This window comes from Heteronotia binoei, chromosome 3, assembly GCF_032191835.1.
Source record: "Heteronotia binoei isolate CCM8104 ecotype False Entrance Well chromosome 3, APGP_CSIRO_Hbin_v1, whole genome shotgun sequence".
NCBI lineage: Eukaryota > Metazoa > Chordata > Lepidosauria > Squamata > Gekkonidae > Heteronotia > Heteronotia binoei.
In genome coordinates, this window is record NC_083225.1 from 50,780,918 (window position 1) to 50,925,096 (window position 144,179).

The 144,179-nt window shown below is 41.5% G+C and overlaps 2 protein-coding genes across 3 annotated transcripts; one reads left to right on the forward strand and one right to left on the reverse strand.

Annotated features, from left to right (window-relative positions):
• Positions 1 to 15,493: 15,493 nt before the first annotated feature.
• Positions 15,494 to 84,668, forward strand: ST6GAL2 (ST6 beta-galactoside alpha-2,6-sialyltransferase 2). 2 transcript variants are annotated; one of them, XM_060233777.1, is made up of 7 exons: positions 15,494 to 15,816; positions 49,692 to 49,844; positions 54,836 to 55,838; positions 63,941 to 64,038; positions 68,310 to 68,411; positions 70,549 to 70,723; positions 84,003 to 84,668. In XM_060233777.1, exons 3-7 carry the CDS (start codon positions 54,893 to 54,895, stop codon positions 84,269 to 84,271), a joined length of 1,590 nt encoding a protein of 529 aa, XP_060089760.1. In that variant the 5' UTR covers positions 15,494 to 15,816; positions 49,692 to 49,844; positions 54,836 to 54,892; the 3' UTR covers positions 84,272 to 84,668. The 2 variants fall into 2 exon arrangements, with proteins under 2 accessions (XP_060089760.1, XP_060089758.1); XM_060233775.1 differs by lacking the exon at positions 49,692 to 49,844 and having other exon boundaries at positions 15,506 to 15,816.
• LOC132568198 (pinopsin-like) lies at positions 81,718 to 114,712 on the reverse strand. Its single transcript, XM_060233778.1, has 4 exons — positions 114,016 to 114,712; positions 107,110 to 107,435; positions 97,988 to 98,221; positions 81,718 to 82,303 (listed from the first exon to the last, which is right to left on the reverse strand). The coding sequence occupies exons 1-4, from the start codon at positions 114,338 to 114,340 to the stop codon at positions 82,061 to 82,063; spliced, it is 1,128 nt and encodes a 375-aa protein (XP_060089761.1). The 5' UTR covers positions 114,341 to 114,712; the 3' UTR covers positions 81,718 to 82,060.
• Positions 114,713 to 144,179: the final 29,467 nt, after the last annotated feature.

Genomic DNA, 144,179 nt, shown 5'->3' on the forward strand with positions numbered 1-144,179 from the left:
CAATTCCAGGAGATCTCAGCCACCACTTGAAGGATGACAACCCTAGCCATTCCTAGCATCCATATGCCTTTGATCTTTTTATGGTAAAGATTTTTATATTTTACATAGCATGCTAAAGTGTTGGTTTTCTTGTCTTTGGTCACTTCCTTTGATATTTCAATAACTATAGTGATGTTATTAGGGAACCCCATGGTGCAAAGTGGTAAGCTGCAATACTACAGCCCAAGCTCTGCTCATGACCTGAGTTCAATCCTGGGTTCAGGTAGTCGGCTCAAAGTTGACTCAGCCTTCCATCCTTTCAAGGCTGGTAAAAGTACCCAGGTTGCTGGAGGTAAAGTGTAGATGACTGGGGAAGGCAATGGCAAACCACCCCGTAAAAAGTCTGCCAAGAAAATGTTGTGATGTGACATCACCCTATGGGTCGGTAACGACTCAGTGCTTGCACAAGGAACTACCTTTACCTTTTTAGTGATGTTATTGATGTGATTATTTCCTATAAATTGCATTTTCTTGATGTGATTATTTCCTATAAATTGCATTTTCTTGCAAACAGCCTTAAGGACTTTTGCAGGGAGAAGTGTAAAACTACATTAAATAATAAATAAATATGATCTTGTAACACAAGTGTTTTTTTCCCTGGTCAGTCTTTCTTTCCAGAGTGTTTCTTTCTACCAATCACTGCTGTTTTGGGGAAAGCTTTGAAATATATATATATTCCATATAAACAGCATTTCTGCAGCCAGCATCTAATTCTGTTCTCATAGAAACCGTACATTTACAGGCCTTTCTGGTGTGCTGCAAATTGCATAGCTACTGTGTGACTGACCTGTGATTGATCTGCTATTAACTAGCATATAGGGGGAGGTGTTATATATTTTTTTTTTCTATTACCTTCCCCTCTAGAGTTAGTTCTGTGTAAAGCTGAAGAAAATTCACAACGTTCTGAACTGAAGTACTACCTAACTCATCACCAGATAATATAGTGGATGATCTTTGTTTCTGATATTGCCTAGTGAATAGTTGAAGTGATATGGAAAATAAGTAATGAAGATGACCTAAGAGTACTAGATTGTGAATTTAGAGTTCTGCATGCAAAATCTGTGGATCTGATTGCTTTGAAGATGCAAGGTCCTTTTTATGTTGTATTGGCATCTTAAATAAAACCAGCTTCCATACTACCATGAGAAAAACAGAGAACAAGTATCAGACTCTACAGGCAAGCTTTAATCTCTCCGTCAGTTTCATAGTATTGGAAATTTTGCAGAGGAATACTGCCCATTTTGTGCCTGTGGCTAAAGAGGGTGTAAATGTCTGTATCCTATGAAACAAGACATACTCATCTTTGGCTTTACCCTTTAACAGTAAATTTTAAGGCTATTGTGGGTAGATATTATCTTGATGAGATCTCACATGTCTCCTTTTGGGACTCATTCTGGACAATAAGAAAAATTTTGCGTATGGAAGCAATTAAATTAGTGGAACAGCAAATCAATATAGAAAACAGTGTTTCTGTATATGGTTTTGCTTGGTTGTGTTCCATTGCTTTGCCAGCTAAGACTCACAGTACAATCCTACGAGTTATACCTTTTTAAGTCCACTGATCGCATCTGCCCATCTCTTGGAGGCTAACTAATGGTTAATGAAAATGAACCCTCCATGCCCTTACTAAAGCTAAAAGACTTATATTTCAACAATGGAAAGACAAAAGCCCACCTCTGATAAATCAATACATTGAAGATCTAAGAATATCAATATCTGAATGCATGGCATATAGATGACAATTGCATATGAACTTATTTTTAGATATTTGTAAATCTTTTAAACAGCTCCTTTCTGCACATCCCTCTTTTCTGCGCATTTAATGACCAGGGTATTACATAACAGGAAAACGGGGATTCACAGTGTATTGGCCATTCTTTATTGGCAGATATGGTTCGTCTCTCTGACATGGTTAGTGAAAAACAGCTTTTGACATTTCCTGGTTGTTTAGGATTGAATAAGAATCATCATCTGTTATACTGTTAAGTTTGATTGTTTCATCTGACTGCATTGATTATTATGTCAGACTAGGGAGATTTTCAAAAATGGTATATAATTCTATATTGCAAATTATGACACTTTTCATACAAATCACACTGTCATAAGTAGAAATTATTTAAGTGGTAAACAATGATAAAGGGGACTGATCCTGTGTCATGCCTTTTTAAAATTTATTCTTTTAAAAAAGTTCCTGGTAACCTGTGACTTTTCTAAATATCTTTGTCATTAGTGCATATTTGTGTTTATTAATCTTGTTCAAAATAACTTCATCAGGTTTATAAAATATGCATTCTTCAGTCAGAGCCAGTACTTCACTGAAGTTGCTATTTCTTTTGCTCTTTTTTAACTGCAAAAAACCCTGTGTTTAGTTGCTATTATGTCTGTACCCAGGGCTTTTTTTGTAGAAAAAGCCCAGCAGGAACTTATTAGTATGCAAAGCCACACCTCTGACATCAACATCATTTGCATACTAAGACACACCTCTGCAAACACCATCATTTTTATACTAGGCCATACCTCTGACATCACCAAAAGTGCTAGAATATCTTTTTTGAGGTAAGAAAAAGAAAGAAAGAAAGAAAGAAAGAAAGAAAGAAAGAAAGAAAGAAAGAAAGAAAGAAAGAAAGAAAGAAAGAAAGAAAGAAAGAAAGAGAGAAAGAGAGAGAGAGAGAGAGAGAGAGAGAGAAAGAGAGAGAGAGAGAGAGAGAAAGGGGGAGAGAGAGAATGGAGATGGGAGAAACTAACCTGTAAAACTGCTGACTCTCAGAAAGCCCGTGGAGTCCTGCCGGCATGCGCAATGTTGGGAGGCCCCCGCTAAGGTGCGGCTGGGCCTCTGGAGTCCCACTGGTGTGCTCGACATCAGGAGGCCCCTGCGCAGGCACGGCTGGGTCCCCAGAACCTTGCTAGCATGCACGACGTCAGAAAGCCCCCGCAAAGGCACAGCTGGGCCTCCAGAGTCCCGCTGGCGCCCGCAAAGTTGGAAGACCCCCGCAAAGGTGCAGTTGGACCTCTGGAGTCCCACCAGTGCATGTAATGTCAGGAGGCCCCCACTAAGGCGCGTCTGGGCCTCTGGAACTCCACCTGAGCACGTGACATCGGGAGGCCCCTAGAGTCCTGCAGGCACACACTACATCAGGACGCTGCCCAACAAGTGCTGGTCAGCCCCCTGAGCCCCGCCAGCCATCTGGGAAGTGAGCTGGAACGTTGGGCTAGGCAGCTGGAACGCTACCCAGATCAGCCGGAATGCCATTCCGGTGCGTTCTGGTACAAAAAAAAGCCCTGTCTGCCTGCTCAGCCAATCTGCTAGTCCATTGTCCTTGCCTGCTACATGGACTGCCTTGATGGATTTCAAATGTCTCTGCCCAGTCCATCAGCAGGAGTGCTTCCTTGCATAGGGACTTCATTCTGGTGCTCCCCTGCCGATTCACATAGGATTTTGCTGTTACATTGTCCGTTTTGACAAGCACATGCAATCCCTTGAGCGCAGCTTTGAAGTGTGTCAAAGCCAACCGGATCGCCTGAAGCTCTAAAAAGTTGATGCTTTGCTTGGCCTCCTCTGGAGGGGAGCTCCACCTGCGACCTCGGTCCTTTGCCTTTGTTGGGAACGTTCCCAACGCCAGTGGCAGCTTTTTCTTTGGCTCCTTCAGCTGCTTGAATGCGGCCCGACTACCCAGGGAGCTTCTGGTGGATCTTTTGCTCTTCGCAGCTGAAGAATACATTCTACTTCAGCAATAGGGCCGGTAAGACTGGGGATGTTCCAGAGGATAGGCCACTCCCCCCCCCGGTGGATCAATTGAAGAACCAACCCTATGCCAGAGGAGGAGCCTAATCCCTTCAGTGAAGGACCCTCCCATTCAGTGAAGGACCCTCATCATTGGCTATCTATGCAGTCAAACAAGTTCTCCATCTTCCTCTGTGGTGGAACCTTCAGAGCAGTTCAATAAAGCCTTGAGATGTAGGAATGATCCTCCCTCTTTTCAGCATAGGCAGGCAGGTAAATGGAGATGGCCTTAAATTCATGGGAAAGCTGTTTTCACAAATGCTAAATAATGCAGTTTTTCAATCCACTTCAGTGACTGTTTGCAAGTGGATTTTGCCGTTTCACACAGTAAAATCCAGTTGCAAAGTGCACTGAAAGTGAAAGTGAATTATTTAGTGTGTGTGCAGGCCTGACCACATGCAGTTCCTAACATGCACAGTCCACTCTATGAACATTACGGCAGCCTTATGTCACTCTGAGCCAAAGTGCTTCATCTTTAAAAGGCCAGTTTTCCTTTGCATATTTCTTGACTGCAGCATTTGTAAAGTATTTTGATGGAAGTATATCAAGGCAAGACTCTTTTAATGTGTGCCAAACACAACTATGAGATGATGCTTAAAATTTGGAACTCATGTAACATAAAACTTGAAATCCTTCTTCACATAAATATAATTGCACAGCTCTTTTTCCAGGACAAGGTAGTGCCGTGCAATGTGGAATTTTTTTTATAATAATCTCACTTATCTGTGGCACTCTTCTGAATTCCTGAGAACCAGTGCAATTTAGTGGTTAAATATCAGACTAAGACCTAGAAGACCACCTATGAATATCCACTTTGCAATGGAAGCTTGGTGGGTACCCTTGGCACCAGTCACTCTCCTGCAGCTTCATCTACCTCAAATGGTTGTTGAGAGGATAAAATGGAGGATGGGAGAAGGCACAGACTCTAATCTGGGAGAATTGGGTTTGATTCTGCACTCCTTCACGTGCAGCTGCTGGGTGACCTTGGGTCAGCCACAGTTATCTCAGAGCTCTTCTCTCAAGAGCAGCTCTCTCACTCAGCCCCACCTTCTGCACAGGGTGTCAGCTGTGAGGAGAGGAAGGGAAGGGGATTGTAAACTGCACTGAGAGTCCGAGTGAAGGACAGACTCTAATCTAATCTCCTCCTTCTCTTCCTCCTCCTCTTTCTTAAAATAAGGAAATATATAACTTAGCCCCTCTCTCGGCTTGGCTTCGCGAATGAAGATTTAAGAAGGGTGCAATAGTCCACGTCTGCTGCAGGCTCGCTGGTGGCTGACAAGACCAATGTGGGACAGGCAGGTCCGGCCACAGTGGCTGCAGGGAAAAGTCTGATTTAGGGTTGGTGCTGTAGCAGTGCGATTCTTCCTCAATCTCCTTTTGTCCTCAAGACCAGCTATGCGTGCGTTCTCAAAGGAAGAGACAGCCTGGTGGATGGTGTGCCTCCATGCTTTGCGATCTGAGGCTAGGTCAGACCACTGGTGATGGTTGATGCGACAGGTGCCAAGGGATTTCTTCAAGGAGTCCTTGTACCTCTTCTTTGGTGCCCCTCTATTTCGATGGCCGGTGGAGAGTTCGCCATACAGGGCAATCTTGGGAAGGCGGTGGTTTTCCATCCTAGAAATATGCCCTGCCCAGCGCAGCTGTGTCTTCAGCAGCAGTGCCTCGATGCTGGTAACCTCCGCCCGCTTGAGGACTTCAGTGTTGGTCACAAAGTCACTTCAGTGGATGTTGAGGATGGTGCGAAGGCAGCGCTGATGAAAGCGCTCGAGGAGTCGCAGGTGATGACGGTATAAAACCCATGATTCGGAGCCGTAGATGAGGGTTGTCATCACAACCGCTTTGTAAACATTGATCTTTGTGCCTTTTTTCAGATGCTTGTTGCTCCACACTCTTTTGTGCAGTCGGCCAAATGCACGGTTTGCCTTTGCCAGCCTGTTGTCAATCTCCTTGTCGATCTTGGCATCTGAGGAGATGATGCACCCCAGGTAGCTGAACTGCTGGACTGTCTTCAGAACTGATTCACTCACAGTGATGCAGGGAGGGTGATAATCTTCCTGGGGTGCAGGCTGGTGGAGAACTTCTGTCTTCTTCAGACTAACTTCTAGGCCGAATAGCTTGGCAGCCTCTGCAAAGCAGGACGTCATATGCTGCAGAGCTGATACCGAGTGGGAGACGAGTGCAGCATCATCAGCAAACAGTAGCTCTCGGATGAGTTTTTCCATTGTCTTGGAGTGGGCCTTTAGTCGCCTCAGGTTGAACAGCCTGCCATCGGTGCGATAGCGGATGTAGACACCATCGTCATCATCTAGATCTACTGCGGCTCTTTGAAGCATCATGCTAAAGAAGATCGTAAAGAGAGTTGGCGCGAGAACACAGCCTTGCTTTACACCTGTGCCTATTGGGAAGGGCTCCGAGAAGTCGTTGCAGTGTCTGACTTGGCCTCGCTGGTCTTCGTGTAGCTGGATGATCATGCTGAGGAACCTTGGGGGACATCCTAAACATTCCAAGATTTGCCACAGGCCTTTCCTGCTAACGGTATCGAAAGCTTTGGTAAGGTCGACAAAAGTCACATACAGAGCCTTGTTCTGTTCCCTGCATTTCTCTTGGAGCTGCCTGAGAACAAATACCATGTCAGTGGTGCTCCTGTTAGCTCTGAAGCCGCACTGGCTCTCTGGGAGGAGTTCTTCTGCAATGGTGGGCACCAGTCTGTTCAGGAGTATTCTGGCAAGGATTTTGCCTGCGATGGAGAGCAGGGTTATCCCCTGGTAGTTGGAGCAGTCTGACTTTTCCCCTTTGTTCTTGTATAGGGTGATGATGATTGCATCGCGAATGTCCTGTGGTAATTTGCCTTGTTCCCAGCAGGTGACAAGTACTTTGTGAAGTGAACTATGTAGTACTGTGCCCCCATGCTTCCAGATCTCTGGTGGAATTCCATCAACTCCTGCTGCCTTGCCACTTTTCAGTTGCTTGATTGCTTTAACAGTCTCTTCTAGGGTGGGGATCTCATCCAACTCTGTTTTCACTGGTTGAAGTGGGGTGAGGTGGATTGCTGAATCTTGAACTACGCGGTTGGCACTGAAAAGAACCTGAAAATACTCCGACCACCGGTTCAGTATGGATGCCTTATCTGTGAGGAGCACATGGCTGTCTGCACTACGCAAGGGACTTTGAGCCTGATATGATGGACCATATACTGCCTTCAGGGCTTCGTAGAACCCTCTTAAATCACCAGTGTCTGCACACAGCTGGGTTCTCTCTGCAAGCTGGACTAAACTGCAACTTAGCCAGTGTGCATGGAAAAGCAGTGGTGGTGGTGGAAAGTGCTGTCAAGTTGCACCTAATTTATGGCGACCATGATACGCAGGGTTGGCACGGGGTAGTACAGCGATGGGAGGCTACCAAAGAAGTCCAGGGTCATGGCACAGAGGCAAAAAATTGCAAACTACCCCTGAATGACTCTTGTTTTGAAAATCATAGAGGGTCGCCATAAGTTAGATGCATTGTTCTTGTATTGTGAGAAAGGAAGAAAAGTACTTCTTTCTCTACTTTCTCCATCCCATGCATTATCTTGTAAACCTCTATCATGTCACCCCGCAGTCGACATTTCTCCAAGCTAAAGAGCCCCAAGCGTTTTAACCTTTCTTCATAGGGAAAGTGTTCCAACCCTTTAATCATTCTAGTTGCCCTTTTCGGGACTTTTTCCAATGCTATAATATCTTTTTTGAGGTGCAGAATTGCATACAGTATTCCAAATGAGACCGCACCATCGATTTATACAGGGGCATTATGATACTGGCTGATTTGTTTTCAATTCCCTTCTAATAATTCCCAGCATGGTGTTGGCCTTTTTTATTGCAATTGCACACTGTCTTGACATTTTCAATGAGTTATCTACCACGACCCCAAGATCTCTCTCTTGGTCAGTCTCTGCCAGTTCATGCCCCATCAACTTGTATTTGTAGCTGGGATTCTTGGCCCCAATGTGCATTACTTTGCACTTGGCCACATTGAACCTCATCTGCCACGTTGATGCCCACTCACCCAGCCTCAACAGATCCCTTTGGAGTTCCTCACAATCCTCTCTGGTTCTCACCACCCTGAACAATTTAGTGTCATCTGCAGACTTGGCCACTTCACTGCTCAGTCCCAACTCCAAATCATTTATGAACAAGTTAAAGCGCATGGGACCCAGTACTGAGCCCTGCGGCACCCTACTGCTTACCATCCTCCACTGAGAAAACTGCCCATTTATACTCACTCTCTGCTTCCTATTAATTAGCCAGTTTTTGATCCACAAGAGGACCTGTCCTTTTACTCCATGACTCTCGAGTTTTCTAAGGAGCCTTTGATGAGGAACTTTATCAAAAGCTTTCTGGAAGTCAAGGTAAACAACATCTATTGGGTCTCCTTTGTCCACATGTTTGTTTACCCCCTCAAAGAAATGCAACAGGTTAGTGAGGCAAGATCTTCCCTTACAGAACCCATGCTGAGTCTTCCTCGATAGCCCGTGTTCATCAGTGTGCCTACTCATTCTGTCCTTGATAATGGTTTCCACCAACTTTCCCGGTATTGAAGCCAGACTGACTGGCCTGTAATTTCCCGGATCTCCTCTGGAACCCTTTTTAAAGATGGGGGTGACATTTGCTACCTTCCAGTCCTCAGGAACAGAGGCAGATTTCAATGAATCTTCTGAGATCTGATGAGATCAGGCTAGCTTTGGCCATTCAGGTCGGGGAATGGGAAAGGTACCAACAGAAAACAGAGAGACAAGAATGTAACAAATTGTTTGGGGATAATTTTTCACCTGAAAGGGACCTGGAAGTGCATTTCCTCCAGAAACAGCATTTGGAAATATCACTGCTTTCCTTGTCATAGGAACTTCAGAGCCATTAGGCTACTCTCCATTTTCCTCTCAGCGCTATTTCAGTGCATAACAACCTACACATCTCATTACATGGAGTAAAAGGAAGAAAAGCTGCTGTGTTTTAACAGGACCTGCATTAGCTGAAGAACCATTTCTCTTCACATAAGCCCATTCATGAACTGGAATGAAGTGCATGTACTCGAGCAGCAATACATTCTCACAACCAAGGGACAAGGAAGTACAGGAAGAAGAAAAAACCCTTTTCAGCAGCTGTGACTCTGTGAAGCAATTACTAACTTTTACAAAAAACTATTCCATACATATTCAGTCAGCAAGGATTTGCAAAAAGGGTGCAAATGTAATTGCAGAAAATGGCAAGAGCCTCAAGGAAAAGATGGAGGTACTAAATCTAGGGGGAAAGTGGAAAAGCCAACTAGGAAAGATGGCAGTTTTTCAGCCCTTCAGCTACATTTCATATTTATGGAATGGGTGTATTTTTTTTTCATAATTTGTGTTTAGATTTCAACAGGCCATGGAAATACAACAGAGAATGGTTCTGGAATGACCACATTTTATTTGTTTTAATTATTTAATTTGGCTAAACTCGACTCATATATATTTTACTTATTTTATGTATATTAGCTCCCTATGTATATAATCTAGGATTTTATATTATTTATATTGCAATTTTACTGCTAAATCTGTTTTATGCCAATAAAGGCTTGCTGTCTGTCTGCCATAATTTGTGGGCTTTTCATTAATTTTATTTCAATTTTTGGTTACAAACGGTTTTCTGAAAGTTCTTGGAAAGCAGTAATAATCTTGCAGCCCAATGTAAAAATAATTATTTTGCCAGAATGCAACTTTAGTTCTTGTAGTCATTGCACAAGTTGCTGTTAAATCAGATATGGAAGTGTAAGGGTTTAGAATCAGAGTATGAGCTTACTTCCTGTTTCAGGGTGCTTTTACACTGACAGTTTGTGACTTTCTATCACCGCATTGGAAATTCACCTTTTACATTACCCAACGTTCTCACAACTGTTTTGCATCATTGCTGCCCGAAGGATCTACATTTGTTTCGCTGAATGAGCTTCAGAGCTGCTGCTGCAACATTTTTCTCCACACTAGTTTTGATCTGGTCTTTTCTCTACAAGCATTTCAAACTTGTATCGTAGAAGTTTTCATGCATTTTAAAAGACTCCTCCAAAAGCCACCACAAGGTGCAGTAATTTACATGAGAACTGACAGCACTTGAAATTTTTGTATATAATTGCTTGCCTCATCTAGTAATTTAAATTTGTATTGTTTTTGCATGTTCACATGATTTCCAAGCAATCGTATACATTTAACTAAGCACTGGCATTCCAGCTGCCCTCTGATCAGAGACCGCCCCTCCCCCGCAAAAAAATCAAAACACTTAAATGTAAAAGGAAAATAATTAAAGTGGAACAGTGGCAGGCAATTTGAAGACTCTAAAACTCTGGATCAAACTGAATGCAAAAACACCCTCAGTCTCCTATATCCTGACTGTGGTTCAGAAAGGCATTACGAAATACAAGGACAATGAAAACATCGTTCCAAATCAAACTTACTTTGTAGTGTGAAGAAAAGCATTTGTGAACACATATTTTGAAGCTAGATACAGGGCTCCCGTGCCATATTCTCATGGAGCTTCTGCTGCCACCCCGTCTGGCTGTGTTCTGGTGTAATATGGGAAGTTACAAGGCAACTTGTGGATTCTGAAAACAATATTGAAAATGAATTTTCTGTTCAGAATTTTAACAGAGGCTAGCATTTACAAGATTATGTATAGGATAGAGACAGTAGAGAAAGAAGTACTTTTCTCCCTTTCTCACAATACAGGAATTCATGGACACTCAATGACATTGTGGAGCAGTCAGGTTAGAACAGATAAAAGTACTTCTTCACCCTAAGAGTGATTAGCACGTGAAATTCACTGCCACAGAAGGTGGTGGCAGTGGCAGCTACAAGCATAGACAGCTTCAAGAGGGGATTGGATAAATATATGGAGCAGAGGTCCATCAGTGGCTATTAGCCACAGTGTATAGATGGCACTCTCTTTCTGGGGCAGTGATGCTCTGTATTCTTGGTGCTTGGAGGGGGCAACAGTGGGAGGGCTTCTAGTGTCCTGGCCCCACTACTGGACCTCCTCATGGTACCTGGGTTTTTTTGCTACTGTGTGACAGTGTTGGATTGGATGGGCCATTGGCCTGGTCCAATATGCTTCTTGTATGTTCTTATGTTCATAAGAAATAAGATGAACATGCCTTCCCTGTGAGTATGCCAATGTATTGTGTGTGTGCCATCAAGTTGCAGCCAACTTACTGTGACCCTGTAGAGTTGTCAAGACAAAAGACAAACAGAGCTGGTTTGCCATTGCTTTCCTCTGCACAGAAACCCTGGGATTCCTTGGTGGTCTCCCATCCAAACACTAAAAAGGTACAACCTTGCTTTCCTTCTGAGATCTTCCAAGATCAGGCTAGCCTGGGCCCTCCAGGTCGGGGCACTTTGACTCTGGCCAATGGGTAGTTCTTGTTTGGCTTGCTTAAATTTGTACATGACTAGCATAGACAGTGCGGAGACTATTACAATTATACGTCTGGGAAAACCTACTAAATATAGACTGTGCATCATGATAAATTAGAGTGGGGTAAACAAAGGGTAGTTTTCTTGACCTGTTGCAGGTATATGAAGGTCACAGGACAATTTGCTCTGCTTTGTACATATGCTGATTCAGTGATCATAACTACTGGTGATTCTACAGCACAGTCGACAAAAAGCCGTACTCCACATTGCATTCTTAACACTGGGAACTTGGGGATTAAATGCATCTGTAGCTTAGCTTATTTCCCTATCCACACTGCCAGTACTCTATTAGATTTAGCATATATTCACAGAATGCGAATGAAGATACATTATATTGTTGGGGTTTTATTAGGACATAGTTTTACAGCTATTTCTTCCTGATAATCTTCTCATTTATTGATGTAGCAAAAAGTAATCATCCCAACAAAAGCAGCTTGCTCTGAATCAGTCTCCTTTCTAATTGACTGGCTCACTGTGCACTTCTTTTCTTTGGTACGTCTTCTGAGATGCATTACTCCTGAGAGTCTCAAGGTGAAAGATCTGTCTATGCAATAAAGGCACAAAAGAAGAGTTGAAGACAGAAGGGAGTAAAAATTTGTTTGAAAGGAGCATAAGACGACTGCAGAATCCATCAGGCAACTCATATGTATATATAAATATATAAACAGAGAAATATATAGAAACTAAATCTTTATAATTGTACAATATTTTGAAACAATAATAATAATAATAATAATTTTTAATTTATATCCCGCCCTCCCCGCCAAAGCAGGTTTAGTATTATTAGATTATCAAAGATGCACCCAGATATTCCAGAGGCTGTTATGCAAACATATGTGTTCCAATATCAAGATGAGTCTTTTTTCAAATAAACACTGGGCCTTTTGCACGTGGACGTTCCTTGTCCATTGCAATGGAAAGAGATAATCCATATTCACAAAGCAATATGAGACCCATATAATATACCAAATACCTCTGAAGATCATGCATGTGGGTATGCATGATCTCAACCATGGATGTTTGGTGTAGTGCTCAAGAGAGGTAGTTTGGTGTAGAGGTTAAGAGCAGCGGGCTCTAATCTGGGGAACCAGTTTCATTTGCCACTCCTCCACATGCAGCCAGTTCGGTGACCTTGGGTTAGTCACAGTTCTTTCAGGGCTCTCTCAATCCCACCTATCTCACAAGAAAGAAAGAAAGAAAGAAAGAAAGAAAGAAAGAAAGAAAGAAAGAAAGAAAGAAAGAAAGAAAGAAAGAAAGAAAGAAAGAAAGAAAGAAAGAAAGAAAGAAAGAAAGAAAGAAAGAGTCTCTTGTGGGGAGAGGAAGGGAAGGACAATGTAAGCTGCTCTGAGAGTGAGGAGTGGGGTATAAATCCAACACTTCTCCTCCTCCTCCTGGTGGTGTACAGTGCAGTCCTATACAGAATTGCACTTGCAGGCTCTTGCCAATGAGTGTACATTGATCAGTTAAGTGTAACTGGCTTTCACACATGAGAGTAGACACCATAGTACATGTTTTCCACATTTATCAGCATATATCTAGCAATGTATATGCATGAAGTTCCTATTATTTTTACCCATCTTAAAAAGAAAAACTTGACTTATATACAGGCATATAGTGACACTGCAGCACAATGCAATCTGAATGAACAGCTCATGATTCTTCAATGCCTAAAGCAGAGGACTTTTTCTGCTCTTGAGATCTTTCTAACTGCAGATAAGGACTGAAGTTTAGGTTTCTCCATGCAAATCTTGGGAGTCCATACAGGCATGGAAGCATCACATCTAATCCCAGATGCAGAGGGGCATGACTAATAAGTGGTTAGGGGGAAAGCACTCTGCACCACCATAGGAACAACAAAAGAAACTCTTGAAGTGGCTGCTAAAGCAAGCTAGGTATATAAATGTAATTATGTAATGTAATTGGTGCTGTAATGTAATTGGTGTAATTGGTGTAATGTAATTGGTGCTGGGCCTAGACTGGCCAGGGCTCCGGCTGGCCCGACCCACCATGCAGCTGCCATGTGCTCCAAGGCTCATATGCAAATGAGCTCCTTCTGGGCTTTTTCTACCCAAAAAAGCATTGGTAAATAGTGAAACAATGACTGATTTCACACTACGGCTTGTTCCGGGTAGAGAGCTGTTTTGCGCCTGACGCTTCTCTCCATTTTCACACAAGTTGCCGCGGAGCTGCACGTTGGCACACCTTTTTCCATGGTAAGCAGAAACTGTTTGTCAAAGGATCTTGCTTGCTGTGGGAAAGCAGCATGCCAACTCACAGCTCCGCAGCAACTTGCGTGAAAATGGAGAAACGTCGAGGGCAAAAGGGCTATCCACCTAAGCCTAGTGCAAAATTGGTCCATAATTCTCTTCCTAGAGTTCATATAGTGATTGTGTGGACTGGCACAATGGATAAGAGGAATAAGGGAAAACTCTTAAAATCAGGGTCTTTGGTTCCAGGTCTGATTTCTTCTGTATGGTGACAAATGCTGTCAAGTCACAGCAGACTCATTATGACCCTGTAGGGCTTTCAAGGCGAGAGATGTTTCAGAGGTGATTTGCCATTGCCTGGTTCTGCACAGCAACCCTGGTATTCCTTGGTGATCTCTGATCCAAATAATAGCCAGGGCTGCCCCTGCTTAGTTTTTGTGCTCAGGCTTGCCTGGGCTATCCATGTCATGCTAGGAACCTGTATACATGAGAAAGTCAGGAATATATATTTTAATAAGCTTTTAATGAGAACATCCATAGAATATTGCAGGATGGTATCTAATCTGGCCCAGAACACCTAATGTGATGGAGGATACTGATTAGTTTGATTGAATGCCTTCTCACAAAGCAGTCTCCCAACTCCTGTTAGTCCTGAGAGTATATAGGGACATAAAATAGACTGTCTGTTCTGCAGGGCATTCTCTTCTTTAATCTGCTCTTTCAGTGACCGTTTTCACACACAGCTAACCTCGCAGTCACAATCCTGTTCCCTTCGCAGCGTCTGGTTGGATTTCGCACCAGTTTACATTTGCTACACAGAGGCTGCGGCACTTCCTGTAACTCCGGCGCAGATGGTGGGAAATCCGACCGGACGCTGCGGAGGGAACAGGATTGTGACTGCAAGGTAAACTGTGTACAAAAACGGTAAGTGTTACAGATGCTTTGGTCCTACAGCACATGATATCCTGTGATTTATGGAATTAAAAAAGCCATCCATTATGCTGCATGAGGCACTGACCAAACCTGATTCCTGACAAACAGTGACTTGTGCCCAATTTGCTACACCTCCCAGGGATGAGAGGTATCCAAACATATCAATCAAACTGAGTGTGGCCACATCAGATCCCTTTCCCTGACATGTTTGCAGTTATGCTTTCCCTTCACGCTTTTCATTCATTATTCTTGAATGCTCACCAAATGTGTGAAATGAGTCAATCCTTGTTTCCAACTTCTATGCATTCATCTGAAAAACTCAGCATGTGTACATGTACAGGCTTTCTCTGTGACTGGCTGGAAATACTGCAAAGAACATGTTCCCCAATTGTGTACATAACTGGAACTATGTAGAGACTCTGGATTTTTGGCTGAACCTGCACCCTATTCAGACTTTTGCATCCTGTATGCATGTGGAGAGGTGACCTGCTGGCCAAGTCCCCCTAGATGTCATGGCATAGAAACAAATGTCTGCAGGAAGTCCTTGGCACATATAAATTGAAACATTTAACCTTTAGAGGTGGTGCCAACCAGGCCTCCGCAAAAACAGGGTCCCAATCACTGTGCGAAGCCTCTGAGCTTAGAAATGCAGGACAGGACTCCTCCTGTCTCTGCACTAACTGGTTCCAGTGGCAACAGGAGCCAGCAAGAGCAATTCTCAAGCGCGCGCCCCCTGGACAACCCAGGCAGGGCTCCAAAAGGTTAAGGAAACAGTCAGCAGGTGTGGCCTCGCTCCCCTCTTCACCCTGGGTTGCCCTACAGCATGGTAGGAGAGACAAGTGGGTGTGCTCGCCGTCGCCTTCGAAACGTTGACCTTCCCCCTCAACCCGAACTTGCCTAAGACTCTGAGGAGCGGCGAGCTGGGGGAGGGCAAGAAGAGGCCACAGCCATCCCCACCCCCTTCTGCCTCTCCTCCCTCCCCCCCCCCGTCCCTGTCTCCGCTGCCCTTCCCCTGAACAATGAAAAAGCCGCGCGCACCCCTCCCTCTCCTCCCGCCCTCGCAGTCCAGGACGCAGAGCCGACGGAAGCGGCGGCGGCAGCAGCAGCAGCTCCCAGTACCTCAGAAGCCATAGAGACACCGCCAAGGCAGGAGCTGGAACAGTAGCAGCGGCGGCGGCGGCGGCGCCGAGGTTGCCTCAGCATGTCCACCAGCCCTCCGCACCAGCGGCCCCCGGTGCTCGCGGCCAGCCGACAGCAGCAGCCAGAGCCCCGGCTGCTGAGTGGCCCGGGGCTTTAATGCCCCCCTTGGCTCCCCCTCGCCACCGCCGCCTTCTCCGGGAAGGGGAACAAGAATGAACTAAACCGGCTGCCGGAGCGCTCCTTCGGTAAGGGGCTGTGAGCCGAGGAGGGAGAGGGGCTGGGTGGGTGGGAGAAAGAGAGGCTCTTCCCCGTCCCGGGAGGCGGCGAAGTCGACCCCACGGTCGAGAGAAAGAGAAAGCGCGAGGCAAGCGCACGCGCGCGCGCTCAGCCCCGCGTGCCACCTCCACGGCCATGTGCCAGAGGAGAGTGGGGCAGCAGGGGTCAGAGGCGGGAGGAGTCCATACGGGGTTGGAAGGAAAGAGGAGGGGGCTGATAGTTGGGGAGCGGCAGGAGGAGATGCGGGGCGCAAAGCTGGGGGGGGGGGGCGGGAGAGATGTTGATATGTGGGAGCGGGTTGGCGCGTGCAGGCGAGGGACCTTTGCTCCTGGCTCATCAAGGAGCGGACGGAAGATCTGCTGTAAGCTCAGTTTATATATGTGGGTGTGTAGGTTGGTGGGCGTGCGTGTGGGGAAGCAAGCGGGAATGGAGTGTGGGTGTCCCATCATATTATTAAGGAAGATGCTGTCTTTCTGCGCGCGCCTCCCTTTTCACCCCGTTTAACATCGCTTGGCAAGGAGCGCTAATGCGAACGGAGAGTGCCTCAAGGGTCTCCCCCGCCCCCGACTGTGGTCGCTCTAAAGTGCCGAGGAAATCCGAAGTCTTTTTTTGCCCTCTGGCTCGTAAACTCCACCAGTCTCTTGCTCCTTCTGCATGTGGTTAATAACCTGACGCTTTTGTGTGCAGAAAAAGCCCAAACATCATTCGAGAAACTAGGGAGGTTCTTCAGCCTCTCAGACCTTCACCATGAGCATCTGAAGGGATCAAGTTTGCTTAGACCCTCAGACTTGCACAAAATGCAATGTGTGTGTTTAGGTACAACCCCCACCCGCCCGCTTTTTGTACTGTTGTTAAGCATAATATTAACTGTAAAGGCCATCTGAGTTTCAGCTCGGGTGCCTTTTTGTTTTCTGCGCCTTCCAGTAGGCAGTGTGTGTGTTTGTATGACTTGGCAGTTCAGAGACTTGAATAGATATGTTTAGAGAAGCTGCGCTTTCCAGGAATTTAAATTAGGTCTTTAAATTGGCTTTCCGGGGCGTTTCTATTAGCTTTTTTTTATGTTTTTCAGGTTGACCTTTGAACAGTTGAGCAAGGGGGGGGGAGGGAATCCATGGCTGTGAACATCTATGTGATTGTGTGTTCTTGAGTGTTTCTGTACAGTTGGAAATATATATTTTTCCATGGGTGGCTTCCTTGAGAAAACAATATGGTTTACAGACATTTCAATAATGACATGCTATATATATAACTGGTTTAAATCTTTACAATATTTGCCATTAGCCTCTTTACATTCATCTATTTGCTTGTTTAAAATGTCTTAGCAGGACATGAGTGATTTAAGGTCATGGGTTAATATTCAATTTCAGCCATTTGAATCCCAGTCTGAAATTCACCTAGGTAGAAGTAATTCCTGTTAATTTGAATTCTAAACAACTACTCTAATCCCAGGATATGTTCTTCACTGAAATGTGTAGGATTTATTGGAGAGAGGTGCTCTTTAGGCTTAGATTGGCAGCTGCAATTCAGACAACCAGGGGTGGGAATGAAATGTAAATTTCTCTAAAAACTAATAATTTTATCGGTATTTGTTTGAGGTTGAAGAGAGTAGCTCTAATTTTTTGACTGTCTGAACATTAAAGCTTATCTGAAAATTGAAATAAGTAATTTAGAAGAAAATGCTGTTTCTTCTAAGCGGGACTCTTGAGTGATTAAACTTGAAATAGGACCTTGTCTGCATTGTCTGGATTCAAGTGGAGCACTTTGGATCTCTTGAGAAAATTTGATGTGATCGTATGGAGAAGGACCACACGCTGTGAGTGTGGAGAACACTTTGCACTTATTTCCCTTCCTCAAAGCTCATAAACAGAACAGCTAAGGGACAGTGAGCACTGCAAGCATGAATTTCATGGTGCAGAAGACTTTAATATATGGAGTGCCATGCCTTCCTGACTCCTCACAATCTTGCCTCCATACTGAATAGAGTAGGAATAAGCCTCACTGGACGATGGATGTAGAAGGCAGTATTTAGCATCTCCTCTTAGCTTTTTTTGTGTATTCTTCTTTCTAATGACTTAGCTCTTAAAAGTACAAATCTGTTTTTTTACTGCAGTTGAATTTCTTGTGGCAAGTTAGGGCAAAAACTACAATGTATTTGTGTGTAAGCCTTGTGATGGGTGCACAGCTGATTAAATAATCTAAAGTGCATTGGGCTATGTTGTTACCCTCTGTTCTGACACCAAAAAGTTGTGTTTGTATTTCTCTGAAGAAGTATTTGTATGGGCAAAGAGAATTTCAAGAAATCTGTGAGGTGACATTCTTCGTTTTACAACTTCTGTGAGCTACTGCTAAGATTGATGCAAGGTAGCAGATCTGTGGAAATAGCTCATATTCTCATATTCATAGTTCATGTTTTCCCTGTATAACAACTCTTGGACCAGGCATTGTTATCAAGACAATATTAAGGTTGCTTGTTACAATGTAGAGTTTGTATATCAATCTTCATTCTGTGAGTGCTTTTACTAGTAATAATGTCATCTTTATGCATTTGCGTGACTGCATGCTATTTCTTAAACTGTACACAGTACATATGCACATATATATGATAATGCATTTCGCTGTATAGCATAAAATTAAAATAGCCTTTCATGTTTCCACAGCTCTCCTATGCATGCCCATTTTGTTTTTTTCATTTTGAGGAACTGATATTGTGTAAGTTGATATGTGTACTAAATAGACTAGACCTTGAACATAGGTTCTCTATCTGCATAGTTCTGTGGAATACTTTCAGATTTATTTATATATACATGCATATATGAAGGCTGGTTCTCACATGCATATTCATCACTCATTTGTTGTAACCTCAAGTGATCATCTTGTGTGAATTGACAGTACCATCACAGAGTAATCACTACATGGCGACTCATACACATAGCACTGTTGAAAGGAAAGTCGTCAAAATATAAATGGGAAGTTAACAAGTGTTGAATAATCAAGAGGTAGTGAATAGCCATGAATCAATGGTAGAGAATCTGCTTTGCATGCAGAAGGACCCAAGTTCAAATCCTGAATTCTCCAATTAAAAGGATCAGGTAGTAGATGATGTGAAAGACCTCATCTTGAGACCCTGAAGAGCCACTGCCAGCCACCGTGGACAATACTGACCTTAATAGACCAATGGTATGACTCAGTTTATGGCAGCTTTGTGTGTCTGTGTGATGTATGCATGTAAATCAGTGCATAAGCAATAATAGTAATAATAATAATAGGGGAGGGACGGTGGCTCAGTGGTAAGCAGAAGGTCCCAGGTTCAATCCCTGGCATCTCCAACAAAAAGGGTCCAGGCAAACAGGCATGAGAAACCTCAGCTTGAGACCCTGGAGAGCCGCTGCCAGTCTGAGTAGACAATACTGACTTTGATGGACTGAGGGTCTGAGTGTAAGGCAGCTGCATATGTAGTAGGTGGATTTCGTGGGATGTTTTTAGTCATCCAGCGGCATCTAAGTCAGCTGCTCCGGGCCCCATGGCCCAACCATGTCTATGCAGTACAGGAAGGAAGTAAAGCTGCCCACACAGAGAGGAGGTGCCCCCCAAACAAGTCTTGCAGCTGCCCATGTGATGCAGGAACAAGGTGCCCAGTCAGCTGCCTTTTTCTCCTTCCCTCCCTCTTTGGGGGGGGGGGGTAGGGCTACCCACAGTGATTCCAGGGTCTCATTCATGAGTTCTGCCTGGGCCACAGAATCCCAAGATTGCCACCACAGTCATCCATGGACTTCCCTGCTTCCACCTCCTTCTGCAGGCCATTGAGTTCTCTGAAATAGGTCATTGGATCCTCGAGCATCAACAAAATATGAATCTGCAATGGGAAGAAACAATCAGTGGAGATTGCTACCACCTCTTTTGCAAATGGAAATACATTATAGTTGGATACATCAGAGTGGCTGTAGTGTTAGAGAGTTGATTTCATATAGCCATTCTAATGTATGGGCTAAAGCTTCAGTACCACCTCAGTTCATTATGAGTGCAGATGGACTGCAGAGAACCTAATGTACATGTGATGGAGGACTCTCTCTTTTATGCCACACTACTAAATAATATTAAAACGAGTATATTAGAACATTTGTAGAAGTCTGTGTAGGAATTAGGGATATGTGCTCAGTATAAACTGAACTGAAAAATACTCAAATACCTTATTGGTATTTGTTGGGAATTTTCTCAGCTGGTTACCAAGTGGGCTACTGATTTGGCTATCTGAAAATGGCTGCTCCAAAAATATTTGGGATTTTTTGGGGGGACTGCCAGATTGCTGCAGTTAAAGGGCTCTCAGTCCCTTTGGAATGAATTCAGCAATCCTGGGGTGGCTCTTTTTTGCAGTTTGGTTTCAACTAAGTTGCAAAGAGTAAGCAGCTCAGCATCAGAAGGGGCAGCAGGAGCTGACAGCTATACACCATGTTGGCTGGGGCTGGCTTGTCTTTGCAGCTTGGTTTCAATTAGCTGCAAAGAGGAGCCAGCCCAGGATCAGTGGGTGTGGTGGGAGCTGACAACCCCAAACCACCAGGTGGGGCTGACTCCTCTTTGCAGCTCCATTTAAACGGAGCTGCAAAGAAAAGCCAGCCCAAGATTGGCTGGGTCATGCAGAGCTCTCAGCTCCTGAAGTGGCAGGTCATCCTCTCTTTTTTCCTTCTTGGCTCCATTTAACCCCCAAAAATTCAGCTATCCTGAATATTTCCCGAATCCAAATACTGTACCAGTATTGGTATTCAGGAATATTAGGAAATACTGATATTTTGAGGGTTCAGTATATCCAAACCTGGAAAATACCAGGTTTTTTTGCACACTCCTGGTAGGAATGAAAGGTATAGAAAACATTGGGTATGAAACTCTGAATAGCTTGATTGGCTTCACTGACAAATAACATTAATCTATAACTGAAAGAGTGATGAGAACAATATTTGCTGAACTTGGCAGAAAACAAAGTAAAAGGGAGATAGACTTGGCAGGGTACAGTACAACCAATGAAATGGCAGTGGACAGTACTAATGAGAAAAGGAATGCCGGAGATTTGGATTTCACTAAAGAAACCTAGTTCTGTTTTCACTAGGTAGCTGCTACCTGATCACTCCTTATCCTTTCCTGTTTCCCTGAGGAGATTTTAAATTGAGTTTCTGTTCCTTCCCATGCTAGTGAAGTATGTTTTAAACTGACTTGAAGGGCCATTTTTCACTCTAATATGAAGATTAAGATCTTGAATGTTACTTATTAGGGTCCACATAATCTGGTATTTGGATGAATGTATTCCTCTAAGACAGTAGCCAAGCGATGGTTTTGATGTTCTTAGTTTCCTCTCCCTCAATCTTGGAAGGATATACAATTCCTGTTTTGGAAGAAGATGTTTCTTCTGTTAAAAAGAGTACATGATACACACTTGCTAATGAAAATAGGTGCATAAGGTTACTTTGTCTTTACCCCTCCCCTCCCGCCGCCACCAAAACCCCAGGTTTTTTTTGAAAATACCAATACCATGGAATCTTTTCTTCAAAACAGGGACGATTTTTTAGAATATACTAAATTTGTTATTTAGTATATTCTAAAAAATCATGTCCCTCTATTGAGGAAACTGTTACATGGTATTGACATTTTCAAAGATCCTCATTATTGTTTTACAATACATTAATGTTGATTGCCTCTCAGGTAGTTCCTGAACTTTAACTACATTTGTCAATAATTTATTCTAAAATGTGATTGGCAGTGTTTTATCTATTACTGTGGAAATTAAGTGGGGGAAACTGAATATAAGAAATGAAATGGAGAGAGGCTTTAGGGTTTTCCTTTCCGACCCAGGGTTGCCTGCTATTCTTATGTTTTTTAGAAAATACTAACTAAATTTTATATCTTCCTTGGAGAGTTTGACCTTTGAAGATACCCAGTGGCTTTTCTCATGATTAGGCATAAGGGTATATGTCTTCTGTGCTATGAAGCTTGGGATACAATGCTGTGCACAATTACTGGTTAAGTCTCACTGGAGTTTATGCCTGAGGAAATATAATATGTTTGGACTTAAGATGTACATCTGGCCTTGTGGATCATGCTGTCTAATTCCTAGTTATTCCTCCATTCATCTGCCTTCTTGGGCCTAGAAGCAATGCTTTTACCATTCACTAATTGTGAAATTTATCCTTATAAGATATCGGCATAGGTATGCAACCACAAATGCAAAACAAAGGGCGGTAGATATCAAAAGTCCTTCTAAGCTAGGATTCAAGACCAGCACCTGCTAAATAAATAGTGTTGTGGATTCCAATTTCAAAAGGTGTTGTTCACTGCCTAAACTAAGAAGCAGTGCACCTATTTAAATACTCTTTATCACACTGGTTTTAAAAGCACAGGAACTTCCTTCATGTCACAAACTGGCAGCAAGCCTTGGGCAATTCTTTCTTTCCTTGCCTTGTTTCTGGAAGCAGCAGTTCGCATAAAGCTTATTTCTATAATTAAAACAGTCCTGTTTGTATCTTCCATAAGCATCTTTGGGACTGCATTGGGGACAATGCCCAGTAACAGCAAGAAGCGTTGATAGGTGATACATCTGATCATAAATGTTAGAGGCAACAAATTCAGTGTTGGTTATGATTTGGCAATTATCCTCAGGCTCTCAAATATTAGTGCTTCAGTAAACAGCAGTATAATTTTTTACAATTCTAGTTTTAAAAATCTCACATCATCTACCTTTACAGTTGTCTTGGTGAAAACCAGTACGCAAGAAACAAAAACAATTAAGAAACTCAGCTGCCTTTCTTTTTGCAAATCAGTTTGTAGGTTTCATTACAAAGAAACACAAAAGTCACCTTGTATACTTGAAATATACATGAAAGAATGGTGACAAAAGGAATACTATTAGGAACAGCTTGGAAGAAAATAAACATAAAGACTATAATTCCCACTTACTGTTTCACAAATTGTTGGAATAGTCTTCAACAACATGGTTAATTTGTCTTGTAAATGGCTTATTAGGCATCATTTGATCTTTGTCTTGTTTAATTATTAAAGATTAGCACAGCAGTCTATGCACACTGTTTAGCCAAAATAAATATGTTCCGTCCCTAAAATGTGAGCATTATTGGTGCATGAGAAAGGCCGTTTTCCCACTCACGTTTTACTGGCGCCACGACCATCCTGACGCCGGCGAATCTGCCTGGATTTCGCAACAGAAGCGCCGGCGCTCCCAGAAGCGCCGGCGCTTTCCGTCGCTAAGCCAGCGCAAACGTTTTCCTGCATCTTTGCGATTTCCGTTTGCGCTGGCTTAGCGACGGAAGTAGCCGGCGCTTCTGGGAGCGCCGGAGCTTCTGATGCGAAATCCAGGCAGATTCGCCGGCGTCAGGATGGTCGTGGCGCCAGTAAAACGTGAGTGGGAAAACGGCCAAAGTGTGTATGCAGCCTGTGATAAAATTTTACACCTTTAACATGCTTAATTTTACAGCTTTGTAGAATACAATAAAAATAATGCCCAAAGAGTGCAATTTTTGAGAGTGGTATTATTTAAATCAATATTATATAGTTAATTATACTAAAAAAAAGCCTATGCTGTAAAATGGAATCATGAAAACAGTCAAGAAAGATTTTCTTTTTGCACACAAGTTTGCATTTTAAAAGCTCCTTTATTCCATCTTTGTTGCATGCTAGCATGACTGAGCTACCATTCTAAACATAATTAACACGGGAGCGCCATCACCAGTGTGATATCTCAGAAGATGTAGATAATATTGGACCTTAAAGCACTATGTAGGCTAGGAAAACAGAAATATGAAAAGTCCACATAATAGTCATATACATTGAATTGCAGATAGGCTCAATGGACAACGCTGCTTGGGGGAGGTGGAAAAAACCCCCAAAACTAGGGTTACCATGGGCATGTATAGTTTCCATCCATTAATGGTGATCCCAAGTATAACCTCTTTCAGATAAGTGAATGGAAACCATGCATCCATGTAAAGTTCTGCATTTGGGTGAACATAAAATGGAGCAGAGAAGAATGATGTAAGCTGGTTTGGGCTGTGATTGGGGAGAAAGGAAAGGTACAAAATGAAAGGGAAGAAAACTAGTGGGCATTGTAGTAGGCACAAAACTTGTCTATCTCCTGATATTTATTTTATTTATTTATTTTGGTTGATTTATATTCCACCCTTTCCCATACAGGCTCAGAGTGGATCACAGTCGTAATAAAACAATTAAAACACAGTAATAACTCAATAAAATACCAATAAAATACAGCTACAAAACATATATATGATATGTGTGTGTCTGTGTGGGGTGTCAGCTGAGGTGTGCAATGAGTCTCAGAATCCAATTACATCCTACAGAGATCCTTGTAATCCTACATAGACCCTTGCTGACCTACCAAAAATGATGGGCATTTTGTTAGCATCATTATGTAAAAAAAGCCAGTTCCAAAGGTTCTATCAAAAGTCAGGGGCCATGATAGTTGTAAAAATATTCTTGTTTCCCAGAACTGTATTAACTCTATATAGGGTTTATTTTATTTCTTTAGAATATCCTGTATGAATGTAATTATTAATGTGGTTTCTCTGTATGCAAGAATAGATAACACTCCCTCAAGCAGAATTTTATGGACAGGCTCATTTCCTTAAGAGGTCTTTGTACAGTCCACGTTGGAAGTGCTATAGGACATTGGGAAAACTGTACTCTTAAAATTAAATCACAATGTTCTATGTTAATGTTACAGAATTTAACTTTTGCAGAATCATAGCTGTAGGAAATTGTTATTATTTCTACATGATGTTGCAGTATATATGTGTAAGTGTAGACAAAAGCTGCCATTTTAAAGCACCATGGTCATGATGGCATTTTAAAGAATGTATCTTAATCCTTAGATGTTTAAATTAATTTCAGGGGTTCATCTAGACATTCTTTAATGGTTGGCATGTCTTTTACTTTACAGTTCAGAGGGTTCCTTCCTGGTGCCTAGAGATTCTTGGACATTAATAAGAGATACTTAGACATTAATAAGATTTCTTGGTACTTTCCTGGTATATCTGAGACTAGTATGACAAACTCTTTATTGCTGGTAAGGAGAGAAGTGACTCAAGTGGTTTCCAGTTGAGATAGCTGAGCTTAGCACAGTGTGAGTCAAAACCCCATCCTCTCACTTTGGAGAAGGGGCAGGGTGAAGGCAAGTTTGGCTGACTGTAAAGGCCAGCCCTAGTTAATAGGCTCTCTTCCTTTCTCTTTGGACTCATTGCTTGCAGCGTGGTGTAGAGATTAGACTGTCAGACTAAGGTCTGGGAGACCCAGGTTCAGATCCCCATTCAGCCATGGAAGAGTGCTGGGTGAACTGGGGCCTTGTTACACACTATCTGCCTAACCTGGCACACAGAGGATAAAACAGGAGAGGAGTATCTAAGAGGCTTTGGGTCCCCATTAGGATTGCCACGTCCAACTCAGGAAATAGCTGGGGCCTTTGGGGTGGATCCAGGAGACTTTGAGGGTGGATCCAGGAGCAAGATTGTTACAAACATGATTGAACTTCAAATGGAATTTTGGCCATCACATTTAAAGAGACTCAACACCTTTTAAATACCTCCCCTTTGGAAATAATTAAGGAGGGAGAACCTTCTTTTGGGGCTCATAGAATTGGACCCCTGGTCCAATCTTTGTGAAATTTGGTGGCTTCTTTGAGGAGAGACACCAGATGCTATGCTGAAAATTTGATGCTTTTACCTAAAACAACTGCTTCCCCAAAGCCCCAGATATCCACAGATTAGTTCCCCAGTATACCCTATGGGAACCAGTCTCCATAGGGCATAATGGAGTGCCCAGCAGACATTCGACTCACCTCCTTTCTGATAATCCTAAAGCAGGTGGAGGGCCTCCAAACCAAATCCCCAACTCGGGATCGGCAACCCTAGGACTCCCCATTGGGGAGAAAAGTGAGCTATAAAGAAGTAAATAAATAAATACAGAGAGTTCCAATGCTCCCTCTAAGCTGAGTTAGTGTGAGCTAGCTCACAGATTTTTAGCCTCCAGCTCACACATTTTTGTCTTAGCTCAGGAAGGATGACCCCAGAGCACATTAATTTATGCAATAGCTCACAACTTTTAATGCCAGTAGCTCACAAAGTAGAATTTTTGCTCACAGGACTCTTGCAGCTTAGAGGGAACATTGGAGAGTACCATAAGTCAGCAAGTAGAGTGTTTTTGCTGTTTGGCTTTTGTATCAGCAGCACCACTGTTTCTTCCTATGTCTTACATGACATGCTAAGAAGACCACATTTCACCAACTCCTCCTTTCAATATTTGTAGATGCCCTTGTGACAAAGAAACACCACTGTAAGGAATCAAGGTCAGTGCAGTGCCACCACTGAACCTGCAGTATCCATTACTGGCAGATTCCTGATGCTAGCAGAGAACTTAAGCAGAAAGGACAGGAAGAGCAGAGGCATGATGGGGCAAAAACAAGGCTTCATAGGAATCCTGTGGGCTTGTTCTCTCCTCCAAATTAAAATGTACTTACTGCAGGTTGCTCCGGGTGACTGCTCCCACAACTGCAGTGTGGGGTTGGAATCCAGCTACTGCAGCTGCCAATCATAGAACAATGACAGGAGCATACAGTGAGGTAAGACCTCTTGTATATCAAGATGATTAGTGAAGCATTGCATCACTCTTACCCTTCATCCAGATTACTGGGAGGATCTATTGACAATGAAAACTTGGTGAAGAACACTGGAAGCTTACCATCTAAACACCAATAATTTTTTTATTTATTTATGTAGAATTTATATCCCGCCCTTCCCACGGGTGGCTCAGGGCGGCTTCCAACATAGATCCAGCATAAAATTAAGCAATATTTAAACATATAAGAGAATAAACATTTAAAACAGATAAAACCATAAATATTAATAAATATTCGAAATGTATATAAAAGAACTCTGGCAAGTTGCATTAAATTCTCAAGCTAGGTATAGGCTAGCCGGAAGAGGGTCGTCTTACAGGCCCTGCGGAACTGAACAAGGTCCCGCAGGGCCCTCACCTCTTCCGGCAACTGATTCCACCATGTAGGGGCCATAACAGAGAAAGCCCTTTCTCTGGTGGATTTCACGCGGGCTTCTTTCGGCCCAGGGACAGTAAGGAGATATTGTGTTCCTGACCTCAGTACTCTCTGGGGAACATGCGGGGAAAGACGGTCCTTCAGGTAGACAGGTCCCAAGCCATATAGGGCTTTAAAGGTGATAACCAGCACCTTGTACCGGACTCGGTATATCACTGGAAGCCAGTGCAGGGTCCGGAGACCCGGCTGAATGTGTCCCCACTTTGGGAGACCCAGTAACAGCCGGGCCGCGGCATTCTGCACCAGCTGCAATTTCCGAGTTCGTGACAGGGGCAGCCCCATGTAGAGGGCATTACAGTAGTCCAACCTCGAGGTGACCGTAGCATGGATCACTGTTGCTAGGTCGTTGCGCTCCAGGAAGGGGGCCAACTGCCTTGCCCGCCTAAGGTGAAAAAACGCGGACTTGGCAGCGGCTGCTATCTGAGCCTCCATCTTTAAGGACGGCTCCAATAGCACCCCCAAGCTCCTGACCCTGTCCGCCGCTACCAGCGGCGCACCGTCAAAGGCTGGTAGGGGGATTCCCCCTCCCGGGCCGCGGCGGCCCAAGCAAAGGACCTCTGTCTTCGCAGGATTAAGCTTCAGCACGCTCAGCCTGAGCCACTCAGCCACGGCATGTAATGCCCGATCTAGATTTTCCAGGGCGCAGGTCGGCTGGCCGTCCATCAGTAGGTAGAGCTGGGTGTCATCAGCGTACTGGTGACACCCTAGCCCGTGCCTTCGGGAAATCTGGGCAAGAGGCCGCATATAGATGTTAAATAACATCGGGGAGAGGACCGCTCCCTGGGGTACACCACAGTCGAGTGTGCACCTCTGGGACAGCTCCCCCCCAACTGTGACCCTTTGTCCCCAACCTTCCAGGAAAGAGGAGAGCCACTGTAAGGCCAACCCCTGAATCCCTGCGTCGGCGAGGTGGCCCTTCAGTAGCCGATGGTCGACCGTGTCGAACGCTGCCGACAGGTCTAACAGCATCAGCACCGCCGAGCCGCCCCGATCCAGATGCCGTTGAAAGTAATCTACTAGGGCGACCAGCACCGTCTCCGTCCCATGTCCCGGGCGAAAGCCGGACTGAGATGGGTCAAGGACGGAAGCATCCTCCAGGAAAGTCTGTAGCTGCATCAACACTGCCCTCTCAATAAGTTTGCCCAAAAAGGGCAAATTTGAGACCGGCCGATAGTGTGCCAATTGGGCCGGATCTAAAGATGGTTTCTTTAAGAGGGGACGGACCACTGCCTCTTTGAGCGGCGTTGGAAAATGCCCTTCCATCAGGGATCTGTTTATGATAATAAAAGTCAAGGCTAGCTACAAAGTAGAAAGTGAAGATGGAGGAGGGGGGAAACTCTTGTATTCTCTTAGAATCCTTTCATATATTCCTCCACTGAACTCCAGATACAGAATAAGAATCTAATCTCCAGTTCTCAAATGGGGGCTGAACTCCAGATACAGAATAAGAATCTAATCTCCAGTTCTCAAATGGGGGCTGGAAGGACAAGGCTACTTCACACAGGTAAGCAAGGGGGGAGGGGAAAGTCATACCTGAATATGACTGAACATCCTGTATTGCTGTTTTCCTGAGTAGAACAAAGTGAGCAGAACACTCAAGCATCAAAGCGTCTCCCACTGATCCCTTGTTAATGTAAGGACATTCTGTTCTCTGGCTTAAAGCTTTTCTCTCACTTAACACTTAAAAGCAAGGCCCTCACACAGAGGTTTTGGAACAAGAATTCAGTTTGTAATAAGGAGGCTGCTTCGGTGGGTCACAAGCCTTGAAGTGCCTGTGTGCAAGGCTTGAACATCTACTACACCACTCTGTTGCTACTGCTGACTGTGATTTCATAAGTCTCTGTCCTTCCAGGGTAAGAGCCAGAAGGCATGGAGAAGTACAAAGAGAACATGCAGAAATGGGATGGGAGAATATTGTCTTGACAACTCTGTTGTGTCCCCCAATAGATGCAACTCTGAATGTCAACATCAGGAAGATGACAGTGGCAGAATGGAGAGCTAGGCTGAGACAGGCAGACTGGAAAGGACCTAATTAGTACCCATATTACCATCATATTTCTTATGTCTCCTTGCAGGCCACTAGTCAGCAGAGGCAAGAAAATCTCATCCCACTATCCCCAGGGCCATGCAGACTGACAGACTATACCACCAGCAGCCATTAGAAAGCTAACCTCTTCTGTGGATTTGCCTCCTTCCTCTTATGCATTTCTAAGTTAAAGTAATAGATGCAGCCAATCCCAGCATGCAGGTGCACTACTGGAGAGAGAGCTACCTTTTAATGCATTAATCTCAGACATGGGGAGGGTCCCTGCTAGGGCTGCCAATCCCCAGTTGGGGGCAGGGAATCCCCCAGTTTGGAAGTCCTTGCCTCGCTTCAGGGTTATCAGAAAGCGGGTTGAATGTCTTCTGGGCTCTCCATAGGGCAGGGTCCCCATGGTACTGGTCCATGGCCTGTCAGCAACTAGGCTGCACAGGCATGACCCTCTCAGCTTCCTGGATCACAGACCTGGGAGGTTGAGAGTGGCAGATGGTGCATCAGCATGTGCTCTCCTTTGAGCCTGGGGAGGCAGTCTTGAAGCGAGGCTGAGGCGCCACACTGCCCCTTTGACCTGCCCGGGACCAAGGCAGATGAAAGAGGCAGCGCCACTTAGCTCTGAAGCTGCCTTCCATTGCAGAGGAGGCAGCTTCGGAGCGAGGTCACACCGCCTCTTATGTAGCAGTGACCTTTGCCTACCCCTCATTTAAAGACCCCCGCTGATCAACTGATAGGCGAGAGTCTTTAAATGGGGGGGGGGAGGCAGATCAGCTGCTTCTGCACCTTGCCACCTAGCTGGAAGATGGAGAAACAAAACTGCGCCCCCATGTGAAGAGAAGTCTAAGATGTGCTTCTTAAAGCTATAGACATTTACAAACACAGAACATATATCTTTAACAAATCTTTAACAACATTCATTTATACAAAACAGAACAATGATCAGGAGAAGGACAAATCACCTATGTCAATATTTAAACGTTTATAAAACAGCTAAGTCTTTTATAACTTTCTGTACGGTAGGTGAAAGTCCATGATTTTCACAGCTCACACAGTAGTAAAGACAGACTTCAGCATGCCGAAAAGGAGAAGCAGACTTCAGCCTGACAATAGACGATTCTTGGATGTGCGATATTCTTTTTCAGTGTAGAAGAAACCCGGGGTCCAATTCTTTGAGCCCCCTCCTCCATTATCTCCAACGAAGGGACAGCATTTAAAAGAAGTGCAGTCCCTTTAAATGTGGTGGCCAGATGTCCCTTTGAAGTTCAATTGTGCTTGTCACAACCTTGCTCCTGGCTCCAATCCCAAAGTCTCCTGGATCCATCCCAAAGTTCCCAGATATTTCCTGAGTTGGACCTGGCAACCCTAGACCCTGCAGGAAGAAAGAGACAGGTTATCCCAGCCTTCTGCAATCCTTTTGAAACTGACTGTGCTATTTCTGTCCTTTCAATAACAGCTATGCCTGTCCTAATTGTATCTCTTTGGCATGAATTAGGAACTCTGCTTGATAATCAGGTTGGGATACAGCACAGGCAGAATCCAGGGGCTTCTCTGTTGCTACAACCGCGACTGAGAGACTTTGGGTGATTTCACACTGTGAAATTGACACGATTTTATCCTGTCATGAAAAAATCTGCTTCAGTTTGAACTATTTCTGGGCTATCAGACACTGCTGAAGTGGCAAGATCCTGGAAGCGGTCAGTGGTTGCCCATTCACATTGCTAGCCTGGCTCAACCACCGACCCCTGCAGAAGGGTTGTCTTTTTTAAAAAGGGCCCTGTGCGCGCGTTCAATTGGAGAAGCACACAAGCGCATCTCAGAGAGCGGGGGGGGGGGGGGAATGGCCTTGCCAGAAATGACTTGGCATGATCACACAGCTCTTCCGCTTCTGAGTTGCACGCATGCGATCACACAGCCGGCGATTATGCGACCTACATCCGATTCAGGCAGATGAAACCAGGAAAATCTAGGTAGCTTTTGGATGCGGTTGGGAGGCATCGGCTAGCCTGGGCTATACAGGTCTGGCTGTGTTCACTGAGTTCCACTTTAGATGTGGAATTCCATTACTAGAGCATGTAGTGATGGCCACAGGGATAGACAGGTTTAAAAGCGTATTACTTAGATTCATGGAGGATAGCTCTATCAGTGGCTATGGTGAATAAAGGGAGTCTCCACATTCAGAGGCCATAAACTTCTGAATCCCAGTGCCAAGAGACAACATTCAGGGAAGACCTCAGCTTCTTCGCCCCATCAGAGTCCCTTGCCACATCTCAGCAGTTCCAGCCACCTTTATGCCTGCTAGATATACTAGCTGAGGAGACTTTCCAGCCAAGTAGAAAGTGCATTACTGAGTGCTTCTTCTATTGGCCACTCCAAGGGGAGCAGTGGACATTTCAGAATTTCAGTAAGGTCCCCCATTCTCAACCACTACTAACCTTTTTCCCTCTGTATAATTTGAGCTCCAGGTCCCCTTGAGGCAGATGCTGCCTGAGTGAGGCAGTTGATTCTTGTACTTCCTAACTCAGACGTATGAATTTTCTCTTTCCAGTCTTTTTCTTCAGACACTTTGTGCCCAGGGACAAAATGTGGTGCCTCTTATTGGTAGAGACTGTGCTGATTTAAATAAGCCCCCTTTGATAGCAGACTGTATGGGAAGAAGAAGATGGTGATATTGGATTTATATTCTGCCCTCCACTCTGAATTGTAGAGTCTCAGAGTGGCTCACAATCTCCTTTATCTTCCTCCCCCACAACAGACACCCTGTGAGGTGGGTGGAGCTGAAAGGGCACTCACAGCAGCTGCCCTTTCAAGGACAATCTCTGCCAGAGCTATGGCTGACCCAAGGCCATTCCAGCAGCTGCAAGTGGAGGAGTGGGGAATCAAACCTGGTTCTCCCAGATAAGAGTCTGCACACTTAACCTCCACACCAAACTGACCCTCAGGATGGAAGGCAGTGTATTACTAACTCCAAGAACCATCATGTGGTTGCCCTTTTACTCAGGTTGCAAAGTCAGTGAGAGTTTTGCTTGGTAGAGAGAATTGCAGTGTGAATTTTGTTCTTCCTGCCCTTTTCCATCTATATTGATGATTTCCAGGTAGACTTTGCCCTGGCATTTTAATCTCCCTAGGATGGAGTTTTAACTCTTTCTCCTCACCCAATCCTGTTTCCCATTGCAATGTTGATTCCCCGTGAGCTACTGGGCAGTTTGAAGAGTTATCTGCCGTGACTATGTAGCTGCCGTTTTTCATGTCCAGGTGGCTCCTTGTAAAAAGCTTGTTCCCGTCATACAGGCTCATCACATTTATTGTTTGCCTCTTCTCCATAAAATATGCCTGAAGCAGCTTAGAATAAAATCAATAAAAGCACTGGAATACATTACAAACAATACATAGTCATATTAATAAAACAGTAAGATAAAAGGGATACATAAAAACACAGATAGGATATTCGGCAGGGAGTTTAAAAGGGCAATAAAGCAGCTTCAGCAGTAAAAACATTCTCAGCAAAGGCCATCCATGGATACAACACTATTAACAAAAAATCCAAATGTTTTGCTTCCAGGGCATAAAACCTAGCTGTAGGGTGAATCTCTGTAGGAGGGCATACCGTAGCCAAGGCACCACCACAGAGAAAGTCCTGTCTCTGGTTGCCCCCTACCTTATTTCAGAACACTGCCAGCATTGTTGGTGTAGAATCCTTGATTCTATGTAGATAGATTCAGGTGGGCAGTCATGTTGGTCTGAATCGGTAGAACAAAGCAGGAGTCAAGTATGACCTTTAGGACCAACGACTTGAATTCTTCTGGGGTTTTTTTTGGGGGGGGGAGAGTTTATGCATCTGTATGCTGTGTTTCTCTAGTCACTGAGCTCTAGACTTGTCTGGTTGCTGGAATGACAACCCTTCCTTCCTTGTATTGACTGGCTATTACCCTTGCATGATATTGTTCTATCGCTATGATGTTATTCATGATCTCCTACTGTGAACTGAGAATACCTTTGGTGAATGGGAAAATAGTATAATAGTTTAACCAAGGGCATTGTTTCACCACCTTATGGTTTGACATCACAATGCCTTAGATGTTTTTAATGACATTGGATTAATGTCTCGCTACAGTCATATTTTTAAAAGTAGTTTCTATGCATGTGTTGACAGTTCTCCAGAAGTTTTAAAAAATATTTGCTTTTCTTGTGGCTATGCAGTATCTGCAATGAAATTTGTTTTTATAACATATATACCCGAAGTGATAATTAAGTAGGGATTTTAACAGGATTTTATTTGTAGGTTGTTAGAGGAAGAAGAGCCAGCAAGGAGCTTTTTGGAGCTGTCCATGTTGTGCATCCTTCCTAGGACTGCTTCCCAAGTGATGGTAGTGGCATAGCTGTGGCTGAAAAGGTTTCCCCATATGTAAGTCTCTGTGGTGCTTCTGTAGCATTCATAGTACTGGTTGACATAGCCAGCTGCACATTGTAGAGTATTGCATTGGTCATATAGAAAGCAACATCCGCAGCCCCTGATAGATGAAAGTTGTTAGATGCATATATATGCACATGTGCTGTGGCATCCATTTCGGAGGCTGCTGAAACATATGACGTGTTCCAAATTGAAAAACAGCCATGCAAAAGAGATGAAAATATTTAATGTACAGAATCTAGTGGTATTCTCTTTCTTATTCAAATGTGCCTGTCCCTCTTCACTGTCCAGTGGAATACCCTTTGCTCCTAGCTGACAGTCTGAACATACAATTCTCCCAGACTCTGTGTTCTACAATCTCTCACTTTTACTGTCTTTCTGGCCCCTCTTCCAGCGACTCTAGGTAGCTACCTAGTTATGACTTTCAGTTATCCTTCAGTATGCTGGTGTGCCCCCTGGTGGCTATATGTCAGTAATGTCACTATACAATATGTGATTCAGGTGGGTAGTAGACATGTTAGTCTGAAGCAGCAGAACAAAATTGGAGTCCAGTGGCAGCTTTAAGACCAACAAGGTTTTATTCAAAGTATAAGCTTTTGTTTGTATGCACACTTCTTCAGATGCTGAAGAATATCTTGTGTATATCTAAAGAAGTATGCACGCACACAAAAACTTATACTTTGAATAAAACTTTGTTGGTCTTAAAGATGTCACTGGGTTCAGACAATGCACAATAGTTGTTCCAGGATTCTGCTTTGCAGTCTTGAGTTCTGGAATGCTTTATCTGAAAGAGAGAACAAGTCAGTTGTGCTTGCATGAGGTATAACTTGGGATGCCTTATGCAAGTAGGTGTTCAGACTGCTGCTGAGAGCTAAGAAAATATTAAGCTGTGCCACTGTAGTCTCATATTCCTGCTTGATTCTCAAAGGTGGCTGGTAAATTTGGCTCTTTACCAATTTTTTTTGCTTTTCCACTGCCTCTCCCTCCCCCAACTTAAATATTTACACAGGCACAGAAGGATCAGACCTTGCACAGGATCAGGTTGTAAGTCGACCTTAATAATATTTGAACTTGCTTTGGGCAACCTAGTGACAGTGTATTTGCAGTCTGATAATATCTCCTTAAGGGATATAGTAACAGGTGTCCCTTCCAGGAAATGTGGGTGTGGTTGAAAACTTATTACTACACATCATAGTTTGATTTTGAACTGTTTCCCTGCAGGCCTCTGTGGGTAATGGATGATTGGACTCCAGGACAAGAAAATTGTTTCATCTTTGTATCCACTGTGCCAGCATGCTTCTCGTGAAGCAACATATACACAGTATTTAAGCCCTACAAATAAAACATTTCTGACAAATGCATGATTAGCTAAGCCAGGAGATGAGGGAAAAGCTTTGTGCAGTTTAGTCTCCTGAGTAAATAATCTAAATTTTATGGGTTATGTAGGTTTGAGTCACAACTTTAATGTTATTTAAATGTAAGGATTTCTTGAGTGTGGTCAGCTATAATAGCATATTGATTTTTTGAAGATGCAGTGGGTAATTGCAAGCACTTGGAAGCTTATTCTCCCTTTGATGCACTCTTGTAACAACTATCAATGGTAGTCATGCATGCATGAATGCAAAAAGAATAGGCTCCTTTGTAGCTGAAAGATATGCCATTTGTATTTCAGAAATGGAAGGAAAAATCTAAGGCAAAATAAGAGTCCTGAATGTTATTACATCGATTTGTGCATTGAAATTTCTGGATGAGTCAAAGTTTATTGTTGTCAGTGAGAGAAACAGACATGGGGTGGTTGTTTTACTTACTTTAGTTTTGTTTTATTTATTAAAACCCATTTTTAAGTCTGCTTTTCTCCCAGGCAACTCAAAAAACAAGATGGGCAACATATTAAAGGTAAAGGTGGAAGTGCCCGTCATTTCTAACTTTGGGGTGACGTCACATCACGTTTTCACGGCAGACTTTTTATGGGGTGGTTTGTCATTGCCTTCCCCAGTCTAAACTTTTCCCCCAGCAAGCTGGGTACTAATTTTACCACCCTCAGAAAGATGGATGGCTGAGTCAACCTTGAGTTTGCCACCTGAACCCAGCTTTCGCTGGGATCGAACTCAGGTCGTGACCAGAGAGCTCAGACTGCAGTACTGCAGCTTTACCACTCTGCGCCACGGTGCTCCTGGGTAACATATTACAAACAATATAAAATATAAAAAGATTTATAATATCAAATTGTTGAACATCCGTAAGATCCCTTCCTCTAAGATTCATTGTGCTACAGAAGGCATAAACTTCGAAAGACTGATCTTAGAGCCCCTTTATGCCTTCTGTAGCCTAATGAGCCTTATAGCCCCTATGAAATTGTAGGAGAGATTAAAGCCTTCCTCTGGAAAGCTGTTCTGTAGAGCTGGAGCAGCTACAAAGAAAGCCCATGGCCCCCATCTCTAATTAATCCAAGGGAGTTTTTTGTAACAGAGTTTTGATCAGACATTCACCTTAACCTGCTTCATTGCATGTGTAGTTGATCAATCAGATGACTGCTTTGTGGCAACCACAGTGGGCGATCAGGCAGCTTTTTAAATCATTTGTCTTCCGAGCATGCACATAAGCGTGTATGGGAAGTAGTGCTTCAAACTCCTGGCTGGATGGTGGCTGCAGGGATATGTAGTGCAGCTTGGGGAAAGTGTTTTTAAAACAATGCTTTCTTAAAGAAAACACAGTCTTGATAAGCTCCCATGAGAGACAGACAGACAAAGAGAGAGGCTTGCCAACCCCCAGGTCTGGGCAGAGGATCCCCCAGCTTTGGAGGATCCCCACCCCAACAGCCATGGTGTGGCTTTAACTCTCAGCAAGATGTGAAAGTTGCATGGAGGAGGTGAACAGAAAGAGCCATGTGGCTCTTCCTGGTGAGTGTGTGAGAGGAAGAGAGTACAGTCCCTCTGTTTGTTGTGCATTCCTTTCAGATGTATATATAGTAAAATGGATAGTGAAGAGTTAAGTAGAACCTGATTATGAAATGGAGGAAAACTCTACCCTCCATCCTTACTTTCATTTTCCTGTGTTAGTCTGAAGAAGTTGGTTGAAATACAGCACATAGTTACATTCAGCAACTCCAGTGAGTAAAGTGATTTACTTTGCCCCATTGAGATCATAAAAGTGTGAGTTTGCAAATGGTTTTATTTTGGCTGCTTTGTGAGTGTGTGTGTTCACTTTCATTTAGTGGAAGTGCTGCTGCTGGAGAACCCTTTGAAGGCAAAAAAGAGGATGGGGAAATGAAGACTGCATTCAGGGGAACTGCACTGCTGTATTTTTTTATTTATTTAGGGAATGGAAAACCCTCTAGGCTCCACCCCCAATGTCCCCAGGTACTTCCTGAGTTGGACCTGGCAACCCTAGAGAGAGAGATGTCTGTAAACTGTAAATAATAAATGCACAAGTGGTGATTGATGACACAGGAGTAATTATGTGCTTATGTACACATCCCTATCTGATCAAAAAAGGAAAAGCAGAAACAGACAAGAAGGTTCAAACTTCCCAAACGGCTTCAGTTTGCAACAGGGAAGTTCAGAAATCTGGGAACATAGGGTGAAAGTGCTGACATCCGTAAAGAGTGGACTTTCCCCAGTGCCTGATAACTCTGCTTCAAAGGCAGGGTCATAATGGGGTGCCAACTATTGGGGAACTGGAGGCAAATGTCTCTGTCTGATTGTGCACTTTAAATCCAGAAGGTAGCGGCAATGATTTCAGATCAAACTGCACATCTGACCTCAGCCCATGAGCAGGCAGAAATGAAACACACCATTGCAGGGTTTGGGATAACCAACAGGTGTTACTATGCTGAATGCAGTCACTGCATAGGCTCCTATCGGTCCTTCAGGTATGCATGCCCTCAATCATGAAGGTCTTTAGAAGTAAGCTCCACCTCCTTGAATTGCACTTAGAGACCAACAGGCAGCCAATGCAAAGATTGTAAAATAGTTCTGATGTAACCCTTGCAGTCCTCCCAAAGACGACTGACGGTGACATTTTTCACAAATTGCAGTTTCATATACTGCATTTTTCACAAATTGCAGTTTCATATACTGCAGTAAATCAAGCCTTGAGGTCACTCTTGCATGGGTCAGCATGGCCAGATCAACAGTGTTCAAATAGATGGGAAACTTGCAGGTCAAATATAGTTGTTAAGAACTTTTGACTGTTGCAGAACCTGTTTCTTCAATAATAATCTAGCAGGACTCCAAAGATATTCATGGGATGCTTTCACACATGCTAAATAAGACATTTCCAATCAGCTTGCAAACAGTCACTGAAGTGGCTTGAAAGTGCATTATTTAGCCGATGTGAAAGCATCCATGGTGTCTAATGAAGAAAACTGGACATCTAACATGGGTCCTCCTCCAGAGCAGATGCTTTACTGACCAGCATCATTTCAATCTTATTGGGATTTGACATAAAAGTTTTCAGTGAAGTAGCAGAATCAAAGAGATGAGATTTGTTCTCTGTAGAGCCCCAGGGTTCCATTCTCTCACCCATGTTCCTTAATATTTTTAAGAGGCCGTTTAATTAGGTCATTTGAAGCTTTCAGACAGAGGACGCTTACCTCTGTATTTCTTTATATAAGCTTCCAGATAACATTTGTTTTAGCTTTCAACAGTACTTTGAGATTGTAGTCAGGTAGCCTCAGCAAAGCAAACTGAATGTGAATCCAGACAGAACATAGGTAATGCTAGACTGATGCTTTGGAGAGTTTGGATCCACTTGTGGAGGATAGAGTGAAACTGGTGTACACAGGGCTGGTTAGAGCTTGAGGGTGCCGATGGATCCAGCCTTCCTGCTTGAAAAGCCCCTAGTGCAGTGGCCAAAAATGGCTTCCATCAGCTACATTAGGTTCACCAACTGTCTCCTTAGACTCAGCCATGCTACTACATGATTTAGTAACTCTGCAGCTGGATTACTGTAACAAACTCTAATTTGGGTTGACCATAAAGACAACCTGGAAACCTTAGCTGGTTCAGAATACAGCAGTCCAGTTACCGTTAGGCGAACCAACAGGAGCATACCCTGCAAGTTTTAAAACAGCTATCTTGACGTTCAGTTTATGGCGATGATGATGATGTTTAAATCCTTTCATGGCTACCACTCTTATATCTATGAGTATTTTATTGAGTGGGGCTTACTCCCAGGAATACATTATTAGGATGGCATTTACTAACCACTATACCGACTCTAATTATAAATATTTTAGGGATTGGTTTTATCTGTTTTTTTAAAAAATCATTCTAAATCTTATAGTTATTCCCAAAGTATGCATTGGGCATACCAGCACATCATCAAGCATTATTTATTTAATTACAATATCTGACAGCAATGCTGATTGTCACCTGGAGGGGTGGAATTTGTGAATTTCCTGCATTGTACAGGGAGTTGGACTTGATGACCCTGGGGTCCCTTCAAACTCTATGGTTCTCTATATATGGTCTTCATCTGAATTCAGGCCACTGTTCACGCAGGTCCATCTTTGGATGATTTATTGCTGTGACTGACCTCTTTCAAATCCTTTTCTGCTGAGTGCAGGTAATTGTGCCACTTCGCATCACTTGTGAGTTAATCATTCACTCCTTCCCATTGTAAAGATGCAGGCGCATTACCTGACCTCAGAGAGATGATGAGCCATTTTTAAGGGCTTGTCTTCTTCCAATAAGGAAGTATGTTCAGAAATACAATGAACATCTAACAGGATAGCTTTGTTTCTGGAGGTAAGTAATTCACAATCGTTTACATTAGAAAAGTGGACTTTTTATGTTGATTTCTTCATAAAGAATGAATAATCCATTAAGGAATCTCACATACTTCCAAGTTTTAATTTACAAAAAAATGTTTTAGAAAGCAATCCTAAGCATGTCTACTCAGAATCCTGTTGGCTGTATTCAATGGGGCTTAGTCTCCACTGAAAACATTTTTAAGATTGAACTCTTAGTTATTGTGGGACAATTATAATCTTGTGTTTATGGTTTTAAATCTTCTCTTCTAGTCCAAAGCCTGAAAAAATGAGAGCTAGACGCTTCAGTTGTTTAGAATTTTTGCATACCAGATGGTGTAAGGTCAACTTGTTTAATAATTGTTTTTTCAGGGTTTTTTTTTAAAGAATCACATTTGGTTTGACATAACAATAATATAGTGACATGAGAACCACAATCTTAAGCACTCGTGGAGCTGATATGTTATCGGTTTTCCTAGCGTGTTTAAATGCCAGCATGTATTGTAGGCAATGAGGTGGTGCTTATGTGACACACATACAATTCACTTGCAATAACAAAGTATCCTTAAATTAGTCAGAGGCACTAGTCTTTGCCAAGTAACATTAAAGCAAGTTTTATTTTTCAGTCAAGCCATCTTAAAATTGCAGTGAGCCAAAAGCAATTAGGAAAATTTCCAGAACTGAAAAACACCTCATGTTTTGGAACACTTTTATTTTCAAAATGCCCAATGCAATATGTCTCAAAATTTCAGTAAGGAAAAAAACCCCTAAAATTTTCTATACCAAGTATGCAAGTCATTCTGTGTTCTATCCCTTCCATAATGTAGAACACTTGTTTTTGTCAAACTTCTTACATTCAGAAACATTCACCCTTGAGAAGTTGTCCACCACGGAACACTACATGTAGCAAAGAATTATGAGCAGTGTTTTATATTACACACTCTAGTTACAACAGACATTTACCAGGCCTGTTAGCCCACTGTTGTTAAGTATGCTTTACCCTCCTCATCAGAGTGGAAGATCATTGGACAAGGTGTCCTTGAAAGAAACGTGTCTGCTGTTCCCCATCTTTTCACAATGGAGTCCCTAATAAGCCTCGGACAAACTCTGGGGTTTGCACATCCAGTTATATAGAATATGAAGAGCTTAACAGTAAATATACTGTGTAGATGCGGTAAAGCAAATATAAAAAATGCACCCATATCTTTAAAGTGGTGAGAAATATCTCTGAGTGAATACTGTATTAAGGTTTCCAAAAAACAGAGATGTGGGCAGGGGGAGGACTGGATTATGTTTTGCAACATTTTTCTCTCAATATCTTTTTATGAGTTGCTTATCAAAACTGAGGTAGAATGGTGGGTACTTTACTTCTGACCTCATTGATCCAGTAAGCAATTACCTATACCACAGGTAAGAGAAATTCAGATATAACAACAGTTCTGTGAAATCAAACAAGAAGGGAACTGCAGCCTACTGTACCTGGAGCTTCTATCAGCTAATCCAGTTGTATCCCATTCTTGTCAAGCAAGCTTTTCTTAGAGGAATTATATGTACAAGATGTACATGCATTCATTTGCACTTTCCAGCCCTCAGTATGTACATTTTCCAGATGGGAGCTGGGAAGAAGGAATTTGTCTTGCACCATTAAAAAGCACTACTTGCAAACAAAAAAGGAAGATCAGACAATACTGAATAAATGTTTCAGGACTTTGAGCGATCATACATTTATCTTTAAAAAAACCCTCCTCCTGGTGATCCACAATTGCATATTGTCACCTCCACTTGCTGATGTCTTCAAGACAGATGCTGATACTCTATTTCTGATTCTTGTATGCCAAGTAGAGCTTGTAATCATGTCTCACTCACCCCCTTTTTCTTTGAAATGCAATCCTTTCCTAATCAAAAGACTTGTTCCTTTTTATTTCTGGATGAAAAACAAGAGGAAGAAAATAACACAGAGAAAGAGAGAATGTTTAAGCTATTGAGGCATTTCCAATTTTTTCTAACGTGTTTCAAACAGCATTTCATGGCATCCTGGGTTAGGACTTAATGACTGTAGTGACTGTTTCCAAGCTCCACATTTTTAAAATGTGATTTGAAGCCAGAGCCTATCAAAGCTTGGAAGCTCTAAAAATTATTTGCAGCCTAGGAACATGTGAAGTAATGATAAAAGCCACTGAGCATGTACAGCAAGATTTTTCATCTCCTCAAACATCTGGACACCAAGGTATTAGTGTAAAGGACTGCAGGTCTATATGGTACTTTCTATAAAGATTTAAGGTACTTGGGTAGAAATTGGCAAAGTCTGATTCAGAACTGACCTGGGGAAAAATTAAAGTGCCCCCTTCTGTTGTAGGTTTGTTTGTTTTACCCACACTTTTAGATGACTTGGAGGGAGGACCCAATCCATGGTCATGGAGATACCTTAAACCCTGTCATAAGACCAATGACATTACTATGTGAAGGAAAGCAGAGACTTGGTGAAAGATATTGTGGTCTTTGGTGTGCCTGGTTCAGATTTCCTGGGTAGTACCAGCACCATGAGTTATCAAAACAAGACTTAGTACAAACAAGACTTACAAATGCAAACAAGATTTAGTACCAGCACCATATCATAAAGAACAAAAGACAAAAATCCGGTTTGTGTACCTTCCACATCCTGGATTTCATTGTGGAAGTTATGCAGAAACTAAACATAGCTTCTGCGTTTAACAAGGTGTGTCTAGGAATACACTTTCTTGAAGAATCTTAAATTACAAGATAGCTGCTTCGCAAATAAGCTATTTGTGAAATGCTGTATTTCTAAACATTTCAACTAGTAGATATGTATCACGGTTAACACAACCAATGAATATGGATTACAGCTGCACAAAACAAGCAGTACTTAGCATTGTGATCAATGCCTACCTTCCAAAATAAAATGTCTGCAATTTCAAACTCTATTTTCCAGATCGTTAGGACAACATCAATCAAAACTAGCTTGATTTATTGAAAGCATAGTCTATTTGTTGTTATAAGCTTGTTTCTTTATTTTTGTGGAGTTTTCTACAATGTTACTCTATGGTGCTGGATATGACAGTGTCTAGGATACCTATGGAGTTTCCAAACAACTTCTGTGCACATGTATTTTCCTCCCTCTCCTCCATAATAGTTTGTACCATGGCTTGCACATCCAGATGCCAAACCTGAAAAATTCCACACAGGTGGCACATTATCTATCCCCATGTCCAGAACAGTGCTGAAACTTATAAACTTTCCCTCCACCTCAGCTCACTGGTCAGAGTTGTCCTTGATGGAAGCACGTATAGTTGTCTGTAGTAACGGAGCTTCTAGGAATCCAATTTAGGAGATTAACATGGCATTTCCTCTACTAACTGTATGATTGGCAGCAAACAGATACATCTCTGAATCTGCCTGAGAAGGAAACTAGTTCCTGCTGCTGGAAATGCTGGCTCCTGAACAGTATGCCCTTAAGGCCTGTTCTGCTCAGGTGATTTGAAAATACGTTGTCATACTTCATCTGTATGTCCAGATTGTATGGAGAAAGTGACATTTAGGCTGTCTGCATGCTGGGGAAGGCTGCAGCTTACCTTTTAATGGTTTTCGCTGTTCATTACAGAGAGTGCAAACTCGGGACTGTGACATGATGGTTAAAGGGGTTGGCATTCACATCTGTCTCTAATGATACACTTTAGAAAGGTCTTCCAAATGTTGTTGCTATCTGTTTAGTCTAGTATGTATCATAGACTGCTTCATAATCCTCTTCCGTTTTCTGTTTGGGTTTTTAACAGAAGGCTGTTATTTTCTGGCAGAAATTGAATTAATAGGCTGAAGAAATACCCTCTGTGGTGATTTGTAATGTTCTGGTGATAAAATATTGTGTGAGTGTTGATCAGGGAATCCTTCAGACAGTAAGCTGTGTGTGAGATATCTTGTTGGAAATGGCAAGAGATCTTTGAACTGCCAGTAAAAGCTGATATGCAGGACAGCAATAATGTACTTTCAAAGATAATTTTGGTCATTTTCTTTGTGCTCACTCGGGACTTTTGTTCAACGCCTTTTAAAAATAGACTGCAAAAAAAGACCAGTTCCGTGAAGACCAAATAAGATGCATGCTGTAAATAGCACTCCTTTAGTTCTAGTTCACTAGTTTTCAGTCATTATCCACTAAAAAAGGTTAACTTAATTAATTTATTTGATTGCCTCACAGCCATGCTTATGATCAAAAATTAAAGCCCATGTTTAAGTATTTGCCAAAATGTATTTTATGTAATGAAAATGATTATTGGATTACATTTGGTAACAGTTCTTTTTTGTTAAAGGAGTTACTGAATAACCACAGAAACTTCAATACTCTAAATGTATAGCATAGTGGTTCAAGATAGATCAATACAGTGGTACAGGTGTTGATTAGCACCAGTGAAACCAGGGTTTAAATCTCTGCTCAGCCATAACTGATCACTGGGTGATTTTGAGCCAGTCACTTTCTGAAGTGTGAGAGGACTACGAACTCTACCCTGAGTTCCTTGGAGAAAGGTTGCAAATGTAAATTGAATGAATTAATCTAAATGTAGCCATGTCTTAGATTTTAGTAAGTGAGAGAAAAGGGTTGCCAGCTGGGAAATATCTGAAGATTTGGGAGAGGGTGTAGAACCTGGGAAGGGACCTCAGCAGGGAATAATGCCATAAGGTCCACTCTACAAAGTAGCCATTTTCTCCAGGGGAACTGATCTTGGTCATCTGGAGATGAGTTGTAATTCCAGAGGATCCCTAGGCCCTTCCTAGAAGATGGCATCCCTAAATTTAGTAGGAGATCTCCATGTACCACCTGGCAGTTGGCAACTCAAGATGAGAAACTGTAATATACATAAATGCTGAAGAGTTCCATCTTAGGCCAAGTCATCTTAGAAAATGTATGCAGCTGTGCTTGTGCGCAAAAACTTGCATGTTAGTGATTGTTTCTTCAGAAGGTGAGCTCTGTTTCTTCTCTGTCTTTCTTTCTGCAATAATACTCATTGCTGCTTCCAACTTTAGTGATGATCTGTGCAGACTCAGGAAAGGAGGGCGTATTTATGCGGTTAAACATTTGTCGGAGGTGGGTTCTCAATCTGTGAGGGTTCTCTTCTACTGACTAGTGAGAGAGAAGTGGTTTCATGATCATCACAAGTCCCAGCCAATCAGAATAAGGCACAACCAGTTTCCTCTAGAAACATGTTCAACTAGCTGTTTCTCAGTTGGGTTCTTGAGAGCCTTCTTAGGTTCTTGGAACCTAAAGAAATACTCAAACAACGAATCTGGGCTACAGCCCTTGAGACCGGTAGAACTTGGTCAAATCTCTATCCAGCAGTAGGGAATCATAGCCAAAACTTTGTGCCAGCAGACTGCATGTTTTAGAATTTCTCAGATACTGCAGAGCTTTTATCCTGTAACTCAGGGTGGCCAAACTGTGGCTCGGGAGCCACATGTGGCTCTTTCACACATATTGTGCAACTCTCAAAGCTCCCACTACCCCATTGGCCAGCTTGGCAACAGCATTCATAGTTGCTTTCTTTTCCTTCCTTCCTTGTCTTGTGGCTCTCAAACATCGATCTTTGTTCTATGTGGCTCTTATGTTAAGCAAGTTTGGCCACCCCTGCTATAGCCCATTTAATTGCCCTTGGCACTATTGAAAGGAATATACTTACATAATCCCTACCCTGCGTTCCTGCCAACTGAGCATAATTGAAACAGTGGAACATGTGTTATTATATGGTCCATTTTACAAGGACATTCGTTCCACTTACCTTACCCCTATTCTATCTGTGTGGCTAGGAAGATCTGAATAATACATATCTCTTCGCAGACTGCTCCAATGGGACTATCTAAAGTGGCCAAATTCTGTGCTTAGACACTTTCTGTAAGAAAGCAGATACTCCAAACTTAAGCAACCTTTATGTGTAATTAATTACAGCAAAATAAGGTTTAATCTCTGTATATTAATTTTGCATTTATATGTAAACTGTGCTTTTTTGTTGACTGATCTGCTGAACATAATAGATGTTTATTGAGAAATGTTGATTGTAAAGTTGCCACTTTACCTGTGGAACTGATCTTGATTGTTTGGATATCAACTGTAATGGCGGAAGATCTCCTGGTGCTACCTGGAGGTTGGCACCCCTAAGCTACAGTGAAAGGGAAGCAAAACAGGTACTCCAGTCCCCTTTCTAGTGCAATCCTTGGGTTGGATCCAACCAGCTGTTCTGCTGGTGGAAAAGGGAAGAGCAGTTCCCCTTTGGCTACAAAGGAAGCTATGCTAGGCATTATGGAACAGCGTTGACAGAAGACATGTAATGCCAGCTGAAGTGAGGGCGGGGGGGAGGTTGAATCACATTAAATGGATAAGCTAAGCTGGGAGGGACGGTGGCTCAGTGGTAGAGCATCTGCTTGGTAAGCAGAAGGTCCCAAGTTCAATCCCCGGCATCTCCAACTAAAAGGGTCCAAGCAAATAGGTGTGAAACGCCTCAGCTTGAGACCCTGGAGAGCCGCTGCCAGTCTGAGTAGACAATACTGACTTTGATGGACCGAGGGTCTGATTCAGTATAAGGCAGCTTCATATGTTCATATGGATTCAACCACATAACTTTTGGGTATTTTTTAAAAAACGTATTTCATCTTGAGTAGCCATATGTATTTGTGCATAGTATAATTAAACTCTGAGAAAGAAAATGGCTTTATTTTGCTTTTTTAAAAAAGAAGTATTTTAAAAAGCTGGAGAAATGTGTTCTGGATGATCCCTAAGTAAAGCCATTTTGAGTGGCAAGAGAATAAGAGATATTGTCTTGATCTGACAGAGCCTCTTCTTCACATTGATTGTGTGGTAATGATTTGTACTGTATAGCTGCAAGGCTTTTTGTTTTTTTAGCCAGGTAAGAACCATGACTAATGCTAGTGGTTGGTCTCAGGTTACATGCACAGCTGCATCACATGCAAAAGAAAGGCCTCTTGATCAAATGTTGGCTTAAAGTAGTAAATCACCCTGCCATGAATAACACTGTGCCAGAAAAAGAGAGAATATAAACATTAATATTACTTTATTTTCTTTGAGAAGGCCAAATAAAATATCCCAGCTAGCATTCATTGGCACGTCATCAGCAATTTAGCCATATTATGTGTTATTTTATTTATTAGGTTATATGAAATAAAAATAGAATTCAAGTCTTGGGAAGCTGAGGTTTCAATAATGCTTTTAAGTTGTTGAGCAACTAAATTGATGCTTTTTTTTATTTGAAAACATTCTTCATAAATAGGGCTGAGTACGCCCTGTATAATCAAATGGAAGACAAGCAACAAGTAGGTTCATGGTCTGGCTTTGGTGTGGATGTGCCATTTGTATGGACATATTCCCATAAAGGGGCTATATACATTTCAGTCTCCTCATCTGTGTTAGCTAAATAAAGTGCAAACAGAGGTGCGCTGGTAAATGTGGTGCATGGCAACCACTGAGATCTTTCCTGGTGCTCACCAAGTGTTTTTATAAAGTGGGGCTCGTGCCCATCAGGGTTTCCAGCTGGCCACTGGAGACTGGATTAGCTGTGCAGATCAAAAGAACATTGTTTTGGTGACAGCTGCTACTACAGTGTTGGTTTTATTCGCTCAACCATTGCTCTTTCCCAGTGTATTTTTATAAATTATTCCTCCTGTCCACTGTACTTGGGCTTCCTCTAAGGAACCAACCCTGAGCCTGTTCAACAGGAAGGGCGGGCTAAAAATCAAATAAAAATTAAAAAATAGGGTTGCCAGCCTTCAGGTGGCACATGGAGAACTCCCACTATTATAATTGATCTCCAGTCAACCAAGATTAGTTCTGCTTAGGAAGGTGGTCTCTGTGACTTTATACCCTGCTGAGGTCCCTCCCCTTCCAAAACCCCACCCTCCCCAGGCTCCACCCCCAAAATCTCCAAGTATTTCCCAACCTAGAGCTGAGAATCATAGCTTCCTGTTTGGGTGTTTGGCTCTCCCTCTTGTGTCAGAAGTCCAAAGATGCCCACAGGATTAACAAGATTGGGACCTCCTGTTATATGAGATAGATAGACAGATGTGTTCCCAATTTTATTTATATTATACATGCAGCTTGATGACGGTTTACTCAGGAGTAAATACCACTTTTGTTCAGTGGTATTTAATTTCTAAGCATGTGTGAATGGGGTTTGCAGCCTTTTAAGAGTTTTTTTCATAGTAGTCTAAAATATTAAGATGACTACTTGCCAAAGGTCATTTTGTAGAAAAATAGGTGGTAGAACTCATTAGCATATGCTGCCTTCCCCCCAGCCAACAGCAACCCGACACAAGAAAGGAGAGCCCCAGGCAAGTGAGGGCTGCTTGGGCTGGCTAGAGATCCAGCCAGCCCAAGCAGGCCTTGCTCACCTGGGGCTCTCCTTGGCTGCCCCCTTCCCCCCCACAGTCAAAAGGCCAGCAAGCCACCTGTCACCCAAAATCACATAAGAAGTGGAGAAAGGGTGGTATGGGCCTCTCCAGGGGTTCGTGAGGGCTGCTGGGGGTGTGGCAAAGTCCCTGGTGGCTGGCTGGCTGCCCACTCTCCTAATCCAGGGATTGTTATGCAGCTGCACCTACTATTCAATGGACAAGGTAGGTGGGAAGGAGGAAGGTTCAGGAGCTGTGCTCCTGTGAGCTTCTGCTGATTTCAAGGCCTGCTACTTGCATTACACAAGTATCTACATCTGATATTGGTGACATAAATTATGTAATTAAAACACTGATATATTTCTGAAAGCATCACCAATGAAGTCATGTTAATAAGAATAAAGCAAAGAGGATTAGAGCAGAATATTGACCTTTGAAATAATATTCGCCAGATTTGATTCAAACACAGGAGTCTTATTAATCTCCTATGTGAAATGGATCTGTTGCCATCTTTTGAAGGGAACGCATACAAAGATAATAGGAATCAGAATAGCATGACAGGTGGCATCATCATGTCACCTTCAGGCCAGTTGGGGCTGGGATTTCCCCCCCAACAGCCAGCAAAAGTGAGAGTTCTCCCACCCCCTAGGGAATGCAAATGTAGGTATGACTGTTTATCTTGCCTATTTGCAGGGTGGCATCCACAGAAGGCCCCAAACAGATAAACAAAGTTCTCTTGGCACAGAAAAAAATTATAGTATTGATGTGTGTGTGCAGGGCTTAGAATCCCTCTTTGTTTAAAGATCGGATGGTAAGATTTATAGCTACATTTCTACGTACCATCTCTGTAGTGATCATTTTAATAGCTTGTAAATGAAGGACTTTTCGCTCTGTGTCCTTGGTTTAGCCAAGGTGATCCTATTGTTGAGGGGTTCAGTTCCTGATAATTTCATCCCAGAGGTATGTGTTACAAGTGGAAATATATTTCCTGTTGAAACAATGGAAGCAACTGTCAAATTCATCAGGGACCCTGAATATCTGAAACAATATGAAATAATTAAAATCTATTTTTAATGAAAACAAGCTGAATCCAAGTAAAATTTATGTGCACATCTCTAGCATTTCATTTCTCAAGTTATTATGGACTAATCCTATAAGCAATCCAAGTCATGCCATCTGCCATCAAAGCTGTAAGCCTTAATACTAACTGTGAGGATAGGCTTAGCATGGGTCAGTAGCAAGGACTGGGCACTGCCTCTCAAAGCATTTATTTAATGATAATTGTAAGATTATTTCAGTTATCTAGCATTGAATAGCCTTGATCTGAATGGCCCAAGCTAGCCTCAGTCTTGTCAGAACTCAGCTGCTATGCAGGGTCAGCCCTGGTTAGTATTTGGATGGGAGACCACCAAGGAAGTCCAGAGTCACTATGCAGAGGCAGGCAATGGCAAACCACCTCTGAACATTTCTTGTCCTGAAAACCCTACAGGACAGTACATTCCACCACCAGCAACATTGTGGGGAGGAGCAAAATCCCCTGAAACTTAGCCCTGCCCCACATTGAGTTTTGAACACTACTTTGTTAGGCAGACTTTCAAACAGCTGTATTACATACTGTTCAGGTCTCTGGATTAAGTTTTATTAGCATTAACAGGCTAAGATTCTTAAGATCCACAATCATCTGATAATTTTGTTTAGCTCAGCAACAAAACATTGCAGACTTTGACCAATTTCGCACTCACCTTATGCTGTTCTGACGTTCCTCTTTTCAGTGTGGCGTCCTTCCGATTTCCCACTATCTGCCCCGGGGCTTTAGCTTGCGTTGGCGTTTTTGTGTGGCAAAGAGAAACCGCTAAAAAACAGTTTCTCTTTGCCGCGCAAAAATGCCGATCGTTGCTGAAGCCCTGGTGCAGATAGTGGGAAATCAGAAGGACGCCGCGCTGAAAAGAGGAATGTCAGAGCAGCATAGGGTGAGTGGGAAATCTGTCTCTGTTGAAAATTGGAGTTTGGAAGTGAAAATGTTAATTGATACCTTGTTTGACATGAAAATGTTATTGTAATATGTATCATTTATACATTTGATTTGTTCTCATAACAACTGTGTGGAAGCTTACTCCTGTTCCTGTTTTACAGATGGAAGACTGAGGTTGACATTGATTTGTCCAAGGCTGTAGAGTGAGTCAGTGGCAAAAATATGTTCCAAACCCTGCTTTCTATCACTGGACCACCGTGCCTTTCCAATATTCTGTATTCATAAAATTACTTTGAAGAACCTTATCTCTTCAGGTTGGTTAGAATTATGACTTTGCGTTTGTAATGGAAAATAAATAGCTTTTGGAATTTTTGGCTACAGGTTTAAATATCTATCTTTCAGGAAGTAGCTCAACTTTCTAGTCTGGTCTGCATTTTACATTGTGTTAATACAAACCATTTTGTATGTGTGTGTGTGTTTTAAGAATCCTTTTTTCTAACTTTTCTGAGAGTAGAAATATAACCAATTGCATACAGATTTTGAAACTCTGTAAGGTCCTGTAGCATTTTATTTCTAGTAAGAAACTATAGAAAGAGATGTGACTCATTGAGGCCACAAATTTATTTATGCTGTCCGAATCTTTTAAGTGTCCAGAAATGTGTTCTTTATTATGCATTTCTTAAATTAAGTATCTGAAGTCAAACTCAGAGTCCATCCCAAACTTACATGTGCCCGTTTGTGCAGGTGTGATTAATGCAGTTCATAAAACATGCTGTTATGGCGTTGAATGGTTCGTTCATTACCTATAACTCTTTCTCCCAGCAGCCATTTCTGGTTGTAATATACCATAGAATATTCCTGCAGTCACGCACAGTTACACATGATGTCAGAGCAGAGGAACGTGCTGCTTTGAATGAAGGTTTTTTTAGCTCATCCACTCTTCTAAATAGAATGAGCGAGACAGAAAGAAATCAGTTCCACAGGTGTAGGTTGGGAATGGGTCAATTTCTTTCTTGACTCACAAATTAATAGTTGTACTTGTGTTCATTGACTTGTGTTGCCCTTGTCCCAACCACAGAGTGCATAAAAAGTGTTGAACATTTCCGACACACATGAAAATACATGGCAGGTTTTGTACTAGAAGAACAAAGAAAAGTTGTGGTAGAGAAGCATGCATTTGCTTACCAGCAGACATAATTAACCACAGACTAGGCTCTTGGACAGATGGTGGTAGCAGCAGCAGGGAAAAAATGCCCAGATGGTGACTACCATAATTCACACCCACTCCTGACCCTTATAGCTTTTGAATTTTAGAATGACTGGTCTTTCCCATTTTAAAGCTGGAAATTGTAGTTATCTGACTGACTATGCACTTCAGCTACAACTGAAAGAGATATTCATCCAGGCTCTGAAATCAGGCAGATACCCAAAATATATTTGACCAAATTTTATGAAGACAATTTATTATTATCTCTTTAATCTGTTTGTTTCCAAACAAAAGAAACTTTCAGAATTGTTAAGTTAAAATTTAGGTATCAATACAACAATAATAGCTAGAGAAATCTGTATATCAGAAGCCCAGCATGGACCTGTGTTAATTAATCCTCCTCACAGAATAGTTGGAGCTCTTTGATCTGCACACTTTCCTTATTGCTGTAGTCAGCAGATAATGAACAAGGCTTTAAAAAATCAAATGGTGTGCAGAGACTACAGTTCTTTGGCTGAATGTACTTGAACCTTTCCAGATTTAAGTCCAATTTACATTACACTTTGAGTGGCAGAAGTGCCACCTCAGTATGGCTCATTCATTGTGTTGAAACTAATTGTGTTAAAGAGCCAAGTGTTGTACTTCTTTCTTTTTTTGTAGCAGGAACTCCTTTGCATATTAGGCCACGCACCCCTGATGTAGCCAGTCCTCCAAGAGCTTACAGGACTACTGTAAACTCCAGGAGGATTGGCTACCTCAGGGGTGTGTGGTCTAATATGGAAAGTTCCTGCTACAACCCCCCCCCCCGCCACACTCTTTCCATACCAGCTACAGCTTCCATACCACTTAAGTACTGTATTAAAACCACACCCATTCCTCTTTCTTTACTAGTCCTGCATTTATTCTTTGCAAAATGCTTCATACATGCAGATACTCTGATTAGAATAATGAAAAGATACTATAACTTCTTTGTTTTTACAAATCTGTAATTTTGTGCAGAACGTGGTCTTGCAGGGTTGGAGAGCTTTTTGGTATTTATCATCCTAGTGCATTAGGCATGGAATTTTTTCTCTCTCACTAAGCATTATGAATCATATTCTGGTTTGTCATATCTTGGTGTCCACAATCACTGATAAAAATCACTTTTTAAAGAGTGGAATTAAATAAAGAAAAGCAGTAGGTCTTTGTAAAGCCAGTGCTCACTTTACAGATTTATGTTAATTTCACAAAATAGGGGAAGATTGTTACTTAGTAGCTGAAAACTGTGTTGGAAATCAGCTTTCTGCATTGTACTGTCTACCTAACACTAACCCTAAAAATTGAAGAATGGCCCTGGCACCTATTACAAACTCATCCTCTGTAAGCTTATTCATTTTATATAGCACTCCCTCTCTTACTTTTCACAGTTATCCTTGTACTGGAGTCAATTAATATTATTGGAAACCTAATAAATTGTATTTTCAACCAAACTAATCAATTATGGGGAGGAGGGAAGCAACAGCAATGAAGCTTGGGGCAGCCTGCTCCAAAGGAAGGGTCATATGGTAGAGGATATTCAAAGCCAAGTAGCAGCAGCCCTGCAGGCTGAATTTCTCTCTGTGGTGTTTCCCTCCATGCTTGAAGAGAAACTCTCATTTGTTTTGCTTTGTACTGGAGAAGTTTCTTAAATCCTTTATCCAGTTAATTCTTCCCAAACATTTTCTGCTCAATCAGGCTGCATAGTCTTCCTATCAAGTTTGAGTTTCCAGCACCCTGGGAATGTCTGGCCACAAAATTCACAACCCCACTAACCCCAGGATGAGCCTCTAATTGAAAAGCTGCAATACCCCTCCCCCCCTCTCCCTTTTTCCAAGGGGCAAAGGCCCTGTTTAACATAACAGTACCCAACATAGAACATCAACTTGAACCCTCCTGACCTCCAAGCTGCTGTATTTTTTTCTTAACAGTGGAGAACTTAACAATAGAAGCTACTGAAATGGAGGAAAGTTTGAAAGGAATCAAGATTCTTTACTCTGTTGTCTTCTTGTAATAAATAGGAGGCCTAGTTTAGAGAAATTAAAAGTGCCTTCTGTTGCAAAACAATGGGAGTTATGACAAAAAGGACTATAGTCAGTTACTTGAATAGGATCAAAGAACAGGATCAAAGCTCTTGGGGTACAATATTTTCACTACAGAATATTCTTTGTAATAATGCAAACTGTGAAAGTGTATGATGAGTTCTTAAAAGAATGTGTAACTTTTGCAAATGGAATGTTGATAACCTATAAAAATCACCATTAAAGCCTTACTTCAGAATAATATCATGTTTAAACAACACCCAAGAGTGTTCAAAGTGTTTCACTTATTTAGTAATCCTGAGCACAACCCTGCAAGGTGGACTTTTTAGAACAAACCCAGTAAGATAGGTCAGTAGTAAAAAGGTAAAGGTAGTCCCCTGTGCAAGCACTAGTCGTTTCCAACTCTGGGGTGACGTTGCTTTCACAACTTTTTCACGGCAGACTTTTTCCGGGGTGCTTTGCCACTGCCTTCCCCAGTCATCTACACTTTCCCCCCAGCAAGCTGGGTACTAGCATACCCATATTTCAGATGGGCAGTCAAAACTGAAGCAGAGAGAGAGAGATTTACCAAAAGTCACTATAAGGAAGTGATCAAAAATTCAGTGGGACTTAATCTCAGGAAAGTGTTTTTAGGATTTCACTGTTAGGCTGAATTCAGATGGCCAATTGGTGCCCACATAGGCACGGCCCCCAGGCAGATTAAAAAAATTAAGGCCATACAGGCACAGCTGCCGCCCATCCGACTCTCACACTCACCTCATCAGCGTCTCTGAGATGGATCAAATTCTTCTGCCATAGTCCACCCATCTTTCTGAGTGTCTGAATGCAAAAGCATGCAAGCAAATTGTGAACCCAGCAATCCGCTCTAGGCACTCATCAGTATTCTTTTTTAAAAAAAATTACTGCCCAGGGCACATGAACACAAGGCTAATAAAAATGTAAGGGGAAAAAAGAAACCCAAACTGCACTTAGGACAACAACCATGTGATCATGCCAAAGCACCCCCCATGTGATATTATGGACGTATCACGCTGGACCATCTGATCAGGATTTGGCCATTCCATTTTGAAGTGGCACAGTTTGGGATGCCTCTCGTGCATGCGAAGCTGCCCATCTGTACCAGCCTTTGTGAGTGTATGGCAGAACTGAAATCTGAACAGATTCCTAGTTTGGTCTGCTACACCTTTTGTTACACCAACTCTTGTCCTTAAGTGCAGTTTTGGCTGAGCTAAACGTCAAGGACTGATATGTTAAACAGGGGGTCTTTCTTTGTTATAGTGAGTTGGAGCATATGTCCTTCAGACCTTTAATTCTATTACTAGCATTAAGTAAAATCATAAAAAGGTAGTCCCCTGTGCAAGCACCAGGAGTTTCCGACTCTGAGGTGACGTTGCATTATGACATTTTCATGGCAGACTTTTTTACGGGGTGATTTGTCATTGCCTTCCTCAGTCATCTACACTTTACCCTCAGCAAGCTGGGTACTCATTTTACCAACCTCGGAAGGATGGAAGGCTGAGTCAACCTGGAGCCAGCTACCTGCACTCAGCTTCTGCCGGGATTGAACTCAGATCATGAGCAGAGCTTGGAGTGCAATACTGCAGTGTACCACTCTGCTCCACGGGGCTCCTATGTAAAATCATATGAGAGTAAATTTGTATGGAATTTTTCTGTTTCAAAAAAATCCCATGTATAGATTTTACTTACGGTAAGCTGTGTAATATGATCAGTGTTGTGTAAAGTTTATATGATAGAGATGGGGAGAACCTGAAGTCTTTGGTGAAAAGGTAAAGTCAGAATTGTGGGTCAGTTGGCTGAACTGCTTTACAGACTGATTCCATGATGATAGTATTGACTGTTGTGAAGAGAATGAGGGAGGGGGAAGCAATTACATGTCAGCGTATGTTCTCGTATTAATTACTATTGCACAGATCTTTCAGATTAATTATCTTTGTCCTTTCAGTAGGTTCATTTTTATCTTGCTTTGCTTCCATGGTACCTTCACAACTGTGCTTAATGGATACTAAATACTCTTTTCCAGGTTTGATTTTCCTTCATCAGGTATTTAAGATACAGAGGAACTGGCGCAGACACTGCCATGAAACCTAACTTGAAGCAATGGAAACAACTAATGCTATTTGGAATATTTGCGTGGGGCCTGCTATTCCTGGTGATTTTTATCTACTTCACAGACAGCAACACAGCTGAAGCAGTTCCGAGTTCCTTCTCTTACATTGAGACCAAGAGGCTTCTGCCCATTCAAGGCAAGCAAAGAGTTATTATGGGAGCAATACATGACCCGTCTTTCTCTGAACCAATTGATGGAAACGAAGTGCTTCTTCACAAAGATATCTTGGATTCGTTTAAATCAGGGAATGGAAACATTAAAAAGTGGACAGACTTAGAAGATGGCTTTGAAAGCGAAGAAGAATTTTTCCCTTCCCAGTTAAAAAGGAAATCAAAAAGTGCTTTCTATCAGAGGGATGGTGATTATTTATTTGCTGCTGGTCAGCCTCGGTCACAGAGTCATGTTCAGCGAATAGTGAAATTAATCTCTGCAGAGGGGGAGGATCAGAGGGGGAACTCTTTGCAGAATAACTGGCTCCCTCGAAAGAAGATGAAGAGAAGGCACACAAGACGCAGGAGAAGCCAGCTGTTTGAAGAGTCTGATGAGTGGGATGGAATATATTCCACAATGTCCAAATCTTTCCTGTATAAGCTTTGGAAAGGGAACGTCTCTTCCAAGATGTTGAATCCTCGCCTGCAGAAAGCAATGAAAGATTACCTGAATACCAATAAGCATGGGGTGCGGTTCAAAGGGAAGCGAAACTCCAAGTTGACCTCTGAACAGCTCTTCTGTGAGCTCAAGGCAAGAGTGAACATCAGGACCATAGATGGCAAAGAAGCCCCTTTTTCTGTGCTTGGCTGGGAAAAACACGTCCCCCAGATATCACTGAGTAAATTGTATCCACATGGGTTTGGAACCTGTGCTGTCGTTATGTCTGCTGGTGCCATACTGAACTCCTCCCTAGGCAATGAAATAGGTGGGTGACAACATTTTTATCAAAATTTAAGCGTCAACACAAAGTGTCATCTGTGTCCTTCCACATGCATTTATGGTTATTTTTTGTGTTTTTTAATGCTCCCATCCAAAACGTTGCTCTTCAGAGTTGGGAATTGTTTTGAAGCATGATGCTTTGCAAGAAGATAGGACTTGCAATAATGGGTTTAAATTAAGGGGGGGAAGGTACTGGCTGGATATTAGGGCAATGTTTTTTTACAGTAAGAGTAGTTTAGCAGTGGAATCAGCTACCAAGGGAGGTGGTGAGTTCCCCCTCACTGGCGGTCTTTAAGCTGAGACTGGACAAACACTTGTCTGGGATGTTCTAGCTGATCCTTCATTGAGCAGGGGGTTGGACTAGATGGCTTGTATGGCACCTCCCAACTCTATTATTCTAAGATAGGAGCTGTATTGAAAAGAGAAAATCAGTAGAATCTGCATGGATGCATTTTGGCATACATTCTAGGGATGCCAGCCTCCAGGTGGGACATGGAGATCTCCCACTATTACAACTGATCTCCAGACAACAGAGATCAGTTCCCCTGGAGAAAATGAGTATTTTGGATGATGGATTCTATGGAATTGTACCCTGCTGAGGTCAGTCTCCTCCCCAAACCCTGCCCTCCCCAGGATCCACCTCCCAAATCTGCAGGTGTGTCCCCACCCAGAGCTGGCGACCCTAATACATACAGGGGCTTCCACCCAATATAACTAGAGTGTACTTAAAATGACTGACCATGCTAGCACTCATGTCCTCGGTGAAAAGTTATAAATGTCAGTGGCATTGCTCTCCTGGTTTTTTGCTGTTGGTAGACTATATATATGCAGCTGGTAAAGGATCCACATGCTTTGTTAATGGTCTTATTCTGTTCTCTCTGGCTGGTCAAAGGCAATATAAGAGGCAGAATGAAATAGAAAATGAGAACAAGGGATTGTAGATAATTATAGGTTATTGGCTCAGCTCTCTTTTATCTTCTGGATAAGTGGCTCTGTTCACCTACCATTCTGAGAGTGTGACTCTGACCTCTGTGGGAGGTCATGAGAGCTTTTCCTTCCGCTATACATCTTCATTATTACCGGGCTAGGTGTCAGCGACTTTCTGCCTACTTCTCAGAACCAAGGCAAAACAGAAATCTTTGGCCGTTTTTTGTGTTGCTTGTCAGTATTGTAAGTTGCCTGTATGTCTATGTGTGTGCATGCAGGCATATGTGTACATTTGTGCATGTGGTATTCTTGCTTTCTTAAGGACTTTTATGATAACGCCCTAGGCACTTAAATATTACACCCTACAAACTCCCCCCCCCCATACTTGTATTTTTATAACAGGTTTTTGGGACTACTAATTCATCTAGTCCTTAGTGAAGGCAATGCCTGAACTCATGGTGACACTTAGCTAGGGTTCCAGCTTCCAGGTGGGGCCTGGAGATCTCCCAGTATTACAAGTAATCTCCAGATTGGACAGAGCTCAGTTGCCCTGGAGAAAATGACTGATTTGGAGGGTGTTCCATAATAACACTGTGGTTCTTTTCCAAACTAGAATTGGCAATCCTACATTACCCAGCATTCACTTGGCCTAATATGACGAGATTATAGGCTTGAACAAAGCCCACAGTAGGCTTCATTGAAATAAGTAAGAAACAGGTTTATTTCAGTGGCCCTCTCAGTCTCACAGTAACAAAGTCATTGGAGAGCTGGGGCCTGACAAGGCATAATGGTTACAAAGCAGATTTCTTGTAGGACCGAATCAGGGACAGGACAGGCCTCAGAAAGGCATTCTTTTTCTTAATTAGTTGGATAAAATATGAGAATCTGTGATATGAGCAGTCACCTTGTCATTGGTTAAACAGGAGCTGTTGACATCAAGAGCTCAGTGTGAGCAATAAACCAAGCAGACGTGGATTTAATTGAATCAGCAACTAGTTTCTTGTTTATTTCAGGGGTGTTTTCTTACCTCCCAAACTGTTAACTTCAGTTTGGAGGCTTATTAAGAAAATGAATTTCAGTGTATGTTGACTTGTATTTTAAATGCCATACATTAGAGGGGGAACAATATTGCCATTCTGGGTGTGATCCAGTCACCTATTTAAGCACTATAAATTTTATTGAGAGACAGGCCTCATTTTGAGCAGGAGCTCACAGGAGAGAGAAGCTCCAGAACCTCTAAATTTTATTGTGCTCTTTCTTTCTTAACTCTTCCCCCCCCCCCAAAAAAAAAAAAACTTGCTTCTGGGCTCCTTTGTTCAAACCTCCTGTGAGAATTTTGCTGGACTCTGAGTTTGGACAAACTTTCTAATGTTTCCCCCCACAAAAATGGGAAAATAACCAAAACATATGTGCCAATCATCTGAATTATGGTCTTTTTGATTTAATTTATATGTATTATATTTATGAGATAGCTTAATTTTGATATGCCTCATTTATTGTTATTGTAATTTTTTAATATTGTAAGCTGCCCTGAGGCCACTTGTGGGATAGGGCGGGGTTTAAATCACAAATTAAATTAAATTAAATATCAAGCAGACAGATGGAATTCTTCATCATGCCACTGTGGCCACGTAGAAGAAAGTAATTTTAAAAGTGTGGTGGGAGTAAGCTTTTATTATGACAATTATAATTCAAGAAGCATTTTAAGGTAGATGCTGAGCTGATATAATTTAGTGCACCTTCCAGTGACATCAGGGTTGTGTAGCATATGCAAATGAGTTGTGCTAATGAGCTCCAGCACCTCTTTTTCTACAAAATGACCCCTGTTGAGAGATATTTTAAAAACATGCTTAAATTGGCCAGCCAAAATCCATGCAGCTTAAGCTATTAGTTTTTGTTGTATCATGTCTCTGGCTAAAGTTTTGGCAAACCTAAATTTCATTCTTAAACAGGAAAAGCTGTAATTAATACTCTCCCAGCCCCAAAGTTCTCACCTTCTTCCTTCAACTTTATTGCTTTGGGTTTCAGGTATCAAGAATTGATTCTTCCTTGGATTTTTTAAAATGCTAATCCTCTAATCACTTAGAATTTCACACTTGAATACTCTGCTGCATCTTAAAGCTTTGGATTTTTGTTTCCCCAGATGGTTTCCCTTTAAATCTCTATAACTGCTGTCACCATCCAGCCTCTTTAATTGGCTCCCTGCTTGGTCCAAGTGCCATGCTGCCCTGGCAATAAAAATCAAAATAGGAGTAACCTTCAGTTTGAGAGACAACCCACTGTTTTCAAAATCTTTCAGGTGAAACAGCTTCTCCTTTCCCAGTCTATGTTGTCACGAAGAATAAAACCAAACATTTCAATTTCTCAAATTTAGGGAGGAAATGCAAATGCCCCTTTTTCTGGAGTATGTCCTTGCTATGTAGAGATCCCACTGTGCCCAGATTACTCAGTGCAGTTCCATAACTGCATTTTACATCTGAGGGATTTGGAAGGTGCAGTGACCCTTACCATGTAATGTGCTGCTGAATTGCCTCTGAGCCAGTGGCTTTTGCCTCTTAATAAGAGCTGATATTTTGTCTCCAATATATCCTGCTGCAGGGCATATCCTTCACTTTCCTCTCAGTCTGCTCAAGGAATTATTACTCTTTGCATCTGCAGCCTTCACAGTGCTGTCACAAGCAGAATTGCACCCATCACAGTCAAGATTTGCCTGGGGTTTTTAAAGCAGTTTTACTTATGAAATTGTCTTCTATGACTCAATGGCATGGTAAGCCAGGAACCTGTATCAATTTAGCAGAGTGAACAAGTAGGCCTCATACAGCAGAGCTTCTTTGTTCTGAATGTGGTAGCACAATTACAGAGTTACACAGAGCCACTTGTCAGTTTCAAACTAATAAAGAGTTCTTTATTTATTGAACTCCATTCTAGATAGGATAGATGAGAGACAGGAATAAAAACTATTCTAACTTCCTGGATGGATGCAGATGGAGACTGGATCTGTGGTGACAAAGATGGAAAGCAGAAGTGCTCCTTCTTTGTGTCTGTGGGGTGGGGGGGGAGAAGTACGAACGGAAGCAAAGAAGCAATTCCCTGAGCGTATCAGTCTACACATCCAAGGGACATGTAGAGTAAACACTAAGGAAACTGAGTTTGCCTGTCTGTCTGTCTGACTCTCTTGTAATCCCCTCCTCAGAGGCTGAGATGGCATCTGGTCCTTCTCTCCCAACAGACATTACAGATTCATATTGGATAAGGGCAGGTGGCTTTTTGTGGCATTAATCTCATTTTTTCAAAAGCCCATAACTTTGACACATAAGTATAGCCTGGCTTTTGCCCAGGTTCGAATCCCCACATGTGCCATGGAAACTCACTGGGTGACCTTGGGTCTGTCACACTCTCTCAACCTAAACTATTTCACAGGGTTGTTGTGAGGATAAAATGGAGGAGAGGACATGAGCCTCTGTGGGTCCCTATTGAAAAAAAGGTGGCATATAAATTAATTAAATAAAGTTTGCATCTTTTTGCTGCTGGCTTACTACGTGCCACTCACAAACTATACACCCCAGCTCCTCTTCTTATTGCAAATATGTGTAGTCACAATGGACTCAGTCCCTCTTCTGGATCAGTTGCTAGGAGAGTTCTCGATAAGGAGAGAGCCCTACCCTACAGTCAGTGGCATAGAAATTGCAGTGGTCCCCACTCAAATTTACCACAAACTAGATGAGCATTTATGTGAGACCATTGTGACTTTGCAAACAATTTACAGTCCATTAGGAAAAATAGATGCCGTCACAATGATCTTAGGAATACCCTGACCTGTTTGCTCTTTTCTTGAATTTTGGCGAAACCTTTGGTTTCATTCATCTCAAAGGCAAAGAGACACTGGATGGTGTACTTTGGTGGTGTAAAATAAAAACAAACAAAAAATCTTCTGTTCTAAATTTACACAGCCTGATGTTTTATTCATTACCCATTCATGTATGAAAGAATTGCTTTTAAAATTGTTCACTTGTATATTTCCAAATCAGTAGTAGTAATAGAAGTAGACATATTTATATAGTATGTTTCAAACATTTCAAATGCTGATATTAGTTCTATTATGCATGGATGTATTGCCTCACTTTCACTATGCATGTCCATTAGGTTTTCTTTTTTTGTTCTGCATTGTTTTTCCTTCCTTCAGTGCTCAGTTAGCTTTTTGTAGTGGTTAGTTATATACCTGACCAAAGATAATAGCCAGCACAGAAATTGCCAGCACAGAAATTGGTTAGTCCACTAGTCTGGGGCAGGCAGATATTGAATTACCCAACTCCAGATACTGAAAGTGCTAAAAAAAAAAATGCAGCCCTATGCAAAGCATGGTGGAGTTGTAGCCAACTTTGCACAGTTGTTTGTGTGCACACACAAAGACACACATGTTGCCAACAGCTTGCAATGCCATTGTCAGTGGGTTCTACCATGCATCCTGTACACTTGACATGTTCCCCCATATTATAAGATCATGTGACTCTTTCCCATTTTTCACAGTGACCAATAACACAGCAGATAATTCCCTAATCTGCCACAATATGGAAAATGAGGCTTCACAGCTGCTTGTCAGTTTCGGGAAAAGTCTGCTCAGTTTCAACAGTGGGTTTTCCCCTTTGCCTGCCTTCCTTTCTGTTCCCTTTCATTCAGTGAACTAACCCTAAAATGCATGCACAAACCTATGCAGAAGGATTTTAAATGGAAGGTGCTTGCTGGACACTACTGCACAGCTATGATAGGGCAATTGCATAAATTAAAACCTTGGACACCACCCCTCATATCACAAGTGCTGCTCCACCCCAATTTAGAATAATGAGATTTTAAAGTAGTTGCAGAATAAATACCCCGGCAGAAAAAGAATGGTGCATAAGGCAGGCACAGAATCTGAAGTCAAGATTAAAGGCTTACTGCTCTGAATATCTGCAGTAAGATGTGTGTGCGTAATGGGCCGTTACCCCAGGGGTTCCAGTTAGTAGCTGATAAATGTTTGCCCTTCTGTGAGAAACCACAAGGCTTACAGCAGCCTGATTCTCCCACCCTTGCAGGTATCCTGATCCTGCTTCTGCCATCCTTGTATTTCCTTCGTAGAATGCTGTTCTTGTACTTCTGTTGCTGGTTTATACAATAATCTCTGTGGCCCTCTTTCACTTGGCATTGCATGTTGTATTCTTGTCCCCACTGCATCCTTTTCCTGTTTTGTCTGCGTTCATTTTTGTGCCATAGGGGACAGGGAACTAAAGAGGAGGAAAACAAAGTCTTCATTGCAACACCTGCATATATATTTATAGCCATTTTCAGGAACTGCCTAATTTAGCTAGCCTTAGTTTACATCATACACAAATATATCTTTATGCTTGCTGGCCTAGGCATAATCCAAGAGTTATTGTTGGGTTCTTCTCACAACAGTGCACCACTGAAGTTGCTGACATTAGTGATCCTGCCAAAATAAGTGATGCAGAACTTACTGATGTGACATGAGGAAAGGGAGCCACAAAAAACATTTGAACTGGGCCTGGTTGGTTCTCTTCCACATAAGATAATTAGCACTTCTGTACCACCTAGAAACCTGAAACTTATGTGGTCCAAGACAGTAACTGACAATCAGATTGTTTCTATATGTAATGTCCAAAAGTAGGATGCAGGACTGGTACACATAAATAACATCAAAAAATAACCATTCTAGTAATTCTAGACTAGGCAATCAACATGAAGGACAAAGGTGTCCTGGTATACTTTTTCTATAGGTGATGGTGTCTCTTTCCCATTACATTGGTTGGTGAGCCTGAAAGTATGAGCTGTGTCCAGAATCTGGGGACTTGAACATAGCTGAGTATATAGATGTCCATTAAAGGATGAGTTTTTGACACCTGTGAAAGCAAGCAGCCTGATTAACTATTAACTACCATATGGGTAAAAAAAGAAAGTATGCCAGTAGTCTCTGGGCTCCCCCTTCTGTATTTCTGTGAGAAATGCAGATATTTGGTTTTGCCCTTTTTTGCTTTAATGATTTGACACAATTTAATCAACACATTCATGTCAATGCCAGAGTAACAACTATTGTTGCAAGAAATTTTGACTGTGCTGTGCTAATACTAGGCTCAATTTACTAATAAACTGGTGGTGGGAATGCAGTTGAAACTGATGCTTTTAAAAATGTTGGTTTTGATAATGCAGTGAGATTTTTTGATAAAACATAATATAAATTAAAACTTAAGTACTGGGTATATCTGAAGAAAACGTTGCTGACAGTGTGCTCCGTCCATGGGAGACATTCCAAAAGGCATTTTTGTGAACTTCTCATTTAGAAGAAAAAAATTAGCCTGATCAAAAGGCCTAATTACATCTTAAGGCAATACCTGATACTTAGTCTTTTCTAAACATGGAGTCCTTTGATGTCTCTAGTTTCAAATCGGGAAGTGTTCATAGAGAAAAGAAGCATAATGTGATGGAAGCAGGAACGCGCAGGAGCGCAGTTCCAGCTGGCTTGGTGTCAGGGGGTGTGGCCTAATATGCAAATAAGTTCCTGCTGGGCTTTTTCTACAAAAAGCCCTGTGCAAAACAATGGTGACATCGGGGGGTGACCTATTATGCAAATGAGTTCTGGCTGGACTTTTTCTACCAAAAAACGCCCTGGATGGGAGTATGTCTTGTAGAAATGGTAGTTACAGGAGAACGCATTCATCATTTTGCCCCATACCTCCATTTTAATGTGCCTTGCATGGGGTGAAGTTCCCAGTAGTTTGGAACTAAAACCACCATCATCAAGGACTAATGACTTATGAACATGATGGGAACACAAAGGCCCAAAAAGTTCTGTTGTGCAAGGCCCCTAAAACAAATTGCACTTGTCTTATTCATCTCAGTGGCGCTTGCCTGTGAGAACTTTAGAGTGGATTGTTACCCATATAAGAATTACCAGCAGTTTTGTTTGCATAGAGCTTTTCTTTAGCCAGTCTCTTTCTATGCTGAGTTTTCATAGGGTTTGAATAATGCAGTAGCCCATGATAGATAGATTTTTTTAATTACAACATATTCATCATCCTTCAAACAACAAAATTACCGGTAAAAGGATTTTTAAATGTCTTTCATTAATTCATATTAAAATGCATCTAATATGCCCTGTTCTGCCTTTAGATTCCCATGATGCAGTTCTCCGATTTAATTCTGCTCCTACACGAGGCTATGAAAAAGATGTTGGAAATAAAACCACTATGCGTATCATTAATTCTCAGGTAAGTCTCTGAATATCTACATGCTTTCAGCATGTCATCGGGAATTATGATTTCATTTCCGTCAACATAAAGGAACTTATCAAATTATGTTATACAAAAAAGAGGGGTTGATCTTGTATCATGTATTATTGGTGTCAGCCACACAGTGGCTGTGTGGAATCTATCATTGGTAGAGAATTTTTCTACAGAATTTCAGCTTTTGTTTCCTATGATAGGATCTATCCCTAATGATTGTGGGAAACAAGATTTTAAAAGTTAAAAAAAAAAGTTTTAAATTGTACAAACAGTGCTTCCTTGGCATAAAAAAAATAGGGCAGTGGAACAGGGATATTTCTGCTTGTCCACTGTCGTCTTTGCCTTTATTTCTTCTTGCTTTTAACATAGATAGGATATAAAATTCTATTGTTGCACAATTCAGGAAAAAATATCTTGAAGATAATATTCATGTAAAATGAACTTTGGAAAATGGTGTAAACAAAGAAATGCATACTGACTGAAACAAAAATAGATTGCATGTCTGAATTGGACCAGGATTTTTGAATCTGCAGTGCCCTCTTGTGGTTATTGCACTGTATGTTTATTTCAGTATTTTGATTTTAAATTTCCCATCTATGAAATGAAGCTGCTAATACCAGCCCCAATTTCTTTTAGCCCCAATTAGTGGCATCATTGTGCATATAGATCAGAAGTTCTGTATGTGTGCATCTTCATCTCCTGATAGGATTCCTGTGCAAGCATAACACAACAGGGTCATCATTTCTCCTTCCATTTATGAAAACTGGTGTGTGATTGTGATGTATTAAGAATAACAGATTAGTTCTGTGGAAGCTGATAGCAAATGACAAGCAGGCATATTGCAAGGCAGAGCAGGTAGCCCATATTCTTTCCAGACCAGAAGCTATCCTCATCTTCATGCAGAGGAGAATGCTTATCCATGGCAATGCATCATGCCCAATTTCTCAAGAGAGTCAATTAATATTTGTAATGGCCATACTAAGAACAGATCCTGGAGGGAAGGACAGAGATATTGGCTGTGCCATTTTAGTCTGTCCTGTGCAAACCAGCTTGTTGGCACCTACCTCTGAAGACTTGATCTTGTCTGATGTTGTCAGTACTTGGATGAGAAAAGCCTACCTGAGCAAGCATAGCTGTCCCCCTCAATATATAATTAAGCTGTTCACTTTAGGAAAGAACTGTGCCTTACATGTTGTTCTGGGATTCTTTACAAGGATGAGTTTTCCCCTCAAAAAAATGCAGCCATAGGGGCAGACATTCGAAGGGAGGTGACTACTGGGGGTATGTGTGCCAACCACCTGGAAAAAAATGTCTTGCCCATGGCTTAATGTATGGAAATTGGCAGTTGACACTTTTCTTGGCCCAGAGATAAATAGTATCACCTGGTAAATAACATCAACTCAAGCTTCTGTTTTTAAAGAGGCAAGATTCTTTTTCCTCCAGGTTTCTGATAACCTTAACTGGTGAGAAAACAACTTGGGGCAAAGTGTTAAGTGGCACGTCTTCTCTGCACTGACCTTCTTACTGCAACCTCAAGAATTGCATTTGATTAAAACAAAACACATCTCTTTAAAGAATTGTGGAACTGCTTTTTACTTGTAGCTCCAGTTTGGTGTAGTGGTTAAGAGAGCAATGGACTCTAATCTGGAGAACTAGTTTGATTCCCTACTCCTCCACATGCAGCTGTTGGGTGACCTTGGATCAGTCACAGTTCTCTCAGAGCTGTTCTCTCAGCTCCACCTATCTCACAGGGTGTGTGTTGGGGGAAGGTGATCATAGGCTGTTCTGAGACTCCAAGTGAATGGCAGGGTGTAAATCCAGTCTCCTCATCTTCAACTGTAACTTCCTTCCAAACATAACTTTTAACAGCAGGTAGACTGCTTTCAGCAGTATTGGAAGCAGGTTATAAAAATTAAATATAAGGCTATTGCCATGGTAGGTCCCCCCCTCCCCATAGAAGTATATAAATCCAGGCACTATGCATGGTTGTCTTTGGGGAAAATGAAAACATTAGCTAGTTGGTCTGTAGAAGGAGCTCAGCCATCTTTACTCAGCAATAAATCCTACAACGCAAGGAAGCTTGCTTCCTAGTGAGTATGCTTAGTTCTAGGCTTTTAGGCCTCAGTGGGAGAATTTTAACTCTCCCATTCAAATTTCAATGAGATTTTAATTTTGACTGGATCAAGTCGTCATTCTCTTTCGGCTGATATTAAAATAATATCAAGTAGCTCTTCTTTTTAAAAAAATATGTAAAGTGCAATTTGGTTAGCCACTGTGTACTAAAAAGCTCTAAGACTGCAGGAAAACATATCAGGGAAATACAAAGTATGTTAACCTTCAATACTGATAATTACCAAAGGAAATGAAAATGTTAGCACTGTATTCTGTCCTCGTGTAACAAAAGTCAAAAGAAAATACTTGCTGTTATGGAATAGTCGCCTTGAAAGAAGAATACCGATTGGTTGCTTTATAGAGATATTAGGAGAGAGATGTGCTCTAGCACTCATTCTGAGGAGAGCAGGCAGTCTCCCAAGGATAACTATCTAGGATAACAAGTTGGAGGGGCAAAGACTTTGTACAGCAGTGGAGCCAGAGAAGTTCCAAAATGGCACCAGGCATGTTATATTTTGTTTTGTTTTTTCCATGGCAGTATCAGGTACCAGTTAATAGGCAATTAACTAGCTCAGTGAGCAGAACACATATTCATTGCTGCAGGGAAGACAGAATGTTGCATATACTGAGACTCAGGATTACAAACTGAGTGTTGGGGATGTGGTAGTTTCTCAACCAATGCAGTTGCAAACAAACAAAAAGAAATTAGGCAATGCCTCTTCTGCAGATTCTGCTTGAGGCAGTAACAGCAAAACAGTAAAAAAGTCGACACAATAAAACATTCAAAGCCAGGTCAAGAAAAACCTACCAGGACATAAAAGCAGCATAAAATAAATAGAGCAATCTAAAAATGATATTGATAAAACCATTAGAGCAGGCCATAAAATAGATTGTTAAAAAATAGATTCCCTTAGTTTAAAATCCTGGGTAAACAGAAACTTTCTTAGTTACCATTTGAATGATAGTAAGGGAAGCCTCAGTGTGTGTAGGGGGGGACCGGTATTCCAAAATCAAGGTGCCACCACCAAAAAACCCCCTCACCCACCTCTCTTTAGGTGCCACTCACCTCACCTCTGCAGGCAGGGGCTCAGAGAATGGGTTTGAGAAAAGGATTTAATTGGCAAGCTAATGGGAGGTTATGTTAAAAAAAATTTTGCTAGGATGTGGTAGAACCATATATAAACCATATATATCATTGAGGCTTGGATGTCAAGGCCGCCAAAGTTGCTACGCTGGCATTCTTTCAGCTATGCCAGACCAGACAGTTTGCTCCCTACCTGTCTTGCTCCAACCTAGCCATGATAATCCATGCAGTGGTTGCCTCCATGATAGACTACTGTAACTCACTCTATGTAGGCCTACCCTTGGACTGACCTGAAAGCTCCAACTGATCCAGAATGCAGCCACATGGGTCCTTACTGATATGCCTTAGATGCTACACATTCAGCTTGTGCTGTGTGAACTGCACTGGCTTCCACTGGAGTACCGGATCAGATTAAGAATGTTGGTTTTGACCTTTAAGACCCTGAGTGGTCAGGGACCCACATAACTTCGCATCAGGACTGCCTCTCCTGTCATATCCCAAGAAGAACTCTTCACCCTGAAAATAAACACTTACTGATCTGTCCAGCCCAGGAGAGATCCAGCTGGGCTTAACCAGGACCAGGGCCTTTTCAGCCCTGGCCCCTTCCTGGTAGAACTCTCTGCTGGATTACTTCCATGCCCTGCGGGATTTTCTTCCTTTCCACCGGGCATGTAAGGCAAAGATGTTCTGCCAGGCATTTGGTTTAGGCAGCAGCAGTACATTGAGTAGTCTGGCACTCTTGTAACCCCCCTCCCCCATTCTCTGTAAGCCTCTTCCAGGAGGCACTGAAGAAATTATGTCCGCCATCTGTAATATAAGGAACATTTTTATTGTTTTATTTTTAATTTGAGATACTGTATGTTGTTGGCTGCCCTGAGCCCTGCTTGCAGGGAAGGTTGTCTGTGAACTGAATAGAATGAATGAATGAATGAATGAATGAATGAATGAATGTGAAACTAAAAAGAAGGGTTTAAAAATACTCTTGTGTTGCTTTGTCATTTTTTTTACCAGAATGATTGTACAGGTTGGTTTTTAAAGTGCTTCTTTTTTATATTTATAGATACTTACTAATCCTAACCATCACTTCATTGAGAACTCCTTATATAAAGATGTTATCTTAATAGCTTGGGATCCTGCTCCCTATTCTGCTAATCTGAATGTGGTAAGTAGTGGTGATTCTCGGAGTCCCAGGTTTGGATCCTATCCTTAGTTTCCCCCCTTGTGCTTTTCTTCATCTGCTGCTTCATCAGTGTGTTCCTCTTGTGCTAGGCCCTTTTCACCTCCTTGAAATGTTTCTCTACTTTTAGTTAGTCAGGCTGCAGGGTATTAGTTACTGCTCAAGCAGAGCAAGTGCAAAAGGTGATTTGTACAGCTCCAGGGAATTGTGCAGTTCATGAGCTATTGACTCAGAAGGCAGAGCTTAGAGGAAATTTCAAGCTTTGGGAACAAGTTTTGCAATCTCTGAACATCTCTAACAAAGATCAGGGAGGCTTACTGATCCTTCACACACACACATTCACAGACCTTTAATAGCATAATTGCTGACCCTTTATAAAGCAGAGAACCTTTATAAATTCTTTGTGAAGATTCCCTCCCAACTCATATGTCTATTAGAACTAGAGGTGAGGTTGATAGAACAATATACTATAGTATGCCAATGTTATGGACCAAGAGAACTCCCAGGAAAAAAAGTTGAGATGTTTTTTTTCTCTCCAAGAAAACCAGTAAAAACCAAACCTTTTCTAAATCAGTTGGGGGGGGGGGGGTTGTCCATCAATTGTGATAAACTGCTAACTAGAATACTTCTAATTTTGCAGTTTCATTGGAGTGGATCCAACTAGTTTTTCTGCTGGTGAAAATAGGCAAAGGTGATTAAGTTATGCTTGAGATCATGGAACCTGCAAGGTTATGTGCAATGGGGACTGCTAGAAGGAGGCGGATTTGGTGACCTTGAACAAAATAAGCTGGTTGGATCTAAACTAATGATGTTCAGTCAGCAAAAAATAATAATCTAACTCCTGTTGATTATAGAGGAGTAGAGAGCAGCAGACGTGGCTTTAAATTTCAACTGGAAAGAAAAAAAAAATCTGCCATCTTCATTTAGTCACTTTTCATCCATTGCCACTAGGAGTTGTGATCTGCTGTGCATAATTTGTGTGCTCCTGAGATCAATTCAATGATAGATGGAGTTCAGAGGGAAGAATTTCTGGCCCTTACAATGATGGAAAAGAAATTGATATGCTGGAATTTATATACTGAATGCAAATTGAAGAGCAACACTGAAGTTCACATTCCCAGCAATCAAAATATTTTATTTCTGTGGTTTGCACAGGTGTTTGTTTGTTGTTATTGTTGTTACAATATATCCCTATGGCTCCTGATAGTAGCCTTCTCCTCCTGGTCCATATACCTACCCACACTTGTTCTTTTCAAATTTGTTTCTGTAGTCCAAATACAGCAACATCTTCAAAACAATTGCAGAAGTGATAAATATGCAAGGAAACTCTTGACTGATAGTGTTCTGTTTGGGCCTTTCGAATGGCCCAGCCATACATAAAATCTGACTAAAGGAAGGGAGGAGTGAGTTCCTGTACCACGACAATAGCAAATCCTGTGTTTTTGCTGCAGTACTTGTCTGCATCACTATTCCTGTAGAGGTCATTAGTCTCTGTGCAGGCCCAGTATAGTAATGTCAGATATTCACCACCTGGCTGCAGTGACAGCTAATACAAAAGCTTTTACCCAAAGAATAGGCTGGGTACAGTTTGCTCACAGTAGGTGCAACCCCTTCAGAAGGTATTTCTAGCCAGATCTCCCTTGATTCATAGTAGGACTAAACACTTGTTTCATGCACTATATAAATGGCAGAGGGTTATTATCATTCTGAGAACTGCCTGACTATTATCTCTTCAGTATCTGGCTTGTCAAATACCTGACATCTGTGGGCTTCGAGTCTCCCAGATTCTTTAGAGGCAAAGGTCTAGAAAGACCACAGGGACATTTGCCTGCTGCTATAGCATAGCTGTAGATAACCTTTCATACTTTAGACATAATTGGCAAGCGTATAAGCTCCATCAGTTTTGCTGCTCTGCCTTTTATTCATAGCAGAGCATTCTAATGGAAAGATTGGCTTTCAGATGAAATTTACAGATGCCCAGATCTGCTTGCTACAGAATACAGATCATTATGGTACATTTCTGTATCAACAGACAGCTGCCTGTGTGGTGCTTTAGAGACACCGGTTTGTTTGTACTAAAAACACTAAGGAAGTATGTGTTCCTTCTGTTTCCCCCTCCCAGTGGTATAAGAAGCCAGACTACAATTTGTTTACTCCCTACGTTCAGCACCGCAGGAAGAATCCAAACCAGCCATTTTACATTCTCCATCCCAAGTTTATATGGCAGCTCTGGGACATTATTCAGGAGAACACCAAGGAGAAGATTCAACCCAACCCTCCTTCTTCAGGTTTTATTGGTATGTGTATCTGCATCTTGTTATATAATGTATCAGTAATAGATTTCAGTGCTAGCTGTGTTTGAAGAATAATACAGTTAACTCAAAGGTGATAGATGGAAAACATGCTCTGTAAGCAGTAAAAGGTTTGTGTATTTTTATGGCTTTTTTGAACCTTATACATATTGTCAGACGTCCTTCCTTTATGAACTTTCCAATAAGGGTGGTCATGAAACAAACAGCAAAGCAAAATTCATCATCAGTTTTGCCAGGAGGAGGAGTTTGTGGAGGGTCTCCCAATCATGAACCTCCATAAACTTTTAGGACAGTTTGTGCAGCTCATGGATGGAACAGAATGCAGAGGTTTAAAGGGACTCGGAATCCTTTTAAACCCCTGCTTTCTGCTCCCTGCAAAAGTAACTAAAGCAGCTGAGCAGCAAAGAGGCCCTCCCCATTGATCAGCTGTTTCAGGTTTTCTTGTGCAGTCTCGTTAAAGTATAAAAGGACTTCAGAAGATAGCCTGAAAAAAAGCTGTGTGAGAGAGGTGCTTCCCATCCCGCAGCTCTATTTGGCTGTCTTCTGCAGTTTTTTTAAGCTCTAGAGCAAACTGTGGCTCGGGAGCCACATGTGGCTCTTTCACACATATATTGTGGCTCTCAAAGCCCCCCCCCCCCCTCGGCCCATTGGCCAACTTGTAGAAAGCATTTCTCTTTTTAAATTACTTTCCCAAGCCAAGCCAGCTAGTGGGTTGGAGAATGCATTTAAAATTTCTTTCTTTCCACCTCTCCCTCCCCATCTATTTGCCTGCCTGCCTGCCTTCCTTCCTTGTGGCTCTCAAACATCTGATATTCATGTTTTGTGGCTCTCAAACATTTGACATTTATTCCATGTGGCTCTTACGTTAAGCAAGTTTGGCCACCCCTGCTCTAGAGGGACTGCAGAAACCCGCATAAAAAACAGGTGCAGCTTTTTCAGGTTGTCTTCTCTCTTTAAACTTTAAAGAGATTGCAGAAGACAGCCTGAAAAACAGCTGAGACGGATTCTGGGGCTGTTGTCTGCAGTCTCTTTAAACTACAGAGAAGTATTTTATTTATCCGCAGTTGTCTTTAAACTTTAAAGAGACTGCAGAAGACGGTGTGAAAAACAGCTGTGGGGCAACAACTGCCTTTTGTAGTCTCTTTAAACTTTGTTAGAATTCAGAGGAATCCAAAGGAACCAAAAGCAAAAGCATGAGTGATAACAATAATAATAATAATAAATTTATTTTTATATCCTGCCCTCCCCCGCCAAGGCAGGCTCAGGGCGGCTCAGAGGACATGGTATATACCATGATTACAACAAGCATATATCATGTGGGATTTTATTTGTTTTTGGCTACCAGAGCCCAGTAAGGTGATCTAAATATTGCTGACCAGCTAAAAGGTGAGAATGGACAGAGAAACTGATTCTCCTGCTACATCCCAAATGGCCAGTGGCTGGTATCCAGAGTATTTTAACTGTGGTAGTAGCTGAGCAGTAGCTTGTTGCAGATCTGATTTTCTATCCATGTGATGCCTGAGTGTGCTGGTGAAATTGGTGTATGGATCTATCAGTCATAGCAACAATATAGTTAAAAATGAAAAGCACACACTCCTCTGATGCATGGAACCATAAAGTGTGAAATATACTATATCGATAACCAGGTACTGCGGAATGCAGTTAAAAGGGTATTTGTGTAATTGTTTATTTGAAGGATGGATGTAGAGGCCAAGATAATACACAAACATGTGATTCTTCCTGCACATATTGTTATTGGCTATATAATTTTTTCCAAGACGGATGCCATCCGTCATCCATTCATGTTGGTGATAAATGCTTTGAACTAATACTGGCAGAATAAAAAAAGGGGGGGAAGGATGTCAAAAGGATAATTTGCAGTATTATAATCTTGTCATATTTATTTTCCAGATGCATAGTTCAGCTTTAATAAAGGAAATAAATAAGGAATGTAATAATTGAGGAAAGATATTGAAATTGACCTCTTACCAAATTATTGCAAAAATGCCCTGTTGTAAAAATTATAATTGCATCCAGTCAGCTTGTTTGCTTATTCTCAGTCAGTTCCCTTATAGCCTGCATCCCATATGGCTTTTGTCCATTCAGGTTTGAAATTTCTAACATAGATTGGAGAGCAGGATTAAAGGATACACCCTTTTTCACAAAGCTGGTTGGAACCAGCTCATTGCTTTGTTTTTTTAAAGGTTCATCTCTCATACTGATCTATGAATATCATTGGGCTTTTTAATAGCTGTGGTTTTGGTTCTATGGATATTATGCCATGTAGCATTTTGCATGTTTTCACACAGTTATAAGAGGTGAGAAGTTTATACGATCTGAAGAGAAATTCTTAACACAGTTGTAGACAATATTCCTTTCTCTAAATGTTGATGTTCATTTTTACTCATTAAGCAATATAAGCCCACTATAATTACTTAAGATTTTTTTCAGCACCTGTTGGTGAGACCAGGGCAAGTGAAGGACCCATAAGGACTTGGGGACTGATTTCCCCTCTCCAACTATTGCATCTTTCCCTTCCCTGGCAGCCCCATAATCTGTCCCCTTTCCCTGCTTCCTTTTGTCCTTCCCTCCCACTACTCAACCTACCTTTATCTGCCCCCATCTTCTGCTTTCCCTCCTTCCATCCCCCTAGCAATCCCTACCTGAGAAAACTATGGGCCACTTGCATGTTATCAGCAGAATATGATACCATAGCACCCACCCTTCAAAGCAGTTCACCAGGGAAACTGATGCTTGTATTCTGGAGATCAGCGGTAAATCCTGGAAATCTCCAGGCCTCAGCAGGAGGTTGGACATCACCCAGCTGGTGCAAATTCTTTTGAGAAAAGAAATAGGTTTATTCCTGAAGGGTTATAAATACACTATGACAACCAGTGTGATGCATAGCTAAAGGTTTTGCGTAAGTTTCTCTCACAATCTGACTTACATTTCAAAATATTTGTGAAAATATGTGAATGCCATTCATGCCACCCTAGGTTCCTTGGAGAACAGGCAGGAAACAAAATGATCAAATGCATTATGAAGGGAATGAATATACCTTTTATTTCCTGTCTTACAAATTTAGTGCCACTAGTCATTGACTATAACATTGATTTAAGACCTAAGAGACAGTGAGCAATTTTCTCATGCTGTGTCTTCCGATGACTATTATCTACTATAGTGTTCTTTTAGAACCAAACGTGTGAAAAGCTTCCTGTCTGCAAGTTGGAATAAGAGATGATATGATGTAGATTAATTGTGATCTCTCTGCTTTAGTCACGTGTATGATAGCAAGGGATAAACTCCTATGGCTTGAATCAGAATTGGGCTACTAGTTACACAGTTACAAGCATATGTGTGAATTTTTAAGTGTTGTACATTGGGTAGCAGATTCCCCAGTAAAAGCCTACACAAACACACCCTAATAACATCTTGAAGACTACTAAGTCTAGGAAATATTCCAAAATAGTTCCACCTGTCACCTAACTTTAGGTAGAATCCAACCAGCTTTTTTGCTGAAGCTCTTCAGACTCCCTTCTCACATGGCTTTTGTTCACGAAGGTCACAAGCTTTTTGTGTTGATAAGGAGGACCCCTCCATCTGGTTTCACCTGTAGAAAAGTTGGTTAGGTTCGAGCCTTTTCATTTAGTTAAACTCTTACAATTAATTTTATAGTAACATTGTTCATTGATCTCCTTCTACCTGCTTCCACCCACATCTTTATTCATTCAAATGCTATACTGGAAGTACTGTATTGTAACAAACTCTGTACTTAATCTTTATGGGTTTGCAGATGAAAATGCAAACTGACTAATTTTAGTGGCAGATCTTCACTAATAATTTAGAATTAAGGCTGATGCACACTTGCATTTTCAACACTTGTGGAGTGTTCACACTATGCTAAATAATGCATTTTACATCTGGTGTTTTGTTATTCTTACACAGTAAAATCTGGATGTAAAACACATTATTGAATGTAGTGTGAATACTCCACTGATGACGCTTCACTTGATTGGATTTGAGTTGGGCATACAGCAACATCAGTTCTGACTGTAACTGATTTGTGAAGGCTTATTTAAACATTCAAGGAACAATCACTGGACAAGTAAATGTGTGAGGAATACAACCATCTCTGATTTCAACCATCTCTGCTTTGCATGCCAAAATATCTCGTGTTGGAACTCTAACTGCCAACTATTATAGCATTTTCACTAATTCAGTTTTGTAACTTCACCTTCACTCATCCATATATGTAGTTACCATTCACCATCATCTGCAAAGTTTGTTATAGTATGTGTGAATGTAAATATATAAGCAGAAGTCAGCTTACAAATTGCCTTTGTTGCATAGTTAAAACACATGAGGGAAAAATCTGCATCTCATTTCAAGAACGTTTCTCTGTGGGCCACTCAAGATCCCGCTCACATCTACAGAAACATCTGCCAGGTTTGCATTCCCACTATGCCAGATGTACAAGAATTTGTTTTTGATTTATAGCATGGCAGTAGCTAGCAATGCTCAGAAAGTAATCTTCACCACCACCTACAATAAAGCATGTGACAATTCACCAAAGCAAGCTTTGAAAGTCATTTATCTCCAGGAAAACAAAACAAATATGAACGAACCACAAAATACTTTACTGAGCATGCACTGTTTCAGGAGTAATATGACACAGTGAAATACAAGCTGGCTTCTTTGTCAGTACTCCATAACATTCTGGCATGAACATACAGAGGACCAAAGAAGAAAATGATTACTTTGATGCATTGTAAAACTACTCTATGTCTTTTTCCGGGGGGGGGGGGGGGAGGGGTTCATCAGTTGATCAAGAACAGGTTAGTGTAATATGTTCATAATCACAATACACGTTGGAAACACAGCTGCAGAAAAGTGACATACGTTAGTCATAGGTACCATTACTATAATAGCTTTGTCATCAGTATGGTGGAAACAATGTTCAAAGTGATAAATACATAAAGTTTTACACACACACACATCCATTAGATGTCTTGATTAGATCATCTGTTCAAATGTTTTAAAAGCACACCAGCTATTGAGTTTTGAAACAGATAATAGCTCCTATGCAAAATTTTCATGCCGTCCTGGAGTCAAACCTTTGTAAGAAAGACAAACCAGTTAGCCATTCAATCTTGCATTAAAGCAAGCTGGCTTCTCAGAGATACATAAAACTTTTAATGTCTGAACTGCACACAAGGAAAGAAAAGTCCAAGGACTTCTGGGGCTCATTCTGAGAGCCAGTTTGGTGTAGTGGTTAAGTGTGCGGACTCTTATCTGGGAGAACCAGGTTTGATTCCCCACTCCTCCACTTGCACCTGCTGGAATGGCCTTGGGTCAGCCATAGCCCTGGCAGAGGTTGTCCTTGAAAGGGCAACTGCTGTGAGAGCCCTCTCCAGCCCCACCCACCTCACAGGGTGTCTGTTGTGGGGGAGGAAGGTAAAGGAGATTGTGAGCCGCTCTGAGACTCTTTGGAGTGGAGGGCGGGATATAAATCCAATATCTTCTTCTTCTTCATTCTTGTAATGAACAAACCATGGTTTGTTTTTGTGTATGAATGCAGACATTTATTCACTATACTCAAGAAAAAGGGCGGGGGGAATAGCAGTTTTCTAAATTCTGAGTCTGGTGTTTGACTGCCACTGCACCTGATCAAATACAACTCTTCACTTCCTTGTACCTTTGGTTTGTTAGCGCACTAGTATCTCACATTTCACAGATAGAATTTTTTTTTTTTGCACTACGTCCCAAAAAGGTTGCCTGCCCTTGCTTTATCAATGCAGGGAGCTGACTGTACATTTTAAAAAGATGTAAATTCTGTACTTGCAGTTCCTTATCAGGCTGAAAACAGAGAATCACACATGTAACTCAGCTAAGTGTATCTTCACTTAGCAGAGCACTGATAACTTCAGTTTTGTCACAAATGTTTTAAATGCCACATGTCCCCTTACTTCTGCTTTTACAGTATTTTTCAGCAGGAATAAATGTTGGATCATATCACTGAATGCCAGTAAAATAGCTATATAAATCTTCATAATATGATTTGACACAGACAGCCAATGTACATTGTCTCAGTAGATGCTTACCAGTTTTTAAAATTTTTATCTGTGCTTGAGTATCACATGAAGATCCAAGGGGCCATTACTTTTACTAGCTGGATTATCACTGGGGGGCAATAAATGTACATTTGTTCATCTGTAACTTTAATTTCAAATGTCTTCCAACCAGGCTGTGTTTCTAGTGCAGAGTTATTGCCATCTAGTCTCTCAGAGGAAGAAGACATCTTTCCCATCCTGTTCAGGAACCAATATATTCAAATTACTTGTTTTCCTAAGCCTTGTCCCCTTTCTTCTGGAAAAAAAAAGAACTACTTGGAAGGCCTAGAATGGGTTGTTCCTAACTAAATTAGTTAAGACAAGAGATCAGTGTAAGTGGTTTGGCTTTTGAAATGAATGCATATTCACTAATAGCAGCAGGAGCCCAACCGGTAGATTCAAGATCAGTAGCTAGGGTTCCCGGTCCACAGGTATAGGTGGGAGATCCCCACTTTCTGGCATTCCTTCTCACCAGCTGGTTGGTGAGGGAAACCCTGCCCCCAAACAATCACATTGTGTGGGATATACAGCAGCAATGTCATCATGTCAAGGATGTTGCATGGCGATGCTCTGGCTTTGGGGCAAAATGCTATGATTTGAGGGTGACTTTATCATAGAGTTTTGTCCTCAAGCAATAGCATCACTGCATGCCATCCTTGACATGATGACATCACTTCCACATGTCATCACATTGGAGACATCACAGGAACATTCCCTGCCCTCTCCAGGAATGCCCTCATTCCAAATACCCCCACCAGCAAGAAGGTAGACCCTAGCAACCCTTCCATCCAGTAGCGCCTTATAGTCCAACAAGATTTCCAGAGTATAACCTTTCAATAGTCAAAGTTCCCTTCATCAGATACCTGAAACATGGCGACTGTTCATCACCCCTGAGAATGTATCAGCCAGCTTCTCTGATCCTAGGCCAACCTCCCTCACACAAATTTCTTGTCCAGGAAATGCTGTTTTGTCTGATTCAGAAGATCAGAAACAGTTTATTAGATCTCCTAAACCTATTCCTGAGCTCTGAGCTCTTTCTTGAGCTTAGGTAGAGAAGAGAGAGCGCTAAAGATGAATGAATTATTCCAAGAGTCTTGGTAGAAGTGGTGTTCATAAGGTATTAGTTATCTTCTGCCTACAATATTAATAATTGTAAATAAAGAATTCACCCAGATGACTTTGTTTGGACTCTGAACAAATTTCCTGGTGCTCAAAAAAAGGCTGTTTCCTGTCTTCCAATTTTATGTAAATTCTCTGCTGAAAGATTGTCGGCTTAGTGTGGGTTTTCTCTGCAGAGTCTGGACTCCCATCTGTCTTCCAGCAATGACCCTGAACTTGTCTGCCTGTTTTTGTCTGTAACAAGCATAAAGGATTCTGATACAAACACAACTCCTTGGCTGGAGTAGTTAACTCTTCTGGTTAAACAGATTTTTCTGTAATAAAGTAACATGGATTTGAAGTGAAACACAGAAATATGTTCAAATTACAGAAATTTTGTCTATAATTTCCCCCTAGAATTAGTTTTTTTCCTCTCAAAGATATGGCTACTTCATAATTCTGAGAAAGAACTTGTAGGTACTCATCACTTTGAGGAAATGCTGAATTTTAATTAGCTTTGGAAGCGTAGCTATTGCTAAACTAGAACCAGGGCTGAATTGATGATAAACCGTTGAATTGTGATTTTTTTTTCAGCTGACTGTGGATGAGAGTTAGTGCAAAATGAATTAAATCATTTTTGTGTACTTCCAGACTTCTGAAAATGACTTAATTAGTTTTGTTAATTACAAACTCAAATTGCAGTTCACAAAAGATACATGCTGGAAGTTGAAAAGCTCTAGAGCAATTGCAAATGCCAAAAAACAAACTAAACTTTGATTAAGGATCCTTAATATCTGTTCTTTTATATATGTGTACATATATCCATGCAAGGATTTTAACCTTGATTCTGCCACTAAAAGATTTTCAGCACAGATTGCAAAATACCAAGAGTTCAATCTATGCTAATGTAGTTGATTTTGAACCAAAATTTTAAGAAATCTTCATCTCCTAGCTATGAAAAATGAAGTGAATTGTTTTTTGCACTGTGCCTGTTTTGAAAAACAAAAAACATCCATGGCAGAAAACAATTCTGTGCCTTTCTAGAAAAGTAATCCATGCGCAGACCCTGACCCTGAGTCTGGGCCATGGGTACACAATATTCCTGTACTATAACTACACAGCTTATGACATTTTGGGAAGTGGAACAATTAACTCTAGGAACTACCTGGTGCTCTTTCAATCTGGTAGGACTGGATGTTATGGCAGCTCTTTGTCAAGTTTTCTTTTCTCTCTCTTTGACACGTTTGTCTATATTGTGCCGTCACATTATGTTTTTCCCTGCCTACTACAGCCCATAATGTGCAGCAGGACAAAGAAATGCATGCTGTGATGTCATGGCATAGGAAATGTGGCTAAATACTATTTCAGGAGGCAACCCTACACTGAGCATGACATTTAGCTGACAATTCCCATCTTTATTGTGAGGAAGATTCTTTTGTGAAATAGCATGTGTTCAATCTTAATGTATGAGAGTCTCTGCATCAGGACCATTTGAATAACCAGTTACAGTGACTTTGGGGTGCTAACCTGAATCAGGTTCAGTGCTAGCATAAAAAACTGATGGGGCTGAATACAAATTGGCCTTCCTTGTGTGTACACCAAGATGTGATATGCTCTGTCCGTTTTGTCACCTGCTAAGGAGGGGAAGTGGGAAAAAGACTCTCAGCCTATGTGTTCCATTCCACATACTGAATCAGTACAGTCACAATGGCTAGTGCTGTTCATACATTATCTGTTTAACGAGAACATTAGCAAGCTTGCAGTGGAAGACGGGGGGGAAGAGTAAGTGACAATGGTCCTTTAGAACAGCAACTGTAATTAGGTGTTTTGACAACAGCCAGAGATACCTAAATTGGAGCCAGTGTGTTTAAAACAAAGATTATAACCAGAGATGTCATTGCAGTCCAAGCTCTACTCATGATCTATGTTTGATCCCAGTGGAAGCTGGGTTCAGATAGCCAGCTCAAGGTTGACTTAGCCTTCCAACCTTCCAAGGTGTAGATGACTCGGGAAGGCAATGGCAAACCACCCTGTAAAAAGTCTGCCAAGAAAACGTCATTATGTGATGTTACCCCATGGGTCAGTAATGACTCAGTGCTTACACAGAGGACTACCTTTACCTTTTTATTCCACTCCAGAATCTGAATTATATTTGTGACATGCACACAATATTATTTAAAGCAAGAAAAGTGCAAGTGTCTAAGCAACCAGAGGTTTTACACATTTTACTGCTTGAGACAAAACAGCACACTGGGGTGTGTATTTGTGTGTTAGTATATTATATAAAAGAGGAGTGCCTTTCTACTACTTTTCCTTTCTGTGTGTGAGCAGGAGATAATGTATATTAAGGAGTCAGATACATTGGTTAAACTCTTTAGTGTGTTCACTGCAGAATTAAGATAATCAGGACAGGGTTGGTTCCCAGAATAACCACGAGATGTTAATTGAGCAGTTCTGCATGTTTTGTTTCATAAGTATACACTGATATTTGAACCCTTCCACAATTCAGCTAAGACCATAGAGAGGTCACTGGTGAAAGAGTAAGAGTATGCCTTCCTTCCTTCACCTACAGACATGTCATGCATCTCTGTATGCATAGCGTGGGCGGGGGGTGGGGGGACTCATGGATAGCAATGTAAATGGTGGGTTTTATGCATGCAGTCTTTGTGCACACTCACTCAGAAACCCAGTTGGCCTAGAAATGGAACATGTGAAATGTCTTCCCATGCCTGAATTTTATTAGAACAAGTTCAGATTTATAGTTTATATTAAACAGTACAGCAGTGAGAGCCAAAAATGACTCTTCCAAGTGATGCTAAGATTCCCGTTTTAAGGAATGCTTCCCTTCCCCCAAAGCTTCTGGAAGAATTCTTGGCAGTTTGTAAATCACAATGCATTATGAATAATGATCTTTGATCATGCAACAGTCTTGAATGTCTGTATTTCTGTAGCATGAGCCATGTCTCAGTGCTTTACCAAGTATTATGTTTCTGAGATCTGTAAATAAAAGAGTAGACGAGACATTGTTAGCATAGCCTACTTCACAGGGTTGCTGTGAGAGATGGGACAACCATGAGTCCCCATGGGGGAGAAAATAAGTGCATAAATAAAGTAAATAAATAAATAAATAGACTTTGTTCTGAAGAGGCTCTTAGCATAAATGTAAAACCTACATTAGTTGAGGTATGTGCTTCTTCTGAATCTTTTTGTGCATTAACAGCATCTATACAAAAACCAAAGATTCAAAAGCATATCAGTATCATAGGCAGACTCCTTTTGAGAGAGTGGATTGGGAGTACTCTTGGAGTTAAAACATAACCTATTTGAAAAGAAAGATACTTTCATGTTAGAGAGTTGCATGATTGTGAGAAGTTTTTTTGCAGATGAGACATTAAAACACATCAATTCTGAAAAAAGATACAAATATGAAAGACACAGGGGTAACAAATTAAGAGTCCTCTGACCCAAAAGAGTAGTATTTTGGGGGACACTTGAGGCTACAGAAGAATGGTGAGGTCTTATTCCACTGACCGAAATGCCCTCAGTTAGTGGAGACTTACCACAAGATCCAAGCCAATGGTGTCATTCTCAGCAATTATCAGACAGTGTGACTCATGGAAGAAAAAAGAGAGTCATCCTTTAAAAGGTAGAGTCTGGATGAGTCATGTCCTACTGTTAGTTCTTCAGGAGACAATATGGGAGAAGGAGCAATCTTTGATTGTTTGTGGACATCTTGAGGAACACCTGCCGAAATCTCTAAACCAGGCCCACTATCCATGTATGATGGATCACCCAAGGTTTGATGAAACCCTGTGTTTGTTGCCTGAGGGGGAATGTAGGAAGAGGGGGGTTCAAAAAACCTTTTTTACAACAATACTGGACTGTGCTGGATTACTGAACTTTGTTGGATTACAAAATGTTCAAAGATATTTTACCGTTTCCCCATGTTTTTCAGCACAATAATCAAATAATCCTTACTTCTGTCTGAGTAATAACAGTATATTTTGTTTCATTCCTGGTCAACACACAGCAAATTCCTTTAGGGAAAATAAAGCAAACTGGTAGTAAAACTGTAACATACTGTGATTATATGCTGGTAACAGCATGCACTCATTTACAAGAGTATATTTTCCTTGGACCTCTGTGATATACTCTCTGAAGCTAGCTCCATGTTGGATTCAGGGCTCAGAAGACAGACCATTTTTTCATCTGCTTGTGGCAGTTCTTGGCTGTTGCATGTAACTCTAACTTCTGCTTTCTGGGTTAGCTGGATGACCATGACCTTTGACTGGCATTTGGTTTCCCCATCAGCTGATGAAGGTTGACAGTGAAAAAGTAGGAGAAAGCATTTGTAGAACTGGAAAACAAAAACCATCCATTTTAATTTTGCTAAATTATGGGTTTCTGTCTAGACATCATTAACCAAGTAATAAAGTTAAGGAGTCTAACATATTATGATCGTAACAACCACACATCCATTATCAATACTCTTCATATTAACTTTTTCCTCGTAATGCACAAATGACAAACAGGTTTAATGCAACAGCATGTACATAGTTCAGCTGGGGGAAAGTAAAAGAGATCTTAAATTTTGGATTTCGATGCCTAATCTGAATGGCACTCAGGCAGCAGACACACACTATTACACTTTTGTAACCATTCAACTCCTTAATTTCTCTGTGCAGGCAGCCTCTTGAAGCATGTCTTTATGCACATCTTATGAATTTTAATTCATTAGTTTATCAGAAATATTAGAAGTTAGTTTTTCTAGTGTTTGTTGAAATAGAATTTATTTTTTAAAAGTTTAAATTATATTAACCAGGACTTAAAACAATTTCCCTAACTGCCATAGGTATTAAATTGCTTACCATAACTAAGGCTTTCACCAGCTACAGCACTTGTGAATGTGTTTATATTTGTACTTGAGCCACAAACAATACTTCTCTCCATTTCATGTCCTTTTATCCCTATTGCTTGCATTGTTCTCTTGGTCGTGTATGTATTTCTGCTTAGTGATGTGTTGACTTCATGCCCATGAAACTTTACACTACAGTAAAGCTACTGATGGTCTTTTGAGCATTTTGCTGCCACAGACTAACCTGTGCATTGCACTGGAATTAGGCTTGGAAACAAAAGATGCATTGGCACTGGGGTTTTTTATTGTTTTTAAGCCCAGTCAAACTTCGTGCAGCCTAGATATGTTTCCGGACCCCATCCTAGAATTAGTTTCTATTCAAATTACTACTTCCTAAATAAAACCAACTGCCTCCTAAAGATCAAAAGTGAGGGGGGTAGTCACACCTTTGGGGGGGGGTGTTGTTCCATAATCATGAGGCTCCCACTGAAAAGGCCCTGTTTTGTGCACCCACCAAACAAGCATCTTTGGTTCAGGAGGGCCTCTCCTTGTGATCTTAATTCCCAGGCATGAACGTATGAGAGAAGATGGCATTTGTGATGCCCTGGTCCCATTATGATTCATTTAAGGATGAAAGATGGTCTTTGTTCCATTGCTCTGAATTTTAATTTAGAAGGGAAAGACGCTTCATAAACTTATTTAAAATAGTTTCTAAATTCTAAATGGTTTCGGTAAAAATCAGTATATGTTGAGCAAGTGTAATGACTTACATACAAACTTGTTTTTAAAAAGTGATCAGGCGGGAAAGTACATTTCTGAGCAAAAATATTTATCAGTAGCTAAAATTATTCCATCGGGGCTAACTTCCAACAAAGCATATATATACTAAGGTAATAAATCTGTTAAGAAGAATAGTATCTGTAATCATAATCAGTGCTGATGCTGCCCCAAGCAAGCCAACCCCCCTGCCCCCACTGACTTGCTCAGTTCTTCATTGATTGAGTCACTCCATCTCATGTTTGGTCTCCCCTTCTTCCTAGCATTATTGTCTTTTCCAGTGACTCTTGGTAATGGTTTTTAGTAACTAAACTTTGCAACGCTTCTGTAAATACAAGAGATGAATCATTTTTTGTATTTTAAAGTGACATTGCAGTTTTCTACTCCATACACTTCATTTTGTTTTTGTGTTTGTTTGTTTTAGGAATCCTCATCATGATGTCAATGTGCAGTGAAGTGCACGTATACGAATACATTCCTTCAGTCCGACAAACTGACCTTTGCCACTACCATGAACTGTACTATGATGCAGCTTGTACCTTGGGGGCCTACCATCCACTGCTCTATGAGAAACTGTTGGTACAGAGGATGAACAAAGGATTACAGGATGATTTGTACCGGAAAGGAAAAGTGATTTTGCCAGGGTTCAGGTCAGTGAAATGCCCTGGACAAAATCGATTCCCCTACACTTAAGAGGGAACCTTTCTGAAACAATGTGCAATAAGGTGCTACTGTCGTACTATAAACAACAAAAAATACTTGAAAAAAAATGGATCCTAGACCAACCTAGTCTTGCGTCTATAAACTGTAATTAGGTAGCAGGCATGGGGAGGAGTTTTTGCTTCTGAGGCCTGAGTATTTATTATTGCTTTGCGGATAGAGGGGTTTTTGTTTTCTTAAGGCTTAGCTTTTGAAAGACAAACAGCCGTGAAAGCAAACTAACCGTGAGTATTGTATGTGGGGCCTATCAGAGAATGGCAGACATTTATGTCACTTGTGCCAGATTGCAGTTCTTTAGAAAAGCTATTTTAGTAGCCAAGTCTAACCTACTGAAATAGTTCATGTAACAAGAAAGAAAGAGACTAAGAAAAAGAAAGAAAGAAGTTCTAATAGCATTTTAGGATTTCTCCTCACACATAACAACATAGCCGTACTAGATGCATAATGAACATCATGAGCCATACTCTATTAATTTACACATTTTTATTTATACTCTTTATGGCAAAGCGTGGCACCCTGATTTAAAATGAAAACAAACATTTGTGCTAGTCTAATTTAAATGTGCATTAAGATTGCATGTATTTGGTTATATAAACTGATGCTATGTCATGGAAAGGCAATCTACTTGACTACTCTGAAGAACAGCATGTTAAATTTTGTGCCTGTGCAGCATGCTGGTACCAGTGCTTAAGTAAGACCAGACAATATTTGATGGCCTTCTATTTTGGGCTGAATGTATGAACAAGAATGTGCCATACTGTCATGGGTACAAGACTATGGATTGATGCTGACCTGTCAAACAGTGCATCATGCCACAAGAATTTTACTACATGGGAGCTTTTGCTTCAGCTACTACTCTTAGTTATCCAATGGTAAGCTATCATGTAATGAAATATTCAGACAATTAGGTTATCATCCAATAGCTGAATTGGGTAGGTCTGAGAGCAACAATAATACGGAATCAATTTGCACTAAATAAACTGCTTACAAAAGAAATCTACTAATGTAAGCATGTAATGTGGGCTCCAGGAACTCGTGCAAGTTCTTGGTTCTCTTTCCATGAAATGAGGAATAGGAAATGGCAGGGTTTTTTGGAAGTAAAGCTGTCATCTTGCATAACTATTTCCATGTTTCATGTGAGTAGCCTGCTTAAATTAGCAGCTTTTTTCTCATGCCACCCTCTAGGTATACTAGTAGAAGCAGTTCAACTCTGATACAAAGGAATTCTTTTCTGATAGATTTTTTGGGGGCAGCAAAGACCAACGTTTTAGACTAATATTTTATTACCTCCAGACTGAATGTTCTGCCCAGTGCAGCACAGATATAGTGATCAGAATATGGCTGACATCTTCCAGGTAGGGCCTGGGGATCTCCTGGAATTACAACTGATCTCCGAATTACAGAGATCAGTTCACCTGGAGAAAATGACTAACTTAAAGGGTGGACTTTGTGGCATTATACTCTGCTGAGGTCCCTCCCCTGTCTTCAGCCCCCAAATCCCCAAGTATTTCCCAACCCAGAGTTGGCAACCTTTGTTCAGAGGGGTCACCGTAGAGCACAGTGAGGCCTGATTCCTGTTCTGGGCCATGCATGGAAGCATATGGAGTAGTACCATACCAGGCCGTTTTAGGGTATGGAAGCCCTGCACATAACTTCTCAATCCAAGCCACTCTTCTGCTTGGTCACTGTTATCCCTAAGGCAATACCTCAATGCCCTGGTGCTCCATCATTAGCAAAATACATGAAACCGCAGTTTTTAATTTGGCATATCTCCTGGCCTGGCCACTTCTAATCCCACAGTCAAAGCTTGATGTTCCTACATTATTCTTATTAAAATTCATTTGAATGTCCTGATTTCATTTGCACACCTAGTGAAGTGAATTCATGTTTTGTCTTAGGATCAAACTAGATGCAATGGGCATTCCTGGGGGGACATGCTGCCATTTTAAAGAGTAAATTCCCAACCAGGGATTCCTTTAAAATGTGTCATGGAGGCCCTATTCTGGTCAGGACCACCAAGACAGAAGCAAGAAAGGATCCTGCTCCCCCCCACCCCAAAAAAGAACATTTTTCTAACCAGAAACAGCAGTGGGGGCTTAGAGGCAAATGGCTTTTTTGTAGAAAAAGCCCAGAAGGAACTCATTTGCATATTAAGCCACCAAACTTTACACCAACCCAACCAGAACTGCATTCCTGCTCCAAAAAAGCCCTGGAGGCAAACAACAACCTTTCGTGTCAGAAAAAAGTCACAGGGATGAAGGCAGATAGATTTCAGTCCAGTAGCACTTTAGAAACCAACATGAATTTTAGGGTATAAGCTTTCAAGAGTCAAAGCTCCCTTCATCAGACACAGTATAGTAAAACTGGAGATCTGAGTCTTTTCATCCTAGTCAGAATTGGGATGGCTGTTGTAAAGAATGAAAAGGTACAATATATATTGTAATCAGCTTCATTAGAGCACAGGAGAAATTTTTGGGAGCAGAAAATTAGCATCTGTGTTGAGGTAAAAATCCTATACACCTATTCAGCCCTGGGAGGTCCATTGTTCTGAACCTGTGTATTAACTTGAGTTCAGAAATCTCACATTGTAATTTCTTTTTGAAATTTCCTTTTTTGAGGACTGCCATTCTTAGGTCAGTGATGGAATGACCTGGAATGATGAAGGCAGGATCTCTCCCCCCCCCCCCCCGAGAATTCTACTCCCCCCGAGCACATTTAAAGGACTTCCCATCCTGAGTGTTGTCCACAATGCCCATCTTATCTAGTTTGGTCTATGCTATGTTCAGAAGCAAGCTGGGAACTGATTTCAAGAAACACATGATTGTTATTCATGGTAGAAGCTGTGGGAAATAGTGTAAAACCCAGGCTCATTCTTTCATTTCTGTGCCTGCACCTGACCACCACCACCACCACCACCCCAGACCCACTAGGAAGATGTGGAAGCAGAAACCCAGGAAGGTTTCCTTCCTGTGGACATTAAAGAAAAAGCAACATGAAGTATCACCCTAAGCCATTAGGTAAAACACTGTTTTTCAACGTTTTCAAACAACTAAGAACAGAACAGAGAAATCTTTGTTGTTAATGCCTGCATGTAGGTGCTTCTATTTATCAATATTACTTGAATAATTTTAACAAGAGTAATACTTCTTTACATGATAGCAAACCATGCATTTGATACTTCTATCTATAATGTTATTTTCAATAAGAAATATTCTAAGGGATGGACCTATTGGACATTTCTGCTAGAATCTTAACCAAAATATATGATGTTCTTACAACATCTTCTGAAAAGCAACTTATGAATTTCAGCCTTCTCCAAAAGATAGGCAAGCACAAATTTGTGAATTCTGTGAATTTTCAGTCATCCTCTAAAGAAGCGGCTTCCAAAGGTGAGTTTTCCATCTCATCTGTTTAAGTAATCAAACATAACCGTAGCCATTTAAGCTATTTGTTTATTCCACTGACTTCAGCAGAGTTTGAAGTGTAAATGTTTTAAAATGTTACCAGTTCTGGTGATCTTGAAAACTCCCAGCAGTGTTGGCTTTGCAACACTGAACAGATGAAGAATGTCAATTAAAGTGGTAAGTGTGGAAGGAAAAATAAGCATTGAGCTGCCCACCTACACCAGTCTGTCGTTCTCCTTCACAAAAGTAAAAAGGGATTAGCAGAATCAATAATGGCTTACTGAAAATGCAAACAATCCATTCAGTTTAAGACAGTGAATGAATGTGTATTAGATGCTAAACATATTTTTATATTTTTAGACCAGCTTATGGTATACAGTACATTTTTATAGTGCATATAGTGCAGATTTATAAATATTGCGCATATGTCTGTAACAACTACTTGAAGTCAGTGAAAAAAAATCTCACTTAAAATATGAAGCCTGCTTAAACTTTTGCTTTATTTGTTGGTTAAAAAGCAGCCTACACTTTTGTTTTTTAAAAAGGCAGGAACTGGTGAGAGAGACTAATTTGGACTGGTATAAAGACAGCTAAGGTTGCACAGTTTGATAACTGAGCAGATGAAAAGTTGCACTCAACATCTTGGGGTAACCATGCTGAATTTCTGTTACTATTTGTTACTGTCTATGCTTTCCACTGTGAATTTAACATGGTGCTCTCTTGATTTTTATGCATAACACCTTTAAATGGTTAAATCAAAGTGTTCCTTTGTATGTTACAGGGAATTTCTCTGAACTATTTGAGCCAATCTTTGTTACTAGTCAAAAAACAGCAAATGATTACTTCTTATTCTTGTATGTGACATGGGGGTATTCAGTGAATTATTCTAAAAAAAAAACCAAATTGTGCTCTCATAACCTGTTTTATTACCAGGGTTAATTTGCAGAGTTGTATTATACTATGAGGCAGTGGAAGCAAAGGAAAAAATATAGCTATCATAAGGCAGAGTTCAGCTTTCTGAGAATCTTAGCTTTCAGCTAATTTTTTTTAAAGCAAGTTGCTAGCCCTTTATGACTGCAAACATGTTTGAAAGTGTGCCTCTGAAATCTCGGAACCCAGAGAAGTGGCAGAACAATATCTCTGATCTGGGGCAATTCTTAAGGGCCCTTTGTCTCCTTCCCATGATTAGCAAAACCAGAATAAATTATGCAAAATAGTAAAAATTGTGAATTAACTATACAGATCTAGAGATTATGCAAGATGGTTTATTTGCTCACAGAATTCAGTTCTGAATTCAGAATCTGGATTGCTTTACAATCCAAAATGTTAATGCTGAGCTTTTCTAAACATTAATTCTATACAGACTTTTCATACATTAAACTAATATTGTTATGGCGGCAACAGTGACAATAATCTGAAGATGGAAAACTTTTTATTGATTCAGTTATATATGGTGAAATGTTTCTCAAGATAATAATAGAAAATTAGTGACCACTTCACATTCACACATCACTTATAAAAGTCCTACCAATAATGGTAATTCAGTAACACTGCACCAGAAAGAGTAGCTGAATTGTTGTGTAAACTGAGCACTGACAGGGTTATGAAATGGAATCTCCTATTCTTTATCTTACATGACATACAAAGAACTGATACATTTTTAAAGCCACATTCAGATATTTACTCAGTTGTATGTTGACTTTATCATATATACATTTTGACCTTTAAAATGTCCTCCTGGGGGAGGAAATAGTTTAATAATCTCTCTTTCTGGGCAAAAAGGATACCTGGTTTAACTCTTGATTTTAAGTAGCCCATGTCCAATGAAGACTTATTTAATTAAAACCCACTTCTGACACCAGAGATTTCTCCTCTAACTTTTCAACACAGATTTGCATCTTTGTTCTTGAATGATCATCCTGTGCACGTGGCCTTAGAGCCATGCATTATCATCTCACTTTCTGAAGCTGTAGTTGCTGAGCTATTCAAATAGAAGACTGTGTACTTTTTAATAGCCTTGAGAATTATTTTGTATGATGACTTTTTAAGTGAATGTGCACTCTTCAACAAATGAAAGTTTGAGATTTTCCAGGAGTCACATTTTTAAACAGTGTTTGTATACATTTTAACACTTTTGTATTTTCTATTTTGGTTTTATATATTTTTATGTACGCACAGTGTACAGATTTTTCTTGTAAATAAAGTTTGTTTTTTATTTGATTAGAAGTACTGATCTGCTCTCATTATTTACCTTGTATTTCAAACTAAACTAAGTGCATTTTAAAAAAAAAAAGATAATTGGTTTTTGAATCACTGTTGGTCTAGGAACCCATGATAGCTAATCCCTAGTTTGCTAATGAAACCAAATTTAATTCCTGCTTCCACAGGTTGAAAACTTATGAAGATGAGATAAAAGAAAAATCTTAAAATAGCTAAGATATAGGCTGCATCCACAAAGCAAAGATTCCCCATTTACATTCATCACCACAAATGTGGAGTACTTTCCTCAGACAGCTACCATTCCCCCCCACTTTGCCACTGGAGGGCTTTTATGACTTACAACATTGGCAAATGGTTTACTGCTATACTGTTTCATAACTGCATCAATTACATTTTTGTGCATGTGTGTAAAAAACCCCTATAAAGGCCTTACAATGGGACATGTGGAAAATGTGCCCATGAAAGGCTGATGCACATGTCCAGACTGAACGATAATATACTTGTACTGCACTCTTCCAAACACAATTGTATCAAAGCAGATTTAGGAAGGAGCATACTGAGGATCGGGAAACAACAAACGGATTATGATTGAAGCACGATGTCATGTTGATGCTACAAAATAAAAATTAATCCAGTTTGGATTTTTCATGTGGAAGCAGCCATGTTTTTAATTGAAACATTCCACGTGAAAAACAACAAATTGGGACTTGGAATCAGGAGATTTACCACGTGTGTTAGCAGACTTCAACATATGCATCTTATGCATATGTGCCTTCCAAATAACTGTTGCCATACTGAATACCTTGTTAGTTATTACATGTAACTAGGGATGCTTATATCCCAGTCCAAATCACAGAATAATATGCAAATCACTTCCTTCTCCTGCTTCTACTAACTGTTTTTGTCAATGCAGAACAGAGAAGGAAGTGATTTTTAAGTGATTTCTCCACTAAGCAGTGTCACTTCTATTTAGAACAGTTGGACTTTGTTTCAGGTATTCTGACCTATCCAGCTTGACCTGAACAATAAGGCACTGATTCAGGATAGAAGCAGTTCCATCTCACTTGGAAGTGGGGGAAGCAAAATCACAAGGTAAAATGGCTCACAGCCAGGGGTGGAATTCTAGCAGGAGGTCCTTTGCATATTAGGCCCACATCCCTGATGTAGCCAATTCTCCAAGAGCTTACAAGGCTCTTTTTTGGGGTGTGTGGCCTAATATGCAAAGGAACTCCTGCTAGAATTCCACCCGTGGCTGTGAGCCAGTAAAACCTAACAGGTCAGCTGTGGACCCATGCTTCTCAGCTGTTTAAATGACCCAAATGGACAAAAGTCTGTTAAATGTTCAGGGAAATAACTGCTTTGGGAGCTCAAAACCGGGCCATGTTCATGCTGAATTTTGGCTCATTAACCAGTTTGTGCCTATTGCTAACTAAAAACATCAAATTTATCCCCTTGATAGATTAATAAAAAATGGCCTAGGGCTAGACTAATTGAAAATTCTATTAGAGCCCATTATGAATCATTAATCATTTCTATCCAGGCTGCATCTTACAGCTCCATAAAGTGTTGAGCATAGAAATTCTCTCTGGATCGATTCCAACATAACGTTGGTTCCTTGGAGTGTTTCTGAATGATAGCCACTTTGATTTTCCAGGAAACAGCTATGAGCAGAAGAAGATTACTTTTCCTGCCAGCTCCTGCTCACAGCTCTTTACCCTTAAAACCATTTGCAGTTGCAGGCCTAACAAAACTATTTCGATATGTATTCCTTCATTAATATAATTCTGAAAACACATCCAGAAAGCTGCTAAATTCCAAATTGGCCATTAGTTGTTTGCTACTATATAGCTACTATATACTATATTTCACTTTACTATATAGCAACTTGGTTATGAATCTACAAGAAGTCGCTGAATTATTTGGACAGTAATGAAGCATAGGGATGGATGGTTCTGCATTTAAACACTAGCACCACTGTAAGATCAGCTTCTGCCCATCGCCGCTTCAGAGGCATCCTGTATTTGTGCAGTGAGGCACATCTGTTCTGTTATAACATCAATACATATGTCAATAGTAAAAACATTGATTTGCAATACTAAACACAAACCTGCATGCTGTAAAAATATCTCCATTGACAGGAAAGAGCCTGAGTCCTTATGGCTATAGGGCAATTTCCCTCTCATCTCTGACCCCTTGGTAGCTAATGCACATGTTGTTTTGATTCTCTGGTTGATAAGGGAGAGGATTCACTGAGCTGTTTGGAGAGAGATGTGTGTCCCACACACACACATACTCTTTAGGGGTCAGAAGGCAATAATGAGGGCATCTTAACAAGGTGTGCTGCTCTACCAATATCACCATCTCTTTTTTTAAAATATGTGTAGCCCACACTTCCCATGAAAATACGTGCCAAGACAAAACAAAATTCGTTACAAAAAGATATAAGGAGAGCCTGCTGGATCAGACCAGTTGTTCCTGATGGCCAGCATACTGATCCACTTAGCAGCCGTCCAGCTGCCCAACAAATAGGGCATAGAAGCCAAGGCCTCACTCTAATGGTGCCTCTTAGCACAGATATTCCAGTTTGCTGCTTCTGGACATAGAATTTTCCTTTAGTCATGCTATATTAAATGCAATATTAAATGCTACATTAAATGCAAGAATATTCTGTTGAAATGGGGAAAAACCAGTTTTTCCACATTATGAAACTCTGAAGTGTTTGGTAATGTGGAAAAACTGGTTATTTCTTTCCTTCTCAACAGAATATTCTTGCATTTAATGTTTAAGCATGGGAAGGGGATAGTATTCCTATATATGTGGACACTTGAAGTATCTTGCTGCCTCCAGATTAGCAAGCCTTCCCTTCCTCCTTTGTCCCTTCATACCAACTCAAAATGTAAGCAAACCTGTAGAAACATCCAGAATGGCTATATACATATATATGTCAATAAATGTCAATCAACTGCCTCTGGCAATTGTAATTTTTAATCATCCCATATAAAAAGTCATCCCACTTAAAGCAATTATGTCTTCAAGGCCATTGCCTGGATCTTCAAGTTGCCTGGGGGTAGTAGCCATGTGGGCTCATTGCTGTAAAAGGAATCATGAGTGCCACTGGATTCCTGTTTAAGTCACAAGGTTTCATGGCCTATATAGCTTTTGAAAAAAAGGAACGATTGATTTCATAGCTTCTATTTGTATTTCTTTTCATTCCCCACTGCTCTTAGGAAGCCAGCGTAGATGGAACAAGAGTGATATTATCCCGACCCACTCCAATCTACATTCTAGCCACAGCATTCCGTAGCATTTTTGGCCACTGTGTGACACAGAGTGTTGGACTGTGTTGGCCATTGGCCTGATCCAAAATGGCTTCTCTAAACTGCACTCAAGCACGGAAATTTCCTCTGTGCTTGAGTGCTGTGCGCAAGTGATAGATGATAAGACACATACAGTGGGATATGCCTCTCTGAGGAAGGGTTTTTCCCAGAAACAGAAGTAAAGGCGCGTTCCTGTCAGAGGCTTGCTGTATACCCACTTCAGCTTCACATTTGGAAAGTTCTTGTATGAATATTGGAAGCCTGAAACTTGGCATGATTGAAAGAGCATTTTGAAAATATAGAAACTTTCCCTGTGGAACTATATCTGGAGCACCAGCATTTTAATCCAACCCGTTAGAAAGGGCGAATTGTCGTGAGTTTTTAAGAAGTTGGAAATTGACGTCATTAAAAGGACTTGAATAAATGAAATAATTGAATTTTTGATAGAATTGTTTATTGTCACTTGATTGTAATTAGGATGTATTTTTGATATTATGATTTCTTGTGTTATATATCTTTAAGTAAGTGCAGTTTAGTTAATAAGTTTGTCTTTAAAATTTTGTAATAAGATTATTAAGTTGTGTACTGAGTTTTTTCGTTAATTATTTCACAGTTTTTGCTTAGGTTTAGTCTCTCACTGTGATACTCTAGGCGTTCTGGACTTCCAGGTAGGACCTAGATGTTGCCTGGAATTCTAACTTACCTCCAGACTACAAAGATCAGTTCCCCCTGGAGAAAACGGCAACCTTGGAGGATGCATCCCATCCCCACTGAGCTCCCTACCCTCCAAATACACCCTTCACAGGTACCTCCCTCAAATCCCCAGGCATTTCCCTTACAGGTGTCAGCATCCCTCTCTGGTATCCTTTTCATTTGCAACTGAGTGGCCTACATCCCCCAATCACAGCAGAAGATGAACTAACTGAAGTTGATGTTTACTGTGTTGGAAGCAAAGGTGTTTGTCCCCTGCTTAAACCTCCAGATTTCATGGCAAGAGAGAACAGATAGCTAGATAGGCATTCTGACCTTTGAAATGTAGCAAAATTTCCTCATGGATTTAAACACCAGGTGGCAGTGTGAAGCCTCTTTGTGCTTCAATCTGTTCTTTCCCATTACTAGCAGATTTTAAGTTGGTAATGCAGTAGGGATTTGCCTTAACCATATGAGCAAAATTTTTGCTAATGTCTTTTCTACATTCATAGATACCTGCAGATTCATGAATGTCATCAGTAAATGTCAATCTCGGCTACATCCCTCGGGTCGTTCATCCATCCGCTAATGATCCATCAACGTCTGTGATTCAAATATAGCATACACTCAGTGGTTAGAGGGATATGCATAAAAATATGACTAGGAATGTTCCATCCTCTTCTAGAATAAATGAGGGTCTGTCATGTATTCCATGTCTGGATCGGATGCCCATGCCCAGACCATTCAGTCCAGCAACAGAGTCCAGGCATGATGAGGGTAAATACTGAGACAGCATAAAGTTGACAGAATGAAATTGGGTATCTGCTAAATCCAATCCCTACATCTCAAAGGCACAAAACAGAGTTACAGTCACTGCTTCCCTATCATTCCTCCCAGCAGGAAGTGGGCAATCAACCCAGCAGTTCCTATAACGCTGCAATGGCGGGATGGACTGGTCTAGGAGCAACCCAAAGTAATTACTCCTTCAGCTCTGCAAGTGAGCACTGCAAAGGCCAACCACTTGGTTCAACCCACTCAGCAACACCAAAACAGCTCCCCCCATCACAGCAGAAGATGAACTAACTGAAGTTGATGTTTACTGTGTTGGAAGCAAAGGTGTTTGTCCCCTGCCTAAACCTCCAGACTTCATGGCAAGAGAGAACAGATAGCTAGATATGCATACTGACCTTTCTTTTCGATATTTACTCTTCGGCCACTATCTCCTTTGAAATGTAGACTATACTCTCAGGGACAACTTCCTTCCTTTCACTCTCTCAGACGAAGCTTCCCCTTCTCCCTGCACACACCAAGGGAGCAGTGTTCCCTCTAAGCTGAGTTAACGTGAGCTAGCTCACAGATTTTTAGCCTCCAGCTCACACAGTTTAGTCTTGGCTCAGGAAGGATGACCTCAGAGCACACTAATTTATGCAGTAGTTCACAACTTTAATGCCAGCAGCTCACAGCTTTAATACCAGTAGCTCACAAAGCAGAATTTTTGCTCACAAGACTCTGCAGCTTAGAGGGAACATTGCAAGGGGGATGACATGCTGTTCTCCCTTGGAACCATGAAGCAGATGACCCTCTTGCCATTTACTTCCATCCCTTAGCTAGTAAGTTAGTACTCTATCCTGTCTCTCCTCTTTTCTATCTGAAGTATATGTCTAAAATAAAGAGAAGTATTTCTCTTTTAAACTTGCATCTTGTAAGCTGAGTAACCTGGTGAAGAGAGACTGCTGCATTTGTAGCTTTATTTAAAGCACTCTGCTAACCAGTGGGTACTGGACTAACTATACCAGTTAACCCCAATATGCTGAAATAGGAGGCACTGACATTGATCATTGGGCTGCTGAAGATCTGAACTAAGTGTCTGCAGAACTACTGGGGTTTTACTCAGCTTCACTCCCCCATCCCATGCTGTTCCTAAGCACTCGCCTTTCCCAAGAAACAACGTTGCTGGGATTTTTTGGAGCACCGAAGGAGTGGGAGGAGAGGAGGGGACAGAAATATCTTCCACCTGTGGAAATCTCTGGTTGATCCAAGCATATGTGCAGAAGACCCGGTCACCATGTGGAGTTTGAGAATGGGGTGTATAAATGATCCAGTGGTCTCCCCCACCCTCAAAAGTGTCAATTATCCCCTAGCTGGGTCATCTGCAGAAATCTGTGCATCATATCCATGGAGACATTTGCACTGAGTGCCTTTCCATCTAAACCTTTACCCTAACTGCAATAATGTAGAAAGTTTAAACCTTTTTAAGCTAACAGTGTCAATTATCTTCAGTTCCATTACAAGAACAAAGCTTACAGGAATGGGTAACAAAAATGAAAAACATACATATACATTAAAAATTAATTTAAAATGGTATGAAAGAATAAATAATTGACAACTGCAAATCGCTACTTCTTAATAAAAGTATTTGATCTTTTTATCCTAGCTTTTGTGCCAACTATATACCCATATAGTTTGAGTTGATGGTACATTTATTACTATTGATTTGTACCTTGCCTTTCTTCCCAGTGGGGACTCATCATTCTTCTCTCCTCCATTTTATCCCCACAACGACCCTGTTAGGTTAGGAAGTGACTGGTCCAAGGTCACTCAGCAAGTTCCCATGGCAGAGTGGGGATTCAAACCTGAGTTTTCCAGATCCTGGCCTGACACTTCAACCACTACACCATGCTGGCTCTCTAGTGATATGGTCAGGAATTCCCAGACCATCATCCTCACAGGCCCTGTTCTTTGTGTCCCCAACTGCAGTGATGAAATGGGTGATGACTGGACAGAGGACATTTCAGTGCTGGCTCCTTGTCTGCAGAATGCCTTTCCCCTTGAGGCTTGCCTGGTGCCTTACCTTACTCTCTTTCAGGCACCAGGCTAGATCTTTTACCCAGGCTTTACCTAAAGAATTGGTCTTTTAAAATTGTTTTTATGGCCTGCCTGAGGACAGTCTTCTGGGTTAATGATTTTGTTTTTATGTCTTGATTTGTTTTTTTAATGATTTGGCCTATTTTTAATGCTTTGGGTTTTTTTAAATGTCTGGGCCTCTTTTTTAGGGGTTGTTTTTATACTCTGACTTGTTTTCAAAGGTTTGTTTTTTAAATGGCTGCATGGTTTTATTGTTTTAGTTGTGAGTATGCTCAAACAAGTCTTTTAAAAAGAAGAAATTCTCAGTGAATTGAACAGAACTTCAAAGTTAGATTTGCAAAAAGGAGAGACAGTCATGTGAACAGGCTCTTACACAGCACAGCTTTACATCATATAGTCTGGTCCCTCCACTATGAACTGTTCCTGCGCTGTAGGTGCAAGAGGCAAAAATAGCAACATCATGTCAAATGTAGTCTGAAAAGGAAGAATGAATGTATTTCTGTCAGGTACAACAATGCTGCTTCTTATCTTTGCAAACTTTTTGTGGTATTTACCAGAACCAGGCACAGAATAAATAATAAACTATGCAACAATTTAAAATGCAAATCATGACATGCAGATTGAAGAACTGTAATATCACAGCCATACAAATCAAAGAGTTCTGTGAGTATAAAGGTAAAAACTGACACAACATTTTTTCCCTGCAGATTGATTGAAGGTCTATTACTTGGTTGCTTATCTTCATATGCCAAAAAATCCTTAGGAACAAAGCCAAGGTGACACCATTTTATGGAGAGCTAGTGGGGAGTGGGTATTGCGGGAACATATCATTCTCTATTTAATATAAACAGTGAGTGGGTTGGATTCTATCAGATATTTCTCTTAGCTAACTTGTGTTTTTTAAGAATGTACGTGTTTTGCCCCTTAATTCCTATTTCAATAAAACCCTTTCCAGTTGAACACTTGATTGGTTTATTTTGAGAGTGCTCTAAGGGAAAAATCCCTGTAAATATTGGTGATCTCAGTTACCCACCTCTTGCGCTTATTTCCCCAATTAATTAGGAGACTGCCTCTTTGGGTAACAGACCTCCATGGAGGGAAGCCATGTGAGACATAGGCTGTTAATAAGGAGGCGAATTTGAAAAGATTGAGGGGGAAAGGTTGACAGTAGCAAAACTGATAATGGTTCTCACCTGTTTATTCATAAGTATGTAGATGATTGGATTATATACAGTGCTGCACTTTGCCAAGATGGAAGGTATGATAGTTGCTACTGGAGTCAGTGATCCTGGCCTACCAAATGTTGCAAGCAGCGCTATAACTCCATAAGGCATCCAACAAATCAGATAACAGATGACAGTAGTAATCACCATGAAGAGCACATGAAATTCTCGTTTACGAGCCGAAGTCTTCTGGATTTTCCCAACCTGATAAAAATCACATAACATTTTACTAGTAGTAAGTCACATATTTTATTAGAACATCCTTAATACTCAAATTATTTGTTTTAAATTCTGTCTCCATGTAACATTAATTTTTAAAAGGGTCAAGGAAAACATCATATGTAAAAGAAGAGGCATCGTAATGTATTCAGTGAAGGCCCAACCGCAATCCTGCACAGATTTAGGCTGTTTAAATGCCAGGAGTTTTAATCAATTTTACAGCTAGATTCAAGTCCAGTAGCGCCTTAAAGGCCAATCTGTTTTTTGGGTATGAGCTTTTGAGATTCAAAACTCTCTTTATCAGATTTTATGTAACCTGTATTCAGGATGATGCTTTAAATTTTTCAGTGCCAATCAAAATCAATTGGTGGGTCTGACAGTGAGAAGAAAAGGAGGCCTCACCAAGGCAAAATGAAGATGAAGAAACAAACTGGTGCAGAGAGAGAAACAGAATCTTTAATCATTGTACAACCTCTACGTGTTTTCCGTGCAGCTTCATCAGGAGGAATCGTTCAGATTTTTTTTTTTGGTCCATTCCCATACATACACAGCACCAAAAGTATCTGTGGCTTGTGCCACAATATAGTCTCAAAAATACCTCAATTCCTTTCTCCTCCATTGTCTGAAAAACACCTGATAACAGCTTTTCCCTTTCCTCCATCTATCTACAAACACAGCACATAACTTACTTTTCACACAAAACTATTATGGCTTTTAATTGCAACAGCTAAAACCAAAAAAATATAGAAATCAATCATTATTCTAATGATGTGGAATTTAATATGCTGTCTACTGGTGGATCTTCCATAATAGTGATAAATCTTAAAACTATATTCTAAAACAAATTTTGGCATTGGTTAATCTAAACAAGCCTGCAACTTCAGAAACTATTTGGGAAAGACACGTTTCCATGTCTAAAATCTGCTGAAAATGTGACACAGGGTTTTTAATCCCAAAGAAACCCCAATATATACTGTAAGTCCTGTTCCTGACATGTGATTACGACTCTCAACATATACTGTTAGTCCTGTACCTAATGTATACATGGTATGAGAACCAAATGCACTGTTGAAAATTGTTGTTAAACCAGATTTCTGAATACTCTTTTATTCTAACACAAAAAGTTAATGGTCTCGTGTCTAGAGGCTCAACTTAAATGTTAATACCAAATTTAATGGTACTGTGTCTAGAAGTAGGACAGTAAAAGTCCCACAGAAAAACTGGGGTTTATGCACTTTTCCAAGTGGAGCAAGTTCCCAGGTCTATAAAAAACAAATTTAACAAAAGAAAAATAAACACTCCCAAACCCAATACCAAGCACAGAAAACATATTAATTGCCTTCCAGAATCACAGGATATTAAGGATAGCTGAGCATCACTTAAAGGAGAAGCAAAAAGGATGGAGAAATCAGCCAAACTTAGCATCCGACAGCTTCTAGGATGATGGAGAGGGAGATCAAGGATGTGTCATGCATCCCCCAGCTTAAATTTCCTTCCACATACCATCTTGGGATGCTATGACACTTTTAAGGGCTCTAACCACATGGGAGCTTAGATTACCGGAGGAAACAGATTAATTAGGACTGGAAAAAAAGTGCTTGCTATTATTCTAATTAATCAAAATCATCCTCCTAGCATCCTTTAAGCTTAAAATGGAAGAAAGCATATTACGGCTATATTATTATATGTATATGAAATTCAAGTTGCAGAATATATGTTGTGATGCGAATCCCCCAATTTCAATTCCCCAACCCCTGCCAAATCCCCATGCAGCACAGGAAGACACATTTCAAAATATGCATTATCAGGGGGGGAACTTCCCATTTTCCCACCCACAATTCCTCTTCAAGATCTCAAACCTTTCTAATATTCCTGAAATTTTATTATCTAAGTATGCAAGATGACCATTAATTTTTTTTCTTTTCTATTTTTTTCTTTTCAATGTTCTCTTTTCTACACAATACCTGGAAAAACTGTATTTTTTAAAAAATGCATGTTATTATTTTGTAAAAAAATCAGAGTTGATTTATCTTGTTTGTTGCACTACTGAGAAGTTAATGAATCTGGTATTTTAGTTTGGAAATTCATTTGCATTCTGTTCCTGATATACGTCTCAGTTGAACTTTCTTTGTTTCATATTTCACCTAGCTTTGACAGCAGCTAGATGGAGTTCATTGGAAGCAGGAAAGTTTCATTTGGGTGAAGGAGTGGGTGGGTTATATTTTCCTTTTATGTACTTAAATCAAAATTTATCTTGTATTTCCAACTCAGTATTGAAAGCAATGTCACCCCAGAGTCGAAAATGTCTGGTGCTTGCACAGGGGACTACCTTTACCTTTTTACTTTTTATTCTCAGATTCTCTTGCACACACACGCTCTCCAGGTACTAAAACAGCTCTGTCTGAAATTACCAAAAAAATCCATTAGCAAACAGTTACTAAAATGGAATACAAAGGCAGTTTGACAAGAGCCTTGATTGTGGTTCTTTCTGAACTAATCTATACGGCACAAAAGCACCTGCCCTTCATTAATCATAAGAAAGATAAGGATATTGCTTCTTTAAAAAATCAATTTTTTTAGGTAACCACAATAGGTTACCACAATAATTTACAGTTGCACTATAATTATAAATGTGTTGGCTTTCTAGGCTGATGGAAGCAGTGATCATCAAAGGGCTTTGTTTACTTATGTGCAGACTTCTGAACATGGTTGTGGTGACGAGATCACTTTGTGACTTTCAGAATCGATCCTTGCCAATAGAAATGAATGAGTAGTAGTTAAGTTTGAAGATCTAGAAACTAAGGGGCAGAGAGGACAACTGGCTTCAAACAGGTTTCATTTTAACTTCTGAATTGCTCATCACTGTTCAAGAGTGAGGAGCAAGTTACAAACAGCATCACAGGTCCCCTCAGGACTACAACTTGCAAGACTGAATTGCAAAGGTGCAATTCCCTTTAGATCCACCCAGAACATTTCATTAGCCTTAAAAGCAAAACAGAAAAATCAATTTCTCCCACAAATAAACTCGTTACATGCCTCCCCAGGGAGACATAAAGTGCTGTGATGTCCCTGTGTTGAAGGCCCTGTCATAACACATTCATCCAGCCATTCTCAGAAAACACTGATGTTCTTTATAGTTTTCTCATTCCAGGAAGACCCTGGTTGTCAAATGGGATTAGGCAAGGTATGTCACATCTAAAACACATAAATTTTACAATCTTTCCTTATACATCTGGATTCAACTTTCCCTCTATGGGGAACAGGGGCTTTCATAGATGTATCTTGCCTCTAGCAAGCCATCCCTAGATTCTGTCTGACAGAAGAAGGGAAAACTACAGGTCTCCAAGCAACAAAAATGGCAAAAAAGGGAAATGTGTTTGTGATTTTTTAAAAAAATTATCAGGATCCAACTCAAATAGTTTGAAAAATCTATACTATTTAGACAGATACTATTTAGTATAGACACAAAAGCATTTCTGTGGGAAATTTGTGGTACAATGAGGTGCTGTCTTTCTTGAAGATCTTTCCCCCAGTCCTTAGAATTCATATGTTTCCTAGTCTACAAATGCTGCAGAGTAGGAGTCAGGTCCATAACAAATCCTAAATGATGAACAAAAGCAGTCTCATTCTGATTCTAGCGGATTCTCAGATACCAAAATTTCATCTTGGAATTATTAGGGTGCAGTCAGACAAAGCTGTTTAATCAGATGTCATTGCTGCTGCCCTGCAGATTTAAAATGCACATTAAGACAGTGACATCTGTATCCCATCCCAAAGTCATTTGCCCCTGTTGTCACTGCTCTCTGATTCAGGGGGTTTTGACATTGGGGAATGTCCTGTCTTACAGAGGCACCTGGTTTCATCCCACATTTCCAGATGTCTGAACTCTCCATTGTGATCTCAAGCTGTTTGGGAAGTCTGAGCCTTCCATTTTGTTTTCATGCCTTTTTGTTTTTAGTCAGTTAGTGATGTGCAAATAACCAAATATTTGTGCCTGGGTCTTGTATCACCACTTGCTCATTTCAGCACCCAAATCCCATCAGGATTCGAAGCCCCCAGGAAGATAGTTTTTAGAATGACAAATTCAAGAAAAATGACCCTTTCTGACATTTCTTGAGGTGGGACAGCACTGGAAATAGCCCCTATTCAGGCTCCCATACTTACAACCAGGATTCCGTCCCAGAACTTTACTCCAAGTCACTTCATAATATTGCTCTGGCAGAAAACATCTATGGGAAGAGAAAAAGGGAAAACTTCCCTATGAAATGAATGGGAAAGGGAGGCGGTAAAGGGAGTGATTTCCGGAAGAAATACAGAAATGAAACCTGTCATCTGACCACACAGCCGTGGATCACTTTTTATACCATGTGAGTCTTTACTGGGTAAATTTTTAATCCTTAAGGATATTCAGGCAACAGTTCCCCGCCTCCCCGGCCCCTATAGGAATCCTCTGGAAATTAGCTAATTTCTCTGAGACCTTATTTTGGATCAGTTCCCCTGAAGAAAATGACTGCACTGAAGGACAGATTCTATGGTGCCGTACCCAGGGCCAGATCTAGGGGGGGCAGAGGGGGGGTGCTTGCCCCAGGCGCAGATGGAGGGGGGCACCAAATTGGGTATGGAGTCCATTATATTTTATGGCCCATAAGGGGGCATCATTTTGTAATTTTGCCCCCCCTCAAAAAACATGTAGATCCAGTCCTTCCCAGTCTGCATCTCCAAATGTCCAAGAATTTTCCCCACCTGGGGTTCTCAACCTTAGTAATTCCCCATGTTCTAGCACAATATCAAGCTTTTACTTAACAAAACAAATAATGTGATAGCACACAGTTTTCAAATATATAAATGAAAATTGTGGGTAGTGGTCTGACAAAATGCCAGGGTATTAGGGTTGGAAAAAACAAATGCATTATATTTATTGGGATTTGAAAGGCCAGATGACTTAAGTTTTGATCTGGCTATGTGAAGGTTTATGAAAGTTTTCAAATTTATTAAAACAATCATTCCTTGTACATCTGTTGCCTAGCAACAGCCTCTGAAAACATCTGTTCCTTGAATCTAAAGGTACTTCTTTTATTATATTGGTGGGAGTTAACTTCTGTCTTGTCTATCTATGCCCCAGTCTTTGCATTTAAGTAACAATACATGTGAGAATCAGGTATATTGATTATGCTTCTCACATTAGCAGAAGGACAGAGGCTTGAAGGGATGACATCAAAACGTGAAAAATAAAATGCGGTGGTTTCTTTTTTTCTCTGAGACCTTATAAAGCCAACTTAATATCAGGGCTCAAGCAGTATTGATCTGGTCTTTTACTTTTAAAACAACTTTTTCAAATAGAGTGATTTTTCTGAGAGGTTAATTGCAATGCAAATAGAAAATAAAGTAGCTGGTGAGAGGCTTTAGATTGAATTCATTTCAAATACACATAAAATGTAATCATACAATCTTTAAGCTTCTGCGATTGCTGTTCTAGTGATCCAGCACCTTCTATGCTCTACTGATTATGCTAATCTGTTTAATTCTACATACAAAAATCCTGATCCAGAACAACTGATGTTATTTGGTACTGTTTTTCCTAAAGCTATACAAAACTGAAATCAATTAGACATCCCATATGGCAAAGATAAGCACACACAAAAAAAGTATTCATTTTAAAATAATCTTTCAGTTCCCTTTCATGAATATCATGGGTAACCAACAGAATATAATCCAAATTAATATAGTTATTACATTAAGGAGACATTCTTTCACAGATTCAGTAATCCTAACTTTCCTGCTAATCTTTGCTTGGGACACAAATTAGATCATGAAAGAAATTCAGTTTCCCTTGAGAAAAAGACATGAAGAAGTATAGTTGCTTAAGTCTACATAACCAAAGTACGTAAGTATCTTCATATGCGTAAGGTAAGCATCTACAAGACTCTTGAACAGTCCTGACTTCAGGAATTCAGTTAGGGTTGCCAGGTCCAACTCTGAAAATACCTGTGGACTTTAGAGTAGAGCCAAGAGACTTCGGGAGTGGAGCCAAGAGCAAGGTTGTGACAAGTACAACTGAACTCCAAAGGGAGTTCTGGCTATCAAATTTTAAAGGATTGTGTTCCTTTTTAATGCCTTTCTTCCATTGGAAGATGGGGGCACTTTCTTTGGGGGTCCATAGCATTGGACCCCTGGTCCAATCTTTTTGAAACTGTTGAGGGGGGGGGGTTTGAGGAGAGGCACCAGATGCTGTGCTGAAAATTTGGTGCCTCTAATTTAAAAAACATCAGCCCCCAGAGCCCCAGTTAACCACAGATCAATTCTCAATTATACCCTATGGGGACCAGTCTCCATAGGATATAATGGAATGCCCAGTGGATATTCAAACCCCTCCCTACTTTCTGATAACCCTGAAGTGGGGGGAATCCCCTATCCCCAATTGCAGATTGGCAAACCTAAATTCAGTCTATCCAATTGCTATCTCTTGCACTGGAGCCCTCAATAATTTTATATATTAGGAAGCTGCTGGGGTGGTCTTAGTCAATGGGCAACAGGGGCAACTGCCCCATGACCTGTGCTGAAGAGGCAACCACACACACACACACTCATCCAATGTAGGGGGGCAAAGCAGAAAATCAGTGGGATCCTACTGCCACCACCATTCATTCCCAACCTGTTAAGGACTTGGCTCCACCCTCTCATGGTGACAGCCATTTGAGGGTTGGGCAGTGACTACTTGTACCCGCCATGTCCAAGACTCAGGCAGTCAGCTTCTGACAGCAGCTCACACCTGTTTCACACCTGTTCTCCGCCTCTAAGAATCTGACCAGAGCTGTGATCAACATGGCCCTTAGACAAAGATTCCCACTCATATTCCCCTCCATATTATCCACATCCAAACCTATTTCTTCTTAAAAACCTACATAACTTCCAATATGTAATAGCCATACAATTCAGAGAGTCTCCAATGAAATCTTTCCGAAGTTATCATCACTTATTCTGACAGGCACATGATGAAAACTTTCAACATCTCCGATCAAACAAGCAATTGCTTCACCAGTTTTCTTATGACAAATTGATGGAATTCTATTATTATTCTCTAACAGCAGCACCCCCGTCTCAACTTAAGTTTATTGGCCTTTATCTAGAACACTATAAATACCAACACCCAGTCACAGAGCTTCCACACAGACTAAATAATGCACTTTCAATCCACTTTGCAACTAGATTTTACTGTATGAAATAGCAAAATCCACTTGTAAATGGTGGCTGCAGTGGATTGAAACTGTATTATTTAGCATGTATAAACACGCCATCTTATGCCTCACAGAGGTTCCTGAAAAGGAGAAGCACAGCTGTGTGTCATCTGCATGTGGATGATGCTTTACTCCATATCCATGGACAACCCTTTTTCCCGGGAGTTCATGAAAATGTTAAATGCCAAGGACAAGGCAAACTTTAGAGGGATTCTGCAGCACAAGTTCTCAAGGGCCACCTTCTGGCACAATCAGCCAGACAGGAATAAAGTCCCCAGAGCCTTGTCACCAATATTCATCTCTGCCTGTCATTCCAGAAGGATACTGTAGTTTAATGTAAGTTTAATTGGCTATTTGTTAGACACTTTTGAACAAACTTGGAAAGGCAAGCTGTGAATTTTCAATGCCAAGATCGACAAGGAGATTGACAACAGGCTGGCAAAGGCAAACCGTGCATTTGGCCGACTGCACAAAAGAGTGTGGAGCAACAAGCATCTGAAAAAAGGCACAAAGATCAATGTTTACAAAGCGGTTGTGATGACAACCCTCATCTATGGCTCCGAATCGTGGGTTTTATACCGTCATCACCTGCGACTCCTTGAGCGCTTTCATCAGCGCTGCCTTCGCACCATCCTCAACATCCACTGGAGTGACTTTGTGACCAACACTGAAGTCCTCAAGCGGGCAGAGGTTACCAGCATCGAGGCACTGCTGTTGAAGACGCAGCTGCGCTGGGCAGGGCATATTTCTAGGATGGAAAACCACCGCCTTCCCAAGATTGCCCTGTATGGCGAACTCTCCACCGGCCATCGAAATAGAGGGGCACCAAAGAAGAGGTACAAGGACTCCTTGAAGAAATCCCTTAGCACCTGTCACATCAACCATCACCAGTGGTCTGACCTAGCCTCAGATCGCAAAGCATGGAGGCACACCATCCACCAGGCTGTCTCTTCGTTTGAGAACACACGCATAGCTGGTCTTGAGGACAAAAGGAGATTGAGGAAGAATCGCACTGCTACAGGACCAACCCTAAATCAGACTTTTCCCTGCAGCCGCTGTGGCCGGACCTGCCTGTCCCACATTGGTCTTGTCAGCCACCAGCGAGCCTGCACCAAACGTGGACTATTGCACCCTTCTTAAATCTTCGTTCGCGAAGCCAAGCCGAGAGAGAGAGAGAGAAGTCTTACAAATACAAAAAGCAATCCTAAATAGGTCTACTATGAATTCTACGAAGATCTATTCAGTAGGGTTTACTCCCAGAAAAGTATTCTTAGGATTGCACTGACAATTAGGGACCATTAAGTCATTCCCAAGTGTAAAGGTAAAGGTAGTCCCCTGTGCAAGCACCAATCGTTTCCGACTCTGGAATGACGTTGCTTTCACAACATTTTCACGGCAGACTTTTTACAGGGTGGTTTGTCTTCCCCAGTCATCGACACTTTCCCCCCAGCAAGCTGGGTACTCATTTTACTAAGGATGGAAGGATGAGTCAACCTCGAGCCAGCTACCTGAACCCAGCTTCTGCTGGGATCAAACTCAGGTCGTGTATACTGTATACACAGTAGTATACATACGTACTGTTGAAACAAAGTATTTCAAATCAGTTGTGACATGCAATTAGCTTGTGGCACCACTTACTTGTTTGACAGCATAAAAGAGGCGTCCATAACTGTATATCATGACCATTATCGGGATTACCAAGCAGAATAAGAAAAGGCAGATGATATAGGATACTGACTCTAGTGATTCAGAGCTCCACCGGACTGAACAGCTGGTGCCTGCTCCCTCAGTCCCGTAGCTGCTCCAGCCAAAGAGAGGCGGTACAGTCCAAATCAGAGAATAGAACCAGGAACCACCAACTCCTAGCAGGACCTTCCGATAATCAGAGCCACGTTTACTGCTGAGTGTGAGTGTGCTGTAACGTTCATAAGACAGAATGGCCAACGAAATCAGGGACACGATACCTGCAACAGGCAACAACAATTTAAAAAACCAGAGAGAAAGTCTGCATATATTTCACACAGTATAGAAAGCTAAATACCACTTGATGCATGATTAAAATGTCAAGGAACAGATTAATCAATCTCTGAATTAATTGCCAGCACAAAACAGTGTATTCATTTCTGTTTTGCCTAATTTCCTTCTAAAGCTTTTGATAACCTGGGAACTATTCTCATTCAAGCAACATCTGCAAAAGTGCTAGAATCTGTCACAAGGGAAATAATTTCTATTTGGGACTATATATAGAATTACATTGCAATCCCTGGCAGGGGAGGAATTGAGAAAGATGTTGCTAGCTGGTTAACTGAGTAAACTCTGACTGACATTGTTTCTCTTCTTGTACAAGTATTTAAATCCCGGACATGCCCAGAGGGATGAGCCCTTGAGGGTAAGCCAAAGGGGTCTCAGTCTAAAGGCCAACTGAGGGTTACAGCCTAGAACAACATCTTCTAGTGGAGCTGGGAGAGGGATCTTCTCTGCATTCAAAAACCTTTTCCTCTTTTATCCTATTTGATTGGTTCCACTGTATTTTTCATATTGTAAGCTGCTTTGGGTCTTACTGGGGAGAATACTGGGATATAAATATCCAAACAAATAAAATCATGGTGATTGTTGTTATTCTTTCATTATGACTTGGAAGAAGGGTCCCCAACATAGTGCCAGTGGACAAAATGGCACCCATCGATCCCTTTCCTGGTGCCCACCAAGTGTTTTTTAGAACATTGATGGGACCAGGTGGGGGCTTTTGCCCCAAAGGGCTTCTGGTTGGCTGCTGGAGATCTAACTGGTTGAGCAGATTTTTTTTTAAAAAACATTGCTTTCAAGCAGCAGTTGCCACAGCACATGGATCTTCACTGCATGACTAAAGATATGTATATGAAAGAAAAACATTTATGCAAGAAAATATTTTAAACAATATGTTCATTTTAAAAGACATCCTCTAAGTAGAGCTTCTGCCTAAAGTGTTGAAGTGTTATTAACAGAGTTATGAATAATCTCACTCTCTGATATTTTGTGGTTGGCTCTGCCTCCTGTGGCAGCCACTTTGTGGTTTTGCCCACCACCCTGAGTCAGAATTCCAAAGGTGCCCACAGGCTGAAAAAGTCTGGGGACCACTAAGACAATATCTCCTATATATTATTACTGGGAGGATTAAAAACTACTACAATCTTTTCACATCATTGCTTAGCCTTGGTATCTAAAAACAGAATGTTCTAGGAAGGAAGAGCTTCAGTTTAGAAGTTTTGGGACAGACAGCCAATGGAAGTGGTTCCTTGCATGCCTGCATCTGATGGCTGAGGACTGCTGACATGGAGTAAATAATATAATTAACCCAGTATATACCAACAGATACTACTAGAGGACATTGTGATCCAGTCTATATTCTTCAGGGTACAGGAAATCTATTTTCTGATTACAGACAGAAAGTACTGTATGACTATCTACATTTCAGAGAAAAATAAAATATTTTCATGCTTATGTCCTATTATTATGTTTCAGCAGCACCTCACTATTCTTCTCCCTGCAGGAGATTATCTATAATATATATGATTCCAAAATCAATGTTCTCTTTTATTCACAGCAGGATTGTAAAACAGCTGCTGTTAACAGTATTAGAAGACAGAGTGTCACTCATATTGAATGCCACTATGTCAACCTCGCTATGCTCATACCTAAGAGCCTAATACCTGTGTATCAGTAATATGAAGTGCTCCCAAAATAAAGAGAATGACCTACTTTTCACTTGGAAGCCTCCCACCCTACTTGTTTCTGTTGCATTTTTGTTTGTTTTGTATAGTAAAGCCACATATGGGATCCTACTGGAGAAGTGGGATATAAATAATTTGCAAAATATTTATATATATGATCCAGCATTAGATAAATGCAATGCTTTGTTCAACTACATACATTCTCATTATATCTTTGGTTTTTAATAGAATACTACCCTCACCCAAACCTATTCAATATGCCGAGAACCAAGAAAATAAAGAATTTATCAACAAAAGCTGTAACAAGAAGAGGCCGTTTTATCTGCAGTTCCTTCTTGCTCACATTAAACAACCTCCAAGTTTAAACATCTCTGCTGATTTCATATACGTAGATAGGGATCTGCCAGTAGTCTCTCAGGTAATTAGTTAGTTCATTAATTGGGAAGTAAGAGTAATGGGTTCAGAAATAGTAATACCAACATTTTTATTCAGCTGATAGCAAATATCTTCTCTGGGGCTGTTAATGAGTTGTTTTTAATCACAAACAGACAAAAGGAATGGATAACTAAGAAGTTATTTATAGATTACAAATTATCTAATAATGTAATTGTATCTAATAATGTAATTGTCTATGAATCATGAAATGCTCTCATTTATTCATTCACGAGACATTAAATGAGTCTTTAAGGCTGTTTCATCTGCAGCAATGTTCTGCATCATTTAATATTATTTTGGAAAACACTGATGTCACAACAAGGCTAATCCTCTAAATCAAAAGAAAAGAATAAAGACAGGTTAGAAGACACAGTCTTTCACCATCTATACTAATAAAGTTAACAGAGCAATCCTATGTAGAATTACTCCAAGCCCACTGAAATCAACAGGCTTAGACTAAAGTAATTCTGTATAGGATTCTACTTTAAAGATGCCAAAGAGAGACTGTTAAGTATGGGAATCCATATGGTGTTCCTGCCTGGCTCATTGGAGCCTCAAGGACTGAGCTTGGGGACCGAGGAACAATGGGCAGTAGGATCCAAATCCTAACTGCCCTGCTCCAGTCACAGGCCCTTGCTGGTTTGAATGACCCAATCATGCACTAGCATGGGAAATATATACAGTATTGTATATACTTGGCCCCGCGGGCCCCGTTCGCCGGTCTTGTTTGTGCAGCCACCTACCATGCTGTACGCAATAAAGAGCTTGTTATCACTTCCACCTCGCCTCTTCAATGCCTAAGAACCCATGATACTATAGAGACAATAAACCTAAAGACAGATACATCCTTCTAAACCATTGATTTCAATAGACTAAGTAGGGTGCAACTCTTAAAGGTAGGGTTGCCAAGTCCAATTCAAGAAATATCTGGGGACTTTGGGGCAGGAGCCAGGAGACTTTGGGGGTGGAGCTAGGAGACATTAGGGATGGAGCCAAGATCAAGGCTATGACAAGCATAATTGAACTCCAAAGGGAGTTCTGGCCATCATATTTAAAGGGACGGCACACCTTTTCAATTCCTTCCTTCCATAGGAAATAATGAAGGATAGGGGCACCTTCTTTTGGGGCTCATAGAATTGGACCCCCTGGTCCAATCTTTTTGAAACTTGGGGGGTATTTTGGGGAGAGGCACTAGATGCTATACTGAAAATTTGGTGCCTCTACCCCAAATAACAGCCCCCCCAGAGCCCCAGATACCCGAGGATCAATTCTCCGTGATTTTCTATGGGAATAAATCTCCATAGGGAATAAGAGAGTTCCCAGCAGACATTTCCCTCCCCTCCCCCCGTTTTCTGACGACCCTGAAGCGGGGGGAGGGCCTCCAAACCGGGGGATCCCCTGCCCCCACCTGGGGATTGGCAACCCTACTCAAAGGACTAAGTAGAGTAGGGTATCCCTCTGATCAGGAGGGCACTGTATTCCCCCTCTGCATCAAGTCCCCTACAGAAGTTTGAAGGGTGGACTCTATGTCATTGTCCCATGCTAAGGCGGCCCCTTTGCTCCCCAAACCCCTCCCTCTCCTGGATCAACTCCCAAAGTCTTCAGATATTTTCCAACACAGATCTGGCAACACAACACGGGATAGCCCAGAAGGACAGCCTGATCTTATCAGATCTTGTAAGCTAAGCAGGGTCAGCCCTGGTTAGTACTTGGATGGCAGACCACCAAGGAAGTCCAGGATCACTATACAGAGGCAGGCAATGGCAAACTGCCCCTGAACATCTGCTGCTTTGAAAACTCTATGGGGTAGGCTTCCCAACCCTCCCGCCCTGGCGGGGGACCCCAGGATTTCCACCCTCTTCCCCCGCTCCCCCAAAAAACGGAAGCGGGGGGAGGGGGTGGAAACGGCACCAGGGAGCATGGCGAGCCGCCGCATCCCGGAGCCCGCGAGGCCGCCGTGCTGCGCCGCTGCTGCCCCCTCCCCGCCCACCGCAGCTGCTCCTCCGAGATGAGCCCAGGCTGAGCCCATCTCAGAGGAGCAACCAAGAGGCGGCAGCAGCGCAGGGGAGGGCGAGGCAGGCCAGGAGCATGGCGAGCCACGAATCCGGGCCCTTCTAGGACCCGGACTTGCGGCTCACCATGCCCCCAGCCCGCCTCCACCCCCCCCCTCCGCTTCCACCCCAGAGGCAGAGCGGGCAAGGCCGCTGCACCGCTGCCGCCTCTTCTCCGCTCACCTTGGCTGCTCCTCCAAGATGGGCTCAGGCTGAGCCCATCTCGGAGGATCAGCCACGGTGAGCGGAGAAGAGGCCGCCGCGCCGCAGCCGCCTCTTCTCCACTCGCCGTGGCTGCTCCTCCAAGATGGGCTCAGGCTGAGCCCATCTCGGAGGAGCAGCCACGGTGAGCGGAGAAGAGGCGTCAGCTGCGCAGCAGCGTCGCCCGCTCCGAGATGGGGCAGCTCGCCGTTTCCCCCCTAGCTACACCCCAGTGTCTCCTGGCTCCACCCCCAAAGTCCTCAGATATTTCTGGGGTTGGACTTGGGAACCCTACTATGGGGTCATCATAAGTTGGCTGCAATTTGACAGCAAAAAAAAGGAATGGGACAGAGTTAATCCGCCCAGTTCCAGTTTAATTCAGGGTCTACTCCTCCTCCCCCATGACTACTTTTAGAAATGCATACGTCCTTTTCCACTTATTTTTGCTTTCTTAAGCTGGCATTATAAGTTTCTTCGTTTCTTTCATTTTCTAAAGGCAACATGAGGCTTACATTATTTTTACAATTTTATGATAATTATATATATTTTATGCCCAGTGGTATATTTTATGTCCAGCATGGGTGTGCTTTCTTGGAAGGGGGGGTCTGTTTAAATTGCATTGTTTGTTTAAACTGGTTGTTAAATTGTATTTCACTATTTTACTGTAAGTTACTTTGCATCCCTTTGAGCAAAAACCAGCATAAAATGTCGAAATATATAATGAAAATGCTCAAATTTTTCATGTTTGGCAGAAACAATTTGGTTGCTTGAGCTTGTATTTCTAAGTAACATAGTGGGATATTAGTTTTGCTGTTTTACCACTCTACACTTTCTCAATCCATGAAAAAAACACATCTAAGTTCTCTTCTTTCTCCTCTCTCACACATTCTAAGATTTGATATTCTATGATTTCCATTTCTCTCTCTTTCATGAGGAAAGAATAAATTTTCTGTTTCTCTGGCTTTTTCCCTTGTATTTGAGAAGTGATTTTTAAAATGGACAGAGGTCATTACAATTAAGTCAATACCATTGTATCATCTTAAAGAAACTCATTATTTAAGAAGAAAGGGTCCTAGATGCTCCTTTGCTTATTTCTAAAACATATGCATTAATTCTTATATCATTAAAGACTTAATCATATATAAAGAGAAGATAGGTTTTGGCACTTAGTAAATGTGGTTTCCCTGTGCCTTACCAAGCTGTGAATGAAACTCTTAAAGCTTGATGCTAAGAGAATATTATCCTCTCCAAGTCATTAGTGCAAAGAACAACCTCATGAAGTTGGATGTTTGCCAAACTTTAATCAAAGACAATATAGTAAGATCAAGGCACACAGCACAACGAAAGGGAGCAACATGAAATTTAGGAGAAACATATTAATGGATTAGACAAAAAGGCCTGTTGCTTGACAGAAAAGGATTACATAAAGTACAGTCACCTGTGAAGCCACAGAGAAGTGGTCATCCAACACCTTAACTGCAAAGCACATTTCTGCTTGGCTCATAATTTAAAAAAAAAAATAATTTAAAATAGTTTCAATAGTCACCATGAATTTAGTTTTGTATATTCCTCGGAATTTAGTTTTGACTGTTCCTCTACATCACACTGACCTAAGCCCCCTTCCTTCATAGTGTGGCAAACATACAACTGGAATTCAGGTAGAGGGGACAATCATCTCCCAGGTCTGAGCCTGCTAGCATATATCTAGTTCAAACCACATATATACCTAGGGAGGTGGTATGCTCCCCGTCACTGGCAGTCTTTAAACAACAACTGGACAAACACTTGTCAGGGATGCTCTAGGCTGATCCTGTATTGAGCAGGGGGTTAGACTAGATGGCCTGTATAGCCCCTTCCAACTCTATGATTCCATAGCACTTTTGCCTGATAAAGTTACAAGATTCAAAGCTCATAAGGGAGGGGAGGGGGGAGATCAGTAGGACAAGGCTTACAGCACAATCCTAACCAAAGTTATGTCCTCCTAAGCACACTGCCTTCAATCAACTTGGGACAGTATAAATTTACTTAGGATTGCCCTGTTAATTGAACCAAGCATCTTCACAAACAGAATTCCACAGAGTATTATAACATTAAATGAAGCATCAGTATTACAACAGCAGTGAAATTTTAAAACACTGAACTCTTACCAAAACAGGAATTGACAAAGCCATACCATCTACAGCCATATTCCCCTCCAAGCCATTTGCCATAGATATTGGATGCAAAACTGATGGTGGTGCCAGAGATACAGACCAGCATGTCGCTAAGACTGATGTTAAGCAGCAGCATGTTCACAGAGTTACGGAGAGCTTTAAACTTGCAGAAGAGAACGAGGACAATCAAGTTGTTCCAAAAGCCAAAAACCAGTATCAGCCCAAGAAAAACTGCCACAATGGTGTGCCCCCTTCTAGAAAGGCCAGTTCCCGGCTCATTCGTAGATGTGTTCAGGTTGAATGTCCAGCTGGCATTCATTTCTGATATCACAGTGAGATGATAATGAAGAACCACATTTTCAGGTTTATCCCTGTCTGAAGATGGCTATCTTGCAATGGTTAAGCATATGCCAGTCATGACAGACTAGCTGTTAGAAACAAACACTCACTGTGCTGCAAATCCCAAAATCACATGACATCACTTACTCTGCAACTGACTGACAATGCTGAACAGATGATGCCAAGAATCTGAAAACTAATGTTAATTATGCCATAACAAGATGACTGCATTACATCGAAGATGGTGTCTTTCAAAATTGCGCAGAAATGGTTACTCTTTTCTTCCTCCAAATCCAAAAAACCTTCTCCTAATGGTGTGCTGTTGCCAAGTTACTCTTTCATGCCAGTTCCTGCATTCTACATGTAAGGAAAAAGAGGGAAAGCATTATAATGAAGGCATAATTTTTATACTAAGGAATTATATTTTTTCCAGTTTTTTTCTATAATTACACATATTATCCTTTCATATCTTTCCACATGTGGAAACACTGAATGCCAAACTACATTGTACTGGGAAATAAAGGTGTTTGTTGTTTTTAGAGTAACAGATCTGTGTCACAATCAGAGTGTTCCTAATAACAACCATTCTCTGTCCTCTGCACTATTACCATGGATGGTAACAGAAACAAATAGCCTGTCTTCTTTCCTTTTCAGGGATAATAGCAAGGCAGGGTGGCTTAGTGGTTAGAGTATCAGACTCTGATCTGGGAGACCCAGGTTTGAAAGAGGAAAAAAACGTTATGAAAGCCTGGGCCAGTTACTTCCAGTCTAAACTACCTCACAGGGTTTTTGTTGCAAGGACAAGATGGAGAAGATAATGATGTAGGCCACTTTGAGTCCCCATTGGGGAGAAAGGTGGGATATAAAAGTAGTAAATAAATTACTGATTTCTAATCAGAAAGTAAAGGTTATACCTCCTCTTCCCCAGCACCATAACTCCATTCCAAACTGGATCTCTGATTCATGCACAGATCTCAATGTTACATAGAGTTTTGTCCCCCAAAACAAGTAACAAGTGTTTCAAAGGGTTAGAAAACATAAAACAAAAACAAAGTACTGACTATCTGAAGATAAAACTAGGGATTAATAAATTTAGATTATAAATGAGTTTGCTTGATCGTAATGCTGCCATATGTTATATTACCATTTTCATAACAACACACTTTCAATTATTGGTTTTTCAATTATTTGTTTTCCTAATATGATATAAGGCAATCACACACACTTTATACAAATTATAATTGCTTAATAATTTATATCTCAGAGAACCAACCAAATACATCTTGGATAACACCTAATATTCAGGTAAAAAGTTAATCTCTTGAACTCTTATTCTGAACAAATTTTCTTGCTGTTAATATTGCCCCTAATCTCTTCTTCAGTTTAAGGCACCCATCTGCAAAATACCAGCTTTCATAATTCTGTCTTATTTATCATTTGTAGTCTTCAAACTAGTATGAAGCTTCCAAATGCTTCTGAGTGGGCAAACATGATTGCTATGTGTACACAAATAGGCCCATAGCTTTTCAGACATGCATTCAGCTTCTCAGCCAAAGGGTGATTAGCATGTGGAATTCACTGCCACAGGAGGTGGCGGCGGCTACAAGCATAGCCAGCTTCAAGAGGGGGTTAGATAAAAATATGGAGCAGAGGTCCATCAGTGGCTATTAGCCACAGTGTGTGTGTGTGTGTGTGTGTGTGTGTGTATATATAAATTTTTTGGCCACTGTGTGATAGAGAGTGTTGGACTGGATGGGCCATTGGCCTGATCCAACATAGCTTCTCTTATGTTCTTATAATGAATAATGCACAGGTCTCAGGTTCAGCAGGAGCTCACAGGAGTGCAGCTCCTGAACCTTTCTAATGGTTCCCCGTCTTTCTCCCCACCAACCTTGTCCATTGAATAGTAGGTGCAGCTGCGAAGCAATCCCTGGATTAGGAAAGCAGGCCACCAGGAACTTTGCCACAACCCCAGCAGCCCTCATTAATCCCCTGGAGAAGCCCACCTTACCCTTTCTTCATTTCCTGTGATTTCGGGCGGCAGGTGGCTTGCTGGCCTTCTGACTGGGGGTGGGGGGCCCACAAGTCCTGCTTGGGCTGGCAGGCCTTGCTCACCCTAGGCTCTCCTTTCTTGCATCAGGTTGCTTTTGGCTGGTGGGGGGGCGACATATGCTAATGTGTTATGCTGATCAGATCCACCACCTATTTTTCTACAAAATAACACCTGCTTACTATAAGTTGTTTCTCAGCTAGTTTACTCTAGCTATATGGTTCTCTCAGGTTCCCTTGTATTGATTTTGTGAGTTGCAAATAAGATTGCCATAATCATATTCGTCCGTGATAGTATCTTGAGAGACACCTCCCTATATCACTATTATATATTATTAGCTTTCTATAGCTACTTACCCAGTGTTACTTAAAAGTATTTATATAAAACTAGCTATAATTCACATCCTAGAGTGTGTATTTTCAGCATTTCAGTCATTAAATGATTCTCAAGAGGTTACCTGATAATCAAAATATGAACTAAATACACCATGTTCTTCAATACAGTTTTTATACTAATCTTTATAATAATTGGAATAGGTAATTCATCATTATTGTGATGCCTTGCTGGTACGGTTTCCATTTGACAGGCGGAATCTGATGGGACAAAGAGGGGGAAATGAGCAGGCAGGTACATGACAAGGCATTTTGACCTACTTCTTGTCCCTAAGAAGAATTCCAAACAGGTTTCCAGGATCTGTATTTCCAATACTCTTTGTAACATTCTTTTTCTCAGTGGCCTGGGAAAGGTATTATAGATCACATATAATGACACATTCTGAATAATGCACTTTCAATGCACTTTAGTGATTGTTTGCAAATAGATCTTGCCATTTTACACAGTAAAATCCAGTTGCAAAGTACCGGTATACTGTAAGTGGATTGAAAATGCATCATTCAGCACAAGTGAAAGACTGTCAAGTATTTGTTTTGAGAGTTGTTGTTTTTACAAATTCTCCATAACTTCCTTTGCTACTGCAATGGTAAGTATGCAATTGATTTGTGAGAGAACACCACAGCTCCTAAAGGTCAACACTGCCATTTAGCAACACAACCTGCCTTCTTGAGGTACCAAACGCCTCCCACTGACTCCTTCCAAATGCTTCCCACTGCAATTTTCTAAAGGCTACCTGATCTCTTGGATAGCCTCGGTACCTCTTCAGCCACGCTTCATCTGCCTTTACTGAGATGCCAAACACCTCCCTGTGCTTACTATGAAATGGAGAATATTAACTGTCTATAAAACCAGGACCCTTCTTCATACTGGCAAGAAGGATACCTTGGGTAATGATAGGAATTCCTGAGAATTTCAGCCTAACTCGTACGAAGCTGGCCCCATGGTACACCTTGGGGTTGCGCCGGCTGAAGCAAGGGCTCAGACGACTAGAGAGGCAGTGGAGGCATACTCGGGACGAAGCAACGAGAACATCCTATAGAACGTTTATGAAGTCTTATGAGATGGCAGTCAAGGCTGCAAAGAAAGAATACTTTGCAACCAGGATTGCATCTGCAAACTCGCGCCCAGCACAATTATTTAGAATAATCGGGGATCTTATAACGTTGCCTCAAGGCAAACCAAACGTTAGAGAATTGGAAATAGGCTGTGAGGCATTTGCGAGATATTTTGCAGATAAAATCTCGTTGCTCCGCCAAGACCTGCCTACCACCTTGGATACAGTGAGTGAAATTGAGGTTCCGTGCCTGTCTTCAGGTTTAGTGCTGGACCACTTCGACCCGCTCAGCCTGGAGGAAGTCGACAGAATCCTCTCTGCTGCTTGCCCGACAACATGTGATCTGGACCCTTGCCCCTCTTGGCTGATTAAATCTTGCCAGGGGGAGCTTAGATGTCCTTTACGGGACATCATAAACAGGTCCCTCTTAGAGGGGCAATTTCCAACACCCCTAAAAGAGGCCTTGGTCCGCCCTCTCTTGAAAAAAGCTACAGCAGACCCGGCCGAATTGGCGAACTATCGACCGGTGTCTAATTTACCGTTTCTAGGTAAAATTATTGAGAGGGCTGTGGCGTTGCAGCTTCAGAGGTTTCTGGATGACGCTTCTGTCCTGGACCCATGTCAGTCGGGCTTCCGGCCGGGCCATGGGACGGAGACGGTGCTGGTCGCCTTCGTGGATGACCTCCAACGGCAACTGGACCGAGGCGGCGTTGCGGTGCTGATGTTGTTAGATCTGTCGGCTGCATTCGATACAGTCGACCATCGGCTACTGACGCGCCGCCTCGCCGACATTGGGGTTGAGGGGTCGGCCTTGCAATGGCTTTCCTCCTTTCTCCTAGGTCGGGGACAGAGGGTGGCTATTGGGGGGGAACGGTCCCGGAGGCGCACACTGGATTGCGGGGTGCCTCAGGGAGCAGTTCTCTCCCCGATGTTGTTCAACATCTATATGCGCCCCCTCGCCCAGATTGCCCGGCGGTTTGGGCTGGGTTGCCATCAATATGCAGATGACACCCAGCTCTATCTACTAATGGACGGCTGGCCCGACTCCGCACCAGGGAATCTCAACCGGGCTTTACAGGCTGTTGCGACATGGCTCAGGCTGAGTGGGCTGAAACTGAACCCAGCAAAGACAGAGGTCCTTTGCGTGGGTCGCGGCGCTCTGGGAAGGGAAATAGCTTTCCCGGCCTTCGATGGTGCGCTATTGAAAGCAGCGCGCCAGGTAAAGAGCCTGGGTGTTTTACTGGAGCCTTCACTATCAATGGAGGCCCAGATAGCAGCCACTGCCAAGTCAGCATTCTTCCATCTGAAGCGGGCAAGGCAGTTGGCCCCTTTCCTCGAGCGCCGGGACCTCGCAACAGTGATCCACGCAACGGTCACCTCAAGACTAGACTACTGTAATGCCCTCTACTTGGGGCTACCTCTGTGCCGGACTCGGAGACTGCAGCTAGTGCAGAGCGCGGCAGCCAGGCTGTTGCTGGGACTCCCAAAACGGGAGCATATACAGCCGGGGCTGCGTGAACTGCACTGGCTGCCGATTGTATACCGAGTCCAGTACAAAGTGTTGGTCGTTACCTTTAAAGCCTTATATGGCCGAGGACCTGCCTACCTGAGGGACCGTCTTTCCCCATACGAACCCCAGAGAGCACTGAGGTCAGTCGGGAAAAATCTAATGACCATCCCCGGGCCGAAGGAGATTAAATATCAGAGCACCAGAGCACGGGCATTCTCGATTGCGGCTCCTACTCTGTGGAACCGACTCCCCGAGGAGGTGCGGGCCCTGCGGAACCTTGAGCAGTTCCGCAGGGCCTGCAAGACCGTCCTTTTCAAATTTGCACACCCGGACTGTTAGGAAGATCAGAAATTAAGGAGCCGCCAACGCGGTTGAAGAACTATACCGCAGAATAACTGTATTTATTGAACTGGTTTTTAATGTTATTAAGTTTATTGTTGATGTTTTATATTGTTAAACTTAAAGGTTTTATTATTATTATTGTATGTTTTTATAAAATGTTGTTAGCCGCCCTGAGCCTGCTGAGGTGGGGAGGGCGGGATAGAAATAAAATTTATTATTATTATTATTATTATTATAACTGGATGGTGAAATATAACAGTTTCCTCCTAGCCATCTGAAATCTGGCAGACATGATCCCACAGGCTGTTTGCTGTAAACTTTGAAAATTACTTCTATATTGGGCAGGAAACAAACAAACAAAACAGCTACACCATAAATGTAACCAACATAACACAAGGAAATGTCCATGTGAAAGAAGAGGAACAATTATCAAAACAAACTAGAAACAATACCAATAGAATCTTGGTGCACACCTGCAGCTCTCCGGAATACATATTAGTTTTTATGAGATTTACAGCCTTGACCTAAATAGCCCAGGCTAGCCCAATCATCAGATCTCAGAAGCTAAACAGAGTCAGCCTTGTTTAGTATCCAGATGAGAGACCACCAAGGAAGTACAGGGTTGCTACACAGAGGTGGGCACTGGCAAATCATTTCTGAATATCCTTTTGCCTTGAAAACCCCATGGGTCACCATAAATCAGTTGTGGCTTGACCACAAAAAACTAAAATGGTCTTTACAAGCCTGAGGGTCTACAACCAAGACCCCTAGAACCAAACATGGATCTTTTAAAAAGAAAATGAAATATTTAAGTTGAAGCATAGACAGAATGCTGGAAGAGCAGGCGAAGATTTTTATGGGGCTAACGGGCTCCTTTGAGACATTTAACATAAAGGAAAATTATAGAGGGGAACAGTTGCCAGTAATTCACATGCAAACAATGGCAAGTTTATGCCAGTGCACTAGAACAACTGTGTAGGATGCTCCTGTGCATATTTATTACTTATTGCAATAACTAATGTGTGTTGCTTCCTATTAAAAGACTCGCAATAACCAGTGTCTGCTTGCAGAAACTTTAGAGATTACAAAATCACCATGTTCATTTTCAGTAACATTTTCAGTTATACAAATGGGCTTTCTTATACTGTTTCTTGGTTGAACATCCACATAGTTTCACTCTTTAAAAGACTGCTGATCCCTGTGCAAAGCAGTTCCTCAGAAAGCAATATGAAAAGTTAAACTCAGACCCAATGTAAGGATTTTAGTTTTTATCTGATTGGAGTTGTTATCAGGATTTCCAGATGGCATTAGATTCAAGTCTTGGATATACTATACCCACAGGCTTTGACAAAGAAAAAAAAAACATAAATGTGAACATTTTCAACATTATAGGTGACATCTGCCTGCATTTGAACAGCAGGAAATTGAAGTAACAGCCAATAGTGGTCACAATTCAAATCCTCTTCAATAATAGGCACAATTGTTCACCACAGCATTGTCATCCATTGTCATCTCTGCAACTATTTACAGGTGAATAAAAATCTCCAACACTGAATGCCTTGAACATGTCTTTGTATATAAACAGGACACAACTGAATATACAGCAAAACTTCAAAGTTAGAAAAATCTAAAGTAAACTAAACGCCTAACCACACAAGCATATCTAACAAATTCTCAGCAGCCTCTTTCTAAGAACAAGAAGTAGGGAGGCATTTGGAATGCAGAAATAGTGAGGTAATACTTCACCATTCCCTTGGTTCTCTCCCAAAGCTGCTTTTGCTTAAAAATGGAGGGTTGGAATAGGGTGGGGGTATTACATATAGCTGTATAAAGTATAGGTATGCCTATACTTTGCTTATGGCTTAACCCAAAACAATAATAACATACAGATTCTCCTAGCCTGCTAAAAATTTTAATCCAGTTTGACTAGTACATGTTTTTAAAATCAGTTTTCATAAGAGTTCTCTACCCTTATGCCTCATTTCATATTCTGGTTTCAAAAACAGAATACTACTTTTTTCTTTTATCTTTTTACCAAATATGCCTCTGATGCATTTAAAACACACTCTATCATTTAAATACCATACTGGATTAACTAAAATGCACGTCCCATTTTGTTGACTGTACTGATGCACAATGTGTAATCTGCCTTCAGTCTCTGTGAAAAAGGTAGGCTACAAATAACATAAATAAATAAAAAACAAAAAAAAGAATCAGGAGCCCAATAGTACTTCAAAGATTAACAACACTTATTCCATCATAAATTTTGTGATTGAGTTGAAATCTGAAATAACTTTTTCTAGGATTTTTATTTCTTGTTCAGTATATTGCATGTTGTAACCTGCCCTGAGGCCACTTGTGGGGAGCGTTTGATAAAAATCAAATGAATAAATGAATAAAGTAAGTTTTCATGAGTCACAGCAGCTCACTTTTTTATGCATAGGAGTCTCCATCACAAACCGTTAAATGTATATATCTGTTTCAGGCAAAATCACATATAACTGAGTTGTCTTGGATGGACACTCCCCCTGTACTCTTGGTTAATTTTGCTATAACAGAGATACCTCTCAGGATGGGTAACCCAAGATTTCAGCAAACAGGAGAACAAATCTCACACACTAATGCCTAATATGTTTACAGTTAACTCCACTTCATGCAAATGATTTTTATCCATGTGTCTGCATGGATGCCCCCTGAAAAGCAAGTCTAACATCCAGTTCCATTTCAATTTCATGCCTTTATTCAGGTGGTACTAATTTTACCTAAGCTCATGGGGGAATGACAAAATCCTTCCAGAGCACTGTTCTTGATTTTATTTTATGTATTTACCTTGTATCCTACCTTTCCAGTGAGACCATAAAGCAACTTGCATTGATCTCCTCTCCTTTGCTTTAGCCCCACAACAACCCTGGGAAGTAGGTTAGGCAGAAAGGGTGTGACTGGAAAAAGGTCACTCACCAAGCTTCCATTGCCAAAAATGTAGGACATAACATAGAACTAGAAGAATGGGCCCAGGTATGGACGACAAATCCTAAAATAACAAGATCGGTAGCATACAAGGAAAATATTTTTAAATGATATATAGATGGCATATAACACCAGTAAAATTGGCAAAAATGTATCCAGGATTATCCAGTGTGTGTTGGAAATGTGAGAAGCAGGTGGGCACTTATCATATATGGTAGACCTGCAAAGTTGCTAAAGGTCCATGAGTTGATACAAAAAATAATGAAACTAACAATACCATTGAAACCCAAGTTATTCTTGCTAAATATGCTTTTAAATAAAGATAAATCAACAAAATATGTAATAATTCATATAATTACAACTGCAAGAATTATATTTGCACAATTTTGGAAGAGAAAGGAAGTTCCATCTAAAGATGAGCTGATAGTAAAGATACTGGATATAGCAGAACTAGATAAACTGAAGTGCATGCTTAATACTCAACCATGTAAAAAGAAGATACAGGATTGGCAAAGCTCTATGAATGGTTATGTAAGTGTAAATGAAATGGATGTAATTAGGCTAAGATTGTAGGGCAAAAGAAGAAACAAAAAAAGAAAATAAGAACGAAGTGTTGCATATGAATGGATGATGGAGAGTGAAACTGCTTATCTCACTTTTGTTTTATTGATTTGTTATATATATATATAGAAGTATAGCTTATGTTACAGTTTTGTGGTATACTGTAAATGTAAATAAAGAAAATTGAGTACCAAGCTTCCATTGCTGAGTGGGGTTCTGAACCTGGGTTTTCCAGATTCCTGTCTGACAATTGAACCTATACCATTCCAGCTTTTACTGCAGTTGGAGCCCTCTGCTCATGACCTGAGTTTGATCCCAGTGGAAGCTGGTTCAGGTAGCTGGCTCCAGGTTGACTCAGCCTTCCATCCTTCGGAGGTAGGTGAAATGAGTACCCAGCTGACTGGGGGGAATGTGTAGATGACTGGGGAAGGCAAGGCAAACCACCCAGTAAAAAATCTGCCATGAAAACGTTGTGAAAGCAACCTCACCCCAGAGTCGAAAATGACTGGTGCTTGCACAGGGGACTACCTTTACCTTTTTTTATGCCGGCTTCTGCTAGCCATACCCTATTGCATTGTTTATTGGATGCTCCATCCTGTTGATTGTATCTTACACTGAGTAATCCACCTGGAATCTCCGTAAGAAAGGCTGCCCGTACCTAACTGACTAGGTGTGCTCAAATCACACTCTGCATGACACCTGCAAAAGGGACGAAGCACAGTCCTAACAAACAAGAATACTTTTGAGTTAGCTCCAGCCCGGAGTAGGATTCTGAATGGAACTGCTGAAAATTGCCCTCTAAGATAAGGCTTCAAACTGAAGCACAAAACTGCCCTGGAAGCCGATCTGACCACTAGAAGCAGGGAGAAATTGAAGTTCCTTGCCAGCCGGTCGCTGCCTGCACTGCAGCCTTCCCCGCCTAGTCGTCTAGAGAAGTTGGGCTGCCTCCTCCGCAGTATTTTCGGCGCTCCCTTTTCTCTCAAGCGCCCCTCGGCGGTCCCTTGTCCCTCGGAAGGGTGTCCCGCACCCACGGCCCCGGGGGAGCCAGCCCCGAAGGCGCAAGCGTGGGCGCCCTAACCTCTGCTGTGCACAGAACAGACCTGGAGTCTCCCGCGGCACCTGCCGCCCGCCCTGCCTTGCGGCCTTCTCTTCCTCTCAGGGCTTCTTCTCAAACTACGACCCACCCCCGGCGGTGCCTCAGTGAGGCGTCACTCACCTGTTGAAAAGCACGAGCTTCGGAAAGGGCGCCCCGCTTTCCAGGGCTCGGGAGCAGCAGCCGCCGCCGCTCCCCAAACCGACTCTGAAGGCTCGTCCCTTCTGGAGCCGCAGGAGCATCGCCCTCCCCGCGGTCCTCAACTGTTGCGCTGCGAGAGTTGCCGCCGTCCAGTTTTCCCGCCCTCCCCGAAGTCGCCACGACCTGCAGCTCTTGTGACCACACGCGTTTAAACGCCGCCCCTTCTCCGCCGAGGGCGGGACGCCAAGAGCAGACCGGGCCCTTTGGGGGCTTCTTTGCCACGGCCTTCGCCTCCGGGGCGCTTCCAGCTCTGCCGAGGGATCTGCTTTGGCCCGGCCTGCACTCCCTAGAGCCCGTTCGCAACGTCGCGTCTGTGACTGGGAACTGCTGGGGGGGAAGGGCGCTCCCGGGCCCCCTGAGGAGAGTAAGAACGGGCCCCCATTGCCAGCGATTCTAACGAGGGGTTTCTGGGTCAGAGGACAATGGTAATCCCCACCCCACGGGCAGCTCTCCACCAGTAAGGGTCGCCCCCCCCCCAAAAAAAAATATTTAGTTATATCCCTTCTGTCTTCCCAGTAGGGATCCAAAGCAGCTTACATTCATTCTCCTCTCCTCTGTTTCATCCTCACAACAACTCTGTGAGGTAGATTAGGCTGAGAGTGCCTAACTGGCCCAAGAGTCACCCAGCAAGCTTCCAAGGCAGAGCAGGGATTCCCACCTGGATTTCTCAAATCCCAGTGTGACGCTTTAACTACCACACCACCACACTGGCTCTGAGGTGACTTGTCACCTCTTGCTATGCTCCTCCACTGGTTTGCATCCTGTGATCTCATCAGTCTCAAAGGGAATGTTCCATTTCCTTCCTGAAATGCCATATATAAATAGACCCATAATAGGTTCACAGTACCATCTCTTACCTTGAAGACCCTACAAGGTCACCATAAGTCAGTTGCATCTTGGTGGCACTTTCCATTACTGCCAGCAGAGCATGATTTTGTAAATTAAAAAGTGGATACTCCATTTCAGGTTGAGATGGAGGCTGTATGCAGTCCTATGCACATTTGGATTCAAGTTGAATTTAGTATTCTCTTTTCATTATATATATATATATATGCAATCTGCCTTGAGTTTCAGGGGAAAAGGCAGACTATAAATGCCCTCTAAGATAAGAATTCAAATTGAAGCACAAAACTCAACTGCCCTGGTGGCCAATCTGAACACTAGAAGCAGGGAGAACTCCCTTTTCTCTCAAGCACCCCTCAGCTGTGCAGTACATAGGAGACCATTTTTGCTGTTGTTTGTAAATAAAATGCATACATAAGCATGATCTATTTGTGCAAGTAGGTCCTGGGTCTGAAAACGGTAAAGCCTATAGATGTCAACTTTCGCCTATGGTAAGCTTATGCTATTCTGTTACTTGAGGCCAAATCCCTTTGAAAGGTGATCCACACCCATAAAGCTTGGCTATATGTTCCTCTGGGCCCAGTACAAAGTTGTGACATCCATCTAAACAATCCCACACGTACAGTTTCATAACTACTAGAGAAACATATCTGAAATCACACAGATGCAATACCTTGTGACACAGACCACCACCAGCATCCTAGGGCCTGGATGTAGTGTTCCTTGCCCTAGTGTGTCACCCACTATCCATTGCCCTATTTCAATTGTTATTGGGTGAAGGTCAGTGATGGGGTGGAGACATACCAATATTCACAGCAAAGTTCAAATGTTACTCTTGGCTATGTTGACACCTAAAGATGGAGGAGGATAACATTTTGGGGACCATTTCCTGCTGTATTTCACACATTATAACCCGACATATAGGGTTGCCAGTAGAATAACATGTGGTCTGAAATACTGCTGCACTATCCTCTTTAAGTGGGGCACCTGTCACTTCTCTGTCCATTCTTCATTCTTTTCTGTCTTTTGCCCCTGCTTTCCTCTGTTTTCTTTCACAACTCTTCTTTTCTCCAAAAACCAGTTATTTGGCCAAGCCATCCAAACAACTGATAGGGGTGGAACAACGAGGAAGCTCCCCAGTGGTTTACCTTATTCCCAGACATCAGCTGCAGGTGAGCTGACTGGTATGCATCACATCCTGGGCTTCAGTCTTTACCTCCCTGGTGACATTTTCTCAACTAAGAATGTCAGGGAGGGCACTATCTGGCTGATTGAGGAATCCATGAGTATACACATGGACTTCCCCCCCACACACATTTGTGCCTCTGGTATCACTTTGTTGGAAGTGAAGGTGCTGTCCCCTTTCTCAACCTCTAGAGTTGTGACTCGTGGCAACAGGCTAGATAGCTAATCAAACTGACCCTTCCTTTCTATATGTCTACTCTTCTGCCACTATCCCTTTGAAGTGTAGATTGTTTCTCAGGGAACTTCCTTCCACCCCCACTCTCACACAATGCCCTTCTCCCTGCACACACCAGAAGGGACAGCATGCTGCCAGCCCTTGGCACCATGAGGGAGATGGCCCTCTTGCCATCTGCTCCCATCCTTAGTAAGTTTGTAATCTATCATGTCTCTACTCTTTCCTGTCTAAAGTGTACTTCTCAAATAAAGAAGATATTGGATTTTTATTTCACCCTCCACTCCGAATTTCAGAGTCTCAAAGCGGTTCACAGTCTCCTTTATCTTCCTCCCCCACAACAGACACCCTGTGAGGTGGGTGGGGCTGAGAGAGCTCTCACAGGAGCTATGCTTTCAAGGACAACTCTGTGAGACCAATGGCTGACCCAAGGCCATTCCAACAGCTGCAAGTGGAGGAATGGGGAATCAAACCCAGTTCTCCCAGATAGGAGTCTGCACACTTAACCACTACACTAAACTGCCTCTAGAGGCTGAGAAAGGGGCCATCACCTTCACTGCCAACAAAAAGGGAGGGAGCATTTCTCCTTTTAAACTTTAAATGAGGCTCTCTGTAGATCTGTAAGCTGAATAACCTGGTTATGTGATGCCCCTGTGTTTGTAGCTTTATTTAAGCACTCTGCTAACTCGTGGGAACTGACCTAACTATACCAGTTAATCCCAACACATTTCAGGTTGGGGAAATGATGCTAAAGCCTTTTCACCATGGGTACCACAGTCACAATTCTGAATTGGGTACCAACGTGTGTGGGAACTGAGGAGAACTCACAACTCACATGTTGCACAGAACACAGTAATGTGTGAATAGAGGATTGCTAAAGGCCAGTGAGATGTAAGAAGTGCAGGTAGGGAAGGGGGAGACTGCTGCAATCCACTTTCTCCAGTAATGTGTACAAACGTGAGTGATGTTCGCACAGAGGAACCTACTTAAGTTAACCCCCTGCTATCTTCATAGATGTTGTGATGTGAGATATCCATTTCCAAACAGGGCAATATAGTTAGAAAGCTGTGTTTTGTTTTCTACTGCTGGAAATCTCTACTTTTGTTTATGTTGCCTTCCCCGCCTTCCCCAAGTTGCAATCAGTTAAGATTTCATGTTGCCCAGATTATTTCCTGTAGGATAGGCATCCTAGAGAGTTCAAAGCATTTTTTCTCATCTCTTCATATGTTCCGTTTCCTAGGGTGGACACAGCTATAGGCAGATTTCTCCACTTGTTCATATCTAAATTTATTTTGCTGTCTGTAAAAATGCTTCTGCTTCTGAGAAACTGAAGAAGTCAAATATGAATGCGGAGGGTTTCTTTAACAGACATTGAGCATGTACTAAATCTACCTAAGACTGCCTGATGGCCTTTTTATGTTGGCAGCTTGCATTGATTGCTCCAGAGCTGAGTGCTGGAATGTATTAGCAATGCAAGGACTGAGCTTGAGGAACATGGAAAACAAACTTCAAGCATGTGTCTGAGCATATGCATATTTAATAGATATTGAACATCTCCAATGAATGTACTAAACCTGCTTAAATCTGCCTGGTGGCCTTTTTATGTTCACAGCTTGCACTGATAGCTTCAGAGCTGAGTGCTAGTATATTAGCAATACAAGGACTGAGCTTGAGGAAATGTGTCTGAGCATATGCAGAGTGTTTCCCTCCCCACTTAGATTTGGAGGACAGCACTTTTGATAGAACTAAGCAGGGCTTTTTTTTGTAGCAGGAACTCCTTTACATATTAAGCCGCACACTCCTGATTTAGCCAATCCTCCAAGAGCTTACAGTAGATCCTGTAATAAAAGCCCCGTAACCTCTTGGATGATTGGCTACAGAAGAGGGGTGTGGCCTATTATGCAAAGGAGTTCTTGCTACAAAAAAAGCCCTGGAACTAAGCCTATATCTGTGTTTTTCTATTTTCTCTTTCTAAAAGCAAGGACTCTGGGAAGAACAGTTTCTGTCACTCGGACAGGAAGATAGAACAATAACATTAAAGTGGTGGGACATGTTCTGGAAAGAAGCAACTTTTTTGAATCAATCAGGATTCTTCTGGGTTCACTGCAGAAAGTCCACTTCATGGTTTGCCATCCTTCTAGGCAGGGCTTTTTTTTGTAGCAGGAACACCTTTGCATTTTAGGCCACACCCCCATGATGTAGCCAGTCCTCCTGGAGCTTGCAGTAACCCCTTTACTAAGAGCCCTTTAAGCTCTTGGAGGATTGGCTACATCAGAGGTATGTGGCCTAATATGCAAAGAAGTTCCTGCTACCAAAAAAAAGCCCTGCTTCTAAGTATTCTTATCTGCTATTTATTTTATTTATTTATTTATTTTATGACTTCTATCCCGCCCTTCCCAACAAGTGGCTCAGGGCGGCTTACAATCACAGAAATTGAACATAAATAGACATTAAACATAGAGCATAGAGCATTTAAATTTAAACATTAAACCATTTAAAACATAGAACCATTTAAACAATTAAAACATTTAAAACATTGGGGGCAGCAAACATCCAGTATAACTACGCTCAGTTTCTTGTACCAGCTAGTCATAGGCCAGCCGGAAGAGGGTTGTCTTACAGGCCCTGCGGAACTGGGCGAGGTCCCGCAGGGCCCTCACCTCTTCCGGCAGCTGGTTCCACCAGGAGGGGGCCATAATAGAGAAGGCCCGGTCCCTTGTCGATTTTAAGCGGGCTTCCTTTGGCCCGGGGATATCTAGGAGATTTTGAGTTCCCGATCTCAGTACTCTCTGGGGAACATGCGGGGAGAGACGGTCCTTCAGGTAGGCATTGTGACAGGTATTGTGACAGACAGCATTGTGTAATAGTTAGTCAAACTAGAATCTAAGATACAAGATATAGAATCAGGGCAGTATCAATATCTTGGGCTGTAAAAATATCATCCCTAGTATTCAGCACCTGCTGTATTTCAGTTTGGTGTTTGGTAGTCCATTTTAATTGGATATCTGCTGTAATTTCACCTTGAACTAATGGCAGGGGACCCATTATTTCACCATTCAGAATAGTATAAAAGCTGCTAATGTAAAAGATGTGGCTGATTATCACTTTCCAGCTAACAACAGACCAATACGTTTATTCAGTGTTATAGGAAAACTATATGAAAAGCACCTGTTATTAAAATGAGATTTGCTAGTTCCAGAACAAATTGGTTTAGGCTGGGACATTCAATCTTAGATCATTGTCTCCTTCTACAACATTTTTTATTAGCAACTATGTAAATTGACTTTCTAGACAACTCTATGTCACATTTATTAATCTTAAAGCAGCTTTAAGAGAGCCAATTTGGTATAGTGGTTAAGTGCATGGACTCTTTTCTGGGAGGTTTGATTCCCCACTCCTCTACATGCACCTGCTGATGTGACCTTGAGTCAGTTACAAGTCACACATCATGCACCTGCTATGTAGGGAACTGAAGGGCATTGTTGCATGTATAATATTGGAAGATGAGCAAGTGAAAGAGCCTTAGATGGTGTAGTTAAGTCCAGTGATTGAGTTGTATGTGGCAGCAAAGGTGGCATTGAGGTTTATTGCAAGCTCTGGTATCAGCGTCCATGCTCAAATGAGATGTTGTATCAGCTGTAGTTAGATCTGAGTTTTTCTTGCCTCCAATATCAGCTCTAGTCCTCAAAGCTTTCATTAATTTTGGGTTGAAAATCCTTTTCTGCCCACTTCCAAGTTTTTTAACCCTGGCTTATGACAAGATGAAATTTAACTCATAGAGAAGTCATATATTAAAACCAGTAGCCAAACTCAGTTTCTCAGACGAATATCTTTTTTGCAGCCATACAGTTAATAAAACAAAGGCTGTTGGATATAAGTGCTCAAGTAGATGTTGGATATAAGTGCTCAAGTAGGCACTTTGAGAGTAGCCTTCCTTTATAGGCAGTTTCCTCCACCTCCATTAAATCGTCCAGCTTATTTCACTGATCTATTAAATTCTGAGCATAGGAAGGCCTTTACTAAGACATGATTGGATATTTTGCCACTAGCAGTGTTAAAAGGTCATTACAACAATATCCCATATAATGAGTGAGTCTGCTCTTGTGACCCAAGATATGTTGAGGCCCTGACCCACATGGTTTTTTGGTGCCCAAGATTTGCAATGGATCCTGAATGATACCTCAGGAACATCTTAAGATATCCAGGATGATCAAATTGGTCCAAACTTGTAATATTATTTGCAGACCAAAATAAATGGGTCACATTAAATGGCAAAATGTATTGCCTGAGTTGTAAAGATTCAGTCAAAACCCTCCGATGCCAGTGTGGTCGATGAATAGTTACCTTGCTCATGTTGGGTCTTTCTTTGCTACTATAGGATCAGTAGTTCATTGTTAAACTTTGTCCTTTGTTACTAAGATTAGTGTTTGTTAATTATATATTATGTTTTAATTTTTAATTGATATTTTATGGGTTTTAATATGTATTGTGATTGTTTTAGGCTATGTTGCATTTTTTTAAAATGTTGTTTGCCATGGCTTTGAGCTAATGCAATAGACTTGAATGGTTGATGATTGATCTGGGAGACTCAGGTTAGAATTTTCGCTCCATCACAGAAGCTTGCTGAGTGACCTTCACCCAATCACATACTCTCAGCCTAACCTACCTCATAGGGTTGTTGTGAGGATAAAATGGAGAAGGAATGAATTTTGTAAACTACTTTGGGTCCCCATTGGGAAGAAAAATGGGAAGTAAAGGAAATAAGTTTAAAAAAAAATTGCCTATCCCAGCAGTACTAATGCAGGACATGACAGCAATCTGCATATAAAGTATACTGAAGTATGTAATGTTACAATAAAACACCAACAGTTTTGTCATTCCAACAATACTGATGTGGGACCAAAGTGCCAGTTACAATCATGATGAACATCCATCCTACTGTTCAGGACTGCTCTTTGTTTCCAGTATAAGCCAATTGCTTGACCTGGATAGCCCAGGCTAGTCCAGTCTCATCAGATCTCAGAAGCTAAGCAGAGTCAGTCCTCCCTGACTAGTATTTGAATTGGAGACCTCTAAGGAATACCAGGGGCATGACACAGAGGCAGGCAATGGCAAACCACTTCTAAACATCTCTTGCCTTGAAAACTCTACAGTGTTGCCTTGTAGGCTTGCCAATCCCCAGGTCCCAGCGGGGGTTCTTCCACTTTCCCAGGCTCCTTCCCACCCCCAGTCAGCTGGCCGGCGGGGGGAAGCTCCGCCCCCAGAGGACCATGTGGATTTCCACCTCCGGAGGCTTCAGTCTCCGATTGAAAGGCTTCCTCTTGGGATGGTGTGTCTGTGTTACTATGAAAAAGTTGGCAGCAACTCATGAGTAGAGAGGCCAATCCCTCACTTCAGAGTCACCAGAAATGGGGGGAGGGGAACGTCTGCTGAGCACTTCATTATTCCCTATGTGGAGATCAATTCTCATAGGGTATAATGGGGAATTGATCTGGAGGTTTCGGGGGCTCTGGGGGGAGCTGTTTTTTGGGGTAGAGGCACCAAATTTTCAGTATAGTATCTAGTGCCTCTCCTCAAAGTACCCCCCAAGTTTCAAAACGATTGGACCAGGGGGTTCAATTCTATGAGCCCCAAAAGAAGGTGCCCCTATCCTTCATTATTTCCTATGGAAGGAAGACATTTTAAAAGGTGTGCTGTCTCTTTAAATGTGATGGCCAGAACTCCCTTGGAGTTCAATTATGCTTGTCATACCCTTGTTCCTACCTCCACCCCAATGTCTCCTGGCTCCACCCCCAAAGTCCCCAGATACTTCTTGAATTGGACTTGGCAACCCTATTGCCTTGACTTGACTTGATGGCACTTTCTACCACCATAAGCCAATTGTGAGAAGCCATCCAAATCAACCCTGGTGATCAGTGGGGTGACAGATGTTGCAGCCAGATTGCCCTCACATCCCAGAGAAGCCACCCATGTTACAGTGTTTTTCCACTATGAACTAAAAACAATGTGAGGTTTTATATAAAGGGCAGAAGTTCTCTTTTGGATGCACTTTCAGGATTCCAATGAAACTTCGTCATGTGATTGTCTTGATGCTTGTTTTGAAGGGGCAAAGTTTGTTTGCTTGCTTGCTTTCCCCTAAAAAGGTACTTTTACATTTCTAGTCTATTGCTAGTATTTTCCTTTCTGTAGCTTCTGGTTCAGGGCCATAACACTTTCACTAGACTGAGGAGGAAAATGCAGGGCTTTTTTGAGCAGGAACGCACAGGAACGCAGTTCCAGCTGGCTTAGTGTTAGAGGGTGTGGTCTAATATGCAAATAAGTCCATGCTGGGCTTTTTCTACAAAAAGCCTCATGTGAAACATTGGTGATGTCAGAGGGTGTGGTCTAATATGCAAATGAGTTCCTGCTGGGCTTTTTCTACCAAAAAAGCTCTGGGGAAATGTATAGCGAGAGTCAGCAAACCCAATAAATGAACTTATTTCTTTGGGTTAGGTGATCTCATTTGCTCATATTCTGAAATGATTTATATAACCCTTCACCATCTGTTGTGTCTGCAGTATACACCTGCTTCTTTGAAAAGCTCACGTTTATCAGAGTTTATCTGTAGACAGTCCTACCAACCCCTCCCCCAAAAATCTCACTCTACAAAATTCTGTAAGATCAGCATCTATTAAAGACAAAAGGTACTAAATTCAAAGGTATGGGGAAGATTTTTGGGCATACCTACAGTTTCTGCTACAGCTATTCCTTCCAATAAACTATTTTACAGATCTCACTGGTAAACATTTTAGTTCAAATTTAAAAGTCAGCCAAGGGAAGTTTAATTGTATCTGATTTCTGTGTTTGTGTTTTATGAGAGATCAGCACAACATATGTAGGTGTTGTTTGGTGCAAGAATTAATTTAGCTACTTGATAAGCATTCTTTCAGAATTCCATTTAACATATATAGGAATTGGAGAACTTCTCTAAGCAATTGTATTATGTACAATGAATGTTCATGCAGGTGTTGCAGAAGATTCCAAATGTTATCACATCTGTTGTGAGAAAATAATATTTTCCCAGAACTCAAACCAAGGCTGACTGTGAAGAGCTCCAAGATCTCTATCAGTTGCATAAGTGGGCAACAATGTGACAAATGAAGTTCAGTGTTGGTAAGTGTAAGGTGATGCATATTGGGAAAGTGATTCCCAACTTCAGCTTTAGGTTAATGGGGTCTAAACTTGCTGTGAGGAAAAAAAGATCTTAGGGTCACAGTAGATAGCTCAATGAAAGTGTCAACCCAATGTGCTGCAACAATGAAAAAGGCAAAATCTATGTTAATGATTGTTAAGGAAGGTAGAGCAACCAAGATGAGAATAAAACAGCCAATATTGTAAGGTTCTTGAATAAATCTATGGTGTATCTTATTTGGAATACCGTGTACAGGTCTGGTCACCATATCTCAAAATGGACATCATAGATCTGGAAAAAGTACAGAGGAGGGTGACCAAGATTATTAGGGGGTAGAACACCTTCCCTATGAGGAAACGTTAAAAAGTCTGTTAAGAAAAGAGATAAAAAAGGGGAGACATGATAGAGGTTTATAACATTATGCATGAGGAGGATAGAATTGATAAAGAGAAAATTTTCTCCCTCCCCCCAGGAGACCATAACTTGAGGGCATCAAATGAAGCTGATGGAAAGTAGAATCATGATGGCAAAAGGAAATAATTCTTTACACAGCAAATGATTAAAATGTTGAATTTGCTGACAGAGGATGTAGTGATGGCCACAGAAACAGCTTTGAAAGAGAATTGGATTCATGAAAGTGAGGTCTGTGAGTAGCTACTAGCCATAGTAATTGAGGAGAACCTCCAGGTTGAGAGAAAGTCAGCCTCTGAATCCCAGTGCTAGGAGTAACATCAGGACTATCAATCCCTATGCCTAGTTGTTGGCCCTCTAGAGGAACTGGTTGGCCATTGTGTGAGACAGAATGCTGGACTTGATGGACCACTGGTCTGATTCAGTGGGGCTCTTCTTATGTTCTTAAATCACAGTCTTTTATTGCTAAAAAATACAATTCCCAATTGGAATGCCTGTTGCCCTAGTGAATACTAGGTACAGAAATTTTGGGAACATTAGTACTGCAGTCTTAAGCTCTGCTCATAACCTGAGTTCGATCCCGGCAGAAGCTGGATTCAGGTAGCCGGCTCAAGATTGACTCAGAGTTCCATCCTTCCAAGGTTGGTAAAATGAGTACCCATCTTGCTGCGGGGAAAGAGTAGATGACTGGGAAAGGCAATGGCAAACCACACCATAAAAAAGTCTGCCGTGAAAACGTTGTGATGCGACATCACCCCAGAGTTGGAAACGACCGGTGCTTGCACAGGGGACTACCTGCTACTATACCCATCATATCAGTGGTCATGCTGCCACATTCTTTTCTCTAAGACAACACAGGATATCAACTAGCCATCTCTGGTAATGCAAGAGTGATAGACACAGGGATTTTACCGGGCACATTACAGTCTTTCCCAGAGTAGAAGGCCCTATGCTTCCTTTTTTTTTTCCTCTCTTGTTCTGTGGACAGCTCTGGGCAGGTTGATGTCAGAGAGACATAAATTGGTTGGCTGGTCCATATGTAGCTGAGATGATGGTGGGGGGGGGGGGTATTGTCAGCATCACTTCCATGTTTGGTGGGTGACAATGGTGCCACTATGGACTCCAATACACTTGGGGTTTCATTTGTGTCTTTTTAAAAAATGTTTTAAAATAGCACAGGATATCAATGAGCTATACTGACACCACTTTGACCTGTGATTTGTTTTATTATACTTTCAGCAGTGTTTCTGTTGTGTCTTAACACATTAAAATGCTTGAGGTACATTATTTGAGGTTCAAGCTGTTGTGTGAAGTGAATGAGTGTGACCTATACTTGTGTATATGAAAGCATCTTTCGCTTATTGCAAAATTGTACCCTTGATTTTCAGCATCAGTGGGTGGTTCTGGTGACAGAAATGTACTGTTTCCATCCCTGTGTGATGCTGACCTTGAAATTATTTAGAAGTACACATCACTTTCAAGGCAAGGAAGAGCAGAAATTTTAGGAAGATAATCTTAGTCATTGGCTAAGAATATCAACAATCATTAAAAAAAACACCAAGAGCAGTTTTTGTTTTCACTTTGAGGAAATCATAGATCATATCCTATGGTAACTTTTTACTTGAGGTATTTCTGTCTTTAAGTAAGGGCAAAAAGTATACTTTGCTGTGTATTTCACACATAACAAAAGACATTTTTTAAAAAATGCGTATGTCACTAAATCCTGGTACTTGGTCAATAACCACAATTGTGCAATGACTTCTAAAGCTTGCAGTTACTGTAGTTAGTGTCACAAAGAAGGAAACTGAATTTTCTTATATGATTTTGGTTGGTTTAAATATTTAATCAGCGAGGCTGTGGCAAAATTTTTGGCTGACATCCTTAAATATAAATATCTATCTGACCATGCATTTGTAATCTCAGTTTCTTTTTGATTTTATCTCCAATATTTAAATTTTTATATTCTGTGTATTCTCATTTGCAACTGTTATGCTATTAAGGGTTTGGTATGATAATATTTAATCAGGCAATTGGCAAGGTAGTTAATTCTCAGCTACAGAGAGACCACCATATCAGTCCACCAAAAGTGGCTAGCACCTCCCTCCGTCTTCAGGACTTTTGCATTTTTAAAAAAAATAATGTTAATAGAATATTCTTGCATCAATATAGCATTGTAATAATAGGTGTACTAGGCTGTCTGAATTCCCAGCTCTTATGTTTTGAAAAATGTTACACAAAGATATGTCTTTTTCCTTATATCTGTGCAAGGTTACAATTACTTTTTTTTTAATCAGAAGCTGAGAATTCAGATAACCTGCTACTTCTATTGTTACAATAATATATGGATATAACAATATTCCAGTGCTGATTAGTTTTTTAAAACCTTCTAGTGATGGGGAAGGAAATGGCTGCTGCAGGGTCAGAGTCAGGTAAAACATCTCCTATGTGGTTTGGTCGATCCACATTTTCTCATTCACACTGCTGCCATCCAGGCTTTACAGTGATCTTTCCCAAGCTTTGGAGCAAAGCAGGTTAGAGAAAGATTGGAGAAAAGCTGGGGGGAACCCTGGAGCTACGCAAATACAAGCACCATGATGCTGTGGAGAAGCAGAGAAGAAACTTTGCTTCCCAAATACCTTGACTTGGGCCGGCACTGAAAACACTTAGGGAGTAATCCCAAGCAGGCCCGCTCAGGAGACCTACTTTATCTCATAGAGCTTATTGCCTGAAAAGTGTTGATGTTGTTGTTGCTCATTTGATTTAATTAATCATCCCATTCCAGCCAGGCAATGTACATCAGATAAAAATAAATAAAATAAAACAAATACATAATTTAGTACAATAAAACAACAGCAATAAGAATTTCAACCCATGATGGTGGTTTGCTAATTTTACTCATTCTCATCAGACTATTGGAGCATTTCTTTTGTGGGGGAGGAGGGAGGAAATACTTCTGAAGGGTTTGGATAAAGGAGCAGGTATCAGATATCACTGCCTCAATCAAGAGTCTCTATCAAAAACCTGATGCTGCCTTACAGTGCCATCCTAAGAGTTGCATCCTACTAAGATCACTGAAGTCAATGGGAGTAATGCATCTTAGGTTATCAGTGATCATAACTCAGGGATCTGCACTGTACTTAATTGTGATGATCTTGCATGTGTGGGATTTCCCATTCATTTTAATGGCGGGAATAGCTTTTGTACATGGGGGGTGGGGAATGTACATGTTTCTATTTAACTGAGTGGGAAACTTGGTGGATGAAGAATTTTATAAGCCTGTAAGAAAACACTAGATTAGGGACCATAACACAATATTTCCACTTTCAGAGAATTAAATATTACTATCAAGGCTCTGGAGTGAGGGAGCTGTGTATCTTAGTGTAGATGTATGCATATGCAAAATACCAGTGCTTTCTGTACTGTGCCCATAACCACCTCTCTATATGCATACATGCCATCAAGTTGCAACTGTTATGGTGACTCCAGCAAGAGGTTTTCAAGACAACTGAGAAGCAGAAGTGCTTTGCCATTGGCTTTCTCTCCAGCCATCTCTCTCTGTAATACATAAAGGAAGTGTTTGCCATCCATTTATTCTAGAATAAGCAGAACAATATCTACTGTGAGAATCAGAAGTTTAAAAGAAAAGGATTCTGTTTCAGAAGTCAGGACAGGCTACTACAGAATCACTGAATACAGGGCTTTTTTGTAGAAAAGGCCCAGCAGAACTCATTTGCATATTAGGATACACCCCTGGTGCCAAGCCAGCCAAAACTATGACTGATTCCCTACTAGGCTTGTTCTGGTGTCAGAGCTCTTTCCTCCCCAACACTTCCATCCAATTTTGTGCAAGCTGCCACAAGGCTGTGACTTGCCCTGCCTCTTTCCCGCTGCAAGCAGAAACCAGTTTTCAGAGGATCTTGCTTGCCGCAGGAAAGAGGCGAGGCAAGTTGCAGCCTCAGGTCAGCTTGTGCAAAATCTGACAGAAGTGTCAAGGGAAAAGAGCTCCAATGCCTGAACAAGCCTAGTGGGGAATCGGTCTTCGTTCCTGTGTGTTCTTGCTCAAAAAAGCTCTGAGTGAATATAATGTACCACAAATGGAGAAGAGCATTCAGCAATGTAAACAGGGAAACGAAAGGTTACAGGTCATGCTCCTGGTTATTAAACATTTATTTTCTTGTACTGAAATGTTGGATTGGGCAGAAATCGTTGCTGTCTCTGTATCCTTCTTGGAATCTTCCAAAGAACAGCTGCCTGGTCATACTTGAAAATGGAATGTTCTAGCAAGTGGGTCTTTGGTCCAATCCAGAAGGCTTTTATTGTATTCTTCTTACCTGGAACATTTATATGCAAGTATTTGTGTAAACAAATCCTTTTCAAACTAATTTGAAAACATAATTCCTATAATCTTAACCACATGCCAAATCTTGTTATGGATTGCCATGTGCTCTCTTTTATTGAAAACATGGGAATTCACAACAAGATTTGGCATGTGGTTAATCTTCAGGAATTACGTTTTCAAATTAGGCTTTGCTTTGGACTTGATCTCTGGAAAGAAGTACATTCCTGGCATTATAAAATGATATTCAGTTCTCAGCAAGTAGCTAAAATATTCTCATGCCTTCAGTATTTACATTCTATTGCGTTGCTAAATGTACAGTATTAAAGAGGACATATTTTTACATTAGGGCATTCATTCTGTGATAAAAGTTAATTTGATTTACTTTCCCCTAGGTTTTTTCTTTCAAAGTCATTTTACTTTTCAGCCATCTTGGCATTCTACTAGATTAATTATAATACAGTTGAATACCATACTAAGATGAGGATGCCTTCTTTGATGGCTCACAGCCTGTTAATATACCATGGCATGAATAGTATAGTGGGACACACTGAGTGAGAATGTTAATATGGTTCCTTCAGTGCTGTAATCAGCATTAAGCCACTAATAATATTAACATGTTATTCTGAACATGACCACTGAGCTAACTTTGGAATCCATTCAGTTGGAAGTAAGTTATCATTATCACATTTTCCTTGCTTCTGTATGACTGCAGGCCTACAGAGCGATTATGTATTATGCAGGCCTACAGAGCGATTATGTAACTGTTAGTGCTAGGGTTGCCAATCCCCAGGTGGGGACAGGGGGTCCCCCGGTTTGGAGACCCTTTCTCCACTTCAGGGTCATCAGAAAGCACGGTGGGGGAGGGAAATGTCTGCTGGGCACTCCATTATTCCCTATGAAAACCAATTTCCATAGGCTATAATGGAAAATTGATCCATGGGGCTCTGGGGAGCTGTTTTTTGAGGCAGAGGCATCAAATTTTATCATAGGATCCGGTGCCTCTCTTCAAACCCACCCTCAAGTTTCAAAAAGATTGGACCAGGGGTCCTATTCTATGAGCCCCAAAAGAAAGTGACCCTATCCTTCATTATTCCAAATGAAGGGAAGGTATTTAAAAGGAGCATGGCCCCTTTAAATGTGATGGCCAGAACTCCCTTTGGAGTTCAATTGTGCTTGTCATACCCTTGCTTCCAGCTCCACCCCCAACTTCTCCTGGCTCCACCCCTGAAGTCCCCAGATATTTCTTGAGTCTGACTTGGCAACCCTTGTTGGCACCTCTCTCTGGGGGTGTTCCTGGATTGAAAAGCATTCAGGAATTGAGTAACTCTAACCATGCCCCACAATCCACCTACATTTACACCAGTGCAGAGGCCTGTGCCTGAGTTGTGCCAGCACGCAGCCACCGTGGAAGTATGCTGGCACCCAAGAGCAGCACCATGCTGTTGGAGACCTGTGGGATCATTAGTGGCCCTTAGGCTGGCATATCTTGGAAATACACTGGCATAAAGGTCAGTCAGCTCCCTAAACCCATTCCTCCCACCCCCCATCACCAATGGTGCTTTAAATCTTTTCTCCACTCTTACAAGCCTGCAAATGGTTCCCTCATGGGTAAAAAGGCAGGCAGAACTCATCATAAAATTGATGTGTGATCATACAGGTTATTGAAAAGTACTTTCGGTGAAACAAGCAAACAACCTATCACCTTTTAATGGTCAATTTCTCTCTTTTTTTTCTTTTTTACAAAAGCAACTTAGAACATGCTTTCATCCTTTTCATATGGCTTGTCCTTCAGGGTAAAATTAATATGGCTTTTCTTTCAGGGGAAAACAACCTGAAAAATACATGAATAACTGAAGATGACATTGTTCCTACCACTGTAAGGCTTGTTGAGAGCTTTTTAAAAGAATCAATAACTGCTCTTGTAGTATAGTGCAATAATGTGGTCATAGTCCTTTGCTACAAATTGCTAGTTCCTTGGAATTCTTAGTAAGAGGTATGGGGAAGGTGCAAGCAGTTTTTGTCCAGATTTCCTGAAAAGGAATATGAAGGGGAAGCTGCAAGACAGCTTGGACAAGGTGGGAATGAATTTATCCACCAAATGTGTGGTCAACTGATCAACTCTTTATGTGGCCACTGCAAATGCATCTGGCATTTGTGACTGCAATGAAAGCTGCACATAAAATTGTCAGCATGTGAATGCAGCCCTAGTATGGTTCCTTGGATCCTGTCCTGGCAACTGACCAGTAAGGCAGGGTATACCTGCCTTGCATACAGAGCCGAATTAACTACCAGAGGGCTAAAAACTGTAGATTTACCAATTCCTTTTGATATAAGCCATGAACACTTCTTTAGTACACTTGCAGGCTATCTAGCAGCTTCTGTTAAAGGAGCTCAAATTGAGAGGTGTTAGGAAAGAGGTTTCGCTGTCCGAGACCCCAGAGAGCTGCTGCCCATCAAACCAGACAGTTCTGAGCCTGCGAGAGCAGTGGTCTGAACTGATATAAGGCAGCTGTATATATTCACTCCTCAACAGAGCTTAGTGTGGCATGCCTAGTCTTATCCAGTATAATCCTTGCATCACCTCCATGTATTAAGCTAGGCTGTGAAATAGTGAGCAACTGGTCCAATAAGCTTTGTGTCTGACAAGGTAGTTGAACAAGGTCTCTAGATTAAGTCCAGCATGCTAACCAAGACACTAACCGCAATGTCTCTCTAAATTACACAGTTGAGAAAGACATGCAAGTTGAAGGTGTACCAGTTCTTTAAAGCTGGGGGAAGATACTGCTGTGTCATTTAAGGTCAGTATCTAGTCATTGTACAGTCTACACATGCTTTAATTTCGATCAGTTTGTATGCTTGGGAGGAGGAAAGAAAATGAACAAGAGTGGAAGTTGCCTGAAGCTCAATTCTAAGAATTTTGCCTTTGGTTGAAATCTTTAGACAACATAGGCACTGGGGCATGTACTGAGATAAACAAATCTGATTCTGGTATAAGGCACAACTGAAGATGAGGTCACTGACCAAACATCAACATAATTCAATTTTAATTCTTGCCTTCAAATGACAGTTTCCATTTCATAGAATCATAGAGTTGGAAGGGACCTCCAGGGTAATCTAGTCCAACCCCCTGCACAGTGCAGGAACTTTGCAAATACCTCCCCCCCCCGCACACACACACATCCCCAGTGACCTTGCTGCATGCCCAGAAGATGGCAAAAACCTCTAGGATCCCTTGCCAAAGTGACCTGAAGAAAACATTTCTGACCAACCCCAAAGTGGCAATTAGCATTTTCTTGGGCATGTAAGAAAGGGCCATGTGAACTAAATACGGATGCAGCCCTTCCTGCCCTCCTTCTCATGATCTGCCCCATATTAGGGCTAGAACAAGGGCAAACCCATAAGGAATTCCAGGGGGATTTTATTTTCCCTGCCCACTATATTCTCCTCCTCTACCTTGAAAACTCCCTTAGCCTCTTCCCTTTTCCTCTCACCTCCCCACCCACCAGCCATCTTACCTTTATCTGCCCCCATTTTGTTCACTCCCACAAGAGTCTTTTTCTGAAAAAAGGGTCAAGTTGTGCAGTGCCCAGATGGAACTCACAAGGAGTTGCAGGAAGTACCTCACTTTCCTCTGTATAACCATACCCACACTATCTCCTCTTTTCTTTCTGCCAGCCCTCATAGCCTCACCTTTCCTTCTCACACACCAACTTTTATCTGCTCACCATTTTTGGCTATGTTATATATTCATTTCTTCTTTGCCTTTCTCCACAATGGGGCCCCAAAGCAGTCTCCTCTCCATCTTATTCTCATACAACTTATAAAGTAGGTTAGGCTGTGAATGTGTGATTGACCCAAAGTCACCCAGTGAGCTTCTACAGCAGACTGGGGATTTGAACCTGGGTCTTTGAGACCCTAATCTGAAACTCTAAGCACTACACCACACTGGCTTTCATGGTGTGGTTGCTGTAGAACACTAGTAAGCAGCCAGTCCTGGGTGAATCATGGAAATTGCATGCTTTCAAGTTGCCTCATGTTTGTTGCTGGCTGGCCCCAATAAGCCATCCCTCAAAGGCCAAAAGTGGTCTGGAAAGGGCCCTTCCCCTTCCCGCTGCCTTTTACTAACAAAAACTTGAAGGCTAGCAATGCTTTTTACATAGCAATGGCCACTGAGAGCATTTGTTTCTTAAAGCTACAAGTGCTATTTCTTTTATTATGGGACTTTTAATCCTCCAATGTATTCCACCCCCACCCCCCCCACCCCCAATATCTTGCATATTTGTGACTTTTTCCAGGTTGTAGAAAGTTCTGTTTTGTATGTTCAAGGTTCCAGTTTCTGGGTTTAAGTATCCACAGACTGGCCATGTTGATCAGTAAATATATTAATATGGAAATAAATATGGATTTATGATACCCAATGCAATGATTAAAAAGATCATGTAATTTTTGTATACTACAGTGAAAGAATGGACTAATATCTTTTATTAAGCCTGGTGAAATTGTCTCTGAGGAAAGATGTTTGCAATGCATCATCTAATCTAATTAGAGAAATATGTTTAATATATTTTCCCCAACAGTTTTTAATATGGGATATAATCCCATACACCATTCAACGGTCTAAATCCCATTGGAGGCAAAAGAATGTAGTAAGCCTGTGAGCAGGATCTAACTGGTGATTAATATGTTCAGAAACCATAAGTAAATATCCTTTTTTTAAAAAAAAGCCATGCACACACAATTATCTAGTATATTATATTGATTTAAATTCATATATATTTAATGAAATAACTGGCAAAAATCAACTGTTGGATAAAAAGAATCCTATATCCACTGCCAGTATTGACGCCCTGTAGGCATTTATAAAAGCATAGAACTACTGTAGCCCTAAGCATCCCACAAAGCATTACAGACAGATGGGTTCTAGGGCCATTTCCAAGCTGTTAATTCTGTCACAAGCCAAACACTTGCTCTGGCTCGTTTTGTGTATTGCCCCTGATAATATGAAATGATACAATGCAAACTCAGTTGACAGATGACAGCCCTGTTGAATACACAGATGTCCTGTAGCATCTGCTGATTTGATGCAAGGCTTCATTGCCAAAAGGAACTAGACACTCAAGCAAATCCTTTACTAGCAAGTACCTCCTATCAAAATGAATTTCCTAACTGCTTCCAATGACATTTCATTCATATGGACATACGGAGAGTTAAACCTATCTGCGCTGACCAGTGCAGGGAAGCAAAACAGACATCTATATATTCTTCATGCAACTACACAGAAAGTACATTAGAACCTATTAATTACACAGAAGGTACATTAGAACCTCTTAATTAAAATGCAGGACTAGGATCCAGCAAATCAAGCAAATCAAAACTTGGCATCACATTTTCTGGGGATTTTCATATTTCTCTTCCATGTCAGTAAACTTTTCAGCATTTTTTGCAGCTGGTAGCATTATCTGCATTT

Bases quoted from the DNA above. Each gene is read 5' to 3' on its own strand.
- ST6GAL2 (XM_060233777.1), top strand. From the start codon at position 54,893: ATGAAACCTAACTTGAAGCAATGGAAACAACTAATGCTATTTGGAATA. The intron at 64,039-68,309 runs GTAAGTCTCTGA...TTATATTTATAG, and splicing joins TGCGTATCATTAATTCTCAG to ATACTTACTAATCCTAACCA. The intron at 70,724-84,002 runs GTATGTGTATCT...TGTTTGTTTTAG, and splicing joins TCCTTCTTCAGGTTTTATTG to GAATCCTCATCATGATGTCA.
- LOC132568198 (XM_060233778.1), bottom strand. From the start codon at position 114,340: ATGAATGCCAGCTGGACATTCAACCTGAACACATCTACGAATGAGCCG. The intron at 98,222-107,109 runs GTAAGTGGTGCC...GATTTTTATCAG, and splicing joins TCTTTTATGCTGTCAAACAA to GTTGGGAAAATCCAGAAGAC. The intron at 82,304-97,987 runs GTGAGAACCATT...TTTGTTTTCCAG, and splicing joins ACATACTTATGAATAAACAG to TTCTACAAATGCTTTCTCCT.